Source organism: Triplophysa dalaica, chromosome 5, assembly GCF_015846415.1.
Source record: "Triplophysa dalaica isolate WHDGS20190420 chromosome 5, ASM1584641v1, whole genome shotgun sequence".
NCBI lineage: Eukaryota > Metazoa > Chordata > Actinopteri > Cypriniformes > Nemacheilidae > Triplophysa > Triplophysa dalaica.
Genome location: NC_079546.1, coordinates 21,191,347 through 21,325,699, shown reverse-complemented (window position 1 = coordinate 21,325,699; position 134,353 = coordinate 21,191,347). Strand labels below are relative to the sequence as shown.

The window sequence follows — 134,353 nt, the reverse complement described above, 5'->3', positions numbered from 1 at the left end:
ACTGTGTTTCTCTATTGTTGTGACTTAGATTAAGATCAGAACACATTTTATGACCAATTTATGAAGAAATCGAAGTAAGCCCAAAGGGTTCACATACTTTTTCTTTCAACTGTATACACTCTTAGTATCTTATTTGACAAAGAAACAAACCAAAATAAAAGAAAGCTCTAATCATGCTTTGTTGACTTTTCACTCAATCTGGCATGAGGGAGTTTTTCTTCAGTTGATTCAATATGGCATCAGAGGAAAAACCTACGACATCATCAAATCTATGTACACCAATAACACATTTGCAGTTAAAATTGGAAACAAGCACACAGACTTTCTCTTCCAGAGTCGTGGAGTGAGACAGGGCTGTAGTCTACTTTACTAAACATTTACATGAATGAATTTGCTGGTGCTCCAGAACAGTCACCAGCACCCGGTCCGACATTACAAGACACCGAAGTGAAATGCCTCCTGTTTGCCGACGATCTGGTGCTGCTGTCACCCACAAAAGAAGGTCTACAGCATTATCTGGACACCCTGCACACTTTATGCCAAATATGGGCCCTATGGGTTAACCTTAAAAATACTCTATTCATGATATTCCAAAAAAAGCCCAGTAGCCAAAACCAACATAACCCAGATAGCAAATGTTTGCCGCCCAAATCTGGCCCACACCCTACTAGCCATACTTTACTCATCCGGCCCACATACCGCGTGGAATGATGGCACTTGTGCGGTCCGCTCCTGTTTGCCAGATTTTATATATTGATTCAATACTCTCATTTAGATTGAGTGCTATGCTGTAGATCCTGAAAGAATATGGTAAGATCAGGAAATTTGACTGTATTTAGAAAGATTTGTGAAAAACTGATGTATTTTTATCAAATAACATCTTAGAATCACACAGACATGAAGAATCAATGTATGAATCTCAGCAATGGTGAGGAACAACCAACTAACTCAGATAAATGGATCAACCGCAATGCATATTACCCAGCATGCATCACAGCATGAAGTTTTTTTTGTTTATTCTTACCATTGTTGAGATTCATAAACTGATTCTTCATGTCTGTATGTCTAAATTCTAAGTAATTCATTATTTAAACAAATCTTTGTAGTCTGAAAAATATAATCAAATTCCCAAATATTTTAATGCGCTTTCATGATCAGCAGCACATCACTTTATTAAAATGTAGAGATTGTAGCTATCTCACAGACAACCAACCAACACCATTGATCGGTGCATCATTTCAATATCTATTATAAATGTACCTTAAAAGTACATAAATGCAAGGGTCACAAACCCAACTCAAGGAAACACTGATCACCATGATGGTGACTTTCAGCTGGAACTGATCTTGAAACATAAAAAAACTGACATTTTGAATATTTTAAAAGGAACGTTCTTATAACAAAGTTTGGATAGCTGGGTTGTATTTCAGGTTGTAGTTGTTGTATTTCTCTGGGTAAATATATTTTTATTTTAAAAAGCAGATATTCATCACTAATAACTAAATAAGCACCATAATAATAATGAAACTCAATACAAATTCTGTCAAATGGGATCAAAGAAAGGTGTTGCTTTTGGGATAAATCTGGGCCAGAATTGAAATGAACTGTTGTTTATATTTTTGTCACCTCTGCTTTATTAGTTTTGATGTTTGACATGTGGCATAGCTTTGGCATGCCTGTGGCCCAAATGTGGCAAACAGGAGCGGACCGCACAAGGGCCATCATTCCACGCAGTATGTGGGCCAGATGAGTAAAGTATGGGGAGTAAGGTGTGGACCAGATTTGGGCCCCAAAAATTTGCTATCTGGGAACGGTTTCAAACTAAACAACATGCCCCTAGAACAGGGCTATTCAAATCTTACCCTGGAGGGCCGGAGCACTGCAGAGTTTTGCTCCAGCCCTGATCAAACACACCTGAGCAAGCTAATCAAGCTGTTCAGTATCGCTAGAAAATCACAGGTATGCAAGTTTGATCAGGGTTGGATCTAAACTCTGCAGTGCTCCGGCCCTCCAGGGTAAGATTTGAATAGCCCTGCCCTAGAACATAGCCCAGCTAGCAAAAAGTGTGTTCCATAGACCACTCCAGTCCACGTGCCTTCCCACCCTGAATGTTTTGGATGTCTCTCTAAATAACACATGAACAAGTTAATGAGTTAAATCGGGTTGAGTTAAGGCATCAACTGTCACTTCATTATCTCATTAATGATGAAATGACCACGATCAGTGAAATAAACCAGAAATAATAAGAAGTCACCATAATAGTGTGTAGTGTTTCCTTTAGTAGGGCTCTCAACCTTAATTCATTATGGAAAGTCTGTTGATAGTTGAAATAGTGTGTTTCTGAAGCACATTCAAAACACCTTGACAAAAGGAGAGACGGATTGTCTCTCTTTCAGGTGATAATTGCAAAAGAGGACTTGATAGTTAAAAGTAGATGTGTTTTGTTATGTATTTTGTGAAGGAAGATATTTTTTTATATTACAAATGTAGTAATATCAATCTTGGTAGTTTTATCTGTGCTTCAGAAAACTTCCTGTAATAAATCAAGGGTAAAGGCCAACTAAAGGAAACACTAAACACTATTATGGTGACTTCTTATTGCTCATGTTTTCTTTAGTGATTGTGTTTGTTAACAGCAGCTGTTCATCATTAATGAGATAATGAAGTGACAGTTGATGCCTTAACTCAACCTGATTTTACTCATTAACTTGTTCATGTGTTATTTAGAGAGACATCCAAAACATTCCCAGTGGTAATGCACGTGGACTGGAGTGGTCTAATGAACGTCTAATGAACATCTAAGGAACACATTTTTGCTTGCTGTGACCAAGAACTACACATATCTTGGTATAAACATTAGTAACACTGGAAACTTAAACAAGGCTGTGAATGACCTGAGAGACAAGGCACGAAGAGCCTTTTACGCAATCAAAAAGAATATAAAAATTGACATCCCAACCGTAATCTGGCTGAAAATAATACAATCAATTATAGAAGCAATGGCGCTGTATGGAAGTGAGGTTTGGGGTCTTCTCGCCAACCAAGAGTTCAGGAGATGGGACAAACAACCAATAGAGATTCTGCAAACAGAAATGTGTAAAAACATTCTACGGGTACAGAGAAAAACTCCAAACAACGCCTGCAGAGCAGAATTAGGACTGTATCCTGTAATCATTAAAATACGAAAAAGAGCTTTAAAATTCTACACACACCTTAAGAACAGCGACACAGACACACTCCATCACAAAGCCTTAAGTCATCAAGAGCTGAGCCCAGAGAGAAACCCCTTCATCCAACTGATCTCACAACTAACTCTACAACCCCAAACATGCCCAAGTCAACCCCAAACCCCAGCCAGACTAAACCAAATGATGAAAAGACAAAAAGAGAAATATCTCAAACACTGGACAGAAGCAACAGCTCAGCAAAGTAAACTGGAATGCTATCTGTCACTAAAGAGAGAATATAAAGTGTCAGAATACCTCACAAGCGTATCAGACCCTAAACTAAGAAAAGTGTTTTGCATGTATAGACTCAGTGATCACCAGCTCACTGTAGAGACGGGCAGACACAGACACACATGGACACCGAGAGAAGAGCGACTGTGTCCACACAGAGCTGCACTTTCTCCTCTCCTGTCCCAACTACACACACATCAGAGAAACATTCTACACCCAGTTTACAAACTTACACAAAGACTTTGAGCAGTTTCAACAAAAGGACAAGATCTCATACATACTGGGAGAAAACTCAAGAAGCTCAAACCTGCTGCAAGATATGTCAAGTCCTGCCATGACCAAAGAACAACCAGCACCACACAACACAACACTGACAGGACAACATACATAAACTGACACTGTCACCCTTATTGAGAACTTTAATTAAAACTCTTTTTCTGTTTATATTTTGATGTAATAAATTTTCTTTTATCATGCCAATAAAGCTCCTTTGAATATTGAATCTTGAGACAGAGGGAGAGAGGGAGAGACAGAGGGAGAGAGAGAGGGAGAGACAGAGGGAGAGGGGGAGAGAGAGACTTTTAACACAGTTTCTTAAAATATCCTCAAAAAACACACGCTATATTATCCCCGAACAAATGTAATTATAATATAATCAGGGAAGAAATAAAGAAGAAATAACAGTGTTGGTAAAGTACACTGTGAGCCCTTAACTGCCATTTCTACAGTAATATATTGTCAACACTATCAGATAGTTTCTGTAGGTGTTTTACAGTAAACAACTGCAATGACTGTTTGAAGATACATCATTAAAATAATCTATAAACTCGCTGAAGTCACAAAGTCTTAGATGAACATTAAGTGTAAATAACAGATGAACAGCATTATGATTCAGTTCAGCTGATTGTCACCATTGTTGAGATTCATAAGTGGATTGCTAATGTCTCTGTGTGTTTGACTCAATCTCTAGATTAATAATTTAACTAAATATAGTGAGAATTTAGGAAATTTAAATAGTTTACATTTTCTACCGATTCGCATCACTACATGACAATTGTCCCACAGTATGGTTACTTTCGTGTATAATATCCCTTTCTAAAACAGATGTGTTTCGAGTTAACAGTTCAGTAGGATCACTCTAAATATTAAGACCCAACAGTCCAACTAAAATTACCACAGATCACACTAATGGTGACTTACATATTTAACCTCAAGAAGATCTTTTGCAGATGTATGATCTACAGCAGTGGTCACCAACCCTGCTCCTTGAGATCGACCGTCCTGCACACTCTAGCTCCAACCCTGCTTGTGCACACCTGAATGTAAATATAAAGCAAACCTAAACACATTGATTAGATTGTTCAGGTGTGTTTGATTGGAGTTAGAGCTGAAATCTTCAGGACGGTCGATCTCAAGGAGCAGGGTTGGTGACCAGTGATCTACAGTAACTAGCTGACAAAAGTGTTGACAATTGTGGTTAAGAAGACGTGATGAGAGCCGTGAGGCTGGGCCGATGGCATGATTGTTAGTTTAAATCAGCAGTGCGCACACCGGTCCCGGATATCTCACGGTGGAGTTTGGGAGTGTAGGAGGACGAGCGACGGGACTGTTGACGAGAGAGGACCGGGCCCGGACATGTTTTACTTTTGTATCTATGTTCTTGTTTTTTACTTCCGTGTTTTTGTTTTGTGATTTGTTATGTGTGTTGATTCTTATGAAAATATCAAAGCCATAAAACTGCTTTAGCCTCATGTTGTAGTATCACAGACATCACAGGACAAATGTTACACATTAATAGACATTCAGACAATGTGCATCATCACTTAGACGTCATCATCTGATCTCATTGTGTTTAAACCACAACACATTCATCCTAACACACTGTTACAATAGCAGAAATAAACCTAATTTAACATTAATCCACAAGAGTCAAGAGCTCAACTAAAGCAAACTCTGATTAAAATAAAGATGATTCAATTAAATCAACTTTAGTATGTGGTGAAAGTGATACTGATTAAATGTAAATAACATAATTTCAATAAATAAACAAATATGAGTCTTGCTGCATTCAGATCATTTAACTCAATTTATTTCAAACCGCCTCATTTAATTGATTTATTTCCATGTGAAAAACACAAAGGAGTCTGAAAAACTTCACATTTGAACCAAATTTGAAAATATGAACAATTATGAATTATTAAATTATGAATTAATAAATGATATTATCGTATGTCATTTTAACAATTAACGTATGTCATTGACAATAAAGACATTCTAATAATTCTAATTCTTTAACTAGGAATGAACGTTGTATAGGTTTTTTTTGCATTAATAGTTTATGGTTTCTTACATCAAATGGTGATTTAAATGACGAACTGATAAAAAATGCACACATTGCATCAATCAACCTGTGTTTTAAAGTTTATTAATTTCATATTAGTATTTTATTTTGATTTAAACCTTATAAATTCAATTAGTTTTGTAATAGAACAAACATAAATTCAAACATTTAACATTTAGATGAAAAGTGTCACACTGACCTGAGAACAGCAGCACATGAATGAGTTTTTTCATTGCTGATGGCTTCACAAGTATGAAATGAATCTGAAATGATGAAAATATCTTATTGAATCATAACAAACACATGAAAATGAACAAAGTGACTCAAAGTGAAGAGACTGGTTTGAATTATAAGAAGAAAACACAAGTTTACCTTCAACAACACTCAGGAGTGAACATCAGACTGTCTTCTCTTGTTCAGTCTCAACATTTCAGCTTTAGTGTCCTACACAAATGTGTGCATTCACCTAAATGCAAAACCTGTTATTCGTCTGGAGATCCTGAGACTGATTTCCATTTGGATTTTGTTTGCATGGAAACTCTAGGATTGGCCCAGGTGTGTGTCTGTGTACATACATGTGTTTGATGGTGTTAAAATCATGTACTTGAACGACTGAAGTCTGTTCCGTGTGTCATGAAACCAGGTAATAACAGGTAAAACATAATTTGCATTGTTCAACAAATATCTGAATTCCTTTCACTTGATGGTATTAAATAAAATAAAAGGTTAAATAATCCTCAGTATATATGAGTTTAACTAGTAAACATGACAGGACTTGAACATCATAGTTTCCATTAACCCAACCTTTAATGTATGAAAAACAGCGTCGCGTTTGAAAACAAATGATCTTTAGAGGCCACTAATGGAAACTATGATGTTCAAGTCCAGTCATGTTTACTAGTTAAACTCATATATACTGAAGATTATTAAACATTTTAATTTCTTTAATACCATACATCGTGATGTATTACGTAAGTGTTTTTCATAATATCTGTCATTAGACAGCCTTAAACATACTGCAAATCACTTGCTTCTGTGTCTGTAAAGATGTGAGATTATTTCTGGGAGAAATTGTTTAGGGATTATAAAATCTTGTGACAGTGTGATCATAAAAGCATCATTTACTTGATTCTCCTCAAGAGACTTCTGTAGGGTCTCCATTAAGAGATCTTTTAAATTCTTATCTAAGATAACAACATCTGAGTAAAGTAATCCAACACTAAATTGAAGCAATTCATATTTGGACAAAATCTTCCACTTTTCATTCCCACATAGTAAAAGATTGTTTTATTTTGGAAATCATTTTAATAAAATCTTATTTTTCTGAATCAGTTGGACATGAATAATCTGTGTATGAATCTCAACAATGTTGACAATCAACAAAAGAAAGCTTCATGCTGCAATGCATGCTGGGTAACATCATAAAACAAAACTCACTCATGACTCCCAGCATGCATTGCAGTTGATCTGCAGTCAAGAGCTCAACTGAAGCAAACACTGATCAAAGTAATGATGGATTAGTGAAATTTCAACATTAATAGCGAGTGCAAAAGTGAAAACTATTTCAAGTTATCAACATTGTGGGATGAGGTGAGGGTTGTCAAAGTATGGCCAGAGCTAAGGGTCAACATCTGGCCAATTGTAAATTCTCGGGGTCCCTGAGCTGACAATCTTCTGGGGGCTCATAATGTGCCAGCACAAGCTTGTTTGAAGGGTACACCTGTTTACATCAACCTGGTCTCATGGGTAAGACGTACCTCTGCACACTTTTTGCAGCGCCACTAAATACGTTCTAGCAGGTACATATTTCTACAGTTTTACGACACGAAAGTCCACTGGGGGCGCTAAAGAGAAGACCTCTGTGTGACACATCGATGACGGTCGACTCCACATACAACACGATTGAGCGTCAGAGGTATGTACAGTATATCACATTATCCTAATGCTGTCTGCGTTATTTTAGTGAAATTGTAAAGTGTCACGTTGTTTTACTGAAACATGTTTGCTCTAATGGTAACTAAACTGTAACGTTAGAATCATGCGACTGCCCGTGACGCCAGTAGGACAGTTAAGTGAAGCTAACGCATGAGTAATTTAGCTAGCGTTAGCCACCGCCGACAATTAAAGTTTTTTTTTTACAATTACCGTTACGAATTCTGCGGTAGATTTAGTAGCTATGTGGCTTGTTATCCGGTAAGCTTAATAAAGCTTTTGGCGACCTTTGAAAATATAAATAGATCGCTTTATAATTCAGTTTATTGTTCGCAGTGGTGGACAGTAATGACGTTTTTATCTTTTTACTCCGCTATATTACATAAAGCATATCGTTACTCCTTATTTGGAAATAAAGAAATTACGATGTGCCCCTCATGAAAGAAATGATTATTTTTAACGAACCGGGTAAATCGGTTCGCAAATCACGCCAAATGATTCATCTACGATTGTCTGAACTACTCAATGATTCAAATGAGCCGTTCATAGCGAGTCTTCAGTGAACTGAATTCACGCGCGCGCGCGTGCGCGCTATAAGTAAGTTACTCATGTCCAGTTTAAGGATAATCTTTGTAACTGAAAATCACACTTAGGTCAAAACCAACAGTTGTTGGTGTAGTCTTAATCTGCAGACATCGTTGAATGTGGACACATCGAAGTCAATTTGAAATGTTTACGTGAAAAGACGAAATATTATAGTAACAGAAGTTAAAAAGTAATTTAAAACGCATGCATCATTCATCTTCCCAGTTGATGTGGTATTATAATGTTATGCATTTATCCATGCGTGACCCCTGTTTTTAACTTGTTTTTCAACACATTACATACGTGACAAGCACTAAGCTGAAATAACTTATTTATTTATTTATATGAAAATGTTTCTAACCTGAGAAACTACATGATGGAATAAGAAAGGATGTGATGTACATACTTACTATCAGTGATACCTGCTGGGGTCGTTTTACCCCACAGACTAGGTTTAATAAATAATTATGGAAAAATATGTTCCATAAAATGTAATCCCTTAATACAGTTTGTATTCTTATGTCAAATATAACTCAGATTTTCTGCAAAACGTCAAGCTTTAAAACACTTTTCCATTAACCAATGAAAATTGGTTGTATTTGTCTATTGGCATAGTTGTAATTAGGCTAAATTACATTTTAAAATACTTTTAATCAGACTACAGGTAATTCAAAAACGTACAGTGAAACGTTGACATATCAGGTTAGTCTTTCCATGTAGCACCAACTTGTGCCAATGCCATGCTTGCATATGACTACATATTACTACATTTATTTATGTATTGAACATGCATTTTATGTAGCAGCCGTACCTGCCACAGAATGAGTGGTGCTCGAGCTAAAGATAACTGCCCATGTGGCTGGACTTTAAAGTAACAACCTCGTTTTAAAAAGTTAATTTATGTTATAATGATATGTAACGTAACAATTTGACCCCTTTTTACTGGATCATATGGTACAAAAATATGTTGTATTACTTTTTTCTTCTATTTAGAGATGCCGGGAAACACACAGAAATTGTGCCCCGGGTGCAACACCCTGATAAGTGTTGCATTCAAGACATGCCCACTTTGCAAACAACTCCAGCCGTACAAAACAAAAGTTGCAAAAAAGAGATGCAACTTTCAAAATAAGAAGGCTGAATGGAAGAAGTCAATCGAAAAAAACAACAACAGGACAGTTGTACTTAATAGCTGCCATGTAATGGTAAGTTTAGGTCAGGGATAAGCATACAAATAGGGTGATTCATGGGGTCAACTCAAACGTAGTAAAGTTAAACGGTCAATTGTCATGTTTCCATGCAGCTGTCAAGTAAACTTTTATGAAATGTGAAAAAAAAAAGAAAATATGAATCACATGTGTTTCCATCAACTGGTTTTGAGTGAATAAATTCCTGCAACGGGATCCTCCCGCCATGAGGCCGTCCCGTTCCCCCCCCGGGAAAAATACATTGATGAAAACATGGCTGATGAAGCAGAAATAAATATGTTAGTGATAGCATTTTGGTGAATATTTAGTTACAAACCAGTAGTAATTAATTTCTTGATATAAGTAGACATGGGCTGGTATGAGATTTTGGTGCTATAATAACCTTGCTCAATGAATACCATGGTTTCACGGTATTGCTATTACAACACTAAAATGTGTTACCTTCAAATGTATGCATATACATAGAGACTGGACACAATTTATTTCAGTTTGAACCATAACTTGTGTGTGAGGTAAAAATAAAGCCTTAAAATTAAAATATTCTTAAAAATATATATATATATTAGACATAAACATCAAACATTGAATTACATGATTAAACAATCTATTCTTATGCAAACACAGCTCTTACCTTAGAAACTGTATCACATAATTTTTTTTGTGGTTTTGAAACCTTAACTCTTTTAAACCTTGGTATACCTTGAAACCGGTATGCGGCCCATGTCTATGTATAAGTGGCACATTTTAAGAGGTTTTTTCAAATGACCATAAAAATGAAATGAAATTAATATTTTAGTCAAATTTTTTCATTCTATGCATGTTTTTTTAATTTAAAGTTTTTATTTCAGCTTGACAAACTTGCTGCCCTTGATTTCTTCCCCATACTACTTTTGGGAAAGAAATTAAAGGGAAAGTTGGTGGCCGATGCCATCCTTGGAGGGGATTACGTTTTGGATCCCGATTTGTTTCAGAGGGTTAAATTGATGTATGAAGCAGTGCTAAAGAGTAAGTTTTTTTTACTAATATTAAGGTCTGTAATCTGGAAACACTGATAATCCACATGTTTCATTCTCTTTATTTTTCATATGGATGCAAAGGGTGAACCATTACATTTAGCCATAATAGGATAAAGCAGCATGTGGTGGCTCTATTGCAAAACAATACTATTGCCTGAAGTCAACAAAATAGATAAACAGTATTAGGCAGACTGTTTTGTGACAATAATTACAATTGATGGGAGAAGACATGTTTTAGGTCTATGAATTGCCCCTGATTTAAGTTAAGGGTAAAAAATGATCTACCTATTCCTGATAGGGGCAGTATACTGCACATGTAGTTTATGCTTTCTGGCTCATAGCCTTTGGTAAGAATTGATCTTCCTGTGGAAACAATGTTCTGAAGCTAGCGTTCTTTAAATTTTGGCCATGGGCCAGATCATTGATAGCTCAGGAGATCTGGATGTAATCTCGTTATTGTTTCATTTATGTATCCATTTAATCACAGATTTTGCTCCATTTCCTTAAAACAATCAGTTTGAGACAGAGAAGATATGAGGAACTCTATTGTAAACTTTTACCGTAGATAAAAAGAAAGATCTACTACATTTCCCTCTCCACAACAGCTTTGAACAGTCTTCTTCTCATAAATTAGTTAGGAAAATTTCAGCCTCCTCCACAAACACCAATGTTGTCTTGTGCGAGAAACAGAAAATGTAATATTAATTTAAGTATAAACTCTGCTTGACTATTTATCCTGTTGAGACTTCACCTTAAACACCTTTGGAGAAATTTGGTTCTAAAAAGTGATAGAAGCATGAGAATACATTTAATATTTTGGGGTTGGATACCTCCTCTTTATATACAACTAGTTGCAGCTTCTTTAGCATTATCCCCCTGTCATAATCATGAAAATTTAGAATGCTCTGATCAAAAGCTAAGTACAGTATTGCCTTGATGACTAGATCTCTTGACATATACCGTAGATCCTTAATGGCTCTTTTCAATCATAACATAACACAACACACATGTAATGTAGAAACCAATTCTATTATAAAAACTAGCCTCTTACACTTGCATTCAGATCATCTTTGTGTTTTTAATAATTAGTCATATGCAAAGTTCTTAATTTTGATCTTTGTCTTGTCTGCAAGTTCATTGTCAAAGACAGAAGAAGGCCACAAGTAGCACAGAAACTACTGACCCTCCAGAAGCTACTTCCACCAGCCCTCCAGAAGCCACTGCCACCAGCCCCCCAGAAGCTACCGGTATTGATATCACAGGCTCATCAGAAGCCACAAGACCCCAGGCCCAGAAGGCCAAAAATAGACCAAGAAATGAAGTACACTGTATGTCCTTAATACTCAGTAAAGTGTGTCTGAACTCTTAACATTCTTAAGAAGTAATAACTTACTGTATAATAAAGTGTGATGTCTTGATACAGATCCAGTCCAACAGATGGAAGCCAGCAAGAAAAAGAAAAAGTGTTAAGTACATTTTCTGTATATACATTTGCATCAGTAGCTTTCCTGTAGCCCATTGGTAAGAGCTTTGCATTAACAGCTTTGGATAAAAGCGTCTTCCAAATGAATAAATGTAAATGTACATTAATATGATTTATTAACTACTCTTTGATTCTGCAGTCGCTGTTTGGTTTTATTTGTAGCAATATACTTATTTCAAAATAATATTGCCTATCTTTCAGATGAGTGTCCAGAATGCTGTAGGAGAGTGAGCCAAAACAACTTTGATTACTCCAAGGTTTTGAAAAAAAGAGTGAGAGAGGTTTGTCTTTCCAAAGCATTTTCACACAGTCTTGCATTATATCGATGTACTTGCAGTCATAGACTACTTAAAAAATCTGCTTAAAATCCTTCAAACCATCTCATCTGCCCCAACACTGCTTAGCGTCAAATTGTAAAATTGATAATCAGACTAAAAATACAACATGAGATGAACCACTCTACCCAGTATTTTCAGATTGGATTAACTTCAGGTTTTTTCTTTGGTATAACAATTGTGATTCATAAACCAACAATGACAACAGGCAAAGAAAAACTATTATGTAAAAGATAAGGGTGAATAGTCCAGCTAAAGCATACACTGATCACCATAATGGTGACTCAATAAAATAAATTCACATTGAGCTAACATATTACTAACATAATAACATAGTGACATCACTATGATCATCCCATGACCTCATGTGTTGACTGTGTAGTTATGTTGCCGTTTATTTAATGCTAGTTGTTCTAGGCCTTTGTTGTTGTCTGACCAGTTGAAACCTACGATTACACACTGTTCTGTAAATTAACATACTTTGATTTTCCTTAATAGCCTTCATACCTTTTGCAAGTATTGACATGAACCTTTAAAACATTTTTACATTTAATTAATAATGGTCTTAAAATTGTCTTAAATATCTTTAATTTTACTTGTTGAAACTTGCAGAAGCCCTGAAAATGTTAGAGCATAGATAAAAAAGGATAACACTCTGGACATGCTGAATGTGAAGTTAACATGAATTGAAACTGAATCACTTTGAATTCTTTGTATTTAATAAAAACGCATTTGGCCCCAACAATGTATTCATGTGATTGTTACTGAGCTGGATCATGACATCATTGTTTTCTTCAAAGCTGCTGTTTTGACAGATGAACTAAGTAAAAACTAATCAATAAAGACTGAACTTAATAATGCTGGACATTGCCACCCGTTTTTCTAGAGCTGCTACACAATTTATATTGTAAATAAGCAGTATTTAAATAAAGGTTACATGATGACATAACATGATATGTTAGGACTTTACCACTGTACATTTTACCACCACAATTGCAAGATTTGTGCCATGACACACATGGCTGGATTTTGTGTTGTGGAAAGTTGTGTTGTGATCATGCTTGTTTTTTGTTTGTTCTATAGGGAACAGAGGAGGTCCTCATTCGTTGGGTTCCATGCAAGACCTGGTACGTGTACTAATCGACGGTTTATTACATACAGACCATATACAACAGTTTTAATATTTGGGTAACAGTAACAATGTCAATAGTTCACTGAAATGTTAAAATATTTTCAATTGTTATATTTCATAAAGTGATATAACAGTTTGCTTGCCTGACAGAGTCACTCAGCAAATGTAATTTTTTACTCAAAACGTTGTCTCTTACAGTGGGACCAAATGGAAGGACTCATGGGAGCCTTCTTCTTTTCTTGAAGAATGAATTAGAAATATGTAAATTAATTTAAAAATGGGGCTTGTTGTTCATTGCCTAAAATGTATATTCCTTCAGGAATAACCTAATAAAAATCAGTTTTGTATGCATCATTATTGGACATGGTATGTCACTTACAGTATGTCTTGAAAATTTAATGGTGCATGTGTTGCCTTTTAAACTTCCAAAATGTTGCTGTTCAATATGAAATTGAGTCCATGTGCAAGAGCAATTTAGCTGTCCTGCCTGCACCCCAGCAATGCTTACATATTGGTTGAAGGAAACATTACTGTTTAAAGTGTATTGCAAGGTATTCTAGAATCTACACATTCACACATGAATGGCAAAATACACAACTATGTATTGTACACCAAGTTACCTTTATCCGTGTCAAATCTTAAATGTTAGTTCCATTTGTTCTTGTTTTTTTTAGATCTGAAAGTGGTCGGGATGTGAATACATTTCAGAATGTATAGTTATTTGAACACAAATTATTCTTTCCTTTTTCATATACCTATTTGATACAATTCTTACATCATGACATAATGATCATTTGTCAGTTACGATTTTTCGACAATGTAGGTTATTGGAATATGCATTTGTGTTGGGGCTTGGTTGGCAGCCAGAGAGAATTCCCACAAATCCTGCAAGAAGGTTTATGAGGAGCAACTGGAGTTGGCTGTCTGCAGGCACGTTGAGCAGAGAACATCACAATGCTGCTGGTTCCATCTTAGGGCAGGAAGTGGAGAAGTAGTTGGTATGCTATGTAGATGTGCAATCATACAGTATATAGTATTTGGATAAAAGACCAGACGAAGCCATGGCAGTTGTAGTTCTATCTTTTGATCTATTATTCATTGGCGGTGCAATAATTATGCATTCAAAGCATCAAAAAGATTTAATATTGGCAAATAATTACATTAAATAGAAATACCTAAGAAAGACAAATGTTTCTATTTACAAGAAACATGTTAATGGCTTCACATAAAATGGACAGGACTGAACAGTATAAACTTTATTATGGTGATAAAAATATCAGATAACAAATAATGATTCATACTAATAATAATAATTCTTCTCATCATTTTAGACTTCTAAAGCTATATAGATCCCCCTTGGGACCTGGAAACCCTGAATGCTCACCTTCACCTGGAAATGAGAGCATGGGCAGATGGTAAGAAAAGGATGAACATCATCTGACATTTGTGTCAATCCCTTTTTTTCAGGAGAAACTGACTATCCAATATTATTGTAAAAAGGAATCATGATATGATCACCATGTTATTCTGCAGAAGTAATCACAAATGAAATGCTTAACTATCACAATTTCACAAGCTCTCCATCCACATTTTAGTTCCTTTGTATGATATCGTGGAATTGGTTACATTGTAAAGAAACAATGCTATCACTAAAAAGATGTGAAAAAATACAAACAATTGTCCATGTGGCTATTTTTGACACAGAAGCAGGATAGTTTCTGATTGAAGGTCACACACATTCAGCAGTTGTTTGCTCGAACTTTCCATAAACATTTCAAAATATTTGAAATTTGCTTGTTTGTTGGACATTGTCTGCTGTATGGTGATTTTTCTTTCTGTTTTTCTATACAATTCCTCTACAGGTTTGGGTGACTTGACAAAGGATATGCAGTCAACTGTCTTCTCAATCGGTGGTACCACTCACTCAGTAGTCAACACAAACAGGCTGTAAATGCATACAGCAGTATAGCCGTTATGGAGGACATTGAGGACAACTCTCCGGTGCTGAAGATGTGCACAAAAAAGACTTTCCTTTCTATTAAACAGCCCTTTTTTTGAGGTGATTTACTCTAGATAGGGCTCATTACAAACCCAACTGTTTGAAAATAGTGCACTTTGATTTTTTATTTTTGAACTAAATCTACTAAGTGTTGTCACACATAGCTTACAGATAATCAAGGCCAAAGGTCCAGCACATATAGAATGGCAATTCTAAGCTATTATTAAGATAAACTCAAAAATTGAAGAAGGAATTTGCAAATACTAATATTGGACTATTATTATTAATTTGGTTCAGCTTTTTTGTGACAACAAAGCTGTAGTTTCTCCAGACTGGCGTCACTACATAGCAAGTTAATCATGCTAATTTCTTAAATAATCCTATTACAAAGCATAATTTGTTTTTCACACGCTTAAATTGTACAGATTTTAAGGGAAAATATTTTGTGTATTATTGTGTGTGTGTGTGTATGTATCTAAGCTATGATTGCAATAGAATGTGGAAATGTCTTCATTTGTCTTGATGCATACATGCTGTTTGTCGTTTAAGCATACTTGTTGATGAACCCCATCAAATGGAATTTAAATCATAGATGTATTTCTATAATGATTTCCATATCGCATCATCCAAGTGTACATCAATATAGACATAAATCAAATCCACTTTCACTGACATTCTGTAAAACTGTACAGAGAAATGTATTAATTTGTCTTTATGCATATGTTCACTGCTGTAATAAACACAATAATAATGGCATAAATGTCTGCTATGTGAACTTCCTATGAAAATAATATAACATTTGTCTGACTTTAGACTACTGCAGATGCTTACAAGTTCATGACTCATGCATACACACTGAGTCTTGGGTGTGGTACATAAATATGTTCACTACTTTAATAAACACATTGTTGATGGCATTGCCAATGAAGGGTGAGGTCGGGTTCCAAAGGTTTCACTAAAACAATGCCTGGTACCGGGCAGTCTCCATGAAATATTGAAATGAAATCTTGTAATAAGACCAAACAAAATACATTTTCAGAGTTTAAATAGCAAATGTTGAAAGTGAGACATTTTGAAATGTCATTCTAAATATGGGCTCATTTTGGATTTCATGAGAGGTACACATTCCAAAAAAGTTGGGACAGGTAGGAAAAAGATGCCGGAAAAGTGTACATATAAAGGAACAGCTAGAGGACCAATTTGCAACATGATTGGGTATAAAAAGAGCCTCTCAGAGTGGCAGTGTCTCTCAAAGGGCAAGATGGGCATAGGATCACTAATTCCCCAAATGCTGCGGCGAAAAATAGTGAAGCAAAATCAAAAAGGACTTTCTCAGGGAAAAATTGCAAAGAGTTTGAATTTATCATCATCAACAGTGCATAATATCATCCAAAGATTCAGAGAATCTGGAACAATCTCTGAGCGTAAAGGTCAAGGCCGGAAAACCATACTGGATGCCCATTATCTTCGGGCCCTTAGACGGCACTGCATCACATACAGGAATGCTACTGTAATGCAAATCACAACATGGGCTCAGGAATACTTGCAGACAACATTGTCTGTGAACACAATCCACCGTGCCATTCGCCGTTGCCGGCTAAGACTCTATAGGTCAAAAAAGAAGTTATATCTAAACACGATTGTGAAGCATAGGCGTTTTCTCTGGGCCAAGGCTCATTAAAAATGGACTGTGGCAAAGTGGAAAACTGTTCTGTGGTCAGACGAATCAAAACTTGAGTTTCTTTTTGGAAAACTGGGACGCTATGTCATCCGGACTAAAGATAACCCAAGTTGTTATCAGCACTCAGTTCAGAAACCTGCATTTCTGATGGTATGGGGTTGCATGAGTGTGGCATGGGCAGCTTACACATCCGGAAAGGCACCATCAATGCTGAAAGGTATATCCAAGTTCTAGAACAACATATGCTCCCATCCAGATGTCATCTCTTTCAGGGAAGAACTTGCATTTTCCAACATGACAATGCCAGACCACATAATGCATCAATTACAACATCATGGCTGCGTAGAAGAATCCGGTTACTGAAATGGCCTTCCTGAAGTCCAGATCTTCACCCATAGAAAAAATTTGGTGCATCATAAAGAGGAAGATGCGACAAAGAAGACCTTAGACAGTAGAGCAACTAGAAGCCTGTATTAGACAAGAATGGTACAACATTCCTATTCCTAAACTTGAGCAACTTGTCTTCTCAGTCACCAGACGTTTGCAGACTGTTATAGAAAGAAGAGGGAATGCCACACAGTGGTAAACATGGCCTTGTCCAAACTTTTTTGAGATGTGTTGATGCCATGAAACTTAAAACACAACTTATTTTTCTCTTGAAATTATATATTTTATAAGTTTAAACATTTGATGTGTCATCTATGTTGAATTCTGAATAAAATATTGAAATTTGAAAATTCCACATCATTGCATTCTGTTTTTATTCACAATTTGTACTGTGTCACAACTTTTTTGGAATCAGGTTTGTATATAAATGTGTTTTGTGGTTAGATCTTAAGTACATCTTAAGCAAAATTAAATATTTAAGCACGATCACAGAACATTTAACTTATTAAGCCTATTATCAAAAAGTTTGGTGAAACTTTATGTATTGCTATATTATGTTATAATATTTTTGTTATATTGTAATTCTGTTAATGATCCATGTGTTAATGTAGTGAAGTATGTAGTAAACAAATTTGTACAAGAAAAAATTACAAACTATAACCAGACTGTGACGTTAAACGATATTTTGTAATTAAGGAATCAAGACTCAGTCAGGCAGTGATAGAACATTCAGGGTCAAGGTTTTATTCTTTACAATGGGGAGAAAACATGGCTTCAAAACACAGATTCATCAAAGTGGCTGAGTAGAGCAGAGAAAGTCTGATTTAAGATGTTACTTTTACAGGAGAGGAGTAAATTACTGCACCCAGCAAACTTGAGCCACCTAGAGTAAGAAGACCAGTCAAAACTCTAGTCAAAACTATAATTCATCATCGGTAGAGGCATCTGTGGAGGCATGCTCAAATGGGTCTTCATCTTCTTTTTCAACAACAGGTCCATCATTGCCACCTAACGCTATTCGGGAATATGTTTCTTTCACAGTCACCAGGTCTCTTTTGATCTCCTCACATTTTTGTAGGACAGCACTGTATAGGCCACGGTAAGCTTCACCAGAAAGTCCTGAAGGGAAGCCTAAAATTTCGGATAGAAAATAAGAAAGTGTTTAGAAGTATGCACCACTACATCAATTTGGGACTTTCCAGGTATTATGATCTTTAAGCAGGTTATTTAAACTAGGCTATACTAAGTAAACAATATTTAGAAATTAGTAAACACTCCGTGTGGCCAGGTCATCTGACACTGCTCTAGCCTGGTCCTTCAAGGCCCTGTAGGTTCTTGTAAGCTGTGTCCAATGTTGTTTCATTTCCTCTACAAGTACAGCCTCTTCCTCAATCAGTCTCTCCAGCTGCATCACCTTGTCAAAAACTTTCTTCTTCATTCCTAAAGAAGTGTCAGGTTCTACAGAGATAAAAAAAAAATCAATTAACATAATACTACTAATCTTAATGCCTTTTGTTAGCAATATCCGATGTTAGTGGAAAAGATGTCTCAGGCAAAAAGTGACTGGTGTTGGATCTACAGTGTGGGAAAACAAAAGGACAAACCGACTTGACACATTACTCTGAGGAGTGACCTGTAGTAACTTCCTCTGGACTGTAGTTTGAGTGAGCTAAAAAAAGTTTAAAGAATGCAATGATGTCTGTGCATTTCTATGGTCTGAAACAAAGGATAAGCACATGGGCCTTTTCCTTTTTTAACCCAGAGTTTAATGAAGTAAGTGTTTGAAGAGGAATCACCAAAATGATTCATGTCAAACTTTACATACCAGAATCCCAAGGCCAGATAGGACTTTCTGTTGTAAGAAGGTCTTCAATTGAACCTACAGATTCTGTTGTGGTTGGAAGACCGTCGTATTGGGATATGGCATTAAACAGCTTTTTCTTATCCTCTCCAATCCGTCTTCGGATCTTGTGTCGCTGTTTGTTACGGTCTGCAGCACAAAAACACCACAGAGAGAGGTTTCAGGAGGATACGCATGAAGGTCATTGTGCTAATGGCGCCTTATAAACTACGGTATTGAGCTCACAGAATATCAGGGATTAAAAATGCAATTGTAGAATATTTAAACTACAATAATAAAAGTGTGGTCATAAAACCATAATAGATAACCTTGAATGTGACCAATTTTCAAGTTATCCAGGAAGTTGGGTGCTGATAACATTGGACATATAGGCAGAGTTAGGACAGTTCACTCAATGTACACTCACAGTATAAAGGTTACTAATGGTTCTTGTAGTAGAATAGGCGGGGCGAGACCGTGGTTCGAGTCCGGTGAGTAATTGTGAATTAGCGCCAGCTGTGCGCACACCGGGCTCGAATCACGTAGGAGATGGGAGCATATAAAAGGAACGAGCGACTGGACCGTCGAATAGAGAGGACCGGGCCCGAACTTGTGTTATGTTTGTATTTATATTTATGTTTTGTTCGCCGGCGGTCGTCCGTGAGGGGCCACCGGCTGTTGTATTACTTTATTAAATGTTTTGAATGTCTTTCGGTTTCCGACTCCTTCCTTCCATTTTATGTAAAACATGTTCGGGCCCGGTCCTCTCTCTTCGACGGTCCGGTCGCTCGTTCCTTTTATATGCTCCCAATCTCCTACGTGATTCGAGCCCGGTGTGCGCACAGCTGGCGCTCATTCACAATTACTCACCGGACTCGAACCACGGTCTCGCCCCGTCTACTCTACTACAGTTCTATATGCACAGTGTGCTGTAGACGTGAGACTTCAGTCTTCAGATGTGATAACATTTAAATAACTTAATAATATCAATACATATCACATTTTAAAATTAACCCCACAAGTACATGAGGGCATGGAAAGGGAAGGAATTGAAAAATTCGATTCAAATTCGGAATCGAATAGAAAAAGAATCGAACACTTGAAATTTAAATTACACTTATCAATTCCTATGTGCATATTTTCAGAAATGTGCATGTGTTAACTTCGGATAAAGCAAATGAAATACAAATTTACCACACATTTATTTAACCATGATGTAGTTGGTATTAAACTATGGTAATTTTTTTTTATAAATCAGACAAAACATGGTTGCTATGTACACAGAATGGTGCTCATAAACCGATATTTTTGGCAAATCTGTCAATAAGCAGGCTTAAAGGACCCTACAGGTCAAAGTTTTGCTTCTACTGTGGAATCAAAACTGGGAATCGATAACAATTGAAATCGATAAGCAGAATTGGAAATCAAAATCATCAAAATACCCAACCCTAGGCATGGAGCCTACTTACCGGTTACACGATACAGATCCCTCTTTTTCTGCTGGATGCCCAAAAATAGGCCTTCAATCAGATGTTGCAACGCCACTGGATCATCTGTTCAGAGGTCATCTGGAGCTGATATTTAGTAAAGGTATTTAATCAATATCATGCACTTTCTGTTCCATCAAAAATAGAACAATTAAACTATTTCTATAAAACACCTAATATAGACATTTTTAGGGATAAGGTGGTTAACATTTAGTGAAAAAATAAGTATTCAATGAATTCAAAATATTGACAATGGATATCAACAAATGTTTTGCCAAAGAATCTGAGAACATTTGCTCAGTTTGCTAATTGGTGAATAAGTGTTATGAAGTTTTTTGGGAGAAAGTTTCATCATCTTAGTTTACTTTAAAAAGAGAAAGAGCTCCCAATTATGCCATTGTTTTATTGTTTGGTTTGGTCATTCAATGTCACTAGAGGAGTCAGGTGTTAAAACACAAACGAGCAAGGAAAAATAACGTATTCAATATATATTTTATATATAAAATAACACGTTCAATAATTTTTAAATTTAAAAGAAACAGCAACAAGTACTTACTGTCAACTGCCCACTGTCTCACATCAGTAACCCACTGTTGTAGTTCCTCATCAGACCTTTGTGTGGACTTCTTTATAGCCTCAATGTCCTCTTTGACTTCCTTTGTCTTCTGGATAGTCTAAAAGCATAATTAATGGAAAGTCACACAAAACTGTCGCATTCCTAAATGTATAAGATACTGAGTACATACAAGTTATCAGTAAACATCAGTCAGATGAAATGTAATCTTCCTTGATGAATATTTTTTAGTTTTTACTTACCTTCAAGTACCGTGTAGACAAGTACTTGTGCAGGTTTCTTTTTTTTCGCTCATTCCATCCTCTGGCATGCAATGTGATCATATCTACTCGTGCTGTAAATATGAAAGAATTAAATGAGCTTTTTGAGCAGTGATGGTTAATCTACAAGTATGATTCTTGGAAAAAGCAAGCTGTTTTAATTGTTATGCTACCAAAGCACAATCCGTGAGCACTGAAAAAAAACACTTACCAGCCTTACTCATGTATTTTGTAGTTAGAGCCACACGGGACAAAAAGCTGTTAACTTGTTCAACTTCTTCACCAATGGTAGTGCCTGCCCCTGTTTGGTTTTTGCCACCCCACTGCACCTAAAACATGCACACCAGATGTCCAAACCACAAATATTGAGTTCAAGGAGGTCAAACAGGAAAAGAACTTACCATATTGTTTGAAGATATATTTACCTCACATTTTGTAGAATGCCCCTTTGCATGCATGACCGAAAGAAATGGCTTCATCTGAGTCAATTTTTTCATTTCTGGGAATGCTTGAGCCACCTTTTGTAGATAAGGCCAATATCTACACATGATGTCGGTGCAGAAGAACTTGCAATTTGTTTTTGTGGCCAGATCATTTTGCAAAAACAGAGGGTATGCAAATATCTCCCCCCTGAACATGTTCAGACCTCTAAGCAATATGCAGTGTCTGCAAACTGCCACCTCTAAGCCTTCTTCGTCACATTTGGAGTTTGTCTTCTTAGAGGTCTCCCTGGCTGCAGCCCATGTTGATGTTCCACAGGTGCCTTTTCCACTTACCTGTAACACAGAGTCATATCAAATATATACACAAAGTAAATGCTGATTTATTGACTACAGTCGTAAGTCTTTGACAAATATCTTACTGGCTTGATCTTCTCACGAACACAATCAACAAATGTTGCTACAGCTTTGTCATTGGCCAGAAAAACTCCATCAAAAAATGGTTGTTCCTCTACCCTACATAAATAAAATATGTTAAAAGCAAAAATGATTCACAAGACATTTTGACAGTGTAATGTTATCAATAATAATATACCCCTTTGTTTTGCTGAATCTATATAATTTTCTGTTTCCATCTGCAGACACAGCAACTGTATCTGGGGTGCAAGCTGGGCAAGAGAAGTGGTCAATGCCGCAGAGTTTTTCTCTTTCATGACGACAATATGTCCATTCAAGGAAAGCTTTTTGGAAGATGTCGCCACAAATGTAACCTCTCTGGAATTACAAAAATTTGAATACAGTGACATGCCAGTTAGACTTGCACAAATGAAGAAAACAAATGACCTTCCAGATGTTACCCTTCCAAATTGTTGTGAGCGCTGTTCTAACATTTTGACAAATGCTTGTCTTGAAAGACCAGGTGCATTGATCTTCAGGTCCTCAAAAGAGGTGAAAAGGTCTAGCTGGTATATGGTTTGAAATCCCACAGTGCCCGGCCAGTAACCACTACACAGCAGGTCTCCCACTTCAGGTGTCCATGACGCATGACATGTTCTGCAATTCATAACTGGCCGGTACATGTCATAGCGACCTGAAAAAAGATTAGATCACTTAAATTTTTTTTATCCATTTCTGATTCCAATTACATAACAAAATTGTAGTTGGAAACCATCACAGTAGTTGGAATCCAATTAAATGACACATTTTAAGGTAATAATAAGACAACTTTTAAATAACTTTGGACCTATATTGTTTCAATGGGATAATATTATACCATATCATTATAAAAATACAAAGAGTAAGAATATTACATTTGTTATTACTAACAACTTAACATTATATTATGTAAAGGTTTTCCAGAATGGTATTTGTGAAGGAACTGCGGGGGGTTTAAGAGTTTATATGAAAGGCTAACAATTAATTAAATAATACAAATGTTAAATTATAATAAATCATTTTAAAATTAAAATAAAAAACTACTAAAAAATAAAATAATTTATTTGTTTACACGCATGCGATTTTACCATAACCAATGACAGAGAACCAATGAACATGCAAATGTAATAATTATTCAAAAAAATATTTTTAAATCTCTGTGGTATAGATGAAATTGAATTGAATAACCTGATTAAAAGTTTTTAAAAGATTAAAAGATTAAATGCCAATAGACAAATACAATAGAAAAATTGCGTGTCATACAGTACCATTTATGCAAATGAGTGCAACTGATCGTCCGGCGACAACAGAGAGGTTTTGAGGGTCACAATCACACACTTTTTCAGGTTGTGTGATTGGCAGCAAGCACACTAGATGAAAGGAAAAATATATTACCAAAAAATAACATGATTTTAAGCTTTCCAGTAATTCCTACCTTGCTCATATATGACATTTTGGCCACTGAAGTCTTGCACAGCAGTTGATGGAGGGACAGGTTTATAGAACCCATCTATAAGAGTCTCTCTGTTGTGAAAAACTAGATGTTGATGCGTAGAAACATCACACTTTCCACAGTAACGGGGTTTAGGCAAACAGTCCTTGCACCTGATGACTGCTTCTTTCAAGCTGCAGTGATCACAAGGACCAAGATGTACACAGTCTGAAGCAAGCAAACTGTCAAGGAGTTTTGGTCTTGCTTCCTGCCAGCGTTCTTCAGACAAGGATTGCCTCAGTGCCCAATCATTAGATGCTGTTGATCTGGGTTCATCACAGTCAATTGCATCTTGGAGTAGATGTACTTGTAAATCTTGCAATAAATTAATTTACATTACAATTCCTTATCATGAACAAGCTTGTAAGAACACAAACACAGTTTATGTTGTTTAAAAAAACAATCTCTTGAGTGCTACACCTAAATATTCTGAAGCAAATCTGTACATTTTCATAAAATGCTTGCTCTATTATTAATTCAGAGACAGTTCTGATAGGTAAAAACTTACTACACAAAACAAATTTAAAGTAAGCATACCAATAATCCGATGTGCATCTACTTCTCCAAAATGTTTGGTAGTTGAGGCTTCAGATGTGTTTGTAGTTTCTAGAATTTTAATGCAGTAGCAGGCATACAAAGAACAGAACAGATGCAATGGGAACTCTTTCCACTGTTGAGCAGCTCATATGGGAATGTATTTTATCAAATTACCTGTCTGTTAGTATAAACAGACTTCAGGGTATAAATGTGAAAGATAAACAGTATTTGGTTGAACACATGATTGTACATCGAATCAACAAAAACAAAAAATTGCTTACCAAGCTCAACTTCTTGAGGGTTATTTGAAGAGGCACTGGTTGAGGCAACTGGTCTTTCAGATCGGTCTAAAAATAAAAGGGAAAAAAATGGTATTTACCAAAACTTAGTGAAAATCAAAGGGTCAAAAATATCAAAACATACCTGTCTTTCGTTTATGCTTCTCATAGACCAAGAATCCTTTTTGGTCTCTTTGTTTCCACCTGAGTTTTATCTTCTTTCTTTTTCGTTTTTTTGGTGTTTCTTTTACTGCCTCCTCACTCTGTATTACTCAAACACAAGAGGTAGAACAACGACTTCAAAATATACATATTTAAGAATGTGTTGAACACGTTTCTGAATATCAATTTTCAAGTTGCAAAAAATACAAACAGTGGAACACACACGCACACGCACACACATACAGTGAAATACTGCTTGATGCAGAATGCTGGTACATAATTTTATAAAAAATACCTGTAACTCCTCCAAATCAGCCATTATTTCATCGAGATCAGGCTCTAATCTCTCCTCCATATTTTACACTGCTGTAGGCTGACAATCCTTCTCAGTAATTTATTTTTTGACACCTGAGAGGCACAAAAAAAAGGACACATCAAAACAAATGAAAATATGTGGGTAACGGTTTGCATACAACTGGGAGGCCTCCTTGATTAAGTTTTTTTCCTACCCAGGCAGTGCCTAGGTAAATGTTCTCAATGATGGTTAATTGGGTGCCGGTGATGCATTGGGCAGTTTTCATCACCTGATGGAGTGTTTACTGTCCGATGTGGAGCTCTTGCCATACCACACTTGAGTGTGGTTTGGGAGTAGATCGAAATGTTAAATGCTTAAGTCAATGAACTGCATTCTAACACAAATTTTGATTGTTTGGTTAAGGCAGAGTGGAGCTCCTTTCTGGCATCAGGAGTGCTCACACATGATTCTATTGTTAACATTTACCATTACAATTACTACTGGTTTATGACTAAATATAAAAACAAAATGCTTTCATTGTGATATTTTATTTCTGTTTCATCAGCCATGTTTTCATCAATGTATTTTTCTACACTTTTTGAAGTATCACATTAGAAAAGGTTGATGGAAACCGCAAAATTGAAACAGATTTGCCCAATAAATTCTGATGTAGTGAGCATTTAACTGACATGACTGATCAGCTGTTAACGAAAGGAGAAAATCCACGGCTAAACATGCCTTTAAGGATTTTAAAGCACAACGTGAAGACCAAGAAGTGCATAAAAATCCTTTAAAATGATCCAGTAAAAAGGGGTCAAATTGTTACGTTACATATCATTATAACATAAATTAACTTTTTAAAACGAGGTTGTTACTTTAAAGTCCAGCCACATGGGCAGTTATCTTTAGCTCGAGCACCACTCATTCTGTGGCAGGTACGGCTGCTACATAAAATGCATGTTCAATACATAAATAAATGTAGTAATATGTAGTCATATGCAAGCATGGCATTGGCACAAGTTGGTGCTACATGGAAAGACTAACCTGATATGTCAACGTTTCACTGTACGTTTTTGAATTACCTGTAGTCTGATTAAAAGTATTTTAAAATGTAATTTAGCCTAATTACAACTATGCCAATAGACAAATACAACCAATTTTCATTGGTTAATGGAAAAGTGTTTTAGAGCTTGACGTTTTGCAGAAAATCTGTTATATTTGACATAAGAATACAAACTGTATTAAGGGATTACATTTTATGGAACATATTTTTCCATAATTATTTATTAAACCTAGTCTGTGGGGTAAAACGACCCCAGCAGGTATCACTGATAGTAAGTATGTACATCACATCCTTTCTTATTCCATCATGTAGTTTCTCAGGTTAGAAACATTTTCATATAAATAAATAAATAAGTTATTTCAGCTTAGTGCTTGTCACGTATGTAATGTGTTGAAAAACAAGTTAAAAACAGGGGTCACGCATGGATAAATGCATAACATTATAATACCACATCAACTGGGAAGATGAATGATGCATGCGTTTTAAATTACTTTTTAACTTCTGTTACTATAATATTTCGTCTTTTCACGTAAACATTTCAAATTGACTTCGATGTGTCCACATTCAACGATGTCTGCAGATTAAGACTACACCAACAACTGTAGGTTTTGACCTAAGTGTGATTTTCAGTTACAAAGATTATCCTTAAACTGGACATGAGTAACTTACTTATAGCGCGCACGCGCGCGCGCGTGAATTCAGTTCACTGAAGACTCGCTATGAACGGCTCATTTGAATCATTGAGTAGTTCAGACAATCGTAGATGAATCATTTGGCGTGATTTGCGAACCGATTTACCCGGTTCGTTAAAAATAATCATTTCTTTCATGAGGGGCACATCGTAATTTCTTTATTTCCAAATAAGGAGTAACGATATGCTTTATGTAATATAGCGGAGTAAAAAGATAAAAACGTCATTACTGTCCACCACTGCGAACAATAAACTGAATAATAAAGCGATCTATTTATATTTTCAAAGGTCGCCAAAAGCTTTATTAAGCTTACCGGATAACAAGCCACATAGCTACTAAATCTACCGCAGAATTCGTAACGGTAATTGTAAAAAAAAAACTTTAATTGTCGGCGGTGGCTAACGCTAGCTAAATTACTCATGCGTTAGCTTCACTTAACTGTCCTACTGGCGTCACGGGCAGTCGCATGATTCTAACGTTACAGTTTAGTTACCATTAGAGCAAACATGTTTCAGTAAAACAACGTGACACTTTACAATTTCACTAAAATAACGCAGACAGCATTAGGATAATGTGATATACTGTACATACCTCTGACGCTCAATCGTGTTGTATGTGGAGTCGACCGTCATCGATGTGTCACACAGAGGTCTTCTCTTTAGCGCCCCCAGTGGACTTTCGTGTCGTAAAACTGTAGAAATATGTACCTGCTAGAACGTATTTAGTGGCGCTGCAAAAAGTGTGCAGAGGTACGTCTTACCCATGAGACCAGGTTGGTTTACATGCATCTTAATACACAGAAACAGATGAACACAGACACATGTGTCCCAGTGAAATACAGGCTTAAGTCTCACTCCAAACTAAATACAAACACAAACTAGTCTCAGTATCTCCCAAACAAAAGAGGTTGTGCATTGAAGCAAACGCTTATATTTGAGTAAGAAATCAAAGCAGTTTGTTATGATTCACTGTGATATTTTCATCGTTTCAGCTTCTGTAAAGCCATCAGCAATGAAAAATGAATGTGCTGCTGTTCTCAGGTCAGTGTGAGACTTTACAAAATGTGTAAACCTTTTTATCTGAATGATAAATGTCTGAATTTATGTTTGTTCACAATATAATTGTGCAAACAAAAAATAAAAATAAATAATACAACTTTACAACAGAGGTTGATTGACAATGCCATGTGTAATTAAAAAGAAAAATGTTTGTCATTTTAATCAGTGCCATTTGTTGTAAGAATCAATAAATAATTTTCTTGAAAATGGAAATATAAGAAAACTAATACAAAGTAAACGTGAGATGTGTGTTTATGTCTTAAACAGTATTTAATATTGCACACAGTTAAAGGAACAATAATGGGTTTTTAGGAGGATCTATTAACAAAAATGCAATAAATTATAGAAAACGATGTCTTCAGAGGAGTATAAAGACCTTACGTAATGAACCCTTTTGTTTTTAATAGAATAAACTGTCCATTTTCAAGAAAATTATTTATCGTTTCTTACAACAAATGGCACTGATTTAAATGACAAACATTTTTTTTTCAATTACACATGGCATTGTCAATCAACCTCTGTTGTAAAGTTGTTTTATTTATGTTTATTTTTGTTGGCACAATTATATTGTGAACAAACATAAATTCACACATGCATCATTCTGATACAAAGGTTTACACATTGTGTAAAGTCTCACACTGACCTGAGAACAGCAGCACATGAATGTTTTTTTTCCATTGTTGATGGCTTTACAGAAGCTGAAACGATGAAAATAACATAGTGAATCATAACAAACACATTAAAAAAAACTAAGTAACTCAAAGTGAAGTAACATTTTTGAATTATAAGACGAAAACACAATGATGTTACCCAGCATGCATTTCAGTATGACGCTTTCTTTTGTTGATTGTCAACATTGTTGAGATTCACAGATTGTGATGTCCAACTGATTCAGAAAAATATTACTTAGTCAAAATGATTTCCAAATTAAAACAATCTTTTACTTTGTGGTAATGAAAAGTGGTAGAATTTGTCCAAATATGAATTGTTTCAATGTTATTTTTAAATAAGAATTTAAAAGATCTCTTAATGGAGACCCTACAGAAGTCTCTTGAGGAGAATCAAGTAAATGATGCTTTTATGATCACACTGTCACAAGATTTTATAATCGCTAAACAATTTCTCCCAGAAATAATCTCACATCTTTACAGACACAGAAGCAAGTGATTTGCAGTATGTTTAAGGCTGTCTAATGACAGATATTATGAAAAACACTTAATACATCACTTGATGGTATTAAAGAAATTAAAAGGTTAAATAATCTTCAATATTATGAGTTTAACTAGTAAACATGACAGGACTTGAACATCATAGTTTCCATTAGTGTCCTCTGCATATCATTTGTTTTTAAAACACGACGCTGTTTTTCATACATTAAAGGTCTTCGTGATCACCAGCTGTCACGCTCAATTGAGTTTTACTCGCGTCATTTAAGATGCATATTAGACACATCTGTGAGTTTGAACCCTGGTCTTCTCGTCGTGTTCTAAACAAATGATATGCAGAGGCCCCTAATGGAAACTCTGATGTTCAAGTCCTGTCATGTTTACTAGTTAAACTCATAAATACTGAAGATTATTTAACCTTTTAATTTCTTTAATACCATCAAGTGAATGGAATTCAGATATTCGTTGAACAATGCAAATTATGTTTTACTTACGTCTGTAATGAGATGAATTTGCATTGACTCAAAATGCCTTCTGTCTCTGTAAAGATGTGAGATTATTTCTATCATGAGTGTTTATGGATTATAAAATCTTGTGACAGTGTGATGATAAGAGCATCATTTATTTGATTCTCTTCATAAGACTCCTGTAGGACCTCCAGTTAGAGATTATTATCTGACTAAAATGATCTACCTACTCATCTATATATTTTATTTCCCCCCTGGAAAGAGAAAGCCTTGTGTTGTATTACCATGAAACAGGAAACAGCTTCAGTAGTTCAAGTACATGATTTTATTACCTTGAAACGCATGTATGTACACAGACACACACCTGGATCAGGATCTCCAAACCAATAACAGATTTTGCATTTAGGTGAATGCACACATTTGTGTAGGACACTAAAGCTGAAATGTTGAGACTGAACAAGCAAAGACAGTCTGATGTTCACTCCTGAGTGTTGTTGAAGGTAAACTTGTGTTTTCTTCTTATAATTCAAACCAGTCACTTCACTTTGAGTCACTTTGTTCATTTTCATGTGTTTGTTATGATTCAATAAAATATTTTCATCATTTCAGATTAATTTCATACTTGTGAAGCCATCAGCAATGGAAAAACCCATTAATGTGCTGCTGTTCTCAGGTCAGTGAGACACTTTTCATCAAAATGTTAAATGTTTGAATTTATGTTTGTTCAATAACAAAACTAATTGAACTTTATAAGGTTTAAATCAAAATAATATACAAATATGAAATTAATCAACTTTAAAACACAGTTTGATTGATGCCATGTGTGCATTTTTATCAGTTTGTCATTTAAATCACCATTGGCATATGGTGACATACACCGTTTATAAAAAAACTAATATAAAGTTAATTTCAAGTTAAAATGACAAACGATAAAATAATTATTAATTTCATTATTTATCATTAATAATTGTTCATAATTTAAATTTGCTTCGAATGTGAGGTTTTTCAGACTCATTTCAGTTTTTCTAATGGAATTAAATCAATTAAATGAGGCGGTTTGAAAAAAATTGAGTTAAATGATCTGAATGCAGCAAGACTTTTATTTGTTTATTTATTATAATTACAGTGAGGAAAATAAGAATTTGAACACCCTGCTATTTTGCGTGTTCTCCCATTTACAAATCATGGAGGGGCCTGAAATTGTCATCGTAGCTGCATGTCCACTGTGAGAGACATAATCTAAAAAAAATCCAGAAATCACAATGTATGATTTTTTTAACACTTTATTTGTATGATACAGCTGCAAATAAGTATTTGAACACCTGAGAAAAACAATGTGAATATTTGGTACAGTAGGCTTTGTTTGCAATTACAGAGGTCAAATGTTTCCTGTAGTTTTTCACCAGGTTTGCACACACTGCAGGAGGGATTTCGGCCCACTCCTCCACACAGATCTTCTCTAGATCAGTCAGGTTTCTACCCTGTCGCTGAGAAACACGGAGTTTGAGCTCCCTCCAAAGATTCTCTATTGGGTTTAGGTCTGGAGACTGGCTAGGCCACGCCAGAACCTTGATATGCTTCTTACAGAGCCACTCCTTGGTTATCCTGGCTGTGTGCTTCGGGTCACTGTCATGTTGGAAGACCCAGCCTCGACCCATCTTCAATGCTCTAACTGAGGGAAGGAGGTTGTTCCCCAAAATCTCGCAATACATGGCCCGGGTCATCCTCTCCTTAATACAGTGCAGTCGCCCTGTCCCGTGTGCAGAAAAAACACCCCCAAAGCATGATGCTACCACCCCCATGCTTCACAGTAGGGATGGTGTTCTTGGGATGGTACTCATCATTCTTCTTCCTCCAAACACGTTTCACGAGTTCACCTACACATATAACAGTGATGTTGATAGGGATAATGATAGAGCTTGGTTATGAAGGTTATGCGTATTTGGCGTGCTGTCCGGGAAGCGGGCTCCGAGCTCGCCAGATCTATCCGAGCCCGAAACACTCTACCTTGGTACGAGTGAGTGCGCCGAGCTCGGAACCGGTCTGAGCCCAGAGCACACCCCCCGGGGTTCCTGCGGATATTTAGCTTTGGAGAGGAGTAGGGGTGGAGGAGGGATGCTTAATCTTAGGAGATCGAGCAGGTAAGATGGTTTCCCTATTTATTAGCGAGCTTGCTAGGGCTAAATGTGTACAGCTGTGATTGCTGATTATAGACCAGCCCGCTGATTATATGCTCCGGCTCCTCCAGAACTTTGTTAATTAAACATCATTTAGTGGAATTATGACCAAAAAGTTCTATTTTGGTCTCATCTGACCACATGACTTTCTCCCATGACTCCTCTGGATCATCCAAATGGTCATTGGCAAACTTAAGACGGGCCTGGACATGTGCTGGTTTTAGCAGGGGGACCTTCCGTGCCATGCATGATTTCAAACCATCACGTCTTAGAGTAATACCAACAGTAACCTTGGAAACGGTGGTCCCAGCTCTTTTCAGGTCATTGACCAGCTCTTCCCGTGTAGTTCTGGGCTGATTTCTCACCTTTCTTAGGATCATTGAGACCCCACGAGGTGAGATCTTGCATGGAGCCCCAGTCCAAGGGAGATTGACAGTCATGTTTAGCTTCTTCCATTTTCTAATGATTGCTCCAACAGTGGACCTTTTTTCACCAAAGGCAGACTAACAGGTCTTTGAGGGTCAGAATTCTAGCTGATAGACAGGTGTTCAAATACTTATTTGCAGCTGTATCATACAAATACATAGTTCAAAAATCATACATTGTGATTTCTGGATTTTTTTTAGATTATGTCTCTCACAGTGGACATGCACATACGATCGATGACAATTTCAGACCCCTCCATGATTTCTAAGTAGGAGAACATGCAAAATAGCAGGGTGTTCAAATACTTATTTTCCTCACTGTATGTGACAATACCGACACTACTAGCCAATGTCAAAAGTGCAAAGTTTAAAGTCACCAGGGAAAATATGCTGTATAATTGTGATTGACATGTTTAATTTTGCTATTGTTAATGTAAGAATGTAAACTTCTTATGTCCCATTGTCTAAACAATATTCTACGGTTGAAGAGTCTAGCCGACGGAACACACAGAGTTTCAGGCCTGGAGACAAAGTTTGACATAGACACCAGGTGCTTGTTCAATCAGAGTCCAATGTTTATTGTTTAGGACTATTATTTATAAGCTTGCATCAGGAGGCGTCGTATAAAACCACCAAAACAGTGGAAAATCACCAGACTTTCTGTTTAGTCTTATTCCTCCTGAACAATCAGATATGATCACAAAGTACGTATTCAATATTACAGTATCAAAACAATTGTCCCTTTACATCATTAGGAATCCTTGAGATGGAGAACAACAGATACTTATATCAACATATGACAGCATAAGATATGCTACAACTTTCAACGAGGTTAAACAACAAGAAAGTAAGGCACATCTTATGTGAATAGAAGCTAATATTAATAGGAACGAATACGAATGAATACATATGATATATGAACTTTGTATTAAACACAGATTCAATATTTGTAGAGGACAGGACGAAATCCAGATTCTCACAGTTAACTATGCAGTTTTTGTTTTTATTTGAAATCTAATGTCTTCCATTTCTAGATAACATTGGTGATGAGTACATATCATTCAAGCTGTAAACTCTGGATGTTCAGAATGGTGGCAGACAGTGTTAAGTCTAAACAAACATACTATGAAAGTACAATAATGATCAATTTGTACTGAGAACATGTAAAGTGACTAATGTCATATTAAATATAGAGTAAAGGTTTGAACCAAAGCATAAATACAACTTTAAGAATACTAATGAAATTAACCATAACATTTAAAGTTTGTTACACATTATTTTTAGTTGAAGCGAAGTTCAAGCATCATTTTTCCAGTGTACACCTTTTCAGTCTAGTGCGCACTCACATGGACACTGTTCATTGTAATGGCCATATATTATTTTTTATTTAAAAATATTAACATAATATGATTTGGAGATGCTGATTCTCATCCCAGCCGCTTCACACTCGGCTGCAAACCGTCCCAGTGGATGCTGGAGGTCCTGGTCTGATGGGGCCAGCACGATGACATCATCCGCAAAGAGCAAAGATGAAATCGTGTGGTCCCCAAATCCGACGCCCTCTGGCCCCTGGCTGCGCCTAGAAATTCTATCCATAAAAATTATGAACAGAACCGGCGACAAAGGGCAGCCCTGCCGGAGTCCAACATGCACCGGGAACAAGTCTGACTTACTGCCGGCAATGCGAACCCAGCTCCTGCTCCGGTCGTACAGGGACCGGATGGCCCTTAGCAAAGGGTCCCGAATCCCATACTCCCGGAGCACCCTCCACAAGATGCCGCGAGGGACACAGTCGAATGCCTTCTCCAAATCCACAAAACACATGTGGATTGGTTGGGCAAACTCCCATGAACCCTCCAGCACCCTGGAGAGGGTATAGAGCTGATCCAGTGTTCTACGACCGGGACGGAAACCACACTGTTCCTCCTGAATCCGAGGTTCTACCATCGGCCGGATTCTCCTCTCCAGTACCCTGGCATAGCCTTTCCCAGGGAGGCTGAGAAGTGTGATAGTTGGAGCACACCCTCCGTTCCCCCTTCTTAAAAAGAGGGACCACCACCCCGGTCTGCCAGTCCAAGGGCACTGCCCCCACCTGCCACGCGATGCTGCAGAGGCGTGTCAGCCAAGACAGCCCCACAATATCCAGAGACTTGAGGTACTCAGGGCGGATCTCATCCACCCCCGGTGCCCTGCCACCGAGGAGTTTCTTGACTACCTCGGTGACTTCAGCCCGGGTGATGGGCGAGTCCGCCTCCGAGCCCTCGGCCTGTGCTTCCTCAATGGAAGACGTGACGGCGGGATTGAGGAGATCCTCGAAGTATTCCTTCCACCGCCAGATGATATCCCCGGTCGAGGTCAACAGCTGCCCCCCTCCACTGTAAAATGCGTTGGTAGGGCACTGCTTCCCCCTCCTGAGGTGCCGGATGGTTTGCCAGAATCTCTTTGAGGCCGACCGATAGTCTTTCTCCATGGCCTCACCAAACTCCTCCCAGGCCCGAGTTTTTGCCTCCCCAACCACCCGGGCTGCAGTCCGCTTGGCCTGTCAGTACCTGTCAGCTGCCTCGGGAGTCCCACAAGCCAACCAGGCCCGATAGGACTCCTTCTTCAGCTTGACGGCATCCCTTACTTCCGGTGTCCACCACCGGGTTCGGGGATTGCTGCCTCGACAGGCACCGGAGGCCTTACGGCCACAGCTCCAAGTAGCTGCGTTGACAATGGAGGTGGAAAACATGGTCCACTCGGACTCAATATCTCCAGACTCCCTCGGGATCTGGTCGAAGCTCTGCCGGAGGTGGAAGTTGAAGATCTCTCTGACAGGCGATTCGGCCAAACGTTCCCAACAGACCCTCACTATACGTTTGGGTCTGCCGAGTCTGTCCAGCTTCCTCCCCCGCCATCGGATCCAACTCACCACCAGGTGGTGATCGGTTGACAGCTCCGCCCCTCTCTTCACCCGAGTGTCCAAGACATACGGCCGTATGTCAGATTAAACAACTACAAAGTTGATCATCGACCTCCGGCCAAGGGTGTCCTGGTGCCATGTGCACTGATGGACACCCTTATGCTTGAACATGGTGTTCGTTATGGCCAAACTCTAACTAGCACAGAAGTCCAATAACAGAACACCACTCGGGTTCAGATCAGGGGGGGCCGTTCCTCCCAATGACGCCCCTCCAGATGTCACTGCCGTTGAAGTCCCCCAACAGAACGACGGAGGCCCCAGTCGGGGAAGCACCCCTCCCAGAGTCTCCAAGAAGGCCGGGTACTCTACACTGCCATTTGGCCCATAGGCACACACGACAGTGAGAGACCTATCCCCGACCCGGAGGCGCAGGGAAGCGACCCTCTCGTTCAACGGGGGTAAACTCCAACACATGGCGGCTGAGCCGGGGGGCTATAAGCAAACCCACACCAGCCCGCCGCCTCTCACCCTGGGCAACTCCAGAGTAGTGAAGGGTCCATCCTCCCTCGAGAAGTGTGGTTCCAGAGCCCAAGCTGTGCGTAGAGGTGATCCCGACTATCTCTAGTCGGAATCTCTGGACCTCACGCACAATCCCTGGCTCCTTCCCCGTCAGAGAGGTGACGTTCCATGTCCCTAGAACTAGATTCCACGTCCAGGGATCGGGTTGTCGAGGCCCCTGCCTTCGACTACCACCGATCCACTTTGCACCGGCCCCTTACGGTCCCTCCTGTAGGTGGTGGGTCCACGGGAGGGTGGCCCCACGTCTCTCCTTCAGGCTGAGCCCGGCCGGACCCCATGGAGGAAGGCCCGACCACCAGGCGCTCGCATCCGAGCCCCAACCCGGGCCTGGCTCCAGGGTGGGGCTCCGGCTGCGCCATGCCGGGCGACGTCACGGTCCTCGATTTTGTCGTCATCATTAGGGTTTTTTTAACCGCTCTCGATCTGACCCGTCGCCTAGGCCCTATTTGCCTTGGGAGACCCTACCAGGGGCATATAGCCCCAGACAACATAGCTCCTAAGGTCTTTCGGGTACTCAAACCCCTCCACCGTGGTAAGGTGGCAGTTCAAGTAGAGGGTCCTCCAAATCTGAGGCCATGGTTCTCAGTCGGAAAAGGGTGGCTTGCTCACTTCAGGTAGGTGGAGAGTTCCTGCCTCAAGTGGAGGAGTTCAAGTATCTGGGGGTCTTGTTCACGAGTGAGGGAAGGCTGGAACGGGAGATTGACAGACGGATCGGGGCAGCTTCTGCAGTAATGCAGTTGCTGTACCGGTCTGTCGTGGTGAAGAAGGAGCTGAGCCGCAAGGCGAAGCTCTCGATTTACCGGTCAGTCTACGTTCCTACTCTCACCTATGGTCATGAGCTGTGGGTCATGAACGAAAGGACAAGATCCCGGATACAGGCGGCCAAAATGAGCTTTCTCCGCAGGGTGGCCGGGCGATCCCTTAGATCTAGGTTGAGAAGCTAGGTCACTCGGGAGGAGCTCAGAGTAGATCCGCTGCTCCTCCACATCGAGAGGGGCCAGCTGAGGTGGCTCGGGCATCTTTTCCGGATGTCCCCTGGACACCTTCCCGGGAAGGTGTTCTGGGCATGTCCCACCGGGAGAAGACCCCGGGGAAGACCTAGGACACGCTGGAGGGACTATGTCTCCCGGCTGGCCTGGGAACGCCTGGGTGTCCCCCCGGAAGAGCTGGAGGAAGTGTCTAGGAGAAGGGAAGTCTCTGCTTAGACTGCTGTCCCCGCGACCCGGCCCCGGATAAGCGGAAGAAGATGGATGGATGGATGGAACATTGAGATTGAGATTCAATTTTATTGTCATTACACATGTACAAGTACTATGCAATGAAATGTATCAAGAAGGAAATACAGCATAACATGAGGAAGGTGGGGAGAAAAACAAGCACACAGTACACATAGACAAGACTTGCAACAGGGTAGGTAATCCAGCTCCGGCAAGCAGCCATCCGGTCCTGCAGCCATTACGGCGCTTAACACAGACCAGCTTGCCAAGCTGGCGGGTCAAAGCGACGGAGGCTTGGAATTGGTCACAGTCTGTGTTTGTGTGTGTGTCTGTATGAGCGATAAGGTCCAAAAGTCTGTGTGTGTGTGTATGATGGGGGAGGGAACGCAAGAGCGTCTCGCCACATTGCCCTTCAGGGTTGTTTCTCCAGTATCGGCCAAGGCCAATCCTGGTTCAGGGGGGCCGAAAAGATAAGATTGCAGTTGTTTCGTCTTGAGGCGAGTAAACCGCATTCCATTTCCACGGCTACTCTCTTTGTCCATTTTGGTCTCTAGCATCATCAATTTTTCTTTCCATAGCCGTGAGCTTTTTTAAGATATAATCCATATTGCGATTGATAGTCTCAGTCTCAGTGCTGACCGCTCTTCCCATGGCCTCCGTCAAAACGGGAAGCCTTGTGAGGCTTTGGACAGCTGTTCCCGTTTTAAGAACTTTGCGATAACCCAGGGCAAAGCATAATCCAATCAGCATAACACCTGTTATCATGGTTCCGAAAAGGTAAATATCTTCAATGTCCTCAACGGAAAGAGCCGCCAGACACACAATACGCCATTTCTCCCACCCGTCTATCGTGTAGCCAGCTGCGAACATTCCGTCAAGGCAGTCAGGTTCACCCGAACCTGTGTTCCTCGTTGAGAAAATGGTGTCAATTGCGCTAAGAGACCAGTTGATCAGATCCATAATTTCCAAGTTTCGAGAGCAGTGCAGAGAGAGTCTCTCAATAGATGAGACGAGACAAGACAGGAGACAAAGCAGGGAAGATATGGGCAAGGACGGGGAGTGAGAAAATGCGACCGCCTCCGGTGAGAGCCAAACAAGAAGAGGTGAGAGCCAAACGAGAAGAGGATATTATAATATGATATTAAATAAATTCACACTGACCTGAAAAAATAAGAAAAAATGAATCAAAATTTTCATTGGTGAATTACTCTGCAAGTAATTCATGACAGAATGTTTCTTTTTGGGCAGAGTTTCCTTTTAAGGGACAGTTTCTTACACAAGGATGAGATCACACCAGGACTATGCCGCTCAACCTGAATTTGCCAAGTGGTTGATTTTCTCAGGACAACATATTTTGTTAACCTAAGAACAATTTTTATAAATAAAACGTAAACCCACACTTTAGGGAAGGGCTTCTCTGAGAGGACAGGGGGTAGTTTCAGGTAAGTGTAGCAGAGAACAGTGTAGCAGGTGTACCAACAACCCACCCTGCGAGATGGGTGCATCAAGAAAGCGGACTTCCTTGGTGTCACCCTTCTGCTCAAGGTATAACCGGGGATGTCTGTCCTGCACCACTACCGTGGACATCGTCCGACCCAGGGCCCGTGCCACCGCCTTGGTCTCCCGTAGAGCGCTGCCAGCGGTGGCACGGAGATCCTGTATTATACCCGGGTCAGCCGTACCCTCGTGGAGCTCTCTCAGCGCCCTGGCCTGGCGGACCCGCAGGATGGCCATGGCGTAGAGAGAGGAGGCAGCTTGGCCCGCGGCATCGCAAGCTTTCGACACCATTGATGCCGAAGTCTTACGTTCTTTGGACCGTAGGCGTGCCCGATTCTCCCCAGGTGGTAGCCGCCTGCGGGACAGGTGCACCGCGGGCGGACGTTCCACCCCTGGGGGATCTTGACGCAAACCTTGGCTGCCCCACCATCGAGGGAAGTAAGGGAGGCGGAGCTGGTTTTTACTGGAGCGATCCCTGAGTGGATTGCTCCAAGTTTTACACAGCTCCTCATGCATCTCCGGGTAAAAAATGGCACCCGGGGTGGGCGCGGTTTGCACCGCGTTCCGACTTCAGGAACCACGTATTCCTGGGTTAGCATGAATGACATCACTTCTGCTTCCTCCTAACTCGACCACTGGGGGTGGAGCTCGGATTCGTCAGAGTCGGATGGCAGTCTCCCTCCGATGCTGCGAGCGACATCTCATCTACGTCACACATCGTTCCCGATGTGTGTGCTTGAGAATCCGGACGGTATACCAACGCCGGTTGGGGAACATTCAGAAGAGCGAATCGGGGTGCGATCGGCCCGTGAGCACTTAGCTGGCGGGTTTACGTTCGCAGAGTCCCCATATCACTAACGCTGCTAACGTGGGTGGTCATCGGGACCGTAGCCACAGATGTCACAGCCCGGGTAGCAGACAAAATGGTGGCTGGTTCCCGTAGGAAGACAGTCACCCGTGACCACGACTTCTGAATGACAATCCGCCCGCAGTGCGGGCAAATGTGTCAACGAATGCTGCTTCAGCGTGCTGGACGCCCAGAGACCTAATGCGGCGATCGTGTCCATCCCCCTCCTCAATGACAGTGCCGCTCCCAAGAGAACAGCGGGACATGCCGCGCTGGAGAAGGCTCAGTCAGTCCTGGAAAGGACTTTTTAGAAAAAATCTCTAACACATCCGGAATCGCCGAGACGCCCAGGGGAAGGTCGCTGCAGGTAGGGATGATCCGCTGCTACACGTCTTAGATCCGGCAATGTAGAAGAAGAATTCATAGAATTCGTTCTGTTCGTAGTCATGAGCGATGGCTCTGAACAACAAAAGGTAAATGAATGCTGCACGCTGGCTTCATTTTTTACCGGATATCCGGGGGCGGAGCCCGGCATGCAAATTTCATTCGCCAAATTTCATTGGCCTTTCTATAGTAGTCAGAGTTGATTGGTTCTCAAGGGCGAACCCAACGTCGAGAGACCGACAGAAAGAGAACTGTGATGGCACATGACAGTCCTGATGACGGCATTTTCCATTATTCATAACAGCAGAATTATTTGTGTCAGTTGATTGTTAAGTCTCCCAGTTCAGATATTTCACAGGATCACCCAGAGACCACTTCCATTTATAAACAGCTGTTCTCTTCAGTCCAATCCAGACCTCCAGGTTATTCACAGTGTTCTTCAGCTCGTTCATGTCATTGATGTTGTTGACTGTGGCCAGATCTGTGTAGTTCTCTCTGCAGTATTTCTGAGCTTCAGTCCAGTTCATCTTCATGTGCATATAGTGATAGCAGTGCTGTCTGCATTCAGATATTTAACAGAGTTTTTATTCAAACACATTCACTCAGAGCTGGATCTAAGAGGAAGAGGGCTGACACAACACAATCATCATTTTCTAATGCAATGTTTGTATTGAAGAAGCAGATTCTGACAGATGTTAGCCTTTCTGTGCCTCACAATTAACTGAGTCAAAGGAACAAGATAACAAAAAATGTAAGATAAGTGTTTTTTTTACAGTGTACAACAACAAAAGGCCACAATATTAGACATCTGTGCACAGATTATCTTCCTTCTTCACGAGAGAACATGTGCGCTTTGTTTGGAAACGACATTTGTATGGATTTGAATTTTAACCACAGTCACAACAGTGCACACAGAAATATGCATGAACGGACCCCTGTGACATCAACATTTGCATACAAAGAGTTATTGGTCACCGGCTGCAGGCAAACTACATTTAAATCAGAAAGAGACCTGAACACGTGAATGTATCGTTTTAAATAACAAATTTACTTTCAACTTTAGGTGAACTGACCATTTAAATGTTCAGCAAATAAACAAGTAAATTGTTTCTTTATTATAATTTATTATTATAGTCAAACCACAACCTATAAACACTTTTAAGCCACACATATGTCGTAGTGAAGGTCTGAGGAGGATTTAATGGGTGGTATAGCAATACTTGGTAGCCATTACATTTATTCACAGTAAGATGTTTAAATATATATTTAGTGTCATAAGAAATAATGAAAACTCACACTTCTATTAATATCATAACGACTGACTGATGGAATAAAGAGGAATAAAGCGAGTGAGTCCGGTGACACAATCTGAGAGCCTCATCTTATTAGAATTATCCATTTTTGCTTCTTTTAGCGTCATTGTTCCGACCCAGAAACAGAAATCACACATGAGATGAGAAAACATATAATGTTGACATCTCACACCACAAATCTCTTTTCTCACGCAGGGCCGTACATCAATGTGACCTACTTTCTTAAATAAGACCTCAAGTCAGGCCGGGGGAAGTCTTCCCTCTGGAAGCATAAGACCCCCAGCACAGAGGCGTTTCCCCATAGTGTGGTCATCTATCTCAAAAGGGAACGGCTGAAGAACTCGCTGACTGTAGTACGAAAGTCTACCAGACCTGTTTCTTTATAGTCATGCCTAAAATCTACAAGTTTGTTGTTTTACAGTAAATATATATATTTAGTAACACAACACATCAACCTCTGCTGTGTCTCTTATTATCTTGTGTTTGCTGGCTGACACACACATGTAAATAAGAGAACGCACAGCTTGTTTCTTCTCATTTGAGTGAACAATTATACAATTAAGCAGTATGTAAAGTATGCACATTAGTCTTTCTACAGAAAAAAAACAAAAGATGTGAGGAGCTGAAGACCAGAAGTAATATAATGACACATGAATACACAGAGAGAGAGAAACAGCAGCAGATTCAGGAGAGAAACACACAAGAGATAAAGAGTAAGACCTATTTACATTCTAATTCTTATTAAATCATTGTTTTGAAATGACTCTGTTTTTGTGAATTGATCTGAAAATAACTTTGAATGAAACTTAATCAAGAAACTAATTTTCTGAAGAGATACAGTAGTGATAGAAATGTTGACTTTTAACTTCATTGACTTTTATACATGACACAAACTAAGCAAACTTTTATGTCATACTCACAGATTTATTTGATTTTAAAATTGCATATGAATTTATGTTGAATGCTAAAATTTTGAACAAACAGAAGTTTAACATTTGAGGTTTGTAATGCGTTTCTTCCTCAGAAATGGCTCAGATTCTGTATTTCAGTCTTCTTGTCATTGGTGAGTTTGTGTTTCTGGTTTTACGTTTGATTTAAATGTCAGGAGAATTAACACCAGAGTTATACGTCTGTCTATAAATTATTGTTCTATTAAAGAAAAAGAGCCATTTTATAATAATTACATTATTAAATATATCCCACCCCCAAGCAAAGGTTATGTGTCCAAAAGACGTCTTTCCTGCGTCTTTGTTGATGTTGAAAATATGGTCAATTGGAATTCTTAACTTTTACTGCAAAAAAAACACATTGATTAGTAATTGTATTATTATATAAATATATCTATTGAATGATGATGGTTTGATCATTTTATATTAGTTTTTCCTATTTTTGGGGCCCCTGTCAGTCAATGAAACTTGGAAGTGTCCTTACTTTTCCCCCCTTTACAGCGCCCCTGATGTCAAGGTTCTAGTTTATTAATGTAAAATGACTTTAGCAAATTAAAATAAAACAGGTTTTCTTGACACAGTAATAAGACATCAACATTCATCAGAAGAAACCTCAACAATGGTGAAAATCATCAAACTAACACGGATAAACAGATAAAGCGCAATGCATGCTGGGAATCATGAATGAGTTTTGTTCTATGATATTACCCAGCATGCATTTGTTGATTGTAAATATTGTTGGTTTCATACACTGATGCTTGATGTCTAGTCAGTGATTTCTGAACACATGTTGTTATTTTCAGTAACAAAATTTGATTTCTGAGCTAGGTTCCCTTGACTCTAATAATCCCCCCACACTAAATGAACATGATAGTTAACAGATGAATGAAGTTTCCCTTTATTGACACGACATAGATTTAGATGGTCCACCTTAGACATAATCACCATGTTTAATATGAAACTACTATATTTTTAAAATATGACATTAAAATATCACTTATTGTTACTACTGAGAATCTATATAAATTTATTTTGAGATCTTTCATGCTCTCAAAATCTTTTTTCAAAATCTACTTTTTTCAAAATATTGATGATGTTTCTTAATATATTGTGATATTAACATATTTTAATTAATATTAATATTTTTTTTATTGAACAAAAATTAATGATTTTATTCATTCAAATCAACAAAAAGTAGAATCAACTTTGCTAAAATGATTATTGTGAACAAGTAATTGCTTAAAAGTTATGAAAGCCAGATTATTTTATTTTAAATGGGTCATATGTGACCCTGGACGACTAAACCAGTCTTATGGGTAAATTTTTCAAAATTGAGATTTATACACCACTTGAAAGCTGACTAAATACGCTTTCTATTGATATCTAGTTTGTTATGATAGGACATTATTTGGCCGAGATATAACCATTTAAAATTCTGGAATCTGAGAGTGGGAAAAATCAAAATATTGAGAAAATCGCCTTTAAAGTTTTCCAGAAGTAGTCCTTAGCAACGCATATTACTAATGATGGGAAATAAATGAAACTAACACCATTGATTTACCACAGCTTAAACTGTATACACACAAAATTTCATAAAAATAATTTTCCAGGAACATATACAATTTTACACATGAATTTTACACTTGAGCTGGCACCGAATCATCATTAACAGAGGCAGATCTACATGCTAAGATGATGTTTGTTTACATTTTGTCAAAGCAAAATTGGCATAACTCTGACATAAACAACTCATGAAAACCACTACTTTGTAAAGAAGGCATTTAAGAACGTTTGTGACTGACTGACCTGAACTTTGAAGAATTTTCCCACTCAAGCGGGTTGAATTCTGTGTTCGCAGTGAACACTTTGTATTCCTTCATGGCACGGAGTCGAAGCGATCTAAACATTGATTGAATTCGTCGTCTTCCGGGTCATCCTCTTATGTCAAGACGGTCTCTGGACATTCTGTATTATCTTCCCAATGATTTGCGAAACAATCATTTACTAGGTTCGTTAAATTATTGCTGTCATTAGCGTTTAGATTGAGCAAACGCACTTCCATCAGAATCCATGTTTTGAAGCGCGATCATGACGGATTGTGTACGCTGCGCACGTGAGACGCTATAGCAGGCCGTTGCTAAGAGGAAACAGGTTTGTTTTAACACTCTCTATTGGCTTACCCTTGTAATGACATAGAAGAGAGTAGATGAACTTGAAAGCGGAATCTCTTAACTTTACATAGATACCAAACTTGAATGGGTAGTTTTCATAGAGCGGACAGCAGCGAGTTAAGTTTGTAGGCATGTTTCTGACCATTTTTTGTTCGCGATATTAAGGGATCGCCTCACAAAAATAAAGTTTTGATATATTTAAGGTAGGAAATTTACAAAATATCTTCATGGAACATGATCTTTACTTAATAAACTAACGATTTTTGGCATAAAATAAAAATTGATCATTTTGACCCTACCAATGTATTTTCGTCTTTTGTCAGAAATATACCTGTGCGACTTACGACTGGTTTTGTTGTCCAGGGTCACATATGTTGATGTTAATTCTTTCAGTGTTGCTGTAATAAAGACACAAATAAATCACAATATTACACCTGGAGATAAACTTTCATTACTGGAAAACAAAGAGCCCAACTAAAGGAAACACTAAACACTATCATAGTGAATTCTTATTGTTGATGTTTCTTCAGTGATTGTGTTTGTTAACAGCAGGTGTTCATCATTAATGATCAATCATCACTTGTAATGTGAACTCAATTGATTATTTAACTGAATGAATAATTAAACATTTCACACCAGAAAGACTCTGCTTCAGTGTAAGTTTAACACCAATAGGTATGAACTCATTTTTACACCAGAGACTTTACTGTGCAGTGATCGTCCAGTGATGGGGATTGTTCTGAGCCCACTTTACAGGCTTCTGTTTATGTCCAGTTTACATAACCGCTTTATTAATGCGTAAAACATGAGTAAAATCAAACACACACAATAACTATATAAAGAACTATAATCAACAATAATTATTTCTGTTTTAATATTTTAATCTTCAGTAATGAATGCGTGTTTTCAGTTTTTTTAACATCCTAAATCATTTAAATCCTGCATGTATTGCAGTCATATATTTCAGTGTTTGTTGAATGTCAACAAAAGCAAACCTTAAGAAAGTCTGAGATAATGATAATAATTAATAATTGAATAAAAAATATCCGGGTTATTTCATAACACATTATTTTCATACTTTTTCTAAAATTTGCAGACATAAGTTCCCTTTCTGTCGGTCTCTCGACGTTGTGTCGAGAACGACAGATGGGGTTCGCTCCTGAGAACCTATCAACTCTGACTACTATAGAAAAGGCCAATGAAATTTGGCGAATGAAATTTGCATGCCGGGCTCCGCCCCCGGATATCCGGTATAAAAGGAAGCCGGCGTGCAGCATTCATTTACCTTTTGTTCTTCAGAGCCATCGACTCATGAGTACAAAGCTGAAGTATCTTCTTCTACAAACAACTACACTGCCGGATCTAAGACCTGTCCCAGAGGATCGTCCCTCCAGCAGCGATCTTCCCCTGGGTGTCTCGGCGGTTCCAGTGGTGTCAGAGTTAAAATTTCTACAAAAGTCCTTTTCAGGACTGACAACTCTACAGCGTGGCATGTCCCACTGTTCTCTTGGGTGCGGTACCCTCATCGAGGAGGGGGATGGACACGAGCGCTGTGTTAGGTGTCTGGGCGTCCAGCACGCCGAAGCAGCGTTCGGTGACGCATCTTGCCCGCACTGCGGGCAGATCGTCATGCAAAAGTTGCGGTCACGGTTGGCTGTCTTCCTACTGAAACCAGCCAACATTTTGTCTGCTACCCGGGCTGTGACATCTGTGGCTACGGCCCCGATGACCACCCACGTTAGCAGCGTTAGTGATATGGGGAACTCTGCGAACGTAAACCCGCCAGCTGAGTGCTCACGGGCCGATCGCACCCCGATTCGCTTTTCTGAACGTTCCCCAACCGGCGGTGGCATACCGTCCGGATTCTCACACACACACATCGGGAACGATGTGTGACGTAGATGAGATGTCGCTCGCAGCATCGGAGGGAGACTGACATCCGACTCTGACGAATCCGAGCTCCACCCCCAGCGGTCGAGTTAGGAGGAAGCAGAAATGATGTCATTCATGCTGACCCGGGTTCCGGAGGTGCTTGAGGAGCTGTGTAAAACTTGGAGCGCTCCACTCACGGACCGCTCCAGTGAAAACCAGCTCCACCTCCCTTACATCCCTCAATGGTGGGGCAGCCAAGGCTGCCTCCTCTCTTCGCCAGAAGGCGTTGAGAGAGATTAGATTAGATTAGATTCAACTTTATTGTCATTACACATATACAAGTACAGTGTAACGAAATGTAGTTTAGGTCTAACCAGAAGTGCAATTAGCAAGTGCAGGATATACAGTGTGAATAAATACAGAATACAATATTAGGAAAATACTATACAATGGCCATGTACTATGAAAATGTGACAGTCGTTATGTACTTTGAACAATATAGACAGAAGGCTATATACTGTGAACATTAATGTACAGGTGGTTATGAACAGATAACAATATAGACTATACAATACACTGTAAAAAATTTAAAGTTGACATAACTTAAAATTGTAAGGCAACTTGCTGCACAGCTTTTTTGAGTTTACTCAACTTTTAAACAAAGTAGTTCACTTAACTTAATTCACTGAGTAAAGTCACATGTTTACCAATTTAAAATCTTTTGTTCAGCTGATTGAGTTTTTATAGTTAAAAAAACTTACAAAATTATACAATTTCAACTTTTAATGTTATTTTCACTTGACTTAATAAAGTATGTTCAGTTGACTAAAGATGTTGATTACAAGGTTAAAAAATTAAGATACTACAGGCTTGATATTTTGGTCCAGGTTTTTATTTTAAACCAGCAGGAAATGGAAAAAACAAACAATGTTTACCACTTTAGCCATACTCCTTATCGTTAAAAAAGAAATAAAAAAAGAGTAGGGCAGAAGAATATATTTTTTTAAAGAGTACTTTTACATTCAAAGTGTTAACATTCAACTGGTCATAAATACTTTAAATGTTCTATCTTTTAAATGTTTTACATTTTAAATTGTAAACACTGAATATGTTACAACTGAGCAGCTTTATACCATAAGTGCAAGTTAACGTTTGTGCTGTAAGTGCTGAAACAGTGGCACCAATGTTTATCACAACCTCAAGTTAACAGTTTAAACAAAAATGAGTCAAACAAAATGCAAGCAAATTGCAAAAAAAAAAAACTATCTACTTGCATCTTAAATGTAAGATACAAACATCTCACAAATGCATCTCACAGTAATAGCTTAGTTTTGAGGGTCTGTACCCTAGCAGAGCAATGAGTGCCCATCTCCATAAACACTTTCTCAATAACCTCAAAAGTGTATTTCCGTTGCTTTGGGTACTCAAAGTCCAAGGCAAACAGAGGGCCAAACAGGTATGCAAGTGCAGACTGCAAGTCTGGAGCATCTCTCAGTACAATCACCTCCTCCAACACAACAGCAAATTTTGTGACACTGGGCAGTGTGCTGGGGGGGCATCATCTTCAATTACAATAAGGATTCCCACCTTCATCCCTCTGGTCTGTCTGTCCTCTGGAGTCTTGTCCTTATAATAAAAAGAATAAATCAATATCACTTGACACCAACAAACAACAACAACAAAAAAGAACTATAAAGTATCCTATAACAATGTGCTCTTAGGTATGCATCCCATTTGCAGAATCAGCAAGATGTTTATCATTTTATATAGTAAATACACAAATTACAATTGGCTCTTTTTTGATTTAGTACTAACCTGAATAAGCTATATCACAAAAAAGCAATTATAACAACTAAGATGGTATATTTTCAGTCATTCAGATTCATTGCAAAATCTACCACAAAATATAAGTGATTGGTGACTGAGGCTGTCATGTTAACTGTTATAAATTTCATACCCAATCATTGACCAAATTCATGTTGTATTTGCAAAAATATACTTTGAATCAAAAATGATCCAATGAATCATCAAAACAATCTGTTTGCTGTTAACACAAAAATTCACATTCCTATTAATCACTCATGGTCATGTGGCAAGATGTTGTATATCTGTTGAAGTAATGAAACATACTCACCATGTTTTAAAAAGTACAGAGGAATCTTCTCGTAGAAACATGGGGAGACCTTCCAGGACGGTTTGCTTTCTGTGAGTCACAATATTTGTGGTCTAAAAAAATGGGTACAAAACAACAACAAACAAAAAAAATATTGTTATTAATTTAAACTTTTTATGAGTTTGCATGTATGTTTGAAGTCATAAAGCCTCTGCTAATGAGCCAATGAATAAAATTAGATGTGTTAAATAGGAAATCAGTATTGTATGCAGTATACTAAGTTCAGAGCCAAAATCAGTCTAATCAGCTAGTGAACACTTGACATACATTGTCATATTCCTTCAAAAATATCTTCCGAAAATGTTCTTTATAGAAAATAAAATAGCAAATGGCTCTGAATAATCTGTTTTCTTAAATTATCTATCTATTGGTAACTTTGACATTAACAAGTTACCTGCTGATCAAGCTTGTTGAGAAGATCTTCCATTTCTTCCCCCTTTCTTGCTCTGTATAGCTTGAGGAGTTGCGGAGTGTGCTGGTGTATTGATGCTCTGAATGTTTCGAGGAGGTCCACACTAGTGATGCCTTTGAACTCATTACATAACTGGTGATAGAAATAAATCAGGTCTTGGTTGTAACATTGTTTAATTGGCTTCAAATGTGTTACAACAGATCAAGACACAAGTTTAAATGCATATTTGTGGATAGCAAAATACATTTGCAAATCAGTTCAAATTCATTGATTTTTGCACATGTATTTGTTAATAATATTAAATCTAAATCAACTCCATAAAATGCTACTTACTTTAAATGAGACGATTGCAGTCTTGTCGACACCGTCGAGTAGTCTGCAAAACACGTGAGAGCCTAGCCAGGCTTCGAAGGACACAGGAATTTTTTTTTGCAGATTTTTATTGCCTCTGATCTCAGTCTGAAACGTAAAAATTCTAATATTAGGCCACTGTAGCGTGTGTGAATTTAAATTTAAGATAAAGAGTCGACTTTAAAATATTTCTTTATATTTGTGTACTGCAAAAATTGCCAAATTAAATAGTAAATGTGTCAGTGCAATAACGTCAAAGTTACTTTGAAATAAACAAACTTGTTCTTAACTTAACTTACCACGATTGCCTCAGGTTCTATTCTAAATTTTTTACATGCTATTTGCTGAAGTTGGGAGACTAGTTAAAAGTTAAGCATCCTCGTGGCAAAAAAAATTATACAGTGCATAACTAGCCGTAACCACGGCTCTGCGATCAAGCAGATACATGCTACTTTGAAAAAATACTTCAATGCATATAGCCTACTTATTACTTACCTAAAACGATGGCTTTGAGCAGAAACACGTTGGCTGTGAGTAGATCCATTAGTCTCGCACGAAGACGCTAAAATGTCTCCGTCCAGCAGTCTGAATCTGTCCGTTGGCGCGCGCTTCATTGCACATGCGCCAACCTCGTGATCGTTACAATGCGCATGCTCCAACCTCCAACCCAACTTCTTTGGTTGTTAACTTGCATTTATTAATCGAATTTACAAGTAATAATAGGTTAGTCCAACGGTTGTTGAACCAACTTCTTTTCACTGGTTAAGCCAACTTTTTTGCATTTATTTGTCCAGTTAACTAAAAGATAATCATTAGTCTAACTTTTTGTGAGTTGAATTTTTTACAGTGTAGTGCATGTGACTTAAGTGTGCATTAATTACAGACATTAGCTATTAAAGTTACAGTGCAGTAGATGAGTTGGTGCGGTTATTAAAGGTACAGTGCAGTACATGAGTTATTGAGGTTATAGTGCAATACATGAGTAGATGCAGTTATACATTTACAGTGCAGTAGATGAGTTAGTGGAGTTATTGAAGTTACAGTGTAGTAGATGCGTTAATGCGGTTAATAAGGTCACAGTGCAGTAGATGAGTTAATGCAGTTATTGAAGTTATAGTGCAATAGATGAGTAGATGCAGTTAGTTATGCAATAGATGCAGTTATGCAATAGATGACATACAGTGCAGTAGAGAAGTTGGTGCAGTTATTGAAGTTACAGTGCAGTAAATGAGGTAATGCAGTTATGAAAGTTACAGTGCAGTAGATGAGGTAATGCAGTTATGAAAGTTACAGTGTACTAGATGAGGTAATCTAGTTATGAGAGTAGTCCATTAGTGCAAATGAGCATTCAGTGTAATATTCCTGGTGTGCAAGTGAGCAGTATAGAGTGCAAATGATGCTGTGTGAGTGTAAACAGTCCGGTAGAGCAGATACATGAAGTACTGGTGTGTACAGTTCAGTCATGCATGGCAGCACTGTAGTGCAACGTAAACAATGTAATAGCAGCATTAAAGTTAAAGTTATGAGTGTAATGGAATCAGTGGGGGACAGAGTTCAATAATGAAACAGCTCTGGGGAAAAAGCTGTTTCCTAGTCTGCTGGTTCTTGTCCGGTGGCACCTGAAGCGCCTACCGGAAGGCAGGAGTCTAAACAGTCTATGAGCGGGGTGAGAGGAGTCCTTGAGAATGCTGCGACGCAGACAGCGTTTCTTTTGGATGTCCTCAATGGAAGGGAGTGTAGTCCCTGTGATGCGCTGGGCTGTTTTCACCACCCGCTGCAGTGCCTTGCGCTCAGCAACAGAACAGTTCCCGTACCAGACTGTGACACAGTTGGTCAGGATGCTCTCTATCGTGCAGCGATAGAAGTTCACCAGGATAGTTGAAGACAGTTGGTTCTTCTTCAGTGTCCTCAGAAAGAAGAGACGCTGGTGAGCCTTCTTGACCAGGCATGAGGTGTTGGTGGTCCAGGACAGGTCCTCCGAAATATGGTCCCCAGGAACTTAAAACTGGAAACACGTTCAACAGCCATCCTGTTAATGTGGATGGGGTCGTGTGTGCCTCCTTTCGCCTTCCTGAAGTCCACTATGATCTCCTTTGTCTTGGAGGTGTTAAGGAGCAGGTTGTTGTTAGAGCACCATGTGGCCAGGTGCCGTACTTCCTCCCTGTAAGCAGTCTCATCGTTGTTGCTGATGAGACCAATCACTGTTGTATCGTCTGCGAACTTGATGAAGGAGTTAGATCCATTCACAGGTCTGCAGTCGAGTGTGAAAAGGGAGTATAGAAAGGGGCTCAGTACGCAGCCCTGTGGTACACCAGTGTTGAGGGTGATGGTGGTGGAGCAGATGTGGCTTAACCTAACAAGCTGAGGCCTGTTCGTCAAGAAATCCATAATCCAGTTGCAGGTTGAATTGTTAATGCCTAGGTTTCCAAGTTTGCTGATTAGCTTGGAAGGGATGACGGTATTGAATGCAGAGCTGAAGTCTACAAACAGCATGCGTGCATAAGTGTCCTTATTATCCAGATGTGTGAGCACGGAGTGCAGCGCCATGGACACCGCATAATCTGTGCTCCTGTTGCTACGGTAGGCAAATTGGTATGGGTCCAGTGTGGATGGTAAAGAGTCTTTTAGTTGTGACAGGACCAGCCGCTCAAAGCACTTCATAACAATGGGTGTGAGTGCTACAGGGCGGTAGTCATTCAGGCATGTCGGGCTGGAATGTTTTGGAATGGGCACAATGGAGGTGGATTTGAAACATGCTGGAACCACTGCTTGGGCGAGGGACAGGTTGAAGATATCCGTGAAGACCCCAGCAAGCTGCTCCGCACATGCCCTGAGTACGCGACCAGGGATGCCATCAGGACCAGCAGCCTTGCGTGCAGTATTAGTGCAGTATAAACGTCTGTGGAGTTTAGTATGAAGATTAGGAGGCCAAAAGAAGGTGTGAGCCTGGTGGCGGGTTCATTATTGTCTCTCTCAAAGCGTGCATAAAAGTCATTAAGCTCGTTCAGAAAGGCAGCATCTGTGGCTATGGGGATGGAGTGGTTGGGTTTGTAGTCACTAATGGCCTGGATGCCCTGCCACATGCGTCGAGGGTCAGAATTGGTAAAATGCTCCTATAACTTCAACTTGTAGCAGTGCTTGGCCTTTTTGATGCCCCTCTTCAGATTTGCCCTGGAAGTACTATAGGCCTGTGCATCACCTGATCTGAAGGCGGTGTTGCGTGCTTTCAACAGGAGGCGCACTTCCTTGTTCATCCATGGCTTCTGATTCGGGTATATGGTGATCTGCTTTTGATATGTGACACTATCAATGGTGGTATTAATGTAGTCCAATACAGAGGAGGTGTAGGTGTCTATGTCCGTGTGAGAGCCACTAGTGGCCTGAGAAGCAAATATACTCCAGTCTGTGTGTAGAAACCTTTCCTGGAGTGTTAAGTCTGCCCCCGCAGGCCACACCTTGATGGTCTTCACTGATGGCTTCACACGATTAATGAGAGGTGAATACTTGGGGGTGAGGAACAAAGAAAGGTGATCAGATTGACCCAGGTGGGGGAGGGGGGTCGCGGTGTAAGCTTCAGCCATGTTTGTATAGACACGATCTAAAGTTTTGTTTCCTCTTGTGTGGCAGGAAACATGCTGGTGAAATTTAGGGAGCACTGTCTTTAAGTTAGAGTGATTAAAATCTCCCGCAACAATAAATGCAGCCTCCGGGTGAGCAGTCTGTTGTATACTGATGGCTGCATGAAGTTCTTTCATAGCAAGCTTGGCATCAGCATCCGGTGGAATATAAGCTGCCGTTATAATGGTTGAAGTGAATTCCCGTGGCTGATAAAACGGTCTACATTTAACCATGAGAAACTCAAGGTTAGCCGAGCAGTGTCTCCCAACAATAACAGAGTTCGTGCACCAAGCTTTATTGACATAAATGCTCAATCCAACTCCTCTTGTCTTACCGGATTCCTCTGCCATTCTATCCGCCCGGTGTGTGTTGTAGCCCGCTAACTCAATAGCGTTCTCCAGTATGCCGCTGTGTAGCCATGTTTCCGTGAAGATTATGACATTGCAGTTCAAAAGTCTTTTATTGTTGATGATGCGAAGTCGAATCTCATCCATTTTGTTCACTGATGATCGTACATTAGCAAGGAAATTCTGGGTAAAGAGAGCCGGTGTGGTGTTAGCTTTAGCCTAGCTCTTAGCCCTCCGCGTTTTCCCCGCCTATGTTTACGATCTCGACGCCGCCGGCGAGCACTTCTGCCCGGCCGTATGGGGTGCGTAGCATCGGGTGTTTTGGCGATCTCAGGAACGAGTTGAATGTTGCTGATATAACTTCCGGGAATGCGCAAACCGATATCCAAAAGCTCATGCCGGGTGTACGATGTGAATGCACAACTGTTCTGAATGAACAGGCTCGAGATGAGCAAGAAAAACACTATATAATTGCTAAAACTGGAGAGACGCTGAGCCTCGCGATGTTCATCCGCGCCGCCATCCTACACCTATGGAGCCCCACGAGGGTAAGGCCGACCTGGGTATAATGCAGGATTTCCGTGCCGCCGCTGACAGCGATCTACGGGCAACTAAGGCGGCTTCACGGGCCCTGGTCGGACGATGTCCACGGTAATGGTCCAGGAGAGACACCCCTGGCTATACCTTGTGCAGAAGAGTGACACCAAGGAAGTCCGCTTTCTTGATGCACTCATCTCGCAGGGTGGGTTGTTGGTATACATCGGGGAGGACTGCGCTCAGCAGTTTTTCGACGGTGAAGCAGACAGTGGCAATTAACCACATTTTTCTCACCGCGACTCGGCCGCCAAAAGGCCTCCGAGATCCCACGTGACGTCTGCTTCCCTGCAACCCAGGACCCCTTCGACATCGATTCCGGTTCCTGTGCCCCCACAGGCAGCAACCCGGAAGCAGATGTCGAGGGGGAAACCTCCACCCCGTCAACAAACTTCTCACGAGAAGGGACACTGACGGGAAGACTCCTAGGAGAACAACATCGGGCCCGAACCTTCACAGCCACGGTTCTGATCTGTCGGTACGGGTACGATTCCTGGCTCGTCACCAAAGCCGGGCCCTTTTCAGGGCCTGGCGCCCACTTACTCACAGAATTTTTCCGTTCTCCCCGGGTGTACTTGCAGCCGATCGCACACTCCACTGGACTGTGCTCGGCGAACCGACCTCACACCCTGGCGAGGTTTGAGGTCGTTTACATACGACAGCCGTCACCACTCTCAACCGACAGTGTGTGCCGTTGTCCCGCCAGGCAGGTAAAAAGGCGGAGCCAACTTTCCCTCCGGGGACCCCCCGTGACAGATGGTTAGCTCCGCGAGCCGACGAACCACCCCCGTGGGAATGATGAAGCAGACCGTCCCCTTGGTCACCCTGTCACAGTCCCTGGGAGCTCGAGAGCTGCGAACACTGTCTCGCTGACCAATGCGGGCGGTCCGTCTTGGTTACTCGATCCAGTTCGCCAGAGACTCTCCAAGTTTCAAGGCATCATCTCTCCCTCTGTCTGAGGCAGGGACGCCTCAGTACTTGGGAAGAGGTCACCACCCTTCTGGCGAAATAGGGATTGAGTTCGTCCCTAAAACCAAGATGTTCAGTGGGTCACGACCCGCACTTCATCATTCCCAAGAAAGACGGCGGGTTGCGCCCCACCGGTCTGCGTACCCTGAACAAGCACCTTCACAAGCTGCCACTCAGAGGTTCACGCGATTGGTTCGTGGCAATCGACCTGAAGGACCCTTACTCTAATGTCTCGATCCTCTCGACATCGCCCCGTTCCACGGTTCGCGTTCGAGGGGCGGGCATATCAGGACAGAGTCCTCCCTTTCGGTCTGTTCCTGCGGGTACTAAACTATCTTGAGGAATGGCTTATCTTGGCACATTCAGGAGATCTGTTGTGTACACAGAGGGACTTGGTGCTCCGGCATCTAGATCGAATGGGATTTCAGGTCAACCGAGAAAAGAGCAAACTCTCCCCAGTGCAGAGCACCCTCTTTCTAGGTATGGAACCAAACTCTGTCACCATGACGGCGCAGCTGTCCGCAGCACGTGCCTAGTCAGTGTTGGAACTGGAGGCTCCTGGGACACATGGCATCCTCCGCAGGGGTAATACCCCTCGGGTTAATGCACAGGAGACCGCTTCAACACTGGCTACAGAGTCGAGTTCTGAGGACAGTGTGGCACACCGACAGCAGGCGCATGGTGATGACACCCTGCTGTCGACACACCCTAACCCTTGGTCTTCCATGACCTTCCTCTGGGCGGGGGTTCCCCTCGGGCAGGTTACGAGGCACGTCGTGTGACGACGGACGCCTTGCTGCAGGGGTGGGGTGCAGTGTGCAACGGGCACGCAGAAGAGGGGCGCTAGACGGGCCCCCGTCTGCGCTGGATTGCCAAGAGTTGTGGGCTATGCTGCTTGCGCTAGAAGGCTCCGGCCTCTAGTGCAGAGCCAGCACGTGTTGGTCCTCCGGGACAGCATGACAGCCGTACCGTACATAGCCAGGGTGGCGTACGCTCATGGCAGCCAACACAACTTGCCCGACGCCTCCTCCTGTGGAGTTAGCAGGTGATCCGCTCCCTGCGGGCCACACACATCCCAGGCAAACTGAACCAGACAGCCGAGGTGCTCTCTCGTCAGTATACGCCTTGCGGAGAGTGGCGACTCCACCCCCGGTCCAGCCCATTTGGGTGCTGTTCGGACAGGCACAGATAGATCTTTGCCTCCCGCGACCCCACCCATTGTCTGCTTTGGTACTCCCTGACCGAGGTCCCCCTCGACACGGATGCCCTGGCACACAGCTGACCACGGGACGGGCGGAAGCACACCTTCCCCCCCCCAGGAGCCTCCTTGCACAGATACTGTGCAAGGTCAGGGAAGAGGAGCACCAAGTGTTATTGGTTACACCGCACTGGTTTAACCACACTTGGCTTCAGAGTTGATGCTCTGAACAGCAACTCCCCCTGAACCATTCCCCTGACAGAGGACCTGCTCTCTCAGAGGAGGGACACGTTCTGGTATCCCAGAACAGACCTCTGGAACACCCAGGTCTGGTCTCTAGATGGGACGAGAAGATCCTGAGATGGCTACTCCCCCTATACGGCTGAGACCTTCACCCAGGCTAGGGCCCCATCTACCAGGCGGTTAGCCCCTCGGAAGTTCCGATCTTCCTCACCTGAGTAAGACGGCCCTCCTGTAGGCGCTCGCTTCCGTCAAGAGGGTAGGGGACCTCCAAGCATTCTCTGTGTCCCCGGATTGCCTTAAATTCGGCCCTGGCTAACTCTCACGTTATCTTGAGACCCAGGCCCGGATGCGTGCCTAAAGTTCCCACTTTTCCCTTCGGGGACTAAGTGGTGAACTTGCAGGCGCTCCCCATCGGGGAGGAAGACCCAACCCCATCCGTGTTGTGTCCTGGACCGCACGCAGAGCTATAGCTCTGACCAGCTCCTTGTTTGTGTTGGAGGACAGCAGAAGGGGAAGGCTGTCTCCAAGCAAAGGCTAGCGCACTGGGTCGTGGATGCCGTTACGACGACATTCCGATCTCAGAATCTCCCATGCCCCTTGACAGTGAGGGCTCACTCCACACGGAGTTTAGCCCCCTCCTAGGCACTGGCAGAAGCGCCTCTCTAGCAGACATCTGTAGAGCTGCGGGTTGGGTTAGGCCCAAACACCCTCACAAGGGTTAACAACCTTTGCGTAAACCCGATGTCAGCCCACGTCCTGCGTGGCGACATGTAGGACTGGCATCCGGGGGGGCGTATGCCTGCGAAAGCACCTTCCCACCCTCCAGCAGGTTGGGTCAGTGTGCTATCTACCCTTTTCTTCTTACCCAAACACATGGCTAAGAAAATTGGCATCTCACCAACCTTCCTTCTTACCCAGACACTGGTTAAGAACAGGCACTCCATCCATCACTAAGCAAGCACCTCCTGGGGGTTGGCTGGGCAGAGCAGCCTTCCTCCTTAGGCCGGGATACCTTTTGACCTATCACAGATAGTTCTAACCGGACCTATTCTATCGGACGCAGTAACACCCCCACCGTGGGCTGTTCCGTCTGTTATACCCTCATGACTATGGTTCCCACACCTGGTAACCAATGAACTTCCCCAGGAGGACCTCCACCACGCGATTAACTATCCAGTCCGCACGTTCCATGCGTTCTCTATGGACGACACCATATCATATCTCCACCATATTCCTCCCAACGGGTAGGAGATGGCCTCTGCAGCGCTTCTCTGATTAAGAGTTGCGCTTTCCCGGTGTAAACCGAGTCGGACGGCCTCTCGCCTGTAGAGAGCTAAGGCCCCGTCAGTGATAGTTACCGGTCAGGGCTGTACCCATCTTTCTCCAGAAAGCTCTGGAACCCCCCGACCATCACACTGGAAGGTTACAAGTTTCACGAAAGCTTCCAGCTGACACGCCCAGGATTGTTACCGTCGCTTCGGTGAGATTGTGACGCGATACAGTGTTTGCGGCGTTTTCCATATATGACCCCATCTGTCGTTCTCGACACAACGTCGAGAGACCGACAGAAAGGGAACGTCTTGGTTAAGTATGTAACCTCAGTTCCCTGATGGAGGGAACGAGACGTTGTGTCCCTTATGCCACAAACACGTATCGTATTTTGCTGCAGTCGTGAGAGGCTCTCAGGCTCTTCAGAACAAGAGGTAAATGAATGCTGCACGCCGGCTTCCTTTTATACCGGATATCCAGGGGCGGAGCCCAGCATGCAAATTTCATTCGCCAGATTTCATTGGCTTTTCTATAGTAGTCAGAGTTGATTGGTTCTCTAGGGCGAACCCCATCTGTCGTTCTCGACACATCGTCTCGTTCCCTCCATCAGGGAACTGAGGTTACATACGTAACCAAGACGTTTTCACTTGAGCGATCCGGGAGTGGAGCACTCCAAGTTTCACACAGCTCCTCATGGACCTCCGGGATAAAAATGGCACCCGGGGTTGCCGCGCTCCGACCTCAGGAACCACGTATCCCCGGGTTAGCATGAATGACATCACTTCTGCTTCCTCCTAACTCGACCGCTGGGGGTGAAGTCGGATGCCAGTCTCCCTCCGATGCTGCGAGCGACATCTCATCTACGTCACACATCGTTCCCGATGTGTTTGCGTGAGAATCCGGACGGTATGGCACCGCCGGTTGGGGAACGTTCAGAAGAGCGAATCGGGGTGCGATCGGCCCGTGGGCACTTAGCTGGCGGGTTTACGTTCGCAGAGTTCCCCATATCACTAACGCTGCTAACGTGGGGGATCATCGGGGCCGTAGCCACAGATGTCACAGCCCGGGTAGCAGACGAAATGGTGGCTGGTTCCCGTAGGAAGACAGCCCCCCGTGACCGCAACTTCTGAATGACAATCTGCCCGCAGTGCGCGCAGATGTGTCAACGAACGCTGCTTCAGTGTGCTGGACGCCAAGACACCTAATGTAGCGATCGTGTCCATCCCCTGCCTCACCCAAGAGAACAGCAGGACATGGCGCGCTGGAGAATGCTCAGTCAGTCCTGAAAAGGACCTTTTAGATAAAATCTCACACACCTCCGCAACTGCCGAGATGCCCAGGGGAAGGTCGCTGCATGTTGGGAAGATCCGCTGCTACACGTCGTAGATCTGTTGATAAAAATAAAATAATCGGTTTGCTCGTGCGTTACAGTCGACATATGGGCTTTGGGCAGGGATTTCATCGAGGTCTTGCATCAGGAATTCCGTGAGACCTCAGCAAAAGCTGCCAATCCCCTTCCTGCAGATGTTGTAACAAAGTCCTGCTGCCGCACCTTTGCCCGAGGGCTGTTGGCTAGTCGTGATCGTATAGTGGTTAGTACTCTGCGTTGTGGTCGCAGCAACCCCGGTTCGAATCCGGCTCACGACAGGGGACCATGTGCCCTTTTCGTGTTAATGAAGTCCTGACTTTCCCTTTTTGACATCGTCCTCTTTGCAGAGTGCCTGTATTTTGTGTAGTTGTGGCCGAGTGGTTAAGGCGATGGACTCGAAATCCTTTGGGGTCTCCCCGCGCAGGTTCAAACCCTGTCGACTACGGCTGCTGTAGGGAGAGAAGACGAACAAGCCTTTATAGGCTCCCACGTGTTTCTTTACGAGCGACTCTGCTACAGATGCCACTTGTTCCTGATATAACTGGCTGGTGGCCAGTACGCTCGACTGCATTTGCTCAAAGTGCAGTCGACACGCGCTTTCTGCACTTTTTAAATGCCTCTTTCATGAAGGTTCTATCAAAACTGTGAAACGAGCAGCAGGATGTAGAAACCTTTGCCAGCTGTTGTAACCGATTCCGCTTGAACTTGCAGCTTTAAAGCGAACGGAGAGATACACTGGAAAAAATTGGCCTAAAGTAGCTGCAGTTCTGTGGTAGCATGGCCGAGTTTTTATATACTCTTATGTGATTTTACAAATCTGCAGGTGGCATCGCCTCCAGCCAGAGATAGGGCTGAACACCCTTGCATCAGAAATGTGCACTGAACCCTAAGTCGACAGAACCCTGTAAGCTCTTGACTGTCTGCGAAAAGTCGCAGCGGGCCTGATGTGAAACACAATAGCGGAAGCCGGAAGCAGTAAAGGCTTTTTCGAGGTAGCGTGGCCGAGCGGTCTAAGGCGCTGGATTAAGGCTCCAGTCTCTTCGGAGGCGTGGGTTCAAATTCCACCGCTGCCAGCTGAGTCTTAACATTGCCAGTTTGCCCTCGGGCTGAGCAATGAGGGCAGCTTTTAAATCGCATCTCACTTTTATGTACCGGCAGACCGTCTGAGCCAAATTGACAGGTAGAGGTGCGCTCGATGGGTTGTCGATGCAACTAGGTATATACCAATGTAGTAATCATTCAATCTAAAACAATGTGTACATATTTTGGAGCCTTTTATGTGATTTTCCAAATCTTTTCTTTAGAGGGACCTCTATGGAAAGCACGGCTAGATAAAATACCAAAGATGAGATGTCAGGGCAGTTTTTAAAACTTTTAAATGAGTTTCCCCACCTTTAACTTGTGAGCTCTTCTGGCCACGCCCTCTGTTGATAAAAATAAAATAATCGGTTTGCTCGTGCGTTACAGTCGACATATGGGCTTTGGGCAGGGATTTCATCGAGGTCTTGCATCAGGAATTCCGTGAGACCTCAGCAAAAGCTGCCAATCCCCTTCCTGCAGATGTTGTAACAAAGTCCTGCTACCGCACCTTTGCCCGAGGGCTGTTGGCTAGTCGTGATCGTATAGTGGTTAGTACTCTGCGTTGTGGTCGCAGCAACCCCGGTTCGAATCCGGCTCACGTCAGGGGACCATGTGCCCTTTTCGTGTTAATGAAGTCCTGACTTTCCCTTTTTGACATCGTCCTCTTTGCAGAGTGCCTGTATTTTGTGTAGTCGTGGCCGAGTGGTTAAGGCGATGGACTCGAAATCCTTTGGGGTCTCCCCGCGCAGGTTCAAACCCTGTCGACTACGGCTGCTGTAGGGAGAGAAGACGAACAAGCCTTTATAGGCTCCCACGTGTTTCTTTACGAGCGACTCTGCTACAGATGCCACTTGTTCCTGATATAACTGGCTGGTGGCCAGTACGCTCGACTGCATTTGCTCAAAGTGCAGTCGACACGCGCTTTCTGCACTTTTTAAATGCCTCTTTCATGAAGGTTCTATCAAAACTGTGAAACGAGCAGCAGGATGTAGAAACCTTTGCCAGCTGTTGTAACCGATTCCGCTTGAACTTGCAGCTTTAAAGCGAACGGAGAGATACACTGGAAAAAATTGGCCTAAAGTAGCTGCAGTTCTGTGGTATCATGGCCGAGTTTTTATATACTCTTATGTGATTTTACACATCTGCAGGTGGCATCGCCTCCAGCCAGAGATAGGGCTGAACACCCTTGCATCAGAAATGTGCACTGAACCCTAAGTCGACAGAACCCTGTAAGCTCTTGACTGTCTGCGAAAAGTCGCAGCGGGCCTGATGTGAAACACAATAGCGGAAGCCGGAAGCAGTAAAGGCTTTTTCGAGGTAGCGTGGCCGAGCGGTCTAAGGCGCTGGATTAAGGCTCCAGTCTCTTCGGAGGCGTGGGTTCAAATCCCACCGCTGCCAGCTGAGTCTTAACATTGCCAGTTTGCCCTCGGGCTGAGCAATGAGGGCAGCTTTTAAATCGCATCTCACTTTTATGTACCGGCAGACCGTCTGAGCCAAATTGACAGGTACAGGTGCGCTCGATGGGTTGTCGATGCAACTAGGTATATAACAATGTAGTAATCATTCAATCTAAAACAATGTGTACATATTTTGGAGCCTTTTATGTGATTTTCCAAATCTTTTCTTTAGAGGGACCTCTATGGAAAGCACGGCTAGATAAAAGACCAAAGATGAGATGTCAGGGCAGTTTTTAAAACTCGTCTGACTTTCACTTACCTGACAACTCCCACGTTACCCGGCTCAGGTGTACAACGGTTCAGGTTTGCTCGGCGAACTGCAATCTACAGGTGGCATCGCCTCCAGCCAGAGATAGGGCTGAACACCATTGCATCAGAAATGTGCACTGAACCCTAAGTCGACAGAACCCTGTAAGCTCTTGACTGTCTGCCAAAAGTCGCACACTTTGAACTTGCACTCACCTACTGTACTCAACGCCCCCGCCCGAGGGCCTAGACCTAGAACATGTCATTGCAATTCAAGGGCCCGGATAGCTCAGCCGGTAGAGCATCAGACTTTTAATCTGAGGGTCCAGGGTTCAAGTCCCTGTTCGGGCGATGAGTTTCCTCACCTTTAACTTGTGAGCTCTTCTGGCCACGCCCTCTGTTGATAAAAATAAAATAATCTGTTTGCTCGTGCGTTACAGTCGACATATGGGCTTTGGGCAGGGATTTCATCGAGGTCTTGCATCAGGAATTCCGTGAGACCTCAGCAAAAGCTGCCAATCCCCTTCCTGCAGATGTTGTAACAAAGTCCTGCTACCGCACCTTTGCCCGAGGGCTGTTGGCTAGTCGTGATCGTATAGTGGTTAGTACTCTGCGTTGTGGTCGCAGCAACCCCGGTTCGAATCCGGCTCACGACAGGGGACCATGTGCCCTTTTCGTGTTAATGAAGTCCTGCCTTTCCCTTTTTGACATCGTCCTCTTTGCAGAGTGCCTGTATTTTGTGTAGTCGTGGCCGAGTGGTTAAGGCGATGGACTCGAAATCCTTTGGGGTCTCCCCGCGCAGGCTCAAACCCTGTCGACTACGGCTGCTGTAGGGAGAGAAGACGAACAAGCCTTTATAGGCTCCCACGTGTTTCTTTACGAGCGACTCTGCTACAGATGCCACTTGTTCCTGATATAACCAGCCTAATGGCTGGTGGCCAGTACGCTCGACTGCATTTGCTCAAAGTGCAGTCGACACGCGCTTTCTGCATTTTTTAAATGCCTCTTTCATGAAGGTTCTATCAAAACTGTGAAACGAGCAGCAGGATGTAGAAACCTTTGCCAGCTGTTGTAACCGATTCCGCTTGAACTTGCAGCTTTAAAGCGAACGGAGAGATACACTGGAAAAAATTGGCCTAAAGTAGCTGCAGTTCTGTGGTAGCATGGCCGAGTTTTTATATACTCTTATGTGATTTTACAAATCTGCAGGTGGCATCGCCTCCGGCCAGAGATAGGGCTGAACACCCTTGCATCAGAAATGTGCACTGAACCCTAAGTCGACAGAACCCTGTAAGCTCTTGACTGTCTGCGAAAAGTCGCAGCGGGCCTGATGTGAAACACAATAGCGGAAGCCGGAAGCAGTAAAGGCTTTTTCGAGGTAGCGTGGCCGAGCGGTCTAAGGCGCTGGATTAAGGCTCCAGTCTCTTCGGAGGCGTGGGTTCAAATCCCACCGCTGCCAGCTGAGTCTTAACATTGCCAGTTTGCCCTCGGGCTGAGCAATGAGGGCAGCTTTTAAATCGCATCTCACTTTTATGTACCGGCAGACCGTCTGAGCCAAATTGACAGGTACAGGTGCGCTCGATGGGTTGTCGATGCAACTAGGTATATAACAATGTAGTAATCATTCAATCTAAAACAATGTGTACATATTTTGGAGCCTTTTATGTGATTTTCCAAATCTTTTCTTTAGAGGGACCTCTATGGAAAGCACGGCTAGATAAAATACCAAAGATGAGATGTCAGTGCAGTTTTTAAAACTTTTAAATGAGTTTCCCCACCTTTAACTTGTGAGCTCTTCTGGCCACGCCCTCTGTTGATAAAAAAAAATAATCGGTTTGCTCGTGCGTTACAGTCGACATATGGGCTTTGGGCAGGGATTTCATCGAGGTCTTGCATCAGGAATTCCGTGAGACCTCAGCAAAAGCTGCCAATCCCCTTCCTGCAGATGTTGTAACAAAGTCCTGCAACCGCACCTTTGCCCGAGGGCTGTTGGCTAGTCGTGATCGTATAGTGGTTAGTACTCTGCGTTGTGGTCACAGCAACCCCGGTTCGAATCCGGCTCACGACAGGGGACCATGTGCCCTTTTCGTGTTAATGAAGTCCTGACTTTCCCTTTTTGACATCGTCCTCTTTGCAGAGTGCCTGTATTTTGTGTAGTTGTGGCCGAGTGGTTAAGGCGATGGACTCGAAATCCTTTGGGGTCTCCCCGCGCAGGTTCAAACCCTGTCGACTACGGCTGCTGTAGGGAGAGAAGACGAACAAGCCTTTATAGGCTCCCACGTGTTTCTTTACGAGCGAATCTGCTACAGATGCCACTTGTTCCTGATATAACTGGCTGGTGGCCAGTACGCTCGACTGCATTTGCTCAAAGTGCAGTCGACACGCGCTTTCTGCACTTTTTAAATGCCTCTTTCATGAAGGTTCTATCAAAACTGTGAAACGAGCAGCAGGATGTAGAAACCTTTGCCAGCTGTTGTAACCGATTCCGCTTGAACTTGCAGCTTTAAAGCGAACGGAGAGATACACTGGAAAAAATTGGCCTAAAGTAGCTGCAGTTCTGTGGTAGCATGGCCGAGTTTTTATATACTCTTATGTGTTTTTACAAATCTGCAGGTGGCATCGCCTCCAGCCAGAGATAGGGCTGAACACCCTTGCATCAGAAATGTGCACTGAACCCTAAGTCGACAGAACCCTGTAAGCTCTTGACTGTCTGCGAAAAGTCGCAGCGGGCCTGATGTGAAACACAATAGCGGAAGCCGGAAGCAGTAAAGGCTTTTTCGAGGTAGCGTGGCCGAGCGGTCTAAGGCGCTGGATTAAGGCTCCAGTCTCTTCGGAGGCGTGGGTTCAAATCCCACCGCTGCCAGCTGAGTCTTAACATTGCCAGTTTGCCCTCGGGCTGAGCAATGAGGGCAGCTTTTAAATCGCATCTCACTTTTATGTACCGGCAGACCGTCTGAGCCAAATTGACAGGTACAGGTGCGCTCGATGGGTTGTCGATGCAACTAGGTATATAACAATGTAGTAATCATTCAATCTAAAACAATGTGTACATATTTTGGAGCCTTTTATGTGATTTTCCAAATCTTTTCTTTAGAGGGACCTCTATGGAAAGCACGGCTAGATAAAAGACCAAAGATGAGATGTCAGGGCAGTTTTTAAAACTTTTAAATGAGTTTCCCCACCTTTAACTTGTGAGCTCTTCTGGCCACGCCCTCTGTTGATAAAAAAAAATAATCGGTTTGCTCGTGCGTTACAGTCGACATATGGGCTTTGGGCAGGGATTTCATCGAGGTCTTGCATCAGGAATTCCGTGAGACCTCAGCAAAAGCTGCCAATCCCCTTCCTGCAGATGTTGTAACAAAGTCCTGCAACCGCACCTTTGCCCGAGGCTGTTGGCTAGTCGTGATCGTATAGTGGTTAGTACTCTGCGTTGTGGTCGCAGCAACCCCGGTTCGAATCCGGCTCACGACAGTGGACCATGTGCCCTTTTCGTGTTAATGAAGTCCTGCCTTTCCCTTTTTGACATCGTCCTCTTTGCAGAGTGCCTGTATTTTGTGTAGTCGTGGCCGAGTGGTTAAGGCGATGGACTCGAAATCCTTTGGGGTCTCCCCGCGCAGGCTCAAACCCTGTCGACTACGGCTGCTGTAGGGAGAGAAGACGAACAAGCCTTTATAGGCTCCCACGTGTTTCTTTACGAGCGACTCTGCTACAGATGCCACTTGTTCCTGATATAACTGGCTGGTGGCCAGTACGCTCGACTGCATTTGCTCAAAGTGCAGTCGACACGCGCTTTCTGCATTTTTTAAATGCCTCTTTCATGAAGGTTCTATCAAAACTGTGAAACGAGCAGCAGGATGTAGAAACCTTTGCCAGCTGTTGTAACCGATTCCGCTTGAACTTGCAGCTTTAAAGCGAACGGAGAGATACACTGGAAAAAATTGGCCTAAAGTAGCTGCAGTTCTGTGGTAGCATGGCCGAGTTTTTATATACTCTTATGTGATTTTACAAATCTGCAGGTGGCATCGCCTCCGGCCAGAGATAGGGCTGAACACCCTTGCATCAGAAATGTGCACTGAACCCTAAGTCGACAGAACCCTGTAAGCTCTTGACTGTCTGCGAAAAGTCGCAGCGGGCCTGATGTGAAACACAATAGCGGAAGCCGGAAGCAGTAAAGGCTTTTTCGAGGTAGCGTGGCCGAGCGGTCTTAGGCGCTGGATTAAGGCTCCAGTCTCTTCGGAGGCGTGGGTTCAAATCCCACCGCTGCCAGCTGAGTCTTAACATTGCCAGTTTGCCCTCGGGCTGAGCAATGAGGGCAGCTTTTAAATCGCATCTCACTTTTATGTACCGGCAGACCGTCTGAGCCAAATTGACAGGTACAGGTGCGCTCGATGGGTTGTCGATGCAACTAGGTATATAACAATGTAGTAATCATTCAATCTAAAACAATGTGTACATATTTTGGAGCCTTTTATGTGATTTTCCAAATCTTTTCTTTAGAGGGACCTCTATGGAAAGCACGGCTAGATAAAATACCAAAGATGAGATGTCAGTGCAGTTTTTAAAACTTTTAAATGAGTTTCCCCACCTTTAACTTGTGAGCTCTTCTGGCCACGCCCTCTGTTGATAAAAAAAAATAATCGGTTTGCTCGTGCGTTACAGTCGACATATGGGCTTTGGGCAGGGATTTCATCGAGGTCTTGCATCAGGAATTCCGTGAGACCTCAGCAAAAGCTGCCAATCCCCTTCCTGCAGATGTTGTAACAAAGTCCTGCAACCGCACCTTTGCCCGAGGGCTGTTGGCTAGTCGTGATCGTATAGTGGTTAGTACTCTGCGTTGTGGTCACAGCAACCCCGGTTCGAATCCGGCTCACGACAGGGGACCATGTGCCCTTTTCGTGTTAATGAAGTCCTGACTTTCCCTTTTTGACATCGTCCTCTTTGCAGAGTGCCTGTATTTTGTGTAGTTGTGGCCGAGTGGTTAAGGCGATGGACTCGAAATCCTTTGGGGTCTCCCCGCGCAGGTTCAAACCCTGTCGACTACGGCTGCTGTAGGGAGAGAAGACGAACAAGCCTTTATAAGCTCCCACGTGTTTCTTTACGAGCGACTCTGCTACAGATGCCACTTGTTCCTGATATAACTGGCTGGTGGCCAGTACGCTCGACTGCATTTGCTCAAAGTGCAGTCGACACGCGCTTTCTGCACTTTTTAAATGCCTCTTTCATGAAGGTTCTATCAAAACTGTGAAACGAGCAGCAGGATGTAGAAACCTTTGCCAGCTGTTGTAACCGATTCCGCTTGAACTTGCAGCTTTAAAGCGAACGGAGAGATACACTGGAAAAAATTGGCCTAAAGTAGCTGCAGTTCTGTGGTAGCATGGCCGAGTTTTTATATACTCTTATGTGATTTTACAAATCTGCAGGTGGCATCGCCTCCAGCCAGAGATAGGGCTGAACACCCTTGCATCAGAAATGTGCACTGAACCCTAAGTCGACAGAACCCTGTAAGCTCTTGACTGTCTGCGAAAAGTCGCAGCGGGCCTGATGTGAAACACAATAGCGGAAGCCGGAAGCAGTAAAGGCTTTTTCGAGGTAGCGTGGCCGAGCGGTCTAAGGCGCTGGATTAAGGCTCCAGTCTCTTCGGAGGCGTGGGTTCAAATCCCACCGCTGCCAGCTGAGTCTTAACATTGCCAGTTTGCCCTCGGGCTGAGCAATGAGGGCAGCTTTTAAATCGCATCTCACTTTTATGTACCGGCAGACCGTCTGAGCCAAATTGACAGGTACAGGTGCGCTCGATGGGTTGTCGATGCAACTAGGTATATAACAATGTAGTAATCATTCAATCTAAAACAATGTGTACATATTTTGGAGCCTTTTATGTGATTTTCCAAATCTTTTCTTTAGAGGGACCTCTATGGAAAGCACGGCTAGATAAAATACCAAAGATGAGATGTCAGTGCAGTTTTTAAAACTTTTAAATGAGTTTCCCCACCTTTAACTTGTGAGCTCTTCTGGCCACGCCCTCTGTTGATAAAAAAAAATAATCGGTTTGCTCGTGCGTTACAGTCGACATATGGGCTTTGGGCAGGGATTTCATCGAGGTCTTGCATCAGGAATTCCGTGAGACCTCAGCAAAAGCTGCCAATCCCCTTCCTGCAGATGTTGTAACAAAGTCCTGCAACCGCACCTTTGCCCGAGGGCTGTTGGCTAGTCGTGATCGTATAGTGGTTAGTACTCTGCGTTGTGGTCACAGCAACCCCGGTTCGAATCCGGCTCACGACAGGGGACCATGTGCCCTTTTCGTGTTAATGAAGTCCTGCCTTTCCCTTTTTGACATCGTCCTCTTTGCAGAGTGCCTGTATTTTGTGTAGTTGTGGCCGAGTGGTTAAGGCGATGGACTTGAAATCCTTTGGGGTCTCCCCGCGCAGGTTCAAACCCTGTCGACTACGGCTGCTGTAGGGAGAGAAGACGAACAAGCCTTTATAGGCTCCCACGTGTTTCTTTACGAGCGACTCTGCTACAGATGCCACTTGTTCCTGATATAACCAGCCTAATGGCTGGTGGCCAGTACGCTCGACTGCATTTGCTCAAAGTGCAGTCGACACGCGCTTTCTGCATTTTTTAAATGCCTCTTTCATGAAGGTTCTATCAAAACTGTGAAACGAGCAGCAGGATGTAGAAACCTTTGCCAGCTGTTGTAACCGATTCCGCTTGAACTTGCAGCTTTAAAGCGAACGGAGAGATACACTGGAAAAAATGGCCTAAAGTAGCTGCAGTTCTGTGGTAGCATGGCCGAGTTTTTATATACTCTTATGTGATTTTACAAATCTGCAGGTGGCATCGCCTCCGGCCAGAGATAGGGCTGAACACCCTTGCATCAGAAATGTGCACTGAACCCTAAGTCGACAGAACCCTGTAAGCTCTTGACTGTCTGCGAAAAGTCGCAGCGGGCCTGATGTGAAACACAATAGCGGAAGCCGGAAGCAGTAAAGGCTTTTTCGAGGTAGCGTGGCCGAGCGGTCTTAGGCGCTGGATTAAGGCTCCAGTCTCTTCGGAGGCGTGGGTTCAAATCCCACCGCTGCCAGCTGAGTCTTAACATTGCCAGTTTGCCCTCGGGCTGAGCAATGAGGGCAGCTTTTAAATCGCATCTCACTTTTATGTACCGGCAGACCGTCTGAGCCAAATTGACAGGTACAGGTGCGCTCGATGGGTTGTCGATGCAACTAGGTATATAACAATGTAGTAATCATTCAATCTAAAACAATGTGTACATATTTTGGAGCCTTTTATGTGATTTTCCAAATCTTTTCTTTAGAGGGACCTCTATGGAAAGCACGGCTAGATAAAATACCAAAGATGAGATGTCAGTGCAGTTTTTAAAACTTTTAAATGAGTTTCCCCACCTTTAACTTGTGAGCTCTTCTGGCCACGCCCTCTGTTGATAAAAAAAAATAATCGGTTTGCTCGTGCGTTACAGTCGACATATGGGCTTTGGGCAGGGATTTCATCGAGGTCTTGCATCAGGAATTCCGTGAGACCTCAGCAAAAGCTGCCAATCCCCTTCCTGCAGATGTTGTAACAAAGTCCTGCAACCGCACCTTTGCCCGAGGGCTGTTGGCTAGTCGTGATCGTATAGTGGTTAGTACTCTGCGTTGTGGTCACAGCAACCCCGGTTCGAATCCGGCTCACGACAGGGGACCATGTGCCCTTTTCGTGTTAATGAAGTCCTGACTTTCCCTTTTTGACATCGTCCTCTTTGCAGAGTGCCTGTATTTTGTGTAGTTGTGGCCGAGTGGTTAAGGCGATGGACTCGAAATCCTTTGGGGTCTCCCCGCGCAGGTTCAAACCCTGTCGACTACGGCTGCTGTAGGGAGAGAAGACGAACAAGCCTTTATAAGCTCCCACGTGTTTCTTTACGAGCGACTCTGCTACAGATGCCACTTGTTCCTGATATACAGCTATGGCTGGTGGCCAGTACGCTCGACTGCATTTGCTCAAAGTGCAGTCGACACGCGCTTTCTGCACTTTTTAAATGCCTCTTTCATGAAGGTTCTATCAAAACTGTGAAACGAGCAGCAGGATGTAGAAACCTTTGCCAGCTGTTGTAACCGATTCCGCTTGAACTTGCAGCTTTAAAGCGAACGGAGAGATACACTGGAAAAAATTGGCCTAAAGTAGCTGCAGTTCTGTGGTAGCATGGCCGAGTTTTTATATACTCTTATGTGATTTTACAAATCTGCAGGTGGCATCGCCTCCAGCCAGAGATAGGGCTGAACACCCTTGCATCAGAAATGTGCACTGAACCCTAAGTCGACAGAACCCTGTAAGCTCTTGACTGTCTGCGAAAAGTCGCAGCGGGCCTGATGTGAAACACAATAGCGGAAGCCGGAAGCAGTAAAGGCTTTTTCGAGGTAGCGTGGCCGAGCGGTCTAAGGCGCTGGATTAAGGCTCCAGTCTCTTCGGAGGCGTGGGTTCAAATCCCACCGCTGCCAGCTGAGTCTTAACATTGCCAGTTTGCCCTCGGGCTGAGCAATGAGGGCAGCTTTTAAATCGCATCTCACTTTTATGTACCGGCAGACCGTCTGAGCCAAATTGACAGGTACAGGTGCGCTCGATGGGTTGTCGATGCAACTAGGTATATAACAATGTAGTAATCATTCAATCTAAAACAATGTGTACATATTTTGGAGCCTTTTATGTGATTTTCCAAATCTTTTCTTTAGAGGGACCTCTATGGAAAGCACGGCTAGATAAAATACCAAAGATGAGATGTCAGTGCAGTTTTTAAAACTTTTAAATGAGTTTCCCCACCTTTAACTTGTGAGCTCTTCTGGCCACGCCCTCTGTTGATAAAAAAAAATAATCGGTTTGCTCGTGCGTTACAGTCGACATATGGGCTTTGGGCAGGGATTTCATCGAGGTCTTGCATCAGGAATTCCGTGAGACCTCAGCAAAAGCTGCCAATCCCCTTCCTGCAGATGTTGTAACAAAGTCCTGCAACCGCACCTTTGCCCGAGGGCTGTTGGCTAGTCGTGATCGTATAGTGGTTAGTACTCTGCGTTGTGGTCACAGCAACCCCGGTTCGAGTCCGGCTCACGACAGGGGACCATGTGCCCTTTTCGTGTTAATGAAGTCCTGCCTTTCCCTTTTTGACATCGTCCTCTTTGCAGAGTGCCTGTATTTTGTGTAGTTGTGGCCGAGTGGTTAAGGCAATGGACTCGAAATCCTTTGGAGTCTCCCCGCGCAGGCACAAACCCTGTCGACTACGGCTGCTGTAGGGAGAGAAGACGAACAAGCCTTTATAGGCTCCCACGTGTTTCTTTACGAGCGACTCTGCTACAGATGCCACTTGTTCCTGATATAACTGGCTGGTGGCCAGTACGCTCGACTGCATTTGCTCAAAGTGCAGTCGACACGCGCTTTCTGCACTTTTTAAATGCCTCTTTCATGAAGGTTCTATCAAAACTGTGAAACGAGCAGCAGGATGTAGAAACCTTTGCCAGCTGTTGTAACCGATTCCGCTTGAACTTGCAGCTTTAAAGCGAACGGAGAGATACACTGGAAAAAATTGGCCTAAAGTAGCTGCAGTTCTGTGGTAGCATGGCCGAGTTTTTATATACTCTTATGTGTTTTTACAAATCTGCAGGTGGCATCGCCTCCAGCCAGAGATAGGGCTGAACACCCTTGCATCAGAAATGTGCACTGAACCCTAAGTCGACAGAACCCTGTAAGCTCTTGACTGTCTGCGAAAAGTCGCAGCGGGCCTGATGTGAAACACAATAGCGGAAGCCGGAAGCAGTAAAGGCTTTTTCGAGGTAGCGTGGCCGAGCGGTCTAAGGCGCTGGATTAAGGCTCCAGTCTCTTCGGAGGCGTGGGTTCAAATCCCACCGCTGCCAGCTGAGTCTTAACATTGCCAGTTTGCCCTCGGGCTGAGCAATGAGGGCAGCTTTTAAATCGCATCTCACTTTTATGTACCGGCAGACCGTCTGAGCCAAATTGACAGGTACAGGTGCGCTCGATGGGTTGTCGATGCAACTAGGTATATAACAATGTAGTAATCATTCAATCTAAAACAATGTGTACATATTTTGGAGCCTTTTATGTGATTTTCCAAATCTTTTCTTTAGAGGGACCTCTATGGAAAGCACGGCTAGATAAAAGACCAAAGATGAGATGTCAGGGCAGTTTTTAAAACTCGTCTGACTTTCACTTACCTGACAACTCCCACGTTACCCGGCTCAGGTGTACAACGGTTCAGGTTTGCTCGGCGAACTGCAATCTACAGGTGGCATCGCCTCCAGCCAGAGATAGGGCTGAACACCATTGCATCAGAAATGTGCACTGAACCCTAAGTCGACAGAACCCTGTAAGCTCTTGACTGTCTGCCAAAAGTCGCACACTTTGAACTTGCACTCACCTACTGTACTCAACGCCCCCGCCCGAGGGCCTAGACCTAGAACATGTCATTGCAATTCAAGGGCCCGGATAGCTCAGCCGGTAGAGCATCAGACTTTTAATCTGAGGGTCCAGGGTTCAAGTCCCTGTTCGGGCGATGAGTTTCCCCACCTTTAACTTGTGAGCTCTTCTGGCCACGCCCTCTGTTGATAAAAATAAAATAATCTGTTTGCTCGTGCGTTACAGTCGACATATGGGCTTTGGGCAGGGATTTCATCGAGGTCTTGCATCAGGAATTCCGTGAGACCTCAGCAAAAGCTGCCAATCCCCTTCCTGCAGATGTTGTAACAAAGTCCTGCTACCGCACCTTTGCCCGAGGCTGTTGGCTAGTCGTGATCGTATAGTGGTTAGTACTCTGCGTTGTGGTCGCAGCAACCCCGGTTCGAATCCGGCTCACGACAGTGCACCATGTGCCCTTTTCGTGTTAATGAAGTCCTGCCTTTCCCTTTTTGACATCGTCCTCTTTGCAGAGTGCCTGTATTTTGTGTAGTCGTGGCCGAGTGGTTAAGGCGATGGACTCGAAATCCTTTGGGGTCTCCCCGCGCAGGCTCAAACCCTGTCGACTACGGCTGCTGTAGGGAGAGAAGACGAACAAGCCTTTATAGGCTCCCACGTGTTTCTTTACGAGCGACTCTGCTACAGATGCCACTTGTTCCTGATATAACTGGCTGGTGGCCAGTACGCTCGACTGCATTTGCTCAAAGTGCAGTCGACACGCGCTTTCTGCACTTTTTAAATGCCTCTTTCATGAAGGTTCTATCAAAACTGTGAAACGAGCAGCAGGATGTAGAAACCTTTGCCAGCTGTTGTAACCGATTCCGCTTGAACTTGCAGCTTTAAAGCGAACGGAGAGATACACTGGAAAAAATTGGCCTAAAGTAGCTGCAGTTCTGTGGTAGCATGGCCGAGTTTTTATATACTCTTATGTGATTTTACAAATCTGCAGGTGGCATCGCCTCCAGCCAGAGATACAGAGCCACGCCCTCTGTTGATAAAAAAAAATAATCGGTTTGCTCGTGCGTTACAGTCGACATATGGGCTTTGGGCAGGGATTTCATCGAGGTCTTGCATCAGGAATTCCGTGAGACCTCAGCAAAAGCTGCCAATCCCCTTCCTGCAGATGTTGTAACAAAGTCCTGCAACTGCACCTTTGCCCGAGGGCTGTTGGCTAGTCGTGATCGTATAGTGGTTAGTACTCTGCGTTGTGGTCACAGCAACCCCGGTTCGAATCCGGCTCACGACAGGGGACCATGTGCCCTTTTCGTGTTAATGAAGTCCTGCCTTTCCCTTTTTGACATCGTCCTCTTTGCAGAGTGCCTGTATTTTGTGTAGTTGTGGCCGAGTGGTTAAGGCGATGGACTCGAAATCCTTTGGGGTCTCCCCGCGCAGGTTCAAACCCTGTCGACTACGGCTGCTGTAGGGAGAGAAGACGAACAAGCCTTTATAGGCTCCCACGTGTTTCTTTACGAGCGACTCTGCTACAGATGCCACTTGTTCCTGATATAACCAGCCTAATGGCTGGTGGCCAGTACGCTCGACTGCATTTGCTCAAAGAGCAGTCGACACGCGCTTTCTGCATTTTTTAAATGCCTCTTTCATGAAGGTTCTATCAAAACTGTGAAACGAGCAGCAGGATGTAGAAACCTTTGCCAGCTGTTGTAACCGATTCCGCTTGAACTTGCAGCTTTAAAGCGAACGGAGAGATACACTGGAAAAAATTGGCCTAAAGTAGCTGCAGTTCTGTGGTAGCATGGCCGAGTTTTTATATACTCTTATGTGATTTTACAAATCTGCAGGTGGCATCGCCTCCGGCCAGAGATAGGGCTGAACACCCTTGCATCAGAAATGTGCACTGAACCCTAAGTCGACAGAACCCTGTAAGCTCTTGACTGTCTGCGAAAAGTCGCAGCGGGCCTGATGTGAAACACAATAGCGGAAGCCGGAAGCAGTAAAGGCTTTTTCGAGGTAGCGTGGCCGAGCGGTCTAAGGCGCTGGATTAAGGCTCCAGTCTCTTCGGAGGCGTGGGTTCAAATCCCACCGCTGCCAGCTGAGTCTTAACATTGCCAGTTTGCCCTCGGGCTGAGCAATGAGGGCAGCTTTTAAATCGCATCTCACTTTTATGTACCGGCAGACCGTCTGAGCCAAATTGACAGGTACAGGTGCGCTCGATGGGTTGTCGATGCAACTAGGTATATAACAATGTAGTAATCATTCAATCTAAAACAATGTGTACATATTTTGGAGCCTTTTATGTGATTTTCCAAATCTTTTCTTTAGAGGGACCTCTATGGAAAGCACGGCTAGATAAAATACCAAAGATGAGATGTCAGTGCAGTTTTTAAAACTTTTAAATGAGTTTCCCCACCTTTAACTTGTGAGCTCTTCTGGCCACGCCCTCTGTTGATAAAAAAAAATAATCGGTTTGCTCGTGCGTTACAGTCGACATATGGGCTTTGGGCAGGGATTTCATCGAGGTCTTGCATCAGGAATTCCGTGAGACCTCAGCAAAAGCTGCCAATCCCCTTCCTGCAGATGTTGTAACAAAGTCCTGCAACCGCACCTTTGCCCGAGGGCTGTTGGCTAGTCGTGATCGTATAGTGGTTAGTACTCTGCGTTGTGGTCACAGCAACCCCGGTTCGAATCCGGCTCACGACAGGGGACCATGTGCCCTTTTCGTGTTAATGAAGTCCTGACTTTCCCTTTTTGACATCGTCCTCTTTGCAGAGTGCCTGTATTTTGTGTAGTTGTGGCCGAGTGGTTAAGGCGATGGACTCGAAATCCTTTGGGGTCTCCCCGCGCAGGTTCAAACCCTGTCGACTACGGCTGCTGTAGGGAGAGAAGACGAACAAGCCTTTATAGGCTCCCACGTGTTTCTTTACGAGCGACTCTGCTACAGATGCCACTTGTTCCTGATATAACTGGCTGGTGGCCAGTACGCTCGACTGCATTTGCTCAAAGTGCAGTCGACACGCGCTTTCTGCACTTTTTAAATGCCTCTTTCATGAAGGTTCTATCAAAACTGTGAAACGAGCAGCAGGATGTAGAAACCTTTGCCAGCTGTTGTAACCGATTCCGCTTGAACTTGCAGCTTTAAAGCGAACGGAGAGATACACTGGAAAAAATTGGCCTAAAGTAGCTGCAGTTCTGTGGTAGCATGGCCGAGTTTTTATATACTCTTATGTGTTTTTACAAATCTGCAGGTGGCATCGCCTCCAGCCAGAGATAGGGCTGAACACCCTTGCATCAGAAATGTGCACTGAACCCTAAGTCGACAGAACCCTGTAAGCTCTTGACTGTCTGCGAAAAGTCGCAGCGGGCCTGATGTGAAACACAATAGCGGAAGCCGGAAGCAGTAAAGGCTTTTTCGAGGTAGCGTGGCCGAGCGGTCTAAGGCGCTGGATTAAGGCTCCAGTCTCTTCGGAGGCGTGGGTTCAAATCCCACCGCTGCCAGCTGAGTCTTAACATTGCCAGTTTGCCCTCGGGCTGAGCAATGAGGGCAGCTTTTAAATCGCATCTCACTTTTATGTACCGGCAGACCGTCTGAGCCAAATTGACAGGTACAGGTGCGCTCGATGGGTTGTCGATGCAACTAGGTATATAACAATGTAGTAATCATTCAATCTAAAACAATGTGTACATATTTTGGAGCCTTTTATGTGATTTTCCAAATCTTTTCTTTAGAGGGACCTCTATGGAAAGCACGGCTAGATAAAATACCAAAGATGAGATGTCAGTGCAGTTTTTAAAACTTTTAAATGAGTTTCCCCACCTTTAACTTGTGAGCTCTTCTGGCCACGCCCTCTGTTGATAAAAAAAAATAATCGGTTTGCTCGTGCGTTACAGTCGACATATGGGCTTTGGGCAGGGATTTCATCGAGGTCTTGCATCAGGAATTCCGTGAGACCTCAGCAAAAGCTGCCAATCCCCTTCCTGCAGATGTTGTAACAAAGTCCTGCAACCGCACCTTTGCCCGAGGGCTGTTGGCTAGTCGTGATCGTATAGTGGTTAGTACTCTGCGTTGTGGTCACAGCAACCCCGGTTCGAATCCGGCTCACGACAGGGGACCATGTGCCCTTTTCGTGTTAATGAAGTCCTGCCTTTCCCTTTTTGACATCGTCCTCTTTGCAGAGTGCCTGTATTTTGTGTAGTTGTGGCCGAGTGGTTAAGGCGATGGACTTGAAATCCTTTGGGGTCTCCCCGCGCAGGTTCAAACCCTGTCGACTACGGCTGCTGTAGGGAGAGAAGACGAACAAGCCTTTATAGGCTCCCACGTGTTTCTTTACGAGCGACTCTGCTACAGATGCCACTTGTTCCTGATATAACCAGCCTAATGGCTGGTGGCCAGTACGCTCGACTGCATTTGCTCAAAGTGCAGTCGACACGCGCTTTCTGCATTTTTTAAATGCCTCTTTCATGAAGGTTCTATCAAAACTGTGAAACGAGCAGCAGGATGTAGAAACCTTTGCCAGCTGTTGTAACCGATTCCGCTTGAACTTGCAGCTTTAAAGCGAACGGAGAGATACACTGGAAAAAATTGGCCTAAAGTAGCTGCAGTTCTGTGGTAGCATGGCCGAGTTTTTATATACTCTTATGTGATTTTACAAATCTGCAGGTGGCATCGCCTCCGGCCAGAGATAGGGCTGAACACCCTTGCATCAGAAATGTGCACTGAACCCTAAGTCGACAGAACCCTGTAAGCTCTTGACTGTCTGCGAAAAGTCGCAGCGGGCCTGATGTGAAACACAATAGCGGAAGCCGGAAGCAGTAAAGGCTTTTTCGAGGTAGCGTGGCCGAGCGGTCTTAGGCGCTGGATTAAGGCTCCAGTCTCTTCGGAGGCGTGGGTTCAAATCCCACCGCTGCCAGCTGAGTCTTAACATTGCCAGTTTGCCCTCGGGCTGAGCAATGAGGGCAGCTTTTAAATCGCATCTCACTTTTATGTACCGGCAGACCGTCTGAGCCAAATTGACAGGTACAGGTGCGCTCGATGGGTTGTCGATGCAACTAGGTATATAACAATGTAGTAATCATTCAATCTAAAACAATGTGTACATATTTTGGAGCCTTTTATGTGATTTTCCAAATCTTTTCTTTAGAGGGACCTCTATGGAAAGCACGGCTAGATAAAATACCAAAGATGAGATGTCAGTGCAGTTTTTAAAACTTTTAAATGAGTTTCCCCACCTTTAACTTGTGAGCTCTTCTGGCCACGCCCTCTGTTGATAAAAAAAAATAATCGGTTTGCTCGTGCGTTACAGTCGACATATGGGCTTTGGGCAGGGATTTCATCGAGGTCTTGCATCAGGAATTCCGTGAGACCTCAGCAAAAGCTGCCAATCCCCTTCCTGCAGATGTTGTAACAAAGTCCTGCAACCGCACCTTTGCCCGAGGGCTGTTGGCTAGTCGTGATCGTATAGTGGTTAGTACTCTGCGTTGTGGTCACAGCAACCCCGGTTCGAATCCGGCTCACGACAGGGGACCATGTGCCCTTTTCGTGTTAATGAAGTCCTGACTTTCCCTTTTTGACATCGTCCTCTTTGCAGAGTGCCTGTATTTTGTGTAGTTGTGGCCGAGTGGTTAAGGCGATGGACTCGAAATCCTTTGGGGTCTCCCCGCGCAGGTTCAAACCCTGTCGACTACGGCTGCTGTAGGGAGAGAAGACGAACAAGCCTTTATAAGCTCCCACGTGTTTCTTTACGAGCGACTCTGCTACAGATGCCACTTGTTCCTGATATAACTGGCTGGTGGCCAGTACGCTCGACTGCATTTGCTCAAAGTGCAGTCGACACGCGCTTTCTGCACTTTTTAAATGCCTCTTTCATGAAGGTTCTATCAAAACTGTGAAACGAGCAGCAGGATGTAGAAACCTTTGCCAGCTGTTGTAACCGATTCCGCTTGAACTTGCAGCTTTAAAGCGAACGGAGAGATACACTGGAAAAAATTGGCCTAAAGTAGCTGCAGTTCTGTGGTAGCATGGCCGAGTTTTTATATACTCTTATGTGATTTTACAAATCTGCAGGTGGCATCGCCTCCAGCCAGAGATAGGGCTGAACACCCTTGCATCAGAAATGTGCACTGAACCCTAAGTCGACAGAACCCTGTAAGCTCTTGACTGTCTGCGAAAAGTCGCAGCGGGCCTGATGTGAAACACAATAGCGGAAGCCGGAAGCAGTAAAGGCTTTTTCGAGGTAGCGTGGCCGAGCGGTCTAAGGCGCTGGATTAAGGCTCCAGTCTCTTCGGAGGCGTGGGTTCAAATCCCACCGCTGCCAGCTGAGTCTTAACATTGCCAGTTTGCCCTCGGGCTGAGCAATGAGGGCAGCTTTTAAATCGCATCTCACTTTTATGTACCGGCAGACCGTCTGAGCCAAATTGACAGGTACAGGTGCGCTCGATGGGTTGTCGATGCAACTAGGTATATAACAATGTAGTAATCATTCAATCTAAAACAATGTGTACATATTTTGGAGCCTTTTATGTGATTTTCCAAATCTTTTCTTTAGAGGGACCTCTATGGAAAGCACGGCTAGATAAAATACCAAAGATGAGATGTCAGTGCAGTTTTTAAAACTTTTAAATGAGTTTCCCCACCTTTAACTTGTGAGCTCTTCTGGCCACGCCCTCTGTTGATAAAAAAAAATAATCGGTTTGCTCGTGCGTTACAGTCGACATATGGGCTTTGGGCAGGGATTTCATCGAGGTCTTGCATCAGGAATTCCGTGAGACCTCAGCAAAAGCTGCCAATCCCCTTCCTGCAGATGTTGTAACAAAGTCCTGCAACCGCACCTTTGCCCGAGGGCTGTTGGCTAGTCGTGATCGTATAGTGGTTAGTACTCTGCGTTGTGGTCACAGCAACCCCGGTTCGAATCCGGCTCACGACAGGGGACCATGTGCCCTTTTCGTGTTAATGAAGTCCTGACTTTCCCTTTTTGACATCGTCCTCTTTGCAGAGTGCCTGTATTTTGTGTAGTTGTGGCCGAGTGGTTAAGGCGATGGACTCGAAATCCTTTGGGGTCTCCCCGCGCAGGTTCAAACCCTGTCGACTACGGCTGCTGTAGGGAGAGAAGACGAACAAGCCTTTATAGGCTCCCACGTGTTTCTTTACGAGCGACTCTGCTACAGATGCCACTTGTTCCTGATATAACTGGCTGGTGGCCAGTACGCTCGACTGCATTTGCTCAAAGTGCAGTCGACACGCGCTTTCTGCACTTTTTAAATGCCTCTTTCATGAAGGTTCTATCAAAACTGTGAAACGAGCAGCAGGATGTAGAAACCTTTGCCAGCTGTTGTAACCGATTCCGCTTGAACTTGCAGCTTTAAAGCGAACGGAGAGATACACTGGAAAAAATTGGCCTAAAGTAGCTGCAGTTCTGTGGTAGCATGGCCGAGTTTTTATATACTCTTATGTGTTTTTACAAATCTGCAGGTGGCATCGCCTCCAGCCAGAGATAGGGCTGAACACCCTTGCATCAGAAATGTGCACTGAACCCTAAGTCGACAGAACCCTGTAAGCTCTTGACTGTCTGCGAAAAGTCGCAGCGGGCCTGATGTGAAACACAATAGCGGAAGCCGGAAGCAGTAAAGGCTTTTTCGAGGTAGCGTGGCCGAGCGGTCTAAGGCGCTGGATTAAGGCTCCAGTCTCTTCGGAGGCGTGGGTTCAAATCCCACCGCTGCCAGCTGAGTCTTAACATTGCCAGTTTGCCCTCGGGCTGAGCAATGAGGGCAGCTTTTAAATCGCATCTCACTTTTATGTACCGGCAGACCGTCTGAGCCAAATTGACAGGTACAGGTGCGCTCGATGGGTTGTCGATGCAACTAGGTATATAACAATGTAGTAATCATTCAATCTAAAACAATGTGTACATATTTTGGAGCCTTTTATGTGATTTTCCAAATCTTTTCTTTAGAGGGACCTCTATGGAAAGCACGGCTAGATAAAATACCAAAGATGAGATGTCAGTGCAGTTTTTAAAACTTTTAAATGAGTTTCCCCACCTTTAACTTGTGAGCTCTTCTGGCCACGCCCTCTGTTGATAAAAAAAAATAATCGGTTTGCTCGTGCGTTACAGTCGACATATGGGCTTTGGGCAGGGATTTCATCGAGGTCTTGCATCAGGAATTCCGTGAGACCTCAGCAAAAGCTGCCAATCCCCTTCCTGCAGATGTTGTAACAAAGTCCTGCAACCGCACCTTTGCCCGAGGGCTGTTGGCTAGTCGTGATCGTATAGTGGTTAGTACTCTGCGTTGTGGTCACAGCAACCCCGGTTCGAATCCGGCTCACGACAGGGGACCATGTGCCCTTTTCGTGTTAATGAAGTCCTGCCTTTCCCTTTTTGACATCGTCCTCTTTGCAGAGTGCCTGTATTTTGTGTAGTTGTGGCCGAGTGGTTAAGGCGATGGACTTGAAATCCTTTGGGGTCTCCCCGCGCAGGTTCAAACCCTGTCGACTACGGCTGCTGTAGGGAGAGAAGACGAACAAGCCTTTATAGGCTCCCACGTGTTTCTTTACGAGCGACTCTGCTACAGATGCCACTTGTTCCTGATATAACCAGCCTAATGGCTGGTGGCCAGTACGCTCGACTGCATTTGCTCAAAGTGCAGTCGACACGCGCTTTCTGCATTTTTTAAATGCCTCTTTCATGAAGGTTCTATCAAAACTGTGAAACGAGCAGCAGGATGTAGAAACCTTTGCCAGCTGTTGTAACCGATTCCGCTTGAACTTGCAGCTTTAAAGCGAACGGAGAGATACACTGGAAAAAATTGGCCTAAAGTAGCTGCAGTTCTGTGGTAGCATGGCCGAGTTTTTATATACTCTTATGTGATTTTACAAATCTGCAGGTGGCATCGCCTCCGGCCAGAGATAGGGCTGAACACCCTTGCATCAGAAATGTGCACTGAACCCTAAGTCGACAGAACCCTGTAAGCTCTTGACTGTCTGCGAAAAGTCGCAGCGGGCCTGATGTGAAACACAATAGCGGAAGCCGGAAGCAGTAAAGGCTTTTTCGAGGTAGCGTGGCCGAGCGGTCTTAGGCGCTGGATTAAGGCTCCAGTCTCTTCGGAGGCGTGGGTTCAAATCCCACCGCTGCCAGCTGAGTCTTAACATTGCCAGTTTGCCCTCGGGCTGAGCAATGAGGGCAGCTTTTAAATCGCATCTCACTTTTATGTACCGGCAGACCGTCTGAGCCAAATTGACAGGTACAGGTGCGCTCGATGGGTTGTCGATGCAACTAGGTATATAACAATGTAGTAATCATTCAATCTAAAACAATGTGTACATATTTTGGAGCCTTTTATGTGATTTTCCAAATCTTTTCTTTAGAGGGACCTCTATGGAAAGCACGGCTAGATAAAATACCAAAGATGAGATGTCAGTGCAGTTTTTAAAACTTTTAAATGAGTTTCCCCACCTTTAACTTGTGAGCTCTTCTGGCCACGCCCTCTGTTGATAAAAAAAAATAATCGGTTTGCTCGTGCGTTACAGTCGACATATGGGCTTTGGGCAGGGATTTCATCGAGGTCTTGCATCAGGAATTCCGTGAGACCTCAGCAAAAGCTGCCAATCCCCTTCCTGCAGATGTTGTAACAAAGTCCTGCAACCGCACCTTTGCCCGAGGGCTGTTGGCTAGTCGTGATCGTATAGTGGTTAGTACTCTGCGTTGTGGTCACAGCAACCCCGGTTCGAATCCGGCTCACGACAGGGGACCATGTGCCCTTTTCGTGTTAATGAAGTCCTGACTTTCCCTTTTTGACATCGTCCTCTTTGCAGAGTGCCTGTATTTTGTGTAGTTGTGGCCGAGTGGTTAAGGCGATGGACTCGAAATCCTTTGGGGTCTCCCCGCGCAGGTTCAAACCCTGTCGACTACGGCTGCTGTAGGGAGAGAAGACGAACAAGCCTTTATAAGCTCCCACGTGTTTCTTTACGAGCGACTCTGCTACAGATGCCACTTGTTCCTGATATAACTGGCTGGTGGCCAGTACGCTCGACTGCATTTGCTCAAAGTGCAGTCGACACGCGCTTTCTGCACTTTTTAAATGCCTCTTTCATGAAGGTTCTATCAAAACTGTGAAACGAGCAGCAGGATGTAGAAACCTTTGCCAGCTGTTGTAACCGATTCCGCTTGAACTTGCAGCTTTAAAGCGAACGGAGAGATACACTGGAAAAAATTGGCCTAAAGTAGCTGCAGTTCTGTGGTAGCATGGCCGAGTTTTTATATACTCTTATGTGATTTTACAAATCTGCAGGTGGCATCGCCTCCAGCCAGAGATAGGGCTGAACACCCTTGCATCAGAAATGTGCACTGAACCCTAAGTCGACAGAACCCTGTAAGCTCTTGACTGTCTGCGAAAAGTCGCAGCGGGCCTGATGTGAAACACAATAGCGGAAGCCGGAAGCAGTAAAGGCTTTTTCGAGGTAGCGTGGCCGAGCGGTCTAAGGCGCTGGATTAAGGCTCCAGTCTCTTCGGAGGCGTGGGTTCAAATCCCACCGCTGCCAGCTGAGTCTTAACATTGCCAGTTTGCCCTCGGGCTGAGCAATGAGGGCAGCTTTTAAATCGCATCTCACTTTTATGTACCGGCAGACCGTCTGAGCCAAATTGACAGGTACAGGTGCGCTCGATGGGTTGTCGATGCAACTAGGTATATAACAATGTAGTAATCATTCAATCTAAAACAATGTGTACATATTTTGGAGCCTTTTATGTGATTTTCCAAATCTTTTCTTTAGAGGGACCTCTATGGAAAGCACGGCTAGATAAAATACCAAAGATGAGATGTCAGTGCAGTTTTTAAAACTTTTAAATGAGTTTCCCCACCTTTAACTTGTGAGCTCTTCTGGCCACGCCCTCTGTTGATAAAAAAAAATAATCGGTTTGCTCGTGCGTTACAGTCGACATATGGGCTTTGGGCAGGGATTTCATCGAGGTCTTGCATCAGGAATTCCGTGAGACCTCAGCAAAAGCTGCCAATCCCCTTCCTGCAGATGTTGTAACAAAGTCCTGCAACCGCACCTTTGCCCGAGGGCTGTTGGCTAGTCGTGATCGTATAGTGGTTAGTACTCTGCGTTGTGGTCACAGCAACCCCGGTTCGAATCCGGCTCACGACAGGGGACCATGTGCCCTTTTCGTGTTAATGAAGTCCTGACTTTCCCTTTTTGACATCGTCCTCTTTGCAGAGTGCCTGTATTTTGTGTAGTTGTGGCCGAGTGGTTAAGGCGATGGACTCGAAATCCTTTGGGGTCTCCCCGCGCAGGTTCAAACCCTGTCGACTACGGCTGCTGTAGGGAGAGAAGACGAACAAGCCTTTATAAGCTCCCACGTGTTTCTTTACGAGCGACTCTGCTACAGATGCCACTTGTTCCTGATATAACTGGCTGGTGGCCAGTACGCTCGACTGCATTTGCTCAAAGTGCAGTCGACACGCGCTTTCTGCACTTTTTAAATGCCTCTTTCATGAAGGTTCTATCAAAACTGTGAAACGAGCAGCAGGATGTAGAAACCTTTGCCAGCTGTTGTAACCGATTCCGCTTGAACTTGCAGCTTTAAAGCGAACGGAGAGATACACTGGAAAAAATTGGCCTAAAGTAGCTGCAGTTCTGTGGTAGCATGGCCGAGTTTTTATATACTCTTATGTGATTTTACAAATCTGCAGGTGGCATCGCCTCCAGCCAGAGATAGGGCTGAACACCCTTGCATCAGAAATGTGCACTGAACCCTAAGTCGACAGAACCCTGTAAGCTCTTGACTGTCTGCGAAAAGTCGCAGCGGGCCTGATGTGAAACACAATAGCGGAAGCCGGAAGCAGTAAAGGCTTTTTCGAGGTAGCGTGGCCGAGCGGTCTAAGGCGCTGGATTAAGGCTCCAGTCTCTTCGGAGGCGTGGGTTCAAATCCCACCGCTGCCAGCTGAGTCTTAACATTGCCAGTTTGCCCTCGGGCTGAGCAATGAGGGCAGCTTTTAAATCGCATCTCACTTTTATGTACCGGCAGACCGTCTGAGCCAAATTGACAGGTACAGGTGCGCTCGATGGGTTGTCGATGCAACTAGGTATATAACAATGTAGTAATCATTCAATCTAAAACAATGTGTACATATTTTGGAGCCTTTTATGTGATTTTCCAAATCTTTTCTTTAGAGGGACCTCTATGGAAAGCACGGCTAGATAAAATACCAAAGATGAGATGTCAGTGCAGTTTTTAAAACTTTTAAATGAGTTTCCCCACCTTTAACTTGTGAGCTCTTCTGGCCACGCCCTCTGTTGATAAAAAAAAATAATCGGTTTGCTCGTGCGTTACAGTCGACATATGGGCTTTGGGCAGGGATTTCATCGAGGTCTTGCATCAGGAATTCCGTGAGACCTCAGCAAAAGCTGCCAATCCCCTTCCTGCAGATGTTGTAACAAAGTCCTGCAACCGCACCTTTGCCCGAGGGCTGTTGGCTAGTCGTGATCGTATAGTGGTTAGTACTCTGCGTTGTGGTCACAGCAACCCCGGTTCGAATCCGGCTCACGACAGGGGACCATGTGCCCTTTTCGTGTTAATGAAGTCCTGACTTTCCCTTTTTGACATCGTCCTCTTTGCAGAGTGCCTGTATTTTGTGTAGTTGTGGCCGAGTGGTTAAGGCGATGGACTCGAAATCCTTTGGGGTCTCCCCGCGCAGGTTCAAACCCTGTCGACTACGGCTGCTGTAGGGAGAGAAGACGAACAAGCCTTTATAGGCTCCCACGTGTTTCTTTACGAGCGACTCTGCTACAGATGCCACTTGTTCCTGATATAACTGGCTGGTGGCCAGTACGCTCGACTGCATTTGCTCAAAGTGCAGTCGACACGCGCTTTCTGCACTTTTTAAATGCCTCTTTCATGAAGGTTCTATCAAAACTGTGAAACGAGCAGCAGGATGTAGAAACCTTTGCCAGCTGTTGTAACCGATTCCGCTTGAACTTGCAGCTTTAAAGCGAACGGAGAGATACACTGGAAAAAATTGGCCTAAAGTAGCTGCAGTTCTGTGGTAGCATGGCCGAGTTTTTATATACTCTTATGTGTTTTTACAAATCTGCAGGTGGCATCGCCTCCAGCCAGAGATAGGGCTGAACACCCTTGCATCAGAAATGTGCACTGAACCCTAAGTCGACAGAACCCTGTAAGCTCTTGACTGTCTGCGAAAAGTCGCAGCGGGCCTGATGTGAAACACAATAGCGGAAGCCGGAAGCAGTAAAGGCTTTTTCGAGGTAGCGTGGCCGAGCGGTCTAAGGCGCTGGATTAAGGCTCCAGTCTCTTCGGAGGCGTGGGTTCAAATCCCACCGCTGCCAGCTGAGTCTTAACATTGCCAGTTTGCCCTCGGGCTGAGCAATGAGGGCAGCTTTTAAATCGCATCTCACTTTTATGTACCGGCAGACCGTCTGAGCCAAATTGACAGGTACAGGTGCGCTCGATGGGTTGTCGATGCAACTAGGTATATAACAATGTAGTAATCATTCAATCTAAAACAATGTGTACATATTTTGGAGCCTTTTATGTGATTTTCCAAATCTTTTCTTTAGAGGGACCTCTATGGAAAGCACGGCTAGATAAAATACCAAAGATGAGATGTCAGTGCAGTTTTTAAAACTTTTAAATGAGTTTCCCCACCTTTAACTTGTGAGCTCTTCTGGCCACGCCCTCTGTTGATAAAAAAAAATAATCGGTTTGCTCGTGCGTTACAGTCGACATATGGGCTTTGGGCAGGGATTTCATCGAGGTCTTGCATCAGGAATTCCGTGAGACCTCAGCAAAAGCTGCCAATCCCCTTCCTGCAGATGTTGTAACAAAGTCCTGCAACCGCACCTTTGCCCGAGGGCTGTTGGCTAGTCGTGATCGTATAGTGGTTAGTACTCTGCGTTGTGGTCACAGCAACCCCGGTTCGAATCCGGCTCACGACAGGGGACCATGTGCCCTTTTCGTGTTAATGAAGTCCTGCCTTTCCCTTTTTGACATCGTCCTCTTTGCAGAGTGCCTGTATTTTGTGTAGTTGTGGCCGAGTGGTTAAGGCGATGGACTTGAAATCCTTTGGGGTCTCCCCGCGCAGGTTCAAACCCTGTCGACTACGGCTGCTGTAGGGAGAGAAGACGAACAAGCCTTTATAGGCTCCCACGTGTTTCTTTACGAGCGACTCTGCTACAGATGCCACTTGTTCCTGATATAACCAGCCTAATGGCTGGTGGCCAGTACGCTCGACTGCATTTGCTCAAAGTGCAGTCGACACGCGCTTTCTGCATTTTTTAAATGCCTCTTTCATGAAGGTTCTATCAAAACTGTGAAACGAGCAGCAGGATGTAGAAACCTTTGCCAGCTGTTGTAACCGATTCCGCTTGAACTTGCAGCTTTAAAGCGAACGGAGAGATACACTGGAAAAAATTGGCCTAAAGTAGCTGCAGTTCTGTGGTAGCATGGCCGAGTTTTTATATACTCTTATGTGATTTTACAAATCTGCAGGTGGCATCGCCTCCGGCCAGAGATAGGGCTGAACACCCTTGCATCAGAAATGTGCACTGAACCCTAAGTCGACAGAACCCTGTAAGCTCTTGACTGTCTGCGAAAAGTCGCAGCGGGCCTGATGTGAAACACAATAGCGGAAGCCGGAAGCAGTAAAGGCTTTTTCGAGGTAGCGTGGCCGAGCGGTCTTAGGCGCTGGATTAAGGCTCCAGTCTCTTCGGAGGCGTGGGTTCAAATCCCACCGCTGCCAGCTGAGTCTTAACATTGCCAGTTTGCCCTCGGGCTGAGCAATGAGGGCAGCTTTTAAATCGCATCTCACTTTTATGTACCGGCAGACCGTCTGAGCCAAATTGACAGGTACAGGTGCGCTCGATGGGTTGTCGATGCAACTAGGTATATAACAATGTAGTAATCATTCAATCTAAAACAATGTGTACATATTTTGGAGCCTTTTATGTGATTTTCCAAATCTTTTCTTTAGAGGGACCTCTATGGAAAGCACGGCTAGATAAAATACCAAAGATGAGATGTCAGTGCAGTTTTTAAAACTTTTAAATGAGTTTCCCCACCTTTAACTTGTGAGCTCTTCTGGCCACGCCCTCTGTTGATAAAAAAAAATAATCGGTTTGCTCGTGCGTTACAGTCGACATATGGGCTTTGGGCAGGGATTTCATCGAGGTCTTGCATCAGGAATTCCGTGAGACCTCAGCAAAAGCTGCCAATCCCCTTCCTGCAGATGTTGTAACAAAGTCCTGCAACCGCACCTTTGCCCGAGGGCTGTTGGCTAGTCGTGATCGTATAGTGGTTAGTACTCTGCGTTGTGGTCACAGCAACCCCGGTTCGAATCCGGCTCACGACAGGGGACCATGTGCCCTTTTCGTGTTAATGAAGTCCTGACTTTCCCTTTTTGACATCGTCCTCTTTGCAGAGTGCCTGTATTTTGTGTAGTTGTGGCCGAGTGGTTAAGGCGATGGACTCGAAATCCTTTGGGGTCTCCCCGCGCAGGTTCAAACCCTGTCGACTACGGCTGCTGTAGGGAGAGAAGACGAACAAGCCTTTATAAGCTCCCACGTGTTTCTTTACGAGCGACTCTGCTACAGATGCCACTTGTTCCTGATATAACTGGCTGGTGGCCAGTACGCTCGACTGCATTTGCTCAAAGTGCAGTCGACACGCGCTTTCTGCACTTTTTAAATGCCTCTTTCATGAAGGTTCTATCAAAACTGTGAAACGAGCAGCAGGATGTAGAAACCTTTGCCAGCTGTTGTAACCGATTCCGCTTGAACTTGCAGCTTTAAAGCGAACGGAGAGATACACTGGAAAAAATTGGCCTAAAGTAGCTGCAGTTCTGTGGTAGCATGGCCGAGTTTTTATATACTCTTATGTGATTTTACAAATCTGCAGGTGGCATCGCCTCCAGCCAGAGATAGGGCTGAACACCCTTGCATCAGAAATGTGCACTGAACCCTAAGTCGACAGAACCCTGTAAGCTCTTGACTGTCTGCGAAAAGTCGCAGCGGGCCTGATGTGAAACACAATAGCGGAAGCCGGAAGCAGTAAAGGCTTTTTCGAGGTAGCGTGGCCGAGCGGTCTAAGGCGCTGGATTAAGGCTCCAGTCTCTTCGGAGGCGTGGGTTCAAATCCCACCGCTGCCAGCTGAGTCTTAACATTGCCAGTTTGCCCTCGGGCTGAGCAATGAGGGCAGCTTTTAAATCGCATCTCACTTTTATGTACCGGCAGACCGTCTGAGCCAAATTGACAGGTACAGGTGCGCTCGATGGGTTGTCGATGCAACTAGGTATATAACAATGTAGTAATCATTCAATCTAAAACAATGTGTACATATTTTGGAGCCTTTTATGTGATTTTCCAAATCTTTTCTTTAGAGGGACCTCTATGGAAAGCACGGCTAGATAAAATACCAAAGATGAGATGTCAGTGCAGTTTTTAAAACTTTTAAATGAGTTTCCCCACCTTTAACTTGTGAGCTCTTCTGGCCACGCCCTCTGTTGATAAAAAAAAATAATCGGTTTGCTCGTGCGTTACAGTCGACATATGGGCTTTGGGCAGGGATTTCATCGAGGTCTTGCATCAGGAATTCCGTGAGACCTCAGCAAAAGCTGCCAATCCCCTTCCTGCAGATGTTGTAACAAAGTCCTGCAACCGCACCTTTGCCCGAGGGCTGTTGGCTAGTCGTGATCGTATAGTGGTTAGTACTCTGCGTTGTGGTCACAGCAACCCCGGTTCGAATCCGGCTCACGACAGGGGACCATGTGCCCTTTTCGTGTTAATGAAGTCCTGCCTTTCCCTTTTTGACATCGTCCTCTTTGCAGAGTGCCTGTATTTTGTGTAGTTGTGGCCGAGTGGTTAAGGCGATGGACTTGAAATCCTTTGGGGTCTCCCCGCGCAGGTTCAAACCCTGTCGACTACGGCTGCTGTAGGGAGAGAAGACGAACAAGCCTTTATAGGCTCCCACGTGTTTCTTTACGAGCGACTCTGCTACAGATGCCACTTGTTCCTGATATAACCAGCCTAATGGCTGGTGGCCAGTACGCTCGACTGCATTTGCTCAAAGTGCAGTCGACACGCGCTTTCTGCATTTTTTAAATGCCTCTTTCATGAAGGTTCTATCAAAACTGTGAAACGAGCAGCAGGATGTAGAAACCTTTGCCAGCTGTTGTAACCGATTCCGCTTGAACTTGCAGCTTTAAAGCGAACGGAGAGATACACTGGAAAAAATTGGCCTAAAGTAGCTGCAGTTCTGTGGTAGCATGGCCGAGTTTTTATATACTCTTATGTGATTTTACAAATCTGCAGGTGGCATCGCCTCCGGCCAGAGATAGGGCTGAACACCCTTGCATCAGAAATGTGCACTGAACCCTAAGTCGACAGAACCCTGTAAGCTCTTGACTGTCTGCGAAAAGTCGCAGCGGGCCTGATGTGAAACACAATAGCGGAAGCCGGAAGCAGTAAAGGCTTTTTCGAGGTAGCGTGGCCGAGCGGTCTTAGGCGCTGGATTAAGGCTCCAGTCTCTTCGGAGGCGTGGGTTCAAATCCCACCGCTGCCAGCTGAGTCTTAACATTGCCAGTTTGCCCTCGGGCTGAGCAATGAGGGCAGCTTTTAAATCGCATCTCACTTTTATGTACCGGCAGACCGTCTGAGCCAAATTGACAGGTACAGGTGCGCTCGATGGGTTGTCGATGCAACTAGGTATATAACAATGTAGTAATCATTCAATCTAAAACAATGTGTACATATTTTGGAGCCTTTTATGTGATTTTCCAAATCTTTTCTTTAGAGGGACCTCTATGGAAAGCACGGCTAGATAAAATACCAAAGATGAGATGTCAGTGCAGTTTTTAAAACTTTTAAATGAGTTTCCCCACCTTTAACTTGTGAGCTCTTCTGGCCACGCCCTCTGTTGATAAAAAAAAATAATCGGTTTGCTCGTGCGTTACAGTCGACATATGGGCTTTGGGCAGGGATTTCATCGAGGTCTTGCATCAGGAATTCCGTGAGACCTCAGCAAAAGCTGCCAATCCCCTTCCTGCAGATGTTGTAACAAAGTCCTGCAACCGCACCTTTGCCCGAGGGCTGTTGGCTAGTCGTGATCGTATAGTGGTTAGTACTCTGCGTTGTGGTCACAGCAACCCCGGTTCGAATCCGGCTCACGACAGGGGACCATGTGCCCTTTTCGTGTTAATGAAGTCCTGACTTTCCCTTTTTGACATCGTCCTCTTTGCAGAGTGCCTGTATTTTGTGTAGTTGTGGCCGAGTGGTTAAGGCGATGGACTCGAAATCCTTTGGGGTCTCCCCGCGCAGGTTCAAACCCTGTCGACTACGGCTGCTGTAGGGAGAGAAGACGAACAAGCCTTTATAAGCTCCCACGTGTTTCTTTACGAGCGACTCTGCTACAGATGCCACTTGTTCCTGATATAACTGGCTGGTGGCCAGTACGCTCGACTGCATTTGCTCAAAGTGCAGTCGACACGCGCTTTCTGCACTTTTTAAATGCCTCTTTCATGAAGGTTCTATCAAAACTGTGAAACGAGCAGCAGGATGTAGAAACCTTTGCCAGCTGTTGTAACCGATTCCGCTTGAACTTGCAGCTTTAAAGCGAACGGAGAGATACACTGGAAAAAATTGGCCTAAAGTAGCTGCAGTTCTGTGGTAGCATGGCCGAGTTTTTATATACTCTTATGTGATTTTACAAATCTGCAGGTGGCATCGCCTCCAGCCAGAGATAGGGCTGAACACCCTTGCATCAGAAATGTGCACTGAACCCTAAGTCGACAGAACCCTGTAAGCTCTTGACTGTCTGCGAAAAGTCGCAGCGGGCCTGATGTGAAACACAATAGCGGAAGCCGGAAGCAGTAAAGGCTTTTTCGAGGTAGCGTGGCCGAGCGGTCTAAGGCGCTGGATTAAGGCTCCAGTCTCTTCGGAGGCGTGGGTTCAAATCCCACCGCTGCCAGCTGAGTCTTAACATTGCCAGTTTGCCCTCGGGCTGAGCAATGAGGGCAGCTTTTAAATCGCATCTCACTTTTATGTACCGGCAGACCGTCTGAGCCAAATTGACAGGTACAGGTGCGCTCGATGGGTTGTCGATGCAACTAGGTATATAACAATGTAGTAATCATTCAATCTAAAACAATGTGTACATATTTTGGAGCCTTTTATGTGATTTTCCAAATCTTTTCTTTAGAGGGACCTCTATGGAAAGCACGGCTAGATAAAATACCAAAGATGAGATGTCAGTGCAGTTTTTAAAACTTTTAAATGAGTTTCCCCACCTTTAACTTGTGAGCTCTTCTGGCCACGCCCTCTGTTGATAAAAAAAAATAATCGGTTTGCTCGTGCGTTACAGTCGACATATGGGCTTTGGGCAGGGATTTCATCGAGGTCTTGCATCAGGAATTCCGTGAGACCTCAGCAAAAGCTGCCAATCCCCTTCCTGCAGATGTTGTAACAAAGTCCTGCAACCGCACCTTTGCCCGAGGGCTGTTGGCTAGTCGTGATCGTATAGTGGTTAGTACTCTGCGTTGTGGTCACAGCAACCCCGGTTCGAATCCGGCTCACGACAGGGGACCATGTGCCCTTTTCGTGTTAATGAAGTCCTGACTTTCCCTTTTTGACATCGTCCTCTTTGCAGAGTGCCTGTATTTTGTGTAGTTGTGGCCGAGTGGTTAAGGCGATGGACTCGAAATCCTTTGGGGTCTCCCCGCGCAGGTTCAAACCCTGTCGACTACGGCTGCTGTAGGGAGAGAAGACGAACAAGCCTTTATAGGCTCCCACGTGTTTCTTTACGAGCGACTCTGCTACAGATGCCACTTGTTCCTGATATAACTGGCTGGTGGCCAGTACGCTCGACTGCATTTGCTCAAAGTGCAGTCGACACGCGCTTTCTGCACTTTTTAAATGCCTCTTTCATGAAGGTTCTATCAAAACTGTGAAACGAGCAGCAGGATGTAGAAACCTTTGCCAGCTGTTGTAACCGATTCCGCTTGAACTTGCAGCTTTAAAGCGAACGGAGAGATACACTGGAAAAAATTGGCCTAAAGTAGCTGCAGTTCTGTGGTAGCATGGCCGAGTTTTTATATACTCTTATGTGTTTTTACAAATCTGCAGGTGGCATCGCCTCCAGCCAGAGATAGGGCTGAACACCCTTGCATCAGAAATGTGCACTGAACCCTAAGTCGACAGAACCCTGTAAGCTCTTGACTGTCTGCGAAAAGTCGCAGCGGGCCTGATGTGAAACACAATAGCGGAAGCCGGAAGCAGTAAAGGCTTTTTCGAGGTAGCGTGGCCGAGCGGTCTAAGGCGCTGGATTAAGGCTCCAGTCTCTTCGGAGGCGTGGGTTCAAATCCCACCGCTGCCAGCTGAGTCTTAACATTGCCAGTTTGCCCTCGGGCTGAGCAATGAGGGCAGCTTTTAAATCGCATCTCACTTTTATGTACCGGCAGACCGTCTGAGCCAAATTGACAGGTACAGGTGCGCTCGATGGGTTGTCGATGCAACTAGGTATATAACAATGTAGTAATCATTCAATCTAAAACAATGTGTACATATTTTGGAGCCTTTTATGTGATTTTCCAAATCTTTTCTTTAGAGGGACCTCTATGGAAAGCACGGCTAGATAAAATACCAAAGATGAGATGTCAGTGCAGTTTTTAAAACTTTTAAATGAGTTTCCCCACCTTTAACTTGTGAGCTCTTCTGGCCACGCCCTCTGTTGATAAAAAAAAATAATCGGTTTGCTCGTGCGTTACAGTCGACATATGGGCTTTGGGCAGGGATTTCATCGAGGTCTTGCATCAGGAATTCCGTGAGACCTCAGCAAAAGCTGCCAATCCCCTTCCTGCAGATGTTGTAACAAAGTCCTGCGACCGCACCTTTGCCCGAGGGCTGTTGGCTAGTCGTGATCGTATAGTGGTTAGTACTCTGCGTTGTGGTCACAGCAACCCCGGTTCGAATCCGGCTCACGACAGGGGACCATGTGCCCTTTTCGTGTTAATGAAGTCCTGCCTTTCCCTTTTTGACATCGTCCTCTTTGCAGAGTGCCTGTATTTTGTGTAGTTGTGGCCGAGTGGTTAAGGCGATGGACTTGAAATCCTTTGGGGTCTCCCCGCGCAGGTTCAAACCCTGTCGACTACGGCTGCTGTAGGGAGAGAAGACGAACAAGCCTTTATAGGCTCCCACGTGTTTCTTTACGAGCGACTCTGCTACAGATGCCACTTGTTCCTGATATAACCAGCCTAATGGCTGGTGGCCAGTACGCTCGACTGCATTTGCTCAAAGTGCAGTCGACACGCGCTTTCTGCATTTTTTAAATGCCTCTTTCATGAAGGTTCTATCAAAACTGTGAAACGAGCAGCAGGATGTAGAAACCTTTGCCAGCTGTTGTAACCGATTCCGCTTGAACTTGCAGCTTTAAAGCGAACGGAGAGATACACTGGAAAAAATTGGCCTAAAGTAGCTGCAGTTCTGTGGTAGCATGGCCGAGTTTTTATATACTCTTATGTGATTTTACAAATCTGCAGGTGGCATCGCCTCCGGCCAGAGATAGGGCTGAACACCCTTGCATCAGAAATGTGCACTGAACCCTAAGTCGACAGAACCCTGTAAGCTCTTGACTGTCTGCGAAAAGTCGCAGCGGGCCTGATGTGAAACACAATAGCGGAAGCCGGAAGCAGTAAAGGCTTTTTCGAGGTAGCGTGGCCGAGCGGTCTTAGGCGCTGGATTAAGGCTCCAGTCTCTTCGGAGGCGTGGGTTCAAATCCCACCGCTGCCAGCTGAGTCTTAACATTGCCAGTTTGCCCTCGGGCTGAGCAATGAGGGCAGCTTTTAAATCGCATCTCACTTTTATGTACCGGCAGACCGTCTGAGCCAAATTGACAGGTACAGGTGCGCTCGATGGGTTGTCGATGCAACTAGGTATATAACAATGTAGTAATCATTCAATCTAAAACAATGTGTACATATTTTGGAGCCTTTTATGTGATTTTCCAAATCTTTTCTTTAGAGGGACCTCTATGGAAAGCACGGCTAGATAAAATACCAAAGATGAGATGTCAGTGCAGTTTTTAAAACTTTTAAATGAGTTTCCCCACCTTTAACTTGTGAGCTCTTCTGGCCACGCCCTCTGTTGATAAAAAAAAATAATCGGTTTGCTCGTGCGTTACAGTCGACATATGGGCTTTGGGCAGGGATTTCATCGAGGTCTTGCATCAGGAATTCCGTGAGACCTCAGCAAAAGCTGCCAATCCCCTTCCTGCAGATGTTGTAACAAAGTCCTGCAACCGCACCTTTGCCCGAGGGCTGTTGGCTAGTCGTGATCGTATAGTGGTTAGTACTCTGCGTTGTGGTCACAGCAACCCCGGTTCGAATCCGGCTCACGACAGGGGACCATGTGCCCTTTTCGTGTTAATGAAGTCCTGACTTTCCCTTTTTGACATCGTCCTCTTTGCAGAGTGCCTGTATTTTGTGTAGTTGTGGCCGAGTGGTTAAGGCGATGGACTCGAAATCCTTTGGGGTCTCCCCGCGCAGGTTCAAACCCTGTCGACTACGGCTGCTGTAGGGAGAGAAGACGAACAAGCCTTTATAAGCTCCCACGTGTTTCTTTACGAGCGACTCTGCTACAGATGCCACTTGTTCCTGATATAACTGGCTGGTGGCCAGTACGCTCGACTGCATTTGCTCAAAGTGCAGTCGACACGCGCTTTCTGCACTTTTTAAATGCCTCTTTCATGAAGGTTCTATCAAAACTGTGAAACGAGCAGCAGGATGTAGAAACCTTTGCCAGCTGTTGTAACCGATTCCGCTTGAACTTGCAGCTTTAAAGCGAACGGAGAGATACACTGGAAAAAATTGGCCTAAAGTAGCTGCAGTTCTGTGGTAGCATGGCCGAGTTTTTATATACTCTTATGTGATTTTACAAATCTGCAGGTGGCATCGCCTCCAGCCAGAGATAGGGCTGAACACCCTTGCATCAGAAATGTGCACTGAACCCTAAGTCGACAGAACCCTGTAAGCTCTTGACTGTCTGCGAAAAGTCGCAGCGGGCCTGATGTGAAACACAATAGCGGAAGCCGGAAGCAGTAAAGGCTTTTTCGAGGTACCGTGGCCGAGCGGTCTAAGGCGCTGGATTAAGGCTCCAGTCTCTTCGGAGGCGTGGGTTCAAATCCCACCGCTGCCAGCTGAGTCTTAACATTGCCAGTTTGCCCTCGGGCTGAGCAATGAGGGCAGCTTTTAAATCGCATCTCACTTTTATGTACCGGCAGACCGTCTGAGCCAAATTGACAGGTACAGGTGCGCTCGATGGGTTGTCGATGCAACTAGGTATATAACAATGTAGTAATCATTCAATCTAAAACAATGTGTACATATTTTGGAGCCTTTTATGTGATTTTCCAAATCTTTTCTTTAGAGGGACCTCTATGGAAAGCACGGCTAGATAAAATACCAAAGATGAGATGTCAGTGCAGTTTTTAAAACTTTTAAATGAGTTTCCCCACCTTTAACTTGTGAGCTCTTCTGGCCACGCCCTCTGTTGATAAAAAAAAATAATCGGTTTGCTCGTGCGTTACAGTCGACATATGGGCTTTGGGCAGGGATTTCATCGAGGTCTTGCATCAGGAATTCCGTGAGACCTCAGCAAAAGCTGCCAATCCCCTTCCTGCAGATGTTGTAACAAAGTCCTGCAACCGCACCTTTGCCCGAGGGCTGTTGGCTAGTCGTGATCGTATAGTGGTTAGTACTCTGCGTTGTGGTCACAGCAACCCCGGTTCGAATCCGGCTCACGACAGGGGACCATGTGCCCTTTTCGTGTTAATGAAGTCCTGCCTTTCCCTTTTTGACATCGTCCTCTTTGCAGAGTGCCTGTATTTTGTGTAGTTGTGGCCGAGTGGTTAAGGCGATGGACTTGAAATCCTTTGGGGTCTCCCCGCGCAGGTTCAAACCCTGTCGACTACGGCTGCTGTAGGGAGAGAAGACGAACAAGCCTTTATAGGCTCCCACGTGTTTCTTTACGAGCGACTCTGCTACAGATGCCACTTGTTCCTGATATAACCAGCCTAATGGCTGGTGGCCAGTACGCTCGACTGCATTTGCTCAAAGTGCAGTCGACACGCGCTTTCTGCATTTTTTAAATGCCTCTTTCATGAAGGTTCTATCAAAACTGTGAAACGAGCAGCAGGATGTAGAAACCTTTGCCAGCTGTTGTAACCGATTCCGCTTGAACTTGCAGCTTTAAAGCGAACGGAGAGATACACTGGAAAAAATTGGCCTAAAGTAGCTGCAGTTCTGTGGTAGCATGGCCGAGTTTTTATATACTCTTATGTGATTTTACAAATCTGCAGGTGGCATCGCCTCCGGCCAGAGATAGGGCTGAACACCCTTGCATCAGAAATGTGCACTGAACCCTAAGTCGACAGAACCCTGTAAGCTCTTGACTGTCTGCGAAAAGTCGCAGCGGGCCTGATGTGAAACACAATAGCGGAAGCCGGAAGCAGTAAAGGCTTTTTCGAGGTAGCGTGGCCGAGCGGTCTTAGGCGCTGGATTAAGGCTCCAGTCTCTTCGGAGGCGTGGGTTCAAATCCCACCGCTGCCAGCTGAGTCTTAACATTGCCAGTTTGCCCTCGGGCTGAGCAATGAGGGCAGCTTTTAAATCGCATCTCACTTTTATGTACCGGCAGACCGTCTGAGCCAAATTGACAGGTACAGGTGCGCTCGATGGGTTGTCGATGCAACTAGGTATATAACAATGTAGTAATCATTCAATCTAAAACAATGTGTACATATTTTGGAGCCTTTTATGTGATTTTCCAAATCTTTTCTTTAGAGGGACCTCTATGGAAAGCACGGCTAGATAAAATACCAAAGATGAGATGTCAGTGCAGTTTTTAAAACTTTTAAATGAGTTTCCCCACAATAGCGGAAGCCGGAAGCAGTAAAGGCTTTTTCGAGGTAGCGTGGCCGAGCGGTCTAAGGCGCTGGATTAAGGCTCCAGTCTCTTCGGAGGCGTGGGTTCAAATCCCACCGCTGCCAGCTGAGTCTTAACATTGCCAGTTTGCCCTCGGGCTGAGCAATGAGGGCAGCTTTTAAATCGCATCTCACTTTTATGTACCGGCAGACCGTCTGAGCCAAATTGACAGGTACAGGTGCGCTCGATGGGTTGTCGATGCAACTAGGTATATAACAATGTAGTAATCATTCAATCTAAAACAATGTGTACATATTTTGGAGCCTTTTATGTGATTTTCCAAATCTTTTCTTTAGAGGGACCTCTATGGAAAGCACGGCTAGATAAAAGACCAAAGATGAGATGTCAGGGCAGTTTTTAAAACTCGTCTGACTTTCACTTACCTGACAACTCCCACGTTACCCGGCTCAGGTGTACAATGGTTCAGGTTTGCTCGGCGAACTGCAATCTACAGGTGGCATCGCCTCCAGCCAGAGATAGGGCTGAACACCATTGCATCAGAAATGTGCACTGAACCCTAAGTCGACAGAACCCTGTAAGCTCTTGACTGTCTGCCAAAAGTCGCACACTTTGAACTTGCACTCACCTACTGTACTCAACGCCCCCGCCCGAGGGCCTAGACCTAGAACATGTCATTGCAATTCAAGGGCCCGGATAGCTCAGCCGGTAGAGCATCAGACTTTTAATCTGAGGGTCCAGGGTTCAAGTCCCTGTTCGGGCGATGAGTTTCCCCACCTTTAACTTGTGAGCTCTTCTGGCCACGCCCTCTGTTGATAAAAATAAAATAATCTGTTTGCTCGTGCGTTACAGTCGACATATGGGCTTTGGGCAGGGATTTCATCGAGGTCTTGCATCAGGAATTCCGTGAGACCTCAGCAAAAGCTGCCAATCCCCTTCCTGCAGATGTTGTAACAAAGTCCTGCTACCGCACCTTTGCCCGAGGCTGTTGGCTAGTCGTGATCGTATAGTGGTTAGTACTCTGCGTTGTGGTCGCAGCAACCCCGGTTCGAATCCGGCTCACGACAGTGCACCATGTGCCCTTTTCGTGTTAATGAAGTCCTGCCTTTCCCTTTTTGACATCGTCCTCTTTGCAGAGTGCCTGTATTTTGTGTAGTCGTGGCCGAGTGGTTAAGGCGATGGACTCGAAATCCTTTGGGGTCTCCCCGCGCAGGCTCAAACCCTGTCGACTACGGCTGCTGTAGGGAGAGAAGACGAACAAGCCTTTATAGGCTCCCACGTGTTTCTTTACGAGCGACTCTGCTACAGATGCCACTTGTTCCTGATATAACCAGCCTAATGGCTGGAGGCCAGTACGCTCGACTGCATTTGCTCAAAGTGCAGTCGACACGCGCTTTCTGCATTTTTTAAATGCCTCTTTCATGAAGGTTCTATCAAAACTGTGAAACGAGCAGCAGGATGTAGAAACCTTTGCCAGCTGTTGTAACCGATTCCGCTTGAACTTGCAGCTTTAAAGCGAACGGAGAGATACACTGGAAAAAATTGGCCTAAAGTAGCTGCAGTTCTGTGGTAGCATGGCCGAGTTTTTATATACTCTTATGTGATTTTACAAATCTGCAGGTGGCATCGCCTCCGGCCAGAGATAGGGCTGAACACCCTTGCATCAGAAATGTGCACTGAACCCTAAGTCGACAGAACCCTGTAAGCTCTTGACTGTCTGCGAAAAGTCGCAGCGGGCCTGATGTGAAACACAATAGCGGAAGCCGGAAGCAGTAAAGGCTTTTTCGAGGTAGCGTGGCCGAGCGGTCTTAGGCGCTGGATTAAGGCTCCAGTCTCTTCGGAGGCGTGGGTTCAAATCCCACCGCTGCCAGCTGAGTCTTAACATTGCCAGTTTGCCCTCGGGCTGAGCAATGAGGGCAGCTTTTAAATCGCATCTCACTTTTATGTACCGGCAGACCGTCTGAGCCAAATTGACAGGTACAGGTGCGCTCGATGGGTTGTCGATGCAACTAGGTATATAACAATGTAGTAATCATTCAATCTAAAACAATGTGTACATATTTTGGAGCCTTTTATGTGATTTTCCAAATCTTTTCTTTAGAGGGACCTCTATGGAAAGCACGGCTAGATAAAATACCAAAGATGAGATGTCAGTGCAGTTTTTAAAACTTTTAAATGAGTTTCCCCACCTTTAACTTGTGAGCTCTTCTGGCCACGCCCTCTGTTGATAAAAAAAAATAATCGGTTTGCTCGTGCGTTACAGTCGACATATGGGCTTTGGGCAGGGATTTCATCGAGGTCTTGCATCAGGAATTCCGTGAGACCTCAGCAAAAGCTGCCAATCCCCTTCCTGCAGATGTTGTAACAAAGTCCTGCAACCGCACCTTTGCCCGAGGGCTCTTGGCTAGTCGTGATCGTATAGTGGTTAGTACTCTGCGTTGTGGTCACAGCAACCCCGGTTCGAATCCGGCTCACGACAGGGGACCATGTGCCCTTTTCGTGTTAATGAAGTCCTGACTTTCCCTTTTTGACATCGTCCTCTTTGCAGAGTGCCTGTATTTTGTGTAGTTGTGGCCGAGTGGTTAAGGCGATGGACTCGAAATCCTTTGGGGTCTCCCCGCGCAGGTTCAAACCCTGTCGACTACGGCTGCTGTAGGGAGAGAAGACGAACAAGCCTTTATAGGCTCCCACGTGTTTCTTTACGAGCGACTCTGCTACAGATGCCACTTGTTCCTGATATAACTGGCTGGTGGCCAGTACGCTCGACTGCATTTGCTCAAAGTGCAGTCGACACGCGCTTTCTGCACTTTTTAAATGCCTCTTTCATGAAGGTTCTATCAAAACTGTGAAACGAGCAGCAGGATGTAGAAACCTTTGCCAGCTGTTGTAACCGATTCCGCTTGAACTTGCAGCTTTAAAGCGAACGGAGAGATACACTGGAAAAAATTGGCCTAAAGTAGCTGCAGTTCTGTGGTAGCATGGCCGAGTTTTTATATACTCTTATGTGATTTTACAAATCTGCAGGTGGCATCGCCTCCAGCCAGAGATAGGGCTGAACACCCTTGCATCAGAAATGTGCACTGAACCCTAAGTCGACAGAACCCTGTAAGCTCTTGACTGTCTGCGAAAAGTCGCAGCGGGCCTGATGTGAAACACAATAGCGGAAGCCGGAAGCAGTAAAGGCTTTTTCGAGGTAGCGTGGCCGAGCGGTCTAAGGCGCTGGATTAAGGCTCCAGTCTCTTCGGAGGCGTGGGTTCAAATCCCACCGCTGCCAGCTGAGTCTTAACATTGCCAGTTTGCCCTCGGGCTGAGCAATGAGGGCAGCTTTTAAGTCGCATCTCACTTTTATGTACCGGCAGACCGTCTGAGCCAAATTGACAGGTACAGGTGCGCTCGATGGGTTGTCGATGCAACTAGGTATATAACAATGTAGTAATCATTCAATCTAAAACAATGTGTACATATTTTGGAGCCTTTTATGTGATTTTCCAAATCTTTTCTTTAGAGGGACCTCTATGGAAAGCACGGCTAGATAAAAGACCAAAGATGAGATGTCAGGGCAGTTTTTAAAACTCGTCTGACTTTCACTTACCTGACAACTCCCACGTTACCCGGCTCAGGTGTACAACGGTTCAGGTTTGCTCGGCGAACTGCAATCTACAGGTGGCATCGCCTCCAGCCAGAGATAGGGCTGAACACCATTGCATCAGAAATGTGCACTGAACCCTAAGTCGACAGAACCCTGTAAGCTCTTGACTGTCTGCCAAAAGTCGCACACTTTGAACTTGCACTCACCTACTGTACTCAACGCCCCCGCCCGAGGGCCTAGACCTAGAACATGTCATTGCAATTCAAGGGCCCGGATAGCTCAGCCGGTAGAGCATCAGACTTTTAATCTGAGGGTCCAGGGTTCAAGTCCCTGTTCGGGCGATGAGTTTCCCCACCTTTAACTTGTGAGCTCTTCTGGCCACGCCCTCTGTTGATAAAAATAAAATAATCTGTTTGCTCGTGCGTTACAGTCGACATATGGGCTTTGGGCAGGGATTTCATCGAGGTCTTGCATCAGGAATTCCGTGAGACCTCAGCAAAAGCTGCCAATCCCCTTCCTGCAGATGTTGTAACAAAGTCCTGCTACCGCACCTTTGCCCGAGGCTGTTGGCTAGTCGTGATCGTATAGTGGTTAGTACTGTGCGTTGTGGTCGCAGCAACCCCGGTTCGAATCCGGCTCACGACAGTGCACCATGTGCCCTTTTCGTGTTAATGAAGTCCTGCCTTTCCCTTTTTGACATCGTCCTCTTTGCAGAGTGCCTGTATTTTGTGTAGTCGTGGCCGAGTGGTTAAGGCGATGGACTCGAAATCCTTTGGGGTCTCCCCGCGCAGGCTCAAACCCTGTCGACTACGGCTGCTGTAGGGAGAGAAGACGAACAAGCCTTTATAGGCTCCCACGTGTTTCTTTACGAGCGACTCTGCTACAGATGCCACTTGTTCCTGATATAACCAGCCTAATGGCTGGAGGCCAGTACGCTCGACTGCATTTGCTCAAAGTGCAGTCGACACGCGCTTTCTGCATTTTTTAAATGCCTCTTTCATGAAGGTTCTATCAAAACTGTGAAACGAGCAGCAGGATGTAGAAACCTTTGCCAGCTGTTGTAACCGATTCCGCTTGAACTTGCAGCTTTAAAGCGAACGGAGAGATACACTGGAAAAAATTGGCCTAAAGTAGCTGCAGTTCTGTGGTAGCATGGCCGAGTTTTTATATACTCTTATGTGATTTTACAAATCTGCAGGTGGCATCGCCTCCGGCCAGAGATAGGGCTGAACACCCTTGCATCAGAAATGTGCACTGAACCCTAAGTCGACAGAACCCTGTAAGCTCTTGACTGTCTGCGAAAAGTCGCAGCGGGCCTGATGTGAAACACAATAGCGGAAGCCGGAAGCAGTAAAGGCTTTTTCGAGGTAGCGTGGCCGAGCGGTCTTAGGCGCTGGATTAAGGCTCCAGTCTCTTCGGAGGCGTGGGTTCAAATCCCACCGCTGCCAGCTGAGTCTTAACATTGCCAGTTTGCCCTCGGGCTGAGCAATGAGGGCAGCTTTTAAATCGCATCTCACTTTTATGTACCGGCAGACCGTCTGAGCCAAATTGACAGGTACAGGTGCGCTCGATGGGTTGTCGATGCAACTAGGTATATAACAATGTAGTAATCATTCAATCTAAAACAATGTGTACATATTTTGGAGCCTTTTATGTGATTTTCCAAATCTTTTCTTTAGAGGGACCTCTATGGAAAGCACGGCTAGATAAAATACCAAAGATGAGATGTCAGTGCAGTTTTTAAAACTTTTAAATGAGTTTCCCCACCTTTAACTTGTGAGCTCTTCTGGCCACGCCCTCTGTTGATAAAAAAAAATAATCGGTTTGCTCGTGCGTTACAGTCGACATATGGGCTTTGGGCAGGGATTTCATCGAGGTCTTGCATCAGGAATTCCGTGAGACCTCAGCAAAAGCTGCCAATCCCCTTCCTGCAGATGTTGTAACAAAGTCCTGCAACCGCACCTTTGCCCGAGGGCTGTTGGCTAGTCGTGATCGTATAGTGGTTAGTACTCTGCGTTGTGGTCACAGCAACCCCGGTTCGAATCCGGCTCACGACAGGGGACCATGTGCCCTTTTCGTGTTAATGAAGTCCTGACTTTCCCTTTTTGACATCGTCCTCTTTGCAGAGTGCCTGTATTTTGTGTAGTTGTGGCCGAGTGGTTAAGGCGATGGACTCGAAATCCTTTGGGGTCTCCCCGCGCAGGTTCAAACCCTGTCGACTACGGCTGCTGTAGGGAGAGAAGACGAACAAGCCTTTATAAGCTCCCACGTGTTTCTTTACGAGCGACTCTGCTACAGATGCCACTTGTTCCTGATATAACTGGCTGGTGGCCAGTACGCTCGACTGCATTTGCTCAAAGTGCAGTCGACACGCGCTTTCTGCACTTTTTAAATGCCTCTTTCATGAAGGTTCTATCAAAACTGTGAAACGAGCAGCAGGATGTAGAAACCTTTGCCAGCTGTTGTAACCGATTCCGCTTGAACTTGCAGCTTTAAAGCGAACGGAGAGATACACTGGAAAAAATTGGCCTAAAGTAGCTGCAGTTCTGTGGTAGCATGGCCGAGTTTTTATATACTCTTATGTGATTTTACAAATCTGCAGGTGGCATCGCCTCCAGCCAGAGATAGGGCTGAACACCCTTGCATCAGAAATGTGCACTGAACCCTAAGTCGACAGAACCCTGTAAGCTCTTGACTGTCTGCGAAAAGTCGCAGCGGGCCTGATGTGAAACACAATAGCGGAAGCCGGAAGCAGTAAAGGCTTTTTCGAGGTAGCGTGGCCGAGCGGTCTAAGGCGCTGGATTAAGGCTCCAGTCTCTTCGGAGGCGTGGGTTCAAATCCCACCGCTGCCAGCTGAGTCTTAACATTGCCAGTTTGCCCTCGGGCTGAGCAATGAGGGCAGCTTTTAAATCGCATCTCACTTTTATGTACCGGCAGACCGTCTGAGCCAAATTGACAGGTACAGGTGCGCTCGATGGGTTGTCGATGCAACTAGGTATATAACAATGTAGTAATCATTCAATCTAAAACAATGTGTACATATTTTGGAGCCTTTTATGTGATTTTCCAAATCTTTTCTTTAGAGGGACCTCTATGGAAAGCACGGCTAGATAAAATACCAAAGATGAGATGTCAGTGCAGTTTTTAAAACTTTTAAATGAGTTTCCCCACCTTTAACTTGTGAGCTCTTCTGGCCACGCCCTCTGTTGATAAAAAAAAATAATCGGTTTGCTCGTGCGTTACAGTCGACATATGGGCTTTGGGCAGGGATTTCATCGAGGTCTTGCATCAGGAATTCCGTGAGACCTCAGCAAAAGCTGCCAATCCCCTTCCTGCAGATGTTGTAACAAAGTCCTGCAACCGCACCTTTGCCCGAGGGCTGTTGGCTAGTCGTGATCGTATAGTGGTTAGTACTCTGCGTTGTGGTCACAGCAACCCCGGTTCGAATCCGGCTCACGACAGGGGACCATGTGCCCTTTTCGTGTTAATGAAGTCCTGCCTTTCCCTTTTTGACATCGTCCTCTTTGCAGAGTGCCTGTATTTTGTGTAGTTGTGGCCGAGTGGTTAAGGCGATGGACTTGAAATCCTTTGGGGTCTCCCCGCGCAGGTTCAAACCCTGTCGACTACGGCTGCTGTAGGGAGAGAAGACGAACAAGCCTTTATAGGCTCCCACGTGTTTCTTTACGAGCGACTCTGCTACAGATGCCACTTGTTCCTGATATAACCAGCCTAATGGCTGGTGGCCAGTACGCTCGACTGCATTTGCTCAAAGTGCAGTCGACACGCGCTTTCTGCATTTTTTAAATGCCTCTTTCATGAAGGTTCTATCAAAACTGTGAAACGAGCAGCAGGATGTAGAAACCTTTGCCAGCTGTTGTAACCGATTCCGCTTGAACTTGCAGCTTTAAAGCGAACGGAGAGATACACTGGAAAAAATTGGCCTAAAGTAGCTGCAGTTCTGTGGTAGCATGGCCGAGTTTTTATATACTCTTATGTGATTTTACAAATCTGCAGGTGGCATCGCCTCCGGCCAGAGATAGGGCTGAACACCCTTGCATCAGAAATGTGCACTGAACCCTAAGTCGACAGAACCCTGTAAGCTCTTGACTGTCTGCGAAAAGTCGCAGCGGGCCTGATGTGAAACACAATAGCGGAAGCCGGAAGCAGTAAAGGCTTTTTCGAGGTAGCGTGGCCGAGCGGTCTTAGGCGCTGGATTAAGGCTCCAGTCTCTTCGGAGGCGTGGGTTCAAATCCCACCGCTGCCAGCTGAGTCTTAACATTGCCAGTTTGCCCTCGGGCTGAGCAATGAGGGCAGCTTTTAAATCGCATCTCACTTTTATGTACCGGCAGACCGTCTGAGCCAAATTGACAGGTACAGGTGCGCTCGATGGGTTGTCGATGCAACTAGGTATATAACAATGTAGTAATCATTCAATCTAAAACAATGTGTACATATTTTGGAGCCTTTTATGTGATTTTCCAAATCTTTTCTTTAGAGGGACCTCTATGGAAAGCACGGCTAGATAAAATACCAAAGATGAGATGTCAGTGCAGTTTTTAAAACTTTTAAATGAGTTTCCCCACAATAGCGGAAGCCGGAAGCAGTAAAGGCTTTTTCGAGGTAGCGTGGCCGAGCGGTCTAAGGCGCTGGATTAAGGCTCCAGTCTCTTCGGAGGCGTGGGTTCAAATCCCACCGCTGCCAGCTGAGTCTTAACATTGCCAGTTTGCCCTCGGGCTGAGCAATGAGGGCAGCTTTTAAATCGCATCTCACTTTTATGTACCGGCAGACCGTCTGAGCCAAATTGACAGGTACAGGTGCGCTCGATGGGTTGTCGATGCAACTAGGTATATAACAATGTAGTAATCATTCAATCTAAAACAATGTGTACATATTTTGGAGCCTTTTATGTGATTTTCCAAATCTTTTCTTTAGAGGGACCTCTATGGAAAGCACGGCTAGATAAAAGACCAAAGATGAGATGTCAGGGCAGTTTTTAAAACTCGTCTGACTTTCACTTACCTGACAACTCCCACGTTACCCGGCTCAGGTGTACAATGGTTCAGGTTTGCTCGGCGAACTGCAATCTACAGGTGGCATCGCCTCCAGCCAGAGATAGGGCTGAACACCATTGCATCAGAAATGTGCACTGAACCCTAAGTCGACAGAACCCTGTAAGCTCTTGACTGTCTGCCAAAAGTCGCACACTTTGAACTTGCACTCACCTACTGTACTCAACGCCCCCGCCCGAGGGCCTAGACCTAGAACATGTCATTGCAATTCAAGGGCCCGGATAGCTCAGCCGGTAGAGCATCAGACTTTTAATATGAGGGTCCAGGGTTCAAGTCCCTGTTCGGGCGATGAGTTTCCCCACCTTTAACTTGTGAGCTCTTCTGGCCACGCCCTCTGTTGATAAAAATAAAATAATCTGTTTGCTCGTGCGTTACAGTCGACATATGGGCTTTGGGCAGGGATTTCATCGAGGTCTTGCATCAGGAATTCCGTGAGACCTCAGCAAAAGCTGCCAATCCCCTTCCTGCAGATGTTGTAACAAAGTCCTGCTACCGCACCTTTGCCCGAGGCTGTTGGCTAGTCGTGATCGTATAGTGGTTAGTACTCTGCGTTGTGGTCGCAGCAACCCCGGTTCGAATCCGGCTCACGACAGTGCACCATGTGCCCTTTTCGTGTTAATGAAGTCCTGCCTTTCCCTTTTTGACATCGTCCTCTTTGCAGAGTGCCTGTATTTTGTGTAGTCGTGGCCGAGTGGTTAAGGCGATGGACTCGAAATCCTTTGGGGTCTCCCCGCGCAGGCTCAAACCCTGTCGACTACGGCTGCTGTAGGGAGAGAAGACGAACAAGCCTTTATAGGCTCCCACGTGTTTCTTTACGAGCGACTCTGCTATAGATGCCACTTGTTCCTGATATAACCAGCCTAATGGCTGGAGGCCAGTACGCTCGACTGCATTTGCTCAAAGTGCAGTCGACACGCGCTTTCTGCATTTTTTAAATGCCTCTTTCATGAAGGTTCTATCAAAACTGTGAAACGAGCAGCAGGATGTAGAAACCTTTGCCAGCTGTTGTAACTGATTCCGCTTGAACTTGCAGCTTTAAAGCGAACGGAGAGATACACTGGAAAAAATTGGCCTAAAGTAGCTGCAGTTCTGTGGTAGCATGGCCGAGTTTTTATATACTCTTATGTGATTTTACAAATCTGCAGGTGGCATCGCCTCCGGCCAGAGATAGGGCTGAACACCCTTGCATCAGAAATGTGCACTGAACCCTAAGTCGACAGAACCCTGTAAGCTCTTGACTGTCTGCGAAAAGTCGCAGCGGGCCTGATGTGAAACACAATAGCGGAAGCCGGAAGCAGTAAAGGCTTTTTCGAGGTAGCGTGGCCGAGCGGTCTTAGGCGCTGGATTAAGGCTCCAGTCTCTTCGGAGGCGTGGGTTCAAATCCCACCGCTGCCAGCTGAGTCTTAACATTGCCAGTTTGCCCTCGGGCTGAGCAATGAGGGCAGCTTTTAAATCGCATCTCACTTTTATGTACCGGCAGACCGTCTGAGCCAAATTGACAGGTACAGGTGCGCTCGATGGGTTGTCGATGCAACTAGGTATATAACAATGTAGTAATCATTCAATCTAAAACAATGTGTACATATTTTGGAGCCTTTTATGTGATTTTCCAAATCTTTTCTTTAGAGGGACCTCTATGGAAAGCACGGCTAGATAAAATACCAAAGATGAGATGTCAGTGCAGTTTTTAAAACTTTTAAATGAGTTTCCCCACCTTTAACTTGTGAGCTCTTCTGGCCACGCCCTCTGTTGATAAAAAAAAATAATCGGTTTGCTCGTGCGTTACAGTCGACATATGGGCTTTGGGCAGGGATTTCATCGAGGTCTTGCATCAGGAATTCCGTGAGACCTCAGCAAAAGCTGCCAATCCCCTTCCTGCAGATGTTGTAACAAAGTCCTGCAACCGCACCTTTGCCCGAGGGCTCTTGGCTAGTCGTGATCGTATAGTGGTTAGTACTCTGCGTTGTGGTCACAGCAACCCCGGTTCGAATCCGGCTCACGACAGGGGACCATGTGCCCTTTTCGTGTTAATGAAGTCCTGACTTTCCCTTTTTGACATCGTCCTCTTTGCAGAGTGCCTGTATTTTGTGTAGTTGTGGCCGAGTGGTTAAGGCGATGGACTCGAAATCCTTTGGGGTCTCCCCGCGCAGGTTCAAACCCTGTCGACTACGGCTGCTGTAGGGAGAGAAGACGAACAAGCCTTTATAGGCTCCCACGTGTTTCTTTACGAGCGACTCTGCTACAGATGCCACTTGTTCCTGATATAACTGGCTGGTGGCCAGTACGCTCGACTGCATTTGCTCAAAGTGCAGTCGACACGCGCTTTCTGCACTTTTTAAATGCCTCTTTCATGAAGGTTCTATCAAAACTGTGAAACGAGCAGCAGGATGTAGAAACCTTTGCCAGCTGTTGTAACCGATTCCGCTTGAACTTGCAGCTTTAAAGCGAACGGAGAGATACACTGGAAAAAATTGGCCTAAAGTAGCTGCAGTTCTGTGGTAGCATGGCCGAGTTTTTATATACTCTTATGTGATTTTACAAATCTGCAGGTGGCATCGCCTCCAGCCAGAGATAGGGCTGAACACCCTTGCATCAGAAATGTGCACTGAACCCTAAGTCGTCAGAACCCTGTAAGCTCTTGACTGTCTGCGAAAAGTCGCAGCGGGCCTGATGTGAAACACAATAGCGGAAGCCGGAAGCAGTAAAGGCTTTTTCGAGGTAGCGTGGCCGAGCGGTCTAAGGCGCTGGATTAAGGCTCCAGTCTCTTCGGAGGCGTGGGTTCAAATCCCACCGCTGCCAGCTGAGTCTTAACATTGCCAGTTTGCCCTCGGGCTGAGCAATGAGGGCAGCTTTTAAATCGCATCTCACTTTTATGTACCGGCAGACCGTCTGAGCCAAATTGACAGGTACAGGTGCGCTCGATGGGTTGTCGATGCAACTAGGTATATAACAATGTAGTAATCATTCAATCTAAAACAATGTGTACATATTTTGGAGCCTTTTATGTGATTTTCCAAATCTTTTCTTTAGAGGGACCTCTATGGAAAGCACGGCTAGATAAAAGACCAAAGATGAGATGTCAGGGCAGTTTTTAAAACTCGTCTGACTTTCACTTACCTGACAACTCCCACGTTACCCGGCTCAGGTGTACAACGGTTCAGGTTTGCTCGGCGAACTGCAATCTACAGGTGGCATCGCCTCCAGCCAGAGATAGGGCTGAACACCATTGCATCAGAAATGTGCACTGAACCCTAAGTCGACAGAACCCTGTAAGCTCTTGACTGTCTGCCAAAAGTCGCACACTTTGAACTTGCACTCACCTACTGTACTCAACGCCCCCGCCCGAGGGCCTAGACCTAGAACATGTCATTGCAATTCAAGGGCCCGGATAGCTCAGCCGGTAGAGCATCAGACTTTTAATCTGAGGGTCCAGGGTTCAAGTCCCTGTTCGGGCGATGAGTTTCCCCACCTTTAACTTGTGAGCTCTTCTGGCCACGCCCTCTGTTGATAAAAATAAAATAATCTGTTTGCTCGTGCGTTACAGTCGACATATGGGCTTTGGGCAGGGATTTCATCGAGGTCTTGCATCAGGAATTCCGTGAGACCTCAGCAAAAGCTGCCAATCCCCTTCCTGCAGATGTTGTAACAAAGTCCTGCTACCGCACCTTTGCCCGAGGCTGTTGGCTAGTCGTGATCGTATAGTGGTTAGTACTCTGCGTTGTGGTCGCAGCAACCCCGGTTCGAATCCGGCTCACGACAGTGCACCATGTGCCCTTTTCGTGTTAATGAAGTCCTGCCTTTCCCTTTTTGACATCGTCCTCTTTGCAGAGTGCCTGTATTTTGTGTAGTCGTGGCCGAGTGGTTAAGGCGATGGACTCGAAATCCTTTGGGGTCTCCCCGCGCAGGCTCAAACCCTGTCGACTACGGCTGCTGTAGGGAGAGAAGACGAACAAGCCTTTATAGGCTCCCACGTGTTTCTTTACGAGCGACTCTGCTACAGATGCCACTTGTTCCTGATATAACCAGCCTAATGGCTGGAGGCCAGTACGCTCGACTGCATTTGCTCAAAGTGCAGTCGACACGCGCTTTCTGCATTTTTTAAATGCCTCTTTCATGAAGGTTCTATCAAAACTGTGAAACGAGCAGCAGGATGTAGAAACCTTTGCCAGCTGTTGTAACCGATTCCGCTTGAACTTGCAGCTTTAAAGCGAACGGAGAGATACACTGGAAAAAATTGGCCTAAAGTAGCTGCAGTTCTGTGGTAGCATGGCCGAGTTTTTATATACTCTTATGTGATTTTACAAATCTGCAGGTGGCATCGCCTCCGGCCAGAGATAGGGCTGAACACCCTTGCATCAGAAATGTGCACTGAACCCTAAGTCGACAGAACCCTGTAAGCTCTTGACTGTCTGCGAAAAGTCGCAGCGGGCCTGATGTGAAACACAATAGCGGAAGCCGGAAGCAGTAAAGGCTTTTTCGAGGTAGCGTGGCCGAGCGGTCTTAGGCGCTGGATTAAGGCTCCAGTCTCTTCGGAGGCGTGGGTTCAAATCCCACCGCTGCCAGCTGAGTCTTAACATTGCCAGTTTGCCCTCGGGCTGAGCAATGAGGGCAGCTTTTAAATCGCATCTCACTTTTATGTACCGGCAGACCGTCTGAGCCAAATTGACAGGTACAGGTGCGCTCGATGGGTTGTCGATGCAACTAGGTATATAACAATGTAGTAATCATTCAATCTAAAACAATGTGTACATATTTTGGAGCCTTTTATGTGATTTTCCAAATCTTTTCTTTAGAGGGACCTCTATGGAAAGCACGGCTAGATAAAATACCAAAGATGAGATGTCAGTGCAGTTTTTAAAACTTTTAAATGAGTTTCCCCACCTTTAACTTGTGAGCTCTTCTGGCCACGCCCTCTGTTGATAAAAAAAAATAATCGGTTTGCTCGTGCGTTACAGTCGACATATGGGCTTTGGGCAGGGATTTCATCGAGGTCTTGCATCAGGAATTCCGTGAGACCTCAGCAAAAGCTGCCAATCCCCTTCCTGCAGATGTTGTAACAAAGTCCTGCAACCGCACCTTTGCCCGAGGGCTCTTGGCTAGTCGTGATCGTATAGTGGTTAGTACTCTGCGTTGTGGTCACAGCAACCCCGGTTCGAATCCGGCTCACGACAGGGGACCATGTGCCCTTTTCGTGTTAATGAAGTCCTGACTTTCCCTTTTTGACATCGTCCTCTTTGCAGAGTGCCTGTATTTTGTGTAGTTGTGGCCGAGTGGTTAAGGCGATGGACTCGAAATCCTTTGGGGTCTCCCCGCGCAGGTTCAAACCCTGTCGACTACGGCTGCTGTAGGGAGAGAAGACGAACAAGCCTTTATAGGCTCCCACGTGTTTCTTTACGAGCGACTCTGCTACAGATGCCACTTGTTCCTGATATAACTGGCTGGTGGCCAGTACGCTCGACTGCATTTGCTCAAAGTGCAGTCGACACGCGCTTTCTGCACTTTTTAAATGCCTCTTTCATGAAGGTTCTATCAAAACTGTGAAACGAGCAGCAGGATGTAGAAACCTTTGCCAGCTGTTGTAACCGATTCCGCTTGAACTTGCAGCTTTAAAGCGAACGGAGAGATACACTGGAAAAAATTGGCCTAAAGTAGCTGCAGTTCTGTGGTAGCATGGCCGAGTTTTTATATACTCTTATGTGATTTTACAAATCTGCAGGTGGCATCGCCTCCAGCCAGAGATAGGGCTGAACACCCTTGCATCAGAAATGTGCACTGAACCCTAAGTCGACAGAACCCTGTAAGCTCTTGACTGTCTGCGAAAAGTCGCAGCGGGCCTGATGTGAAACACAATAGCGGAAGCCGGAAGCAGTAAAGGCTTTTTCGAGGTAGCGTGGCCGAGCGGTCTAAGGCGCTGGATTAAGGCTCCAGTCTCTTCGGAGGCGTGGGTTCAAATCCCACCGCTGCCAGCTGAGTCTTAACATTGCCAGTTTGCCCTCGGGCTGAGCAATGAGGGCAGCTTTTAAATCGCATCTCACTTTTATGTACCGGCAGACCGTCTGAGCCAAATTGACAGGTACAGGTGCGCTCGATGGGTTGTCGATGCAACTAGGTATATAACAATGTAGTAATCATTCAATCTAAAACAATGTGTACATATTTTGGAGCCTTTTATGTGATTTTCCAAATCTTTTCTTTAGAGGGACCTCTATGGAAAGCACGGCTAGATAAAAGACCAAAGATGAGATGTCAGGGCAGTTTTTAAAACTCGTCTGACTTTCACTTACCTGACAACTCCCACGTTACCCGGCTCAGGTGTACAACGGTTCAGGTTTGCTCGGCGAACTGCAATCTACAGGTGGCATCGCCTCCAGCCAGAGATAGGGCTGAACACCATTGCATCAGAAATGTGCACTGAACCCTAAGTCGACAGAACCCTGTAAGCTCTTGACTGTCTGCCAAAAGTCGCACACTTTGAACTTGCACTCACCTACTGTACTCAACGCCCCCGCCCGAGGGCCTAGACCTAGAACATGTCATTGCAATTCAAGGGCCCGGATAGCTCAGCCGGTAGAGCATCAATTCAATTCAATTCAATTCAAGTTTATTTATATAGCGCTTTTCACAATGTGTATTGTTTCAAAGCAGCTTTACAGGGGCAAACAAGAAAAACAGAAAAGTTAAAACACAGCACAGTGCATGGTATTTATACAACGAGTAAGTTCATTCTAATAAATAACATCTAATTTCTAAATAAATAAATGAATGAATGCAGTCTCCCGGTGAGCAGGCCAACACTGCCCTGCTGTGGCGAGGAACCCAAACTCCAATGATTGATTAATGGAGAAAAAAACCTCGGGAGAAACCAGGCTCAACCGGGAGGGCCAGATCCCCTCTGACGTGTCATAGCTGCACTCAGACTGGTGACATGTGATTTTAGTTTAGCATTTAATACCAAATATTGTAACTTCAGCATTAATAAGACAAATAGTCCGTCTTTGCTCTTGGTTGGGGATGTAGTGGTCTGAGCTGGGATGGTCCGATGGTCATATTTCTCTTGGCAGCTGGTGGAATTGCCTTAGATGGAGCTGGGATGGTCAGTCAGTCTGCAGCTGTATCTGGTGTAATCTCAAATTGGGGATGGGCATCTGTCGGTCGTCTGGACATGGTGGAACTTCTTCCTACCTCGGGATGGGCATCTGTCGGTCGTCTGGACATGGTGGAACTTCTTCCTACCTCGGGATGGGCATCCCGAGGCAGAGGCGGAAAGAGAATAAAGAGAATAATTAGCGTAGCTGCTGTTCATTAACTATGCATTAAGTGAAAGCTTGGCTGAAAAGATGTGTCTTTAATCTAGATTTAAATTGGGAGAGTGTGTCTGACCCTCGAATAGTATCAGGAAGGCTATTCCAGAGTTTAGGTGCTACGTATGAGAAAGCTCGTCCACCTTTGGTGGATTTTGTTATTCTAGGTATTGTCAAAAGTCCTAAGTTTTGAGATCTCAGCGAGCGTGATGGGTTGTAACGTGATAAAAGCTCGGTTAAGTAAGTAGGTGCTAAACCGTTCAGGGCTTTGTAAGTAATTAAAATAACTTTAAAATCAATGCGATACTTAATGGGTAGCCAGTGAAGCGATGATAAAACTGGGGTTATGTGATCGTATTTTCTTGACCTAGTAAGAACTCTGGCAGCTGCATTCTGAACTAACTGTAGTTTGTTTATCGATGATACAGGACAACCACTAAGTAGAGCATTACAATAGTCAAGCCGTGAGGTCACAAATGCATGAATAAGCTTTTCTGCGTCTGCAACACATAAACTATTTCGTAATTTGGCAACATTTCTAGCATCAGACTTTTAATCTGAGGGTCCAGGGTTCAAGTCCCTGTTCGGGCGATGAGTTTCCCCACCTTTAACTTGTGAGCTCTTCTGGCCACGCCCTCTGTTGATAAAAATAAAATAATCTGTTTGCTCGTGCGTTACAGTCGACATATGGGCTTTGGGCAGGGATTTCATCGAGGTCTTGCATCAGGAATTCCGTGAGACCTCAGCAAAAGCTGCCAATCCCCTTCCTGCAGATGTTGTAACAAAGTCCTGCTACCGCACCTTTGCCCGAGGCTGTTGGCTAGTCGTGATCGTATAGTGGTTAGTACTCTGCGTTGTGGTCGCAGCAACCCCGGTTCGAATCCGGCTCACGACAGTGCACCATGTGCCCTTTTCGTGTTAATGAAGTCCTGCCTTTCCCTTTTTGACATCGTCCTCTTTGCAGAGTGCCTGTATTTTGTGTAGTCGTGGCCGAGTGGTTAAGGCGATGGACTCGAAATCCTTTGGGGTCTCCCCGCGCAGGCTCAAACCCTGTCGACTACGGCTGCTGTAGGGAGAGAAGACGAACAAGCCTTTATAGGCTCCCACGTGTTTCTTTACGAGCGACTCTGCTACAGATGCCACTTGTTCCTGATATAACCAGCCTAATGGCTGGAGGCCAGTACGCTCGACTGCATTTGCTCAAAGTGCAGTCGACACGCGCTTTCTGCATTTTTTAAATGCCTCTTTCATGAAGGTTCTATCAAAACTGTGAAACGAGCAGCAGGATGTAGAAACCTTTGCCAGCTGTTGTAACCGATTCCGCTTGAACTTGCAGCTTTAAAGCGAACGGAGAGATACACTGGAAAAAATTGGCCTAAAGTAGCTGCAGTTCTGTGGTAGCATGGCCGAGTTTTTATATACTCTTATGTGATTTTACAAATCTGCAGGTGGCATCGCCTCCGGCCAGAGATAGGGCTGAACACCCTTGCATCAGAAATGTGCACTGAACCCTAAGTCGACAGAACCCTGTAAGCTCTTGACTGTCTGCGAAAAGTCGCAGCGGGCCTGATGTGAAACACAATAGCGGAAGCCGGAAGCAGTAAAGGCTTTTTCGAGGTAGCGTGGCCGAGCGGTCTTAGGCGCTGGATTAAGGCTCCAGTCTCTTCGGAGGCGTGGGTTCAAATCCCACTGCTGCCAGCTGAGTCTTAACATTGCCAGTTTGCCCTCGGGCTGAGCAATGAGGGCAGCTTTTAAATCGCATCTCACTTTTATGTACCGGCAGACCGTCTGAGCCAAATTGACAGGTACAGGTGCGCTCGATGGGTTGTCGATGCAACTAGGTATATAACAATGTAGTAATCATTCAATCTAAAACAATGTGTACATATTTTGGAGCCTTTTATGTGATTTTCCAAATCTTTTCTTTAGAGGGACCTCTATGGAAAGCACGGCTAGATAAAATACCAAAGATGAGATGTCAGTGCAGTTTTTAAAACTTTTAAATGAGTTTCCCCACCTTTAACTTGTGAGCTCTTCTGGCCACGCCCTCTGTTGATAAAAAAAAATAATCGGTTTGCTCGTGCGTTACAGTCGACATATGGGCTTTGGGCAGGGATTTCATCGAGGTCTTGCATCAGGAATTCCGTGAGACCTCAGCAAAAGCTGCCAATCCCCTTCCTGCAGATGTTGTAACAAAGTCCTGCAACCGCACCTTTGCCCGAGGGCTCTTGGCTAGTCGTGATCGTATAGTGGTTAGTACTCTGCGTTGTGGTCACAGCAACCCCGGTTCGAATCCGGCTCACGACAGGGGACCATGTGCCCTTTTCGTGTTAATGAAGTCCTGACTTTCCCTTTTTGACATCGTCCTCTTTGCAGAGTGCCTGTATTTTGTGTAGTTGTGGCCGAGTGGTTAAGGCGATGGACTCGAAATCCTTTGGGGTCTCCCCGCGCAGGTTCAAACCCTGTCGACTACGGCTGCTGTAGGGAGAGAAGACGAACAAGCCTTTATAGGCTCCCACGTGTTTCTTTACGAGCGACTCTGCTACAGATGCCACTTGTTCCTGATATAACTGGCTGGTGGCCAGTACGCTCGACTGCATTTGCTCAAAGTGCAGTCGACACGCGCTTTCTGCACTTTTTAAATGCCTCTTTCATGAAGGTTCTATCAAAACTGTGAAACGAGCAGCAGGATGTAGAAACCTTTGCCAGCTGTTGTAACCGATTCCGCTTGAACTTGCAGCTTTAAAGCGAACGGAGAGATACACTGGAAAAAATTGGCCTAAAGTAGCTGCAGTTCTGTGGTAGCATGGCCGAGTTTTTATATACTCTTATGTGATTTTACAAATCTGCAGGTGGCATCGCCTCCAGCCAGAGATAGGGCTGAACACCCTTGCATCAGAAATGTGCACTGAACCCTAAGTCGACAGAACCCTGTAAGCTCTTGACTGTCTGCGAAAAGTCGCAGCGGGCCTGATGTGAAACACAATAGCGGAAGCCGGAAGCAGTAAAGGCTTTTTCGAGGTAGCGTGGCCGAGCGGTCTAAGGCGCTGGATTAAGGCTCCAGTCTCTTCGGAGGCGTGGGTTCAAATCCCACCGCTGCCAGCTGAGTCTTAACATTGCCAGTTTGCCCTCGGGCTGAGCAATGAGGGCAGCTTTTAAATCGCATCTCACTTTTATGTACCGGCAGACCGTCTGAGCCAAATTGACAGGTACAGGTGCGCTCGATGGGTTGTCGATGCAACTAGGTATATAACAATGTAGTAATCATTCAATCTAAAACAATGTGTACATATTTTGGAGCCTTTTATGTGATTTTCCAAATCTTTTCTTTAGAGGGACCTCTATGGAAAGCACGGCTAGATAAAAGACCAAAGATGAGATGTCAGGGCAGTTTTTAAAACTCGTCTGACTTTCACTTACCTGACAACTCCCACGTTACCTGGCTCAGGTGTACAACGGTTCAGGTTTGCTCGGCGAACTGCAATCTACAGGTGGACTGTAAGTCTTTTTTTTTTGTTCCAGTACTTTTCACTTAAAAAAAATAGGGAAATTATCATTAATCATGAAAGTATAACTATCGCATTATTTAAAGCAGTTTTATTGTACTTATCACCAAAAGTACCATCACATCTTCCAGAAAGGCAAGAAACCTGTGAGTGGGGATCGATGATCAGCTTAACTTCACAGATCAAGTTGCCAGCACTGCCCGGTCCTGTAGATTTTCCCTCTACAATATTAGGAAAAATAGACCCTTTCTATCAGAGCATGCTACTTAAGTCCTCGTACAGGCTCTTGTCCTGCCCACCCCGGACTACTGCAATGCGCTATTGGGTGGACTTCCAGCTTGCACAACCAAACCTCTAAAGATGACCCAGAATGTTGCGGCAAGAGTTATCTTTAATGAACCGAAGAGAGCACATGTCACTCCTCTATTCAGTAAGCTACATTGGCTCCCTATAGTCGTTCGCATCAAATTCAAGACTCTGCTCTTGGCCTACAAGACCACCAGTGGTTGGTATATCCCTGTATCTTCACTCTCTAATGCAGACATATGTACCCGCCAGATCCCTACGCTCTGCAAACGAACAACGTCTTGTGGTTCCATCCCAAAAAGGTAAAAAATCTCTCTCACGCACCTTCTCCGGATCAGTTCCCCCTATTTGAAATGATCTGCCTGCTGCTACAAGATCAGCAGATTCTATAGCCATCTTTAAGAACCGTCTGAAAACACATCTCTTCCGTCAACAGCTGACTGATCAGTTCTGACTTCTATTTCTTCTCTACTCTTAAACCCGCCCCACCCCAAAAAAAATACCTCTAACTTAGCCTTGTATACTGTGTTAGGTTGTATGAGACCAGTCTTCTTTTTTTGATTGCACTCATGCTGTCCCAATTGCTTCGATTGCTTACCCCTCCAGTAAGTCACTTTGGATAAAACCGTCTGCCAAATGACAAAGTGTAAATGTAAATAACAAATACTGACAACTTAAACACAAGTGTTTTCTTTTTTAAACATATCGCACGCATTGAAAGAGGAAATTTAATTTACAAATAAATTCCAGAGTCAAGAGCCCAACTACCCAGATAGCAAATTTTTGTGGCCCAGATCTGGCCCACACCTTACTCCCCATACTTTACTCATCTGGCCCACATACCGTGTGGAATGATGGCACTTGTGCAGTCCGCTCCTGTTTGCCAGATTTTGGCCACAGGCATGCCAAAGCTATGCCACATGTAAAACATCAGAACAAATAAAGCAGAGCTAACCCAAATATAAAGAACAGTTCATTTCACTTCTGGCTCAGATTTATCCCAAAACCAACACCTTTCTGTGCTCCAGTTTGACAGAATTTGTTTTGAGTTTCATTATTATTATTGCAAAATCTTGAAGTTGGCCTCATGGATTTCCTTTTTTTTACCTTAGTTTTGTCATAAACAGATTTTTGACTCTTTCTACATAAATGACTTTATGAAACAGTGATGAAATATGTATTCAAGAGTCTCAGACCTTTTTAAAGATAGAATGTTTGTCATGATAAGGTAACAATTCACATGCAAAATCTTGAAGTTGGCCTCATGGATTTCCATTTTTTTACCTTAGTTTTGTCATATACAGATTTTTGACTCTTTCTACATAAATGACTTTATGAAACACTGATGAAATATGTATTCTAGAGTCTCAGACCTTTAAAAATATATAATGTTTGTCATGATAAGATAACAATTCACTTGCAAAATCTTGAAGTTGGCCTCGTGGATTTCCATCTTTTGATGTTACTTTGGTCATATACAGATTTTTGACTCTTTCTACATAAATGACTTTATGAAACACTGATGAAATATGTATTCTAGAGTCTCAGACCTTTACAAAGATATAATGTTTGTCATGATAAGATAACAATTCACACGCAAAATCTTGAAGTTGGCCTCATGGATTTCCATTTTTTTACCTTAGTTTTGTCATATAGAGATATTTTACTCTTTCTACATAAATGACTTTATGAAACACTGATGAAATATGTATTCAAGAGTCTCAGACCTTTTTAAATATATAATGTTTGTCATGATAAGGTAACAATTCAAATGCAAAATCTTGAAGTTGGCCTCATGGATTTCCATTTTTTTACCTTAGTTTTGTCATATAGAGATATTTTACTCTTTCTACATAAATGACTTTATGAAACACTGATGAAATATGTATTCTAGAGTCTCAGACCTTTACAAAGATATAATGTTTGTCATGATAAGGTAACAATTCAAATGCAAAATCTTGAAGTTGGCCTCATGGATTTCCTTTTTTTTACCTTAGTTTTGTCATAAACAGATTTTTGACTCTTACTACATAAATGACTTTATGAAACAGTGATGAAATATGTATTCAAGAGTCTCAGACCTTTTTAAAGATAGAATGTTTGTCATGATAAGGTAACAATTCACATGCAAAATCTTGAAGTTGGCCTCATGGATTTCCTTTTTTTTACCTTAGTTTTGTCATAAACAGATTTTTGACTCTTACTACATAAATGACTTTATGAAACAGTGATGAAATATGTATTCAAGAGTCTCAGACCTTTTTAAAGATAGAATGTTTGTCATGATAAGATAACAATTCACACGCAAAATCTTGAAGTTGGCCTCATGGATTTCCATTTTTTTACCTTAGTTTTGTCATATAGAGATATTTTACTCTTTCTACATAAATGACTTTATGAAACACTGATGAAATATGTATTCAAGAGTCTCAGACCTTTTTAAATATATAATGTTTGTCATGATAAGGTAACAATTCAAATGCAAAATCTTGAAGTTGGCCTCATGGATTTCCATTTTTTTACCTTAGTTTTGTCATATAGAGATATTTTACTCTTTCTACATAAATGACTTTATGAAACACTGATGAAATATGTATTCTAGAGTCTCAGACCTTTACAAAGATATAATGTTTGTCATGATAAGGTAACAATTCAAATGCAAAATCTTGAAGTTGGCCTCATGGATTTCCTTTTTTTTACCTTAGTTTTGTCATATACAGATTTTTGACTCTTTCTACATAAATTACTTTATGAAACAGTGATGAAATATGTATTCTAGAGTCTCAGACCTTTACAAAGATATAATGTTTGTCATGATAAGGTAACAATTCAAATGCAAAATCTTGAAGTTGGCCTCATGGATTTCCTTTTTTTTACCTTAGTTTTGTCATAAACAGATTTTTGACTCTTACTACATAAATGACGTTATGAAACAGTGATGAAATATGTATTCAAGAGTCTCAGACCTTTTTAAAGATAGAATGTTTGTCATGATAAGGTAACAATTCACATGCAAAATCTTGAAGTTGGCCTCATGGATTTCCATTTTTTTACCTTAGTTTTGTCATATACAGATTTTTGACTCTTTCTACATAAATGACTTTATGAAACACTGATGAAATATGTATTCTAGAGTCTCAGACCTTTAAAAATATATAATGTTTGTCATGATAAGATAACAATTCACTTGCAAAATCTTGAAGTTGGCCTCGTGGATTTCCATCTTTTGATGTTACTTTGGTCATATACAGATTTTTGACTCTTTCTACATAAATGACTTTATGAAACACTGATGAAATATGTATTCTAGAGTCTCAGACCTTTACAAAGATATAATGTTTGTCATGATAAGATAACAATTCACACGCAAAATCTTGAAGTTGGCCTCATGGATTTCCATTTTTTTACCTTAGTTTTGTCATATAGAGATATTTTACTCTTTCTACATAAATGACTTTATGAAACACTGATGAAATATGTATTCTAGAGTCTCAGACCTTTACAAAGATATAATGTTTGTCATGATAAGATAACAATTCACACGCAAAATCTTGAAGTTGGCCTCATGGATTTCCATTTTTTTACCTTAGTTTTGTCATATAGAGATATTTTACTCTTTCTACATAAATGACTTTATGAAACACTGATGAAATATGTATTCTAGAGTCTCAGACCTTTACAAAGATATAATGTTTGTCATGATAAGGTAACAATTCAAATGCAAAATCTTGAAGTTGGCCTCATGGATTTCCTTTTTTTTACCTTAGTTTTGTCATATACAGATTTTTGACTCTTTCTACCTCAATGACTTTATGAAACACTGATGAAATATGTATTCTAGAGTCTCAGACCTTTACAAAGATAATAATGATAATTATTGTCATGATAATGTTTATCATCTAATGTTTAGATAATGTTTGTCATGATAAGGTAACAATTCACATGCAAAATCTTGAAGTTGGCCTCATGGATTTCCTTTTTTTTACCTTAGTTTTGTCATATACAGATTTTTGACTCTTTCTACCTCAATGACTTTATGAACCAGTGATGAAATATGTATTCTAGAGTCTCAGACCTTTACAAAGATAATAATGATAATTATTGTCATGATAATGTTTATCATCTAATGTTTAGATAATGTTTGTCATGATAAGGTAACAATTCACATGCAAAATCTTGAAGTTGGCCTCATGGATTATATTTAAATTCATAAGTTTTGTTATGAACTTAGTTATAACCGATAAAGAGGACATTTAGAGAAATGATTGTGCGATAGTTTAACGGGTGTATTTCCAGACTTTGACATTTGATGATCATGCACAGTAAGGAAAATATATTTAGCTATTTATTTACAATGTATGTTCTGCAGTTATCCTATCGGATGCTGCCCTATAATCTGTGCATTCAGATCATCTTCTCCTCATGCGCTCAAAGTGTGATGGTGAGACAGCGTTGATTAAATATTCAGATTGAATTTTTATGGTAGATTTGAGTTGGATTTTACAAGAGGTGCATGAAACAAACATCACTGAATACAAGCGCAAATAACTCTGTATATTTAATCTTTGTGAAGAGAATATTTAAGCAAAAATAAAATGTGTGTAAAAATTAATGCTAATAATCGCTTTTTATCACATTTACTTTCTGCAATCTAGCTTGAGTTTACTAACTCACCATCTGTGTCGCCAAACTGCTCCTAAATATCCGTACGCATGGGTCAGAGTTTGTGTACAGGTGCGCAAAATGCTTCCACCAAGTTTCTTTTAACAAATCCCATCTTTTAGTGGGCAGTGGCGTACGCCCCCCTCAGGGCATGTTTTATTGCGTACGCAACGGTTACATATGATGCCCTGGTTCTTGATTTGAGGAGCTGGTAGATTCATTAAATTGAGGATATTACAGAGCTGGTTGTCTCACAAGGCAAGTACTGCAAAGTACTGTGATCTTTAATGTCTGAAATTGATGAGAGGTTCATAAATTAGTTTCCAAACTCTGTATCACAGCATTTATGTTTGCAAAAATTGTGGCATCATTAAGGATATTTTTGTGTTTTTGACACATTCTTATACCATAATTGGCCAAAACCAAATTCAGAATAGCCATCTCTTGCTCCCAGCACTCTGGGTCCCGATTCATAAGACGCCTAACGCTGGGTCCTTTCTAAATCCCCCACGAGAGAGTGTGCGAGAGGCCAGCGAGGGAAACACAGGACACCAGACTGCACGAGCACGGATCGGACGACAGCACACAACGAGCACCCTGGACATCACAGTTTTGGACATTATTTTATGTTTTATAATAAATTCCCCACCGGGGTTGCTATGCCTTATCAGTTGTGTCTGTCGTATTCTCTTACCCCGTCACACTTGACTTGACTTGATAAAGGCTACAGGTTTCAGTTGGAGCAATGCGTATAGGCTATAGCTGAAATAAATTGTTTTAATGATAAAAACGCATACTAAAACAATGTGAACAAAGTCAACAAACAGAGAATGAATGACCATGAATTCACAGGTTTGATGATAGGCAAAAAAAACAAACAACCTGAACAAAGTCAACAAACACGGTTATGACCACGAATTCACAGGTTTAATGATAGGCTAAAAAACTAATAACGTGAACAAAGTCAACCACAGAATTAATGACCATGAATGGACCTTGAAATGAAGATTGGCCCATCCTTCTAATCAGGCCTACTTCTATAATGGTTTGTGCATTAGTTGATGGAATGCAGTAATAATAGCCTAATAATAAAAAAACTGATCCTGTAAAACTGCAGCAAAATAATACAAATGGACTGTATCTAACCATGGAGGTAAACACGTAGCCCCAAGACCTAATATAAAAAAAACAGCAAGATCGAAGAAAAAACAGAAGGCATTATTGTTGGTGTATGCTGTTTTTTTACGAAGGCGTCAAAACTGGAAGAATTGAATCAATGGAAATCTGTGCGGGAAGGATCGATGGTCATCCTCTTTTGTAAAGGTACGGTATATGTTGTTTATCCTTGTACTTCCTAGCGAGTAAAAGTAGAGTAATTCATTAATCTCCCCACTAAACAGGGTTCGAGTTAGAAGGGAGTTTTCGGCATGAAAGCCGAAAACTCAAATATCTGTGGGAGTCTCTGAAAATACAGCAGCATAATATTTAAATTACAAATAAAGCCTGATGTAACAGGCAGGTTGTGATCGAGTTTTAGTCAATGTATATAGTCTACATATAAACACATCACATTTACATATTTAGGAAATATTTACATGTACATTAAAAATAAAAGTTTATTTATTTTCATTCTTAAATATATACAGTATATATAGACATATATGTGTATGTTTTATGAATACAAAATTAATATGTACAGTACACAGACTAATATTATGTAAACACAAAACTTTTATTATGGATGTGATTAATCGTTTGACAGCCCTAATAGTGAGTAAACTGGGGTTTGGTGATATTTTGTGTTGAATTTGGGGAAAACAATTGTTGTTTCAGTTGAGTTGAGCTATTGAAAATACCCTTGTTTGGTTATTTTATCAAAAAAACTTAAAAGTGTGTGAATCTTGCTCAAAAACCAACACTTCCGGATACTTTTGCCCATCACTGTAAATATGTATTTACACACACACTACCGTTCAAGTTTAGGGTCACCTGCCCATTAATGCATTAAACTCCATTATAACCAGGTTCATGAAAATATGATCTTGAATGCTCTACGGTCATAATAAGTATACGGAAATCAGTCAAGATGTACTCAACAAGTATGGGCAGATTTTAGTGTTTAATGATAACCATTTCCAATGTCTAATTAAAAGGGATTGGGAGAATTCCAAGCGTGCAAAATTCTGTGGGAACACAATACAAGTTGGCTACTTTAAAGAGCCTAAAATGAATAACATGATGCTTTGTTTACTCTTTTATAGTTTCGCGTACACAACCAAGTGTGATTATTATACAAAGCTTTGTTTTAGAAACGTTTACATTTTTAGACATTTTAAAGCATTCAACTTCTCTATTGATAATCACATATGGCGCACTTGGTATTCATTCTCTTAAACAAAAATTAGACATTCAAAGCCAACAACTCTCAAAGCTATCCCACATGTGTTCCGCACATCTTGACTGATTTTTGTGCACTAATAATGATCTTGGAGCATTCCAGTTGACTATTTAGTAGTAATCTGTAAGACTTTTGAGTGAATAAATACTAATTCACTAAGGGCATTGTAATGACGAGATAATCATTTGAAGCAATAGCCTACTTATGGCTGAGGAGGGCCCGTGATGCCATCCTGTGGAAGGCCCTCTTCGTGTTAAAATCAACCCACAGCTGCACACTATCAATCATATATATATATATATTGTTAACATTGTTAACACTGTGAATAAATAGGTACATCCATCCATCCATTTTCTACCGCTTATCCGAACTACCTCGGGTCACGGGGAGCCTGTGCCTATCTCAGGAGTCATCGGGCATCAAGGCAGGATACACCCTGGATGGAGTGCCAACCCATCGCAGGGCACACACACTCACTCATTCACTCACGCACTCACACCCTACGGACAATTTTTCCAGAGATTAAATAGGTACATTCTTTTTTTTATTTATTACGTGCAAGGAATTGGCCCTGTTACATGGCCAACTCTAAAGGTTGGCTTGAAGAGGAGGTGACCTCCAGGCTCTCCACCACCGCTGGCTAATTGAGGAAAGGTATGTAAATGTTAAAATCAGAAAACAAGAAAAAATAAGTATATATACAGGATATTTATTGTACACATGTACCTGAAAATTTGTATGAAAAAGTTACCATGTGAAAAGGGGAAGCCCATATTGATGTCAGACATTGGACTCAAGTATTGAGGTGGTGGTGATGTTGACTGCGCTGAGCTATTGATTGCTAGATGAACATTGAGGGAAAATGATAACAAGAGAGGCAGATTGTTGGACAAGGAGAGAAAGGAACAGGACAGAACATCACCTTTGTGCTTTCATTTGTATTGTAATTTTGCTACAGAGTATGATTCCTACCATTGAAGGGGTCTGACTCCCTCCTAACATTCCAGCTTATGTCTGTATAGGTTTGTTGTCCTATGTTTTTCTGTCCTATGTTGTCCAGAGACTCCTGATCCATGTCCACTGCGATTCTTTTGGATAAAGGGATAACTGTGAATAAACATATTGCAGTGGTACAAATCACTGGACTGTACATTGTTGCAGTTGGCAATCAAATCAAAACTAGTGTAGCCTATGTCCGTAGGAAAAGGGAAAAATAGGTCTAAGCTACCCAATGAGGACAATGACAAAGGATGATATCAGATGTGAAGGGTATAAGTAGTGTTGGTATTATGTATAATCATCTATGTTTCGTCAATTTTACTTATAATAATTTATGCTTGTTGCTTATTCATATATAAAATGTTTAGGAGTAGAGGCATGTTTAGCTCACACACATCCTGCTCTGATAATTGGGGAGCGACTGCTGCAGAGTGTTTGGCTGCCACAAGCAGATACTTTTTAGAGTTTGTGAGGTTCCTTATACACCTCAAATATGTGATAACTATGTTTAAATCGTGTCTGCGAAAGATCGGAATTCAAGGAGGAGCTTGTCCTGAAGCGGGAGATGTTTATCACGGTTTATAAATGTGGGGGTCAAGGGAGAGACGAGCAGTCACAGAGTGCCTGGACATAAGACTCGCATAGAATTGTATAAACAGGGACAGCTGGACAATCTGATTGTTAATGTCCATGTAACGTAAAGCGCCTATAGTCAATGATGACACAATCTTTAGCTACACGTAGGCTATGGCCGCCTCATTGCACTAGCAGAGAGCTGTGAGGATCGTGTCGAGGTTTTTCTTCTGCTAGTGCAACGAGGCCGTTAGAGATCTACATAAGCTGCAGGTTGTGGCATCAGTGACTGACACTGTTATATGATGGCTAGCTGGCAGCATACAATTAAAGCGAGTGTTTTAATGGTTGGTCGAGGTGTAAAATTAAGCTCACAATGTTGCATGTCATTTCCATGAATGTGTGCCTGCAATTCTCGGCGCTTTAACAGCATAAAGCTAAGACTACCTTTAAAAATTCAGCACAATAGCGCAAATATATGTGCCATGATATTAAAAAGTTGATTCGGTTATCCTATAATTAGGTTTATTCTGTGCAACACTCATATTTGTATATGCTAGCGCAGTAGCGCTATAGCAGATGCGGCTTTAACATCAAACGGCTAACACAGATCTGTGGTGCACAAATAACAGTCTGCTATCTATAAAGCAAACAGCATTTCACTTGCACATTCAAGTAGGCAGTAAATTAGAATACACAAATGGAGATAGATGTACATAGTAAACATATAGAATAAACATAAAAACGTACTTGTGGTATAGCTGGTCAGTTTGAATTTCCGAGGGTTCTGAATGAGAGAAATCTGCGTCGACGGTTTGGTTTGCTGATTTTTTTTGGTGCTTCTGGCTGAAGTTCGTATTACGAATGTGGGCCGTATCTGCAAGACGACAGTCAAGCGAGAACCAACGTTCACTTGGCACTTTTGGCGATGTCGTAAAACGGACCTGCATCACAAAATGCTGTTGCTGTATTTTTAAACACTGATAATAATGCTCAGCTTAATGACAATGGATTTTTCTCATGCTCTAGATTGATGGAAAAAAATATATGCAGACAGGTAACCATGTTTTTTTGAAAATGTTTATTTCACGGAGTTCTTCACACAGTTTGAGAAAAGTATTTCGGATGTGTTCCACATCAGGTAGCCTATGTGAAAACAGTATCGGCTCAGATTCATATTGCAGATCTGGAACAAATCAGTGTCAGACACAACTAATGTCTTTCGATTACCTATGGGAAAAATTATCTGGGCCAGATCCGTAAAACGACATAAATATTGAACTGATTGCAGTTTGATTGTTTAAGCTGAAACATCTATCTGGCAAGGATCTGGTTCACAATCAGAAAACGTATCTGAGCTAGAAACGGAGGCAAAGGGCTTAAAACAGATTTGGGCCAAATGTAACGGCTATCTGGGTTTATTTTTTCATTTATTTATTTTTAATTTAGTTATGTTTGGAATTCAATACACTATGACTTGTCATAATTAACCTGACTAACCAGAGAACTGATCTTGTTACACAGCATCAGAAATGTTGTTATGGTCATTCTTAAACGTCTGAGCAGTCCTCAAGTATTTCTGTAATAGACTCTTAGAACTGTCACAACTGTGTTTCCCTCACAGCAGGAAACCACAAAAGCACCGTTTTATAATATATTTTATATATGAAAATGATTATATTCAGTGGCTTCTCTTACTTTTCCTAGTGATATTTAGTGGCAGTCTATTAGGAAAATACGGTTGACCATAGCTGTACGGAAACAATGCTTATTCGCAAATGTTTTATGTGATATTCCAATTTTGGAAAGCCGGCTACTGAGAAGAGATCGTAAAGGACGAACATGAGTGGGTATATTTTAAAGTTCGAAACACCAATAATATTAATTAAATATGAATCTTATATAGTCAAAACGCCTCTACTGTTTGGGAAGATACGCATGCAGTCAACGGAAGCTCACAGAGCGGAGTTTGGCAAATGTATAAATCCCCTTTACTCACTACATTACAGATGCAAACTCACGTCATTAGAGGGGCTTCTGACAGTTGTGAAATGGCTGACATGGATTTTGTTGAGAGGGTAACTGTGTTTTATGTCATATGGAAAGCATGAAAAACAGCGTAAACTCGTTCGGTAACGTGTCTGGGTCAATCAGATCCTTTGGAGACGCACCCATCTTGGTGAGTCCTTACGATTGGTAATGACATTACGTGCCCACAGCGTGCCACTAACTGTAGGTCATGTTATTATCAATATAGTAGGAATATAGTACCTAACTGGACCATCCTTGGTTATCTTGTATCTTCAGGAGTTTGTGCAGGCGATGTCATGAATTGGTCATTTAATGGTAATGAAATTATGTGCCTGGGACATGCCAGCCACTTTGTCAGCTGTTAAGTCATGAAATTGGCAAAAATGACCAATTACGTAATGTATATTTGTAATAATTTGACTCAGACACTCCTTAACTCTTTCTCCGACTGCCTTTTTAAAAATGGTTGCCAGTGTTTTTCACCAAATTTGAATGGCTCATAGTAAATTGTCTGTAAATAATATATGGACAAACAATATGTCAAATGAAAGAACATAGTCTCAGCTTTTAAACAAAAGAAACCATATTCTTATATCTTAATTTGTTTGTTTTTTATCACTCCGTAGATGTGGGTAGGTTTCTTAAAAAATGAATCACTTTGATTAAACAGCTGAGATAATTAAAGTTTTTTGTCAAAGATTCCGCCCAGATTACACTCCTGTAAATCATTAAAAACCGATAAAACACATACAGAAGGGAAAATACATATTTTACACATCATCATTTTTATCAGTAAGGGGATTTCTATGTAGCCATCAAGAAAAATGTTGAATTCATACAAAGAAATCAGAACATTTGAGTATACAAGTTCAGTCATAATAAATAAAGTGAAATGACACAGGGAATAATTATTGAAGACATGAAGGTAACAAGGTGCAAAATGGAATAGAAAGCCAGAAGATCACCTGAAATCGGTCAGTATTGAGAGAGAAACCTTGCCCCCTACAGTACTAATTGATATAAGCTGATTTAGTCCTAATTGATGGCCCATAAAGGCTTCTCATTACCTAGGAGGCAGACAGGAAAGACTTCATGATGGGTAAAAGCAAAGAAGACTCTGTAGATCTTCGTAATCTTATCGTTGAAAAGCAATTTGATGGAAATGGTTATAGGCGTATTTCCAGAATGCTGAATGTTCCTGTGAGCACTGTGGGGACCATTATCCGGAAATGGAAAGAGCATCAGTTTACCATAAACCGGCCAAGATCAGGTGCTCCACGTATAATCCCTGTCCAAGGAGTCCAAAGAATAATCAGGAGAGTTCTCCAAGAGCCAAGAACCACTCAGGCAGAACTTCAGGAAGACATTGCATCAGCAGGTACTGTTGTTTCAAAGAAAACTATAAGCAATGCACTGAACCGCCATGGCATCCATGCATGCTCACCACACAAAGACTCCATTGCTGAACAAAAAGCATGTTGAGCCTCGGTTAAAGTTTGCAAAAGAGCATTTGGAGAAGCCTGTGGATTATTGGGAGACTATAGTATGGTCAGATGAAAGAAAAAATGAACTTTTTGGCAGTCATTCTACACACCATGTTTGGAGAAGAAATGGGGCTGCCAACCACCCCAAGAACACCATACCAACAGTTAAGTTTGGGGGTGGAAGCATCATGGTTTGGGGCTGCTTTTCAGCAAGGGGTACTGGCAGACCTCATATTATTGAAGGCAGGATGAATGGAGAAATGTACCGGGACATTCTGGATAAAAATCTGCTGCCATCTACCAGAAAGCTGAAAATGAAAAGAAGGTGGACATTTCAGCAAGACAATGATCCCAAACACAAAGCCAAGGACACAATGAAGTGGTTTCAAAGAAAGAAAATCAAGCTGCTTGAATGGCCCAGTCAATCACCTTACCTAAGTCCCATAGAAAATCGATGGAGAGAACTTAAGATCAAAGTTCGAAAAATAGGCCCAAGGAACATTCAAGATTTAAAGACCATTTGTTGGAAGAATGGGCCAGAATCACTCCTGAGCAATGCAGACGACTGGTCTTTCCATACAAGAGGCGTCTAGAAGCTGTAATCACCAACAAAGGCTTTTCTACAAAGTATAAAATAAAGTGTGTTCAATACTATTACATTTCACTTTATTTATTATGACTGAACTTGTATACTTACATTTTCTGATTTCTTTGTATGAATACAATATTGGGCTTGATTGCGACATCTGGTGGAAATTTCATATCAATAGCCCATTTAGAAATCCCCTTACTGATAAAAATGCTGATGTGTCAAATACTTATTTTCCCCGCTGTATGTTCAAGGTTCTGGGAAACAGTACTTTTTCCCAAAGGTCTGTAACAGCGCCATTGCTGTATAACAGTACAAACAGTGATTGCGGTAATAACTCGTCTTTGGCGGGGAACCGTTTTTTTTAAATGATGCGATAACTCATCAGTGGCGGTGAAAGAGTAAAGGTAGATCTCATGATGAGGTAGATCTCATCACATTAGTATATGGCTTCGGTTTATTGATAAATCATCAAAAGTAATCATACAAACATAACAGTCAGAAGTCTTCACCACAAGGTTTAGCCTCGTACAACATCTGAGTTCCCCTTTTATACAGCTCATCATACAAAGGGGTCGTGTGCCAGGATATACATCCCTTATACGGGCACTACACACTGTGGCACACATCTCCTCCCTAAGCACAACAGATCTCATGAAGCAGCGACACCTTTTAACCACAATGGAGATAAGATCTCAGGTTTATCGCAGTTGATATCTGTTTCCCCCATAAATGTTCATATAAATGTCTTCACTCACACTATGTTCCAAGGAATTCATCGCTGAGCTTTACACCCTCATTCCTCTGAGCGGTGGTGTCAAGATAATAGTCTGCATCTATCTTAATTTTGCAGAAGTGAATAGGAAATTTAAATGGTGCTTCCAATAACGACTGCTGGTTAACTACAACATGTCTGTATCATGTATTCAGTACGCATGAGTTCTCTACATAGCGTGCCGTTCACACTCACGTCTTGCCCAAAATAACTCACACAGTCACTACATCCAAGTGAATGTAAACAGCGACATGTATCAGTAGCATATATGTGACCAGTTCTTTAAGCGCAAGATCTCATTTGTCTCTTGTCTGCAGAACTCCAACACAACTGTATCTCACATATGACCCCCAAAAAAACAAACACTCTGTCTTTATTTGGTCATTTGGGATCGGAGGTACCAGAGTAGTGCACAACTTTTTTTGGTAGGACTACACCACTGCAGTTGACAGAGTTAATTTGTTTATTAATGTCTGTGTCTGCTGCATCATGGGTAATCTGCCGATCTGTGGTTTGTAAGAAGTGTGAAGATGACCTCACTCATGTCCTGCTTTTGTGTGTGTGTGGAGACAGAAGAAGAACGGAGGTGTGATCAGCTTTAATGAAGGCTGTGCGTCTGCTCTGCTCGGGCAGGAAAGTCTTGTGTTGAATGAATTTGTAGAAAACCTTCATTATGTTAGTCCTGTTAAAGTCTCTGACAACAAAAGTCATAACTGAGCACTGTGTCCTATTATTTTAAAACAACAGAAGTATTTTACAAATATCACCATTAAACTACAGAATGTGTTCTAGTCTATAATAGTGTCATGACTCAGTCGATGAGAAAAGAGGAAATGAGAAACACAGGAAGAGCTACAAATGTTCTCATGAAGAAATATAAGTAGATGATGAGAAGAGACTCAGTAAGAGAAACACAACATGACTGAGAAGAGTGATATATGTCTGCTGGGACTGATCCTTCTCTCTTCACTATTCACAGGTCAACTATACAACACATTTATTTCATCAGATTTCATTTCATTACTCTCACTGACATTCTGAGAAACATGTTCAGTTTCATCTCATGTAACATTTATTATAGACTTCATGTGTCATGAACAGTGTTGTGTAAGACATGAAAAAACTATCTTAAGAAATAAGCATGGTTACATTTATTGCATATGTATAATGTGTTCAAGTACGTCAATGTTTTAGATGTTCTAGACTGTGTATAGCGCTGCTCAAACGTGATATTTGGTTGCTGGAAGAAGGACTCCTTTGGTGTACATCTGAATTTAAATTTGAGGGTCACAACTTCACAAATAACTGAAGAGGTTCTGTCACAGGACAAATTACATTCCATCTCAAATTGCACGGCAGTTTAACATAATTCAGTCCATTCCTCGACTACTTAAACAAACAAAGATTAATTGTGATGTCTCAAACATGTGGACAAACTTGTCAATGACAGGCTAGTTGTATGTCCTCTTATTGCTAGGGCACAAAAGATGGAAGGTCTTGTTTTTTTGGGTTGTTCTCGCTGGATCAGAAGGATAGGTTCTTAATGCTCCCAGTCTGTCATCCGTCTGAAAATGATGAGAACTCTGCAGAGATTTATGACAGAGACATTATAAATAGACAACTGTTAAAAACAGAGAAATAGGAAAAGGAATACAAACACAACAGTTTCACAGTTCAGCTAAGAAATGGGTGTTTAGGAAAGATTGAATACATTTTAAATATTCTACATAATAAAAAAAACAATTCCTTAATCCAGGTTCAGCTTTTACAAACAGATGGGTTTGTGTCTGAAGGATCCCCTTTAAAAATAAAAAAGAAGTGGTGCCTGTAACAGTCATGATTGTGAAACCAGTTGTGGTTGTCCGAACGGTTGTGTATATGAGCTTTAAAAAAACATGTTATATTGCATTACAACTTTACACAATTTATTATTTTCAGTTTATCTACCTATAAAGTTACAACTTCACAGAAAACCCAGCGCGCTTTCATTAATCTCTTGTCTGTCCAAAGCCTCTCAGACTGCGCAGCAGATGACAAACACAGCGGAAAGTTAACTCTTGCACACACATTCTTGCACAGTCGATTATTTTCCTACAAAATGATTATCAATAATTTACAACAGTGTATCATTCTTTCCAACCAACAGAGGATGTATTTCAAACCACACGAGATCTTTTGCTTGACCACTTCAGCTTTATACTTCACATAGGCTATTTTTGACTGCCATGAATGGGTTTTACTCGTACGCACAGCGCCATTGATGTTTTAAACGTGTCAATTTTAAATTTTTATGTTAAAGACACGAATAGCCACACTACACCAGCTTGTTTCCAACATAGTCTACTTGTGTGTGTGTATTTACTGTAAAGCGTATGGTGTAAATACAAAAACATTTTCCTGCTGTCACTAGGGCTGTTGCAGTGTTTCGTACCGATGGTACCGTCCCCGACAGAAGACAGAAGCGGCATCTGCGCAGCTTGAAACACAGCTCTGAATAAACCTCAAACTATACACAGTTTAATGCACTGAAGCTATAGTTTCACATTTATCATAAATAACATGCGAGTTATACATAATCAACAGAATATAACAGTACGCAACCATTACTGTATTTATCTGTAATATCAATATTAGTCACTGTAAACATCTGTATAATGAACTGAATTAACAACAGTTTCAATAATAATCCAGACCGAGAAAATATATATAAACCGATCAGCACATGACCATGCGAAACCGAAAGTATATATCATTTACACGCAGAATCAAGATTGTATAGTGTTCCTTATAGCTGATGTCAGTAAACAAGCTCTTTAGGGTGCAGACCAAAGAAACTACACTCTGTCACTTTCAGCCGAATCAACACAAGTAACACAGGAAAGTCCCTGGTGTCAAATGTACACCCGCTGGTGTATCTATGAGTCTGTACCTACGGGTGTACAAATTTACACTGAAACATAGTCTTTCTGGTGTGAAATGTTTATTTATTCATGAGGTTAATGAATCGATTGAGTTGACTTTACAAGTGATGATTGTTCTGTAGTGATGACACCTGCTGTTCATGAAGTGTTTAGATACACAGCTGATGTAAAACAAACACAACAAATCTATGTGTAGAACTAATATTGTATCTTGATATCACTTAATATCAAAATGCTTCAAACAACTTTAAACAGTGTTGCCATAATCACTTATTAAAAGAAGTTTGAGTGTAAAAGATGTTCATGTAGAGTTAGAGGTTTATCTGCAGTTTGAAATGTTTTAGATGTGATGTGACGTCATCATTAGGGTGATGAGGATTCTCTTCAGTGGGGTACTTGAGGTACCTGTTTCTGTAGCTGTTACAAAATGAGTTAAACAGACACACAGTCTTTGGTTTAAAATGTGTGTTACTTGAAGACTTTGCTTGAAGTCATCAGAAAATGATAATGGTGTAATGAAATGTTTTAGTCAAGCTAGAGATGCTGATGTTTGTCAACAGTGGTGTGTAAGTTAAACTGATACTGTCTTTGTCAACAATTGTAAATAAGATGTTTAAAAGTGTTACACACAGACATCAAAACTCAGTATACAAATATCACTAAAGGTTGCAGTGCATGCTGGGTAATATAATAGCATCAAACTTAACAATGACACCCAGCATGCATTTGGTTATTTTTACCACCACTGTGAGTTTTGTAGGATGAGTGTTGAAGTCTTAGCATGTGTGAGAATTGTCTTAAATCTTTCAAATTGCATTAAATTACTTTAGCTGAATCTATTATAACAATTTACAATATTGTTCATCACAAGAGTTTAATTTAGTTACATGTAAATATGTATTTTATAAGCATATTTCATTGTGTATTTATATGACATGAATCTGTGTCTTTAAGTCTTTAAATCTAAGTCTTTATTTTCCTGTTCTTCTTCACTTCTTCAGTGGACTCTGATCATGAACAGCAGGTGTCATCAGTAATGATCAATCATCACTTGTAATGTGAACTCAATTGATTTATTAACCTCATGAATAAATGAACATTTCACACCAGAAAGACTCTGCTTCAGTGTAAATTTGTAAACCCGTAGGTACAAACTCATATACAGTATACACCATTTCTGTGTCTGTGACATGAAAAAACAAATGATGTGTTCAAAAACACGGTTAGAGGCTGTGTGTGTATGTGTAGGTGTTTGTGTGTGTGTGTGTGTGTGTGTGTGTGTGTGTGTGTGTGTGTGTGTGTGTGTGTGTATGTGTGTGGAGATATGTTGTTACAGAGGTTAGGATTTGA

General features: G+C 43.2%; 2 protein-coding genes, 1 long non-coding RNA gene and 82 other non-coding genes across 94 annotated transcripts; 83 read left to right on the top strand and 2 right to left on the bottom strand.

The window, feature by feature from the left end:
• The first annotated feature begins 7,551 nt into the window (after positions 1-7,551).
• Positions 7,552-16,243, top strand: LOC130420929 (uncharacterized). 8 transcript variants are annotated; one of them, XR_008906736.1, is made up of 11 exons: positions 7,552-7,714; positions 9,310-9,521; positions 10,373-10,529; positions 11,674-11,868; positions 11,964-12,005; positions 12,225-12,304; positions 13,442-13,485; positions 14,165-14,201; positions 14,314-14,488; positions 14,822-14,905; positions 15,353-16,243. XR_008906736.1 is itself a non-coding variant. In XM_056748479.1 (10 exons), the coding sequence occupies exons 2-7, from the start codon at positions 9,312-9,314 to the stop codon at positions 14,168-14,170; spliced, it is 654 nt and encodes a 217-aa protein (XP_056604457.1). In that variant the 5' UTR covers positions 7,552-7,714; positions 9,310-9,311; the 3' UTR covers positions 14,171-14,201; positions 14,314-14,488; positions 14,822-14,905; positions 15,353-16,243. The 8 variants fall into 8 exon arrangements, 6 of the variants coding, with proteins under 6 accessions (XP_056604457.1, XP_056604458.1, XP_056604455.1 ...); XM_056748479.1 differs by lacking the exon at positions 12,225-12,304; XM_056748480.1 differs by lacking the exon at positions 14,165-14,201.
• Positions 16,244-18,330: 2,087 nt separating this feature from the next.
• Positions 18,331-44,153, bottom strand: LOC130420328 (uncharacterized). Of its 3 annotated transcripts, XM_056747527.1 has the most exons (18): positions 43,898-44,152; positions 27,704-27,842; positions 25,358-25,470; positions 25,046-25,163; positions 24,904-24,969; positions 24,623-24,691; positions 24,029-24,400; positions 23,862-23,963; positions 23,016-23,248; positions 22,754-22,932; positions 22,581-22,674; positions 22,144-22,494; positions 21,930-22,047; positions 21,701-21,792; positions 21,441-21,558; positions 20,867-20,971; positions 19,383-19,547; positions 18,332-19,015 (listed from the first exon to the last, which is right to left on the bottom strand). In XM_056747527.1, exons 3-16 carry the CDS (start codon positions 25,415-25,417, stop codon positions 20,955-20,957), a joined length of 1,989 nt encoding a protein of 662 aa, XP_056603505.1. In that variant the 5' UTR covers positions 25,418-25,470; positions 27,704-27,842; positions 43,898-44,152; the 3' UTR covers positions 18,332-19,015; positions 19,383-19,547; positions 20,867-20,954. The 3 variants fall into 3 exon arrangements, with proteins under 3 accessions (XP_056603506.1, XP_056603505.1, XP_056603504.1); XM_056747528.1 differs by lacking the exon at positions 27,704-27,842 and having other exon boundaries at positions 18,331-19,015; positions 43,898-44,153; XM_056747526.1 differs by lacking the exon at positions 43,898-44,152 and having other exon boundaries at positions 27,704-28,057.
• A 2,603-nt stretch (positions 44,154-46,756) lies between these two features.
• Positions 46,757-49,875, bottom strand: LOC130421165 (uncharacterized). Its single transcript, XR_008906770.1, has 5 exons — positions 49,566-49,875; positions 49,053-49,178; positions 48,702-48,851; positions 48,269-48,360; positions 46,757-47,760 (listed from the first exon to the last, which is right to left on the bottom strand). It is a non-coding gene; the product is annotated as an uncharacterized LOC130421165 (long non-coding RNA).
• A 9,165-nt stretch (positions 49,876-59,040) lies between these two features.
• Positions 59,041-59,122, top strand: trnas-cga (transfer RNA serine (anticodon CGA)). The gene has a single exon. It is a non-coding gene; the product is annotated as a tRNA-Ser (tRNA).
• Positions 59,123-59,668: 546 nt separating this feature from the next.
• trnal-aag (transfer RNA leucine (anticodon AAG)) lies at positions 59,669-59,750 on the top strand. The gene has a single exon. It is a non-coding gene; the product is annotated as a tRNA-Leu (tRNA).
• Positions 59,751-60,445: 695 nt separating this feature from the next.
• trnas-cga (transfer RNA serine (anticodon CGA)) lies at positions 60,446-60,527 on the top strand. The gene has a single exon. It is a non-coding gene; the product is annotated as a tRNA-Ser (tRNA).
• Positions 60,528-61,073: 546 nt separating this feature from the next.
• Positions 61,074-61,155, top strand: trnal-aag (transfer RNA leucine (anticodon AAG)). Its single transcript has one exon. It is a non-coding gene; the product is annotated as a tRNA-Leu (tRNA).
• Positions 61,156-61,738: 583 nt separating this feature from the next.
• Positions 61,739-61,811, top strand: trnak-uuu (transfer RNA lysine (anticodon UUU)). Its single transcript has one exon. It is a non-coding gene; the product is annotated as a tRNA-Lys (tRNA).
• A 390-nt stretch (positions 61,812-62,201) lies between these two features.
• trnas-cga (transfer RNA serine (anticodon CGA)) lies at positions 62,202-62,283 on the top strand. Its single transcript has one exon. It is a non-coding gene; the product is annotated as a tRNA-Ser (tRNA).
• Positions 62,284-62,837: 554 nt separating this feature from the next.
• On the top strand, positions 62,838-62,919 carry trnal-aag (transfer RNA leucine (anticodon AAG)). Its single transcript has one exon. It is a non-coding gene; the product is annotated as a tRNA-Leu (tRNA).
• Positions 62,920-63,613: 694 nt separating this feature from the next.
• On the top strand, positions 63,614-63,695 carry trnas-cga (transfer RNA serine (anticodon CGA)). Its single transcript has one exon. It is a non-coding gene; the product is annotated as a tRNA-Ser (tRNA).
• A 546-nt stretch (positions 63,696-64,241) lies between these two features.
• On the top strand, positions 64,242-64,323 carry trnal-aag (transfer RNA leucine (anticodon AAG)). The gene has a single exon. It is a non-coding gene; the product is annotated as a tRNA-Leu (tRNA).
• A 693-nt stretch (positions 64,324-65,016) lies between these two features.
• On the top strand, positions 65,017-65,098 carry trnas-cga (transfer RNA serine (anticodon CGA)). The gene has a single exon. It is a non-coding gene; the product is annotated as a tRNA-Ser (tRNA).
• Positions 65,099-65,644: 546 nt separating this feature from the next.
• On the top strand, positions 65,645-65,726 carry trnal-aag (transfer RNA leucine (anticodon AAG)). The gene has a single exon. It is a non-coding gene; the product is annotated as a tRNA-Leu (tRNA).
• Positions 65,727-66,420: 694 nt separating this feature from the next.
• Positions 66,421-66,502, top strand: trnas-cga (transfer RNA serine (anticodon CGA)). The gene has a single exon. It is a non-coding gene; the product is annotated as a tRNA-Ser (tRNA).
• Positions 66,503-67,048: 546 nt separating this feature from the next.
• Positions 67,049-67,130, top strand: trnal-aag (transfer RNA leucine (anticodon AAG)). Its single transcript has one exon. It is a non-coding gene; the product is annotated as a tRNA-Leu (tRNA).
• Positions 67,131-67,824: 694 nt separating this feature from the next.
• On the top strand, positions 67,825-67,906 carry trnas-uga (transfer RNA serine (anticodon UGA)). The gene has a single exon. It is a non-coding gene; the product is annotated as a tRNA-Ser (tRNA).
• A 553-nt stretch (positions 67,907-68,459) lies between these two features.
• trnal-aag (transfer RNA leucine (anticodon AAG)) lies at positions 68,460-68,541 on the top strand. Its single transcript has one exon. It is a non-coding gene; the product is annotated as a tRNA-Leu (tRNA).
• A 694-nt stretch (positions 68,542-69,235) lies between these two features.
• trnas-cga (transfer RNA serine (anticodon CGA)) lies at positions 69,236-69,317 on the top strand. The gene has a single exon. It is a non-coding gene; the product is annotated as a tRNA-Ser (tRNA).
• Positions 69,318-69,867: 550 nt separating this feature from the next.
• Positions 69,868-69,949, top strand: trnal-aag (transfer RNA leucine (anticodon AAG)). Its single transcript has one exon. It is a non-coding gene; the product is annotated as a tRNA-Leu (tRNA).
• Positions 69,950-71,271: 1,322 nt separating this feature from the next.
• On the top strand, positions 71,272-71,353 carry trnal-aag (transfer RNA leucine (anticodon AAG)). The gene has a single exon. It is a non-coding gene; the product is annotated as a tRNA-Leu (tRNA).
• Positions 71,354-71,936: 583 nt separating this feature from the next.
• Positions 71,937-72,009, top strand: trnak-uuu (transfer RNA lysine (anticodon UUU)). The gene has a single exon. It is a non-coding gene; the product is annotated as a tRNA-Lys (tRNA).
• A 389-nt stretch (positions 72,010-72,398) lies between these two features.
• Positions 72,399-72,480, top strand: trnas-cga (transfer RNA serine (anticodon CGA)). The gene has a single exon. It is a non-coding gene; the product is annotated as a tRNA-Ser (tRNA).
• A 760-nt stretch (positions 72,481-73,240) lies between these two features.
• On the top strand, positions 73,241-73,322 carry trnas-cga (transfer RNA serine (anticodon CGA)). The gene has a single exon. It is a non-coding gene; the product is annotated as a tRNA-Ser (tRNA).
• Positions 73,323-73,876: 554 nt separating this feature from the next.
• Positions 73,877-73,958, top strand: trnal-aag (transfer RNA leucine (anticodon AAG)). Its single transcript has one exon. It is a non-coding gene; the product is annotated as a tRNA-Leu (tRNA).
• A 694-nt stretch (positions 73,959-74,652) lies between these two features.
• On the top strand, positions 74,653-74,734 carry trnas-cga (transfer RNA serine (anticodon CGA)). Its single transcript has one exon. It is a non-coding gene; the product is annotated as a tRNA-Ser (tRNA).
• A 546-nt stretch (positions 74,735-75,280) lies between these two features.
• trnal-aag (transfer RNA leucine (anticodon AAG)) lies at positions 75,281-75,362 on the top strand. Its single transcript has one exon. It is a non-coding gene; the product is annotated as a tRNA-Leu (tRNA).
• A 694-nt stretch (positions 75,363-76,056) lies between these two features.
• trnas-uga (transfer RNA serine (anticodon UGA)) lies at positions 76,057-76,138 on the top strand. Its single transcript has one exon. It is a non-coding gene; the product is annotated as a tRNA-Ser (tRNA).
• A 554-nt stretch (positions 76,139-76,692) lies between these two features.
• On the top strand, positions 76,693-76,774 carry trnal-aag (transfer RNA leucine (anticodon AAG)). The gene has a single exon. It is a non-coding gene; the product is annotated as a tRNA-Leu (tRNA).
• A 694-nt stretch (positions 76,775-77,468) lies between these two features.
• On the top strand, positions 77,469-77,550 carry trnas-cga (transfer RNA serine (anticodon CGA)). Its single transcript has one exon. It is a non-coding gene; the product is annotated as a tRNA-Ser (tRNA).
• Positions 77,551-78,096: 546 nt separating this feature from the next.
• On the top strand, positions 78,097-78,178 carry trnal-aag (transfer RNA leucine (anticodon AAG)). Its single transcript has one exon. It is a non-coding gene; the product is annotated as a tRNA-Leu (tRNA).
• A 694-nt stretch (positions 78,179-78,872) lies between these two features.
• On the top strand, positions 78,873-78,954 carry trnas-cga (transfer RNA serine (anticodon CGA)). Its single transcript has one exon. It is a non-coding gene; the product is annotated as a tRNA-Ser (tRNA).
• Positions 78,955-79,500: 546 nt separating this feature from the next.
• trnal-aag (transfer RNA leucine (anticodon AAG)) lies at positions 79,501-79,582 on the top strand. Its single transcript has one exon. It is a non-coding gene; the product is annotated as a tRNA-Leu (tRNA).
• Positions 79,583-80,276: 694 nt separating this feature from the next.
• trnas-uga (transfer RNA serine (anticodon UGA)) lies at positions 80,277-80,358 on the top strand. Its single transcript has one exon. It is a non-coding gene; the product is annotated as a tRNA-Ser (tRNA).
• Positions 80,359-80,912: 554 nt separating this feature from the next.
• trnal-aag (transfer RNA leucine (anticodon AAG)) lies at positions 80,913-80,994 on the top strand. The gene has a single exon. It is a non-coding gene; the product is annotated as a tRNA-Leu (tRNA).
• A 694-nt stretch (positions 80,995-81,688) lies between these two features.
• trnas-cga (transfer RNA serine (anticodon CGA)) lies at positions 81,689-81,770 on the top strand. The gene has a single exon. It is a non-coding gene; the product is annotated as a tRNA-Ser (tRNA).
• Positions 81,771-82,316: 546 nt separating this feature from the next.
• Positions 82,317-82,398, top strand: trnal-aag (transfer RNA leucine (anticodon AAG)). Its single transcript has one exon. It is a non-coding gene; the product is annotated as a tRNA-Leu (tRNA).
• A 694-nt stretch (positions 82,399-83,092) lies between these two features.
• Positions 83,093-83,174, top strand: trnas-cga (transfer RNA serine (anticodon CGA)). The gene has a single exon. It is a non-coding gene; the product is annotated as a tRNA-Ser (tRNA).
• Positions 83,175-83,720: 546 nt separating this feature from the next.
• On the top strand, positions 83,721-83,802 carry trnal-aag (transfer RNA leucine (anticodon AAG)). Its single transcript has one exon. It is a non-coding gene; the product is annotated as a tRNA-Leu (tRNA).
• Positions 83,803-84,496: 694 nt separating this feature from the next.
• Positions 84,497-84,578, top strand: trnas-cga (transfer RNA serine (anticodon CGA)). The gene has a single exon. It is a non-coding gene; the product is annotated as a tRNA-Ser (tRNA).
• A 546-nt stretch (positions 84,579-85,124) lies between these two features.
• trnal-aag (transfer RNA leucine (anticodon AAG)) lies at positions 85,125-85,206 on the top strand. The gene has a single exon. It is a non-coding gene; the product is annotated as a tRNA-Leu (tRNA).
• Positions 85,207-85,900: 694 nt separating this feature from the next.
• trnas-uga (transfer RNA serine (anticodon UGA)) lies at positions 85,901-85,982 on the top strand. Its single transcript has one exon. It is a non-coding gene; the product is annotated as a tRNA-Ser (tRNA).
• A 554-nt stretch (positions 85,983-86,536) lies between these two features.
• On the top strand, positions 86,537-86,618 carry trnal-aag (transfer RNA leucine (anticodon AAG)). Its single transcript has one exon. It is a non-coding gene; the product is annotated as a tRNA-Leu (tRNA).
• A 694-nt stretch (positions 86,619-87,312) lies between these two features.
• trnas-cga (transfer RNA serine (anticodon CGA)) lies at positions 87,313-87,394 on the top strand. The gene has a single exon. It is a non-coding gene; the product is annotated as a tRNA-Ser (tRNA).
• A 546-nt stretch (positions 87,395-87,940) lies between these two features.
• trnal-aag (transfer RNA leucine (anticodon AAG)) lies at positions 87,941-88,022 on the top strand. The gene has a single exon. It is a non-coding gene; the product is annotated as a tRNA-Leu (tRNA).
• Positions 88,023-88,716: 694 nt separating this feature from the next.
• On the top strand, positions 88,717-88,798 carry trnas-uga (transfer RNA serine (anticodon UGA)). Its single transcript has one exon. It is a non-coding gene; the product is annotated as a tRNA-Ser (tRNA).
• A 554-nt stretch (positions 88,799-89,352) lies between these two features.
• On the top strand, positions 89,353-89,434 carry trnal-aag (transfer RNA leucine (anticodon AAG)). The gene has a single exon. It is a non-coding gene; the product is annotated as a tRNA-Leu (tRNA).
• Positions 89,435-90,128: 694 nt separating this feature from the next.
• Positions 90,129-90,210, top strand: trnas-cga (transfer RNA serine (anticodon CGA)). Its single transcript has one exon. It is a non-coding gene; the product is annotated as a tRNA-Ser (tRNA).
• Positions 90,211-90,756: 546 nt separating this feature from the next.
• On the top strand, positions 90,757-90,838 carry trnal-aag (transfer RNA leucine (anticodon AAG)). The gene has a single exon. It is a non-coding gene; the product is annotated as a tRNA-Leu (tRNA).
• Positions 90,839-91,532: 694 nt separating this feature from the next.
• On the top strand, positions 91,533-91,614 carry trnas-cga (transfer RNA serine (anticodon CGA)). Its single transcript has one exon. It is a non-coding gene; the product is annotated as a tRNA-Ser (tRNA).
• A 546-nt stretch (positions 91,615-92,160) lies between these two features.
• Positions 92,161-92,242, top strand: trnal-aag (transfer RNA leucine (anticodon AAG)). Its single transcript has one exon. It is a non-coding gene; the product is annotated as a tRNA-Leu (tRNA).
• Positions 92,243-92,936: 694 nt separating this feature from the next.
• Positions 92,937-93,018, top strand: trnas-uga (transfer RNA serine (anticodon UGA)). The gene has a single exon. It is a non-coding gene; the product is annotated as a tRNA-Ser (tRNA).
• Positions 93,019-93,572: 554 nt separating this feature from the next.
• Positions 93,573-93,654, top strand: trnal-aag (transfer RNA leucine (anticodon AAG)). Its single transcript has one exon. It is a non-coding gene; the product is annotated as a tRNA-Leu (tRNA).
• Positions 93,655-94,348: 694 nt separating this feature from the next.
• On the top strand, positions 94,349-94,430 carry trnas-cga (transfer RNA serine (anticodon CGA)). Its single transcript has one exon. It is a non-coding gene; the product is annotated as a tRNA-Ser (tRNA).
• A 546-nt stretch (positions 94,431-94,976) lies between these two features.
• On the top strand, positions 94,977-95,058 carry trnal-aag (transfer RNA leucine (anticodon AAG)). Its single transcript has one exon. It is a non-coding gene; the product is annotated as a tRNA-Leu (tRNA).
• A 694-nt stretch (positions 95,059-95,752) lies between these two features.
• trnas-uga (transfer RNA serine (anticodon UGA)) lies at positions 95,753-95,834 on the top strand. Its single transcript has one exon. It is a non-coding gene; the product is annotated as a tRNA-Ser (tRNA).
• Positions 95,835-96,388: 554 nt separating this feature from the next.
• On the top strand, positions 96,389-96,470 carry trnal-aag (transfer RNA leucine (anticodon AAG)). The gene has a single exon. It is a non-coding gene; the product is annotated as a tRNA-Leu (tRNA).
• A 355-nt stretch (positions 96,471-96,825) lies between these two features.
• trnal-aag (transfer RNA leucine (anticodon AAG)) lies at positions 96,826-96,907 on the top strand. The gene has a single exon. It is a non-coding gene; the product is annotated as a tRNA-Leu (tRNA).
• Positions 96,908-97,490: 583 nt separating this feature from the next.
• Positions 97,491-97,563, top strand: trnak-uuu (transfer RNA lysine (anticodon UUU)). The gene has a single exon. It is a non-coding gene; the product is annotated as a tRNA-Lys (tRNA).
• A 389-nt stretch (positions 97,564-97,952) lies between these two features.
• On the top strand, positions 97,953-98,034 carry trnas-cga (transfer RNA serine (anticodon CGA)). The gene has a single exon. It is a non-coding gene; the product is annotated as a tRNA-Ser (tRNA).
• Positions 98,035-98,588: 554 nt separating this feature from the next.
• On the top strand, positions 98,589-98,670 carry trnal-aag (transfer RNA leucine (anticodon AAG)). The gene has a single exon. It is a non-coding gene; the product is annotated as a tRNA-Leu (tRNA).
• Positions 98,671-99,364: 694 nt separating this feature from the next.
• On the top strand, positions 99,365-99,446 carry trnas-cga (transfer RNA serine (anticodon CGA)). Its single transcript has one exon. It is a non-coding gene; the product is annotated as a tRNA-Ser (tRNA).
• Positions 99,447-99,992: 546 nt separating this feature from the next.
• trnal-aag (transfer RNA leucine (anticodon AAG)) lies at positions 99,993-100,074 on the top strand. The gene has a single exon. It is a non-coding gene; the product is annotated as a tRNA-Leu (tRNA).
• Positions 100,075-100,657: 583 nt separating this feature from the next.
• On the top strand, positions 100,658-100,730 carry trnak-uuu (transfer RNA lysine (anticodon UUU)). Its single transcript has one exon. It is a non-coding gene; the product is annotated as a tRNA-Lys (tRNA).
• A 389-nt stretch (positions 100,731-101,119) lies between these two features.
• trnas-cga (transfer RNA serine (anticodon CGA)) lies at positions 101,120-101,201 on the top strand. The gene has a single exon. It is a non-coding gene; the product is annotated as a tRNA-Ser (tRNA).
• A 554-nt stretch (positions 101,202-101,755) lies between these two features.
• Positions 101,756-101,837, top strand: trnal-aag (transfer RNA leucine (anticodon AAG)). The gene has a single exon. It is a non-coding gene; the product is annotated as a tRNA-Leu (tRNA).
• Positions 101,838-102,531: 694 nt separating this feature from the next.
• trnas-cga (transfer RNA serine (anticodon CGA)) lies at positions 102,532-102,613 on the top strand. The gene has a single exon. It is a non-coding gene; the product is annotated as a tRNA-Ser (tRNA).
• Positions 102,614-103,159: 546 nt separating this feature from the next.
• trnal-aag (transfer RNA leucine (anticodon AAG)) lies at positions 103,160-103,241 on the top strand. The gene has a single exon. It is a non-coding gene; the product is annotated as a tRNA-Leu (tRNA).
• A 694-nt stretch (positions 103,242-103,935) lies between these two features.
• On the top strand, positions 103,936-104,017 carry trnas-uga (transfer RNA serine (anticodon UGA)). Its single transcript has one exon. It is a non-coding gene; the product is annotated as a tRNA-Ser (tRNA).
• A 554-nt stretch (positions 104,018-104,571) lies between these two features.
• Positions 104,572-104,653, top strand: trnal-aag (transfer RNA leucine (anticodon AAG)). Its single transcript has one exon. It is a non-coding gene; the product is annotated as a tRNA-Leu (tRNA).
• Positions 104,654-105,008: 355 nt separating this feature from the next.
• trnal-aag (transfer RNA leucine (anticodon AAG)) lies at positions 105,009-105,090 on the top strand. The gene has a single exon. It is a non-coding gene; the product is annotated as a tRNA-Leu (tRNA).
• Positions 105,091-105,673: 583 nt separating this feature from the next.
• Positions 105,674-105,746, top strand: trnak-uuu (transfer RNA lysine (anticodon UUU)). The gene has a single exon. It is a non-coding gene; the product is annotated as a tRNA-Lys (tRNA).
• Positions 105,747-106,135: 389 nt separating this feature from the next.
• On the top strand, positions 106,136-106,217 carry trnas-cga (transfer RNA serine (anticodon CGA)). The gene has a single exon. It is a non-coding gene; the product is annotated as a tRNA-Ser (tRNA).
• Positions 106,218-106,771: 554 nt separating this feature from the next.
• trnal-aag (transfer RNA leucine (anticodon AAG)) lies at positions 106,772-106,853 on the top strand. Its single transcript has one exon. It is a non-coding gene; the product is annotated as a tRNA-Leu (tRNA).
• A 694-nt stretch (positions 106,854-107,547) lies between these two features.
• On the top strand, positions 107,548-107,629 carry trnas-cga (transfer RNA serine (anticodon CGA)). Its single transcript has one exon. It is a non-coding gene; the product is annotated as a tRNA-Ser (tRNA).
• Positions 107,630-108,175: 546 nt separating this feature from the next.
• trnal-aag (transfer RNA leucine (anticodon AAG)) lies at positions 108,176-108,257 on the top strand. The gene has a single exon. It is a non-coding gene; the product is annotated as a tRNA-Leu (tRNA).
• Positions 108,258-108,840: 583 nt separating this feature from the next.
• On the top strand, positions 108,841-108,913 carry trnak-uuu (transfer RNA lysine (anticodon UUU)). Its single transcript has one exon. It is a non-coding gene; the product is annotated as a tRNA-Lys (tRNA).
• Positions 108,914-109,302: 389 nt separating this feature from the next.
• On the top strand, positions 109,303-109,384 carry trnas-cga (transfer RNA serine (anticodon CGA)). Its single transcript has one exon. It is a non-coding gene; the product is annotated as a tRNA-Ser (tRNA).
• A 554-nt stretch (positions 109,385-109,938) lies between these two features.
• trnal-aag (transfer RNA leucine (anticodon AAG)) lies at positions 109,939-110,020 on the top strand. Its single transcript has one exon. It is a non-coding gene; the product is annotated as a tRNA-Leu (tRNA).
• Positions 110,021-110,714: 694 nt separating this feature from the next.
• trnas-cga (transfer RNA serine (anticodon CGA)) lies at positions 110,715-110,796 on the top strand. The gene has a single exon. It is a non-coding gene; the product is annotated as a tRNA-Ser (tRNA).
• A 546-nt stretch (positions 110,797-111,342) lies between these two features.
• trnal-aag (transfer RNA leucine (anticodon AAG)) lies at positions 111,343-111,424 on the top strand. The gene has a single exon. It is a non-coding gene; the product is annotated as a tRNA-Leu (tRNA).
• Positions 111,425-113,739: 2,315 nt separating this feature from the next.
• On the top strand, positions 113,740-113,821 carry trnas-cga (transfer RNA serine (anticodon CGA)). Its single transcript has one exon. It is a non-coding gene; the product is annotated as a tRNA-Ser (tRNA).
• A 554-nt stretch (positions 113,822-114,375) lies between these two features.
• Positions 114,376-114,457, top strand: trnal-aag (transfer RNA leucine (anticodon AAG)). Its single transcript has one exon. It is a non-coding gene; the product is annotated as a tRNA-Leu (tRNA).
• Positions 114,458-115,151: 694 nt separating this feature from the next.
• On the top strand, positions 115,152-115,233 carry trnas-cga (transfer RNA serine (anticodon CGA)). The gene has a single exon. It is a non-coding gene; the product is annotated as a tRNA-Ser (tRNA).
• A 546-nt stretch (positions 115,234-115,779) lies between these two features.
• On the top strand, positions 115,780-115,861 carry trnal-aag (transfer RNA leucine (anticodon AAG)). The gene has a single exon. It is a non-coding gene; the product is annotated as a tRNA-Leu (tRNA).
• Positions 115,862-134,353: the final 18,492 nt, after the last annotated feature.

What these genes read in the sequence shown, in the direction of transcription:
- LOC130420929 (XM_056748480.1), top strand. Translation starts at nt 9,312, where the DNA reads ATGCCGGGAAACACACAGAAATTGTGCCCCGGGTGCAACACCCTGATA. An exon ending in ACCAAGAAATGAAGTACACT is followed by an intron (nt 11,869 to 11,963) that starts GTATGTCCTTAA and finishes GTCTTGATACAG; the next exon opens with ATCCAGTCCAACAGATGGAA. An exon ending in TGAAAAAAAGAGTGAGAGAG is followed by an intron (nt 12,305 to 13,441) that starts GTTTGTCTTTCC and finishes TTTGTTCTATAG; the next exon opens with GGAACAGAGGAGGTCCTCAT.
- LOC130420328 (XM_056747528.1), bottom strand. Translation starts at nt 25,417, where the DNA reads ATGGAGGAGAGATTAGAGCCTGATCTCGATGAAATAATGGCTGATTTG. An exon ending in CCCTCAAGAAGTTGAGCTTG is followed by an intron (nt 24,692 to 24,903) that starts GTAAGCAATTTT and finishes TTAAAATTCTAG; the next exon opens with AAACTACAAACACATCTGAA. An exon ending in GCTCACAACAATTTGGAAGG is followed by an intron (nt 22,933 to 23,015) that starts GTAACATCTGGA and finishes TTGTAATTCCAG; the next exon opens with AGAGGTTACATTTGTGGCGA.